This window comes from Anolis carolinensis, chromosome 1, assembly GCF_035594765.1.
Source record: "Anolis carolinensis isolate JA03-04 chromosome 1, rAnoCar3.1.pri, whole genome shotgun sequence".
NCBI classification, from domain to species: Eukaryota; Metazoa; Chordata; class Lepidosauria; order Squamata; family Dactyloidae; genus Anolis; species Anolis carolinensis.
In genome coordinates, this window is record NC_085841.1 from 329,850,376 (window position 1) to 329,994,554 (window position 144,179).

General features: G+C 39.2%; 6 protein-coding genes and 1 long non-coding RNA gene across 14 annotated transcripts; 3 read left to right on the forward strand and 4 right to left on the reverse strand.

The window, feature by feature from the left end:
- Positions 1-18,165: 18,165 nt before the first annotated feature.
- On the forward strand, positions 18,166-24,509 carry eif2b2 (eukaryotic translation initiation factor 2B subunit beta). Its single transcript, XM_008123215.3, has 8 exons — positions 18,166-18,424; positions 19,558-19,678; positions 20,548-20,696; positions 21,356-21,519; positions 21,951-22,046; positions 23,253-23,390; positions 23,757-23,823; positions 24,272-24,509. Exons 1-8 carry the CDS (start codon positions 18,259-18,261, stop codon positions 24,427-24,429), a joined length of 1,059 nt encoding a protein of 352 aa, XP_008121422.1. The 5' UTR covers positions 18,166-18,258; the 3' UTR covers positions 24,430-24,509.
- mlh3 (mutL homolog 3) lies at positions 24,503-39,831 on the reverse strand. Of its 5 annotated transcripts, XM_003214440.3 has the most exons (13): positions 39,730-39,830; positions 34,432-37,679; positions 33,058-33,156; positions 32,283-32,353; positions 31,710-31,814; positions 30,584-30,650; positions 29,390-29,467; positions 28,517-28,625; positions 27,996-28,155; positions 27,626-27,649; positions 26,729-26,807; positions 26,033-26,184; positions 24,503-25,475 (listed from the first exon to the last, which is right to left on the reverse strand). In XM_003214440.3, exons 2-13 carry the CDS (start codon positions 37,616-37,618, stop codon positions 25,392-25,394), a joined length of 4,215 nt encoding a protein of 1,404 aa, XP_003214488.2. In that variant the 5' UTR covers positions 37,619-37,679; positions 39,730-39,830; the 3' UTR covers positions 24,503-25,391. The 5 variants fall into 5 exon arrangements, with proteins under 5 accessions (XP_003214488.2, XP_008121505.2, XP_008121561.2 ...); XM_008123298.2 differs by having other exon boundaries at positions 24,503-26,184; positions 39,730-39,831; XM_008123354.2 differs by lacking the exon at positions 39,730-39,830 and adding an exon at positions 39,570-39,718 and having other exon boundaries at positions 24,503-26,184.
- Positions 39,832-41,791: 1,960 nt separating this feature from the next.
- acyp1 (acylphosphatase 1) lies at positions 41,792-47,928 on the reverse strand. 3 transcript variants are annotated; one of them, XM_003214381.4, is made up of 3 exons: positions 47,790-47,928; positions 44,013-44,108; positions 41,792-43,138 (listed from the first exon to the last, which is right to left on the reverse strand). In XM_003214381.4, the coding sequence occupies exons 2-3, from the start codon at positions 44,094-44,096 to the stop codon at positions 42,923-42,925; spliced, it is 300 nt and encodes a 99-aa protein (XP_003214429.1). In that variant the 5' UTR covers positions 44,097-44,108; positions 47,790-47,928; the 3' UTR covers positions 41,792-42,922. The 3 variants fall into 3 exon arrangements, with proteins under 3 accessions (XP_003214429.1, XP_003214428.1, XP_008121125.2); XM_003214380.4 differs by lacking the exon at positions 47,790-47,928 and adding an exon at positions 44,337-44,523; XM_008122918.3 differs by lacking the exon at positions 47,790-47,928 and having other exon boundaries at positions 44,013-44,279.
- Positions 47,929-48,016: 88 nt separating this feature from the next.
- Positions 48,017-53,320, forward strand: zc2hc1c (zinc finger C2HC-type containing 1C). Its single transcript, XM_008123093.3, has 3 exons — positions 48,017-48,374; positions 50,650-51,904; positions 52,857-53,320. Exons 2-3 carry the CDS (start codon positions 50,669-50,671, stop codon positions 53,163-53,165), a joined length of 1,545 nt encoding a protein of 514 aa, XP_008121300.2. The 5' UTR covers positions 48,017-48,374; positions 50,650-50,668; the 3' UTR covers positions 53,166-53,320.
- A 3,682-nt stretch (positions 53,321-57,002) lies between these two features.
- Positions 57,003-89,635, reverse strand: nek9 (NIMA related kinase 9). Of its 2 annotated transcripts, none has more exons than XM_003214379.4 (22): positions 89,305-89,635; positions 83,328-83,505; positions 81,900-81,955; positions 80,308-80,378; positions 78,874-78,979; positions 74,512-74,643; positions 74,061-74,171; positions 73,630-73,694; positions 72,108-72,158; positions 70,931-71,123; positions 69,190-69,334; positions 68,011-68,211; positions 67,639-67,685; positions 65,941-66,096; positions 65,211-65,319; positions 63,697-63,858; positions 63,206-63,376; positions 62,948-63,007; positions 60,070-60,260; positions 59,331-59,492; positions 57,980-58,189; positions 57,003-57,264 (listed from the first exon to the last, which is right to left on the reverse strand). In XM_003214379.4, the coding sequence occupies exons 1-22, from the start codon at positions 89,500-89,502 to the stop codon at positions 57,142-57,144; spliced, it is 2,898 nt and encodes a 965-aa protein (XP_003214427.2). In that variant the 5' UTR covers positions 89,503-89,635; the 3' UTR covers positions 57,003-57,141. The 2 variants fall into 2 exon arrangements, with proteins under 2 accessions (XP_003214427.2, XP_008120992.2); XM_008122785.3 differs by having other exon boundaries at positions 57,003-57,267.
- Positions 89,636-89,709: 74 nt separating this feature from the next.
- LOC134295518 (uncharacterized) lies at positions 89,710-96,187 on the forward strand. The gene is made up of 2 exons (XR_010002120.1): positions 89,710-93,564; positions 95,373-96,187. It is a non-coding gene; the product is annotated as an uncharacterized LOC134295518 (long non-coding RNA).
- Positions 96,188-109,798: 13,611 nt separating this feature from the next.
- On the reverse strand, positions 109,799-136,874 carry tmed10 (transmembrane p24 trafficking protein 10). Its single transcript, XM_003214439.4, has 5 exons — positions 136,590-136,874; positions 126,071-126,191; positions 117,429-117,502; positions 111,344-111,470; positions 109,799-110,294 (listed from the first exon to the last, which is right to left on the reverse strand). Exons 1-5 carry the CDS (start codon positions 136,788-136,790, stop codon positions 110,173-110,175), a joined length of 645 nt encoding a protein of 214 aa, XP_003214487.1. The 5' UTR covers positions 136,791-136,874; the 3' UTR covers positions 109,799-110,172.
- Positions 136,875-144,179: the final 7,305 nt, after the last annotated feature.

Here is a 144,179-nt window from a genome sequence, read left to right on the forward strand (position 1 = left end):
CTCTGAGGCACCATCTACACTGCTACATAAAATACAGATTATCCGCTTTGAACTGGATTATATGGAAATGTAGATCCAGCCAAAAGGGAATGCAGTTTTCAGAAATTGAAATAAGTTGTGAAGAAAGGAGGGAAGTGGAAGGAGAAGAAAAATTTGTTTTAAAAGCAGCTGAAATAGTGCGACAACAGAGGATTAATCAGAACCATCACTGCCAAATCAAAACAGTTGGAGGGTATGGATTTAAGAGGAAATTTAAGAAGAAACCATTCATCTGTTCTGTCTGTCAGTCCTAGTTCCTTGCCAATCTAGCAGTTCGAAAACATGCAAATGTGAGTAGATAAATAGGTACCACTTCAGCAGGAAAAGGCCAAGCAACGCTCCAAGCAATCTTGCCAGCCACATGACCAGGAGATGACAACGCAGGCTTCTCAGCTTGAAAATGGAGAAAAAACATCTCTCCGGAACCAGAGATGAGCACCGCCTCCAGAAGCTGGAAATGAAAGGAGAAGCCTTTGCTTTGTTTGTGTTTGCATGTCTCATTGTATTTGACTGTAAAGGCATTGAATGTTTGCCTATGTAAATGCTGTAATCTGCTCTGAGTACCCTAGCGGAGAAGTGAGGAATAATATAAATACAGTGTATTATTATTAGTAGTAGTAGTAGTAGTAGTACCATTTTACTGATTCAGTATAGCTTTAAGCAAAATTTTAGAAGAGAAAAAAACTAAAAGGAAAGAAAAAAACTTTGTTGTTCTGATTTATCTTGGAATTAAAAAGAAACCCACCAGAGGGTGAGAGTATGATTCTGCAGCTGGTGCCAGGAATTACCAGAAAACAGTCTGGGATAACAGTAATGTCATTTGGATATTTTTATTAATGCTGACAACTAGAGCAGCCAAGTACCACAACTTCCCAATTCACTTGTCCTGTCTAGAGGAGATGACTGTCTGAAAGGCAACTGTTGTACTTTTCCCGATAAAAAAAGGGCAACTGTTTTATTTTTAGTGTTGAAGTAGAGCCAATTGGGATTCTGTGGTCAAATATTCCCTTCTTGAGTCATAGAAAAAAGGCTAGTTTGCTTTCCTGGTGATGTGAGTGTACAGAGTAAGAAATATCTTAAATATCATGTTCTTTAAAAAAAAAAAAAGTTAGGTGCTTGGTTTTGTATAGAGTTATAAACACAGGTCTCATACAAATACAGCCAGCGTTTCTCTCCAAATTTACAACTCTTTCCACCAAAACATTAGAGATGAAAAGGAGGAATGTTTCAGAAGGAGAGCCACACTGAAAGGGAAGGGGGAGTGTAGATACGCAACAGTGAAACGAGGAAGGAAAACCGCTAGACGGCTACAGGACGACAATCACGTTCACATAGTTCCTGGGATGCCCTTCATAAGAAAGACAGTCTGGCAGGAAAGAAGATGACGGGCTCAGTGACTCAGCCGTGCAGCAGAAGGACAACAAAGACCATCAGCATGAGGTCCAATGGCCCTTTCCTTCATGGTGATCTGTGATCTCCCTCCCTCCCTCTCTCTTTCTCTCTGATGCCTGCCTGCCAATACAGTCATATACAAAGAAACTGTACTGTAATTTAAATCACATTCCGGTGGTTCCTGCAAATCTAAAAAAGAGACCTATCACTTTCGTCAGGCCTACCCAGTCAAATTTAAACTATGAATTTAATATCTACATTAGTATTGGTGTTTTAATATTTTATGTTTTTAATATATTTACTTTAAATATGTGTATTTGTGCTCCATTTATCTATGTATTTTAACTATGTTGTATCCCACCATGAGCCATTAGAAGAGGCTGGTAACAAATAAATTATTATTATTATTATTATTATTATTATTATTATTATTATTATTATCAGCAGCAGCAGCAATGAAACATTGCTTATAAAATAGGGGCAGAAATTGTACAACTTTCCAGATGTTCCATAGACCACATCACCAGGAATTCTTCCCCACTATTTATGCCAGCAATTGGGGCTTATGGCACTTGCAGTTCAACAACATCTTAGAGGACTACCCCTGTATTAAAATTCAGCATGAAGTAGCAAAACATCTCAGGTCAGATATAATAGTAAGAAGACAATGAGATTCCTCAGATTCCTCAGCTAGAACTCCCCTTCTTATCTTGTACACCAAAGTCCCTTAAGGAGACATCCAAAGTAGGAGAAATATCAGTCTCAGGGAGCTCATGCAAATGCAATCTGTACCCCCAAAGCTTTAGGCCAAGTTTTAGCACAACAGATTAACCACTAGCTGCAATAAATCTTACCAATTGAAAGGCTGGCAGTTCGAAGCCTGGGTTGGGGTGAGTGCCCGACCTTCAGCCCAGCTCACTGCCCACCTAGCAGATTGAAAACAGGTGTAAGTAGATAAGTAGGTACCACTTAAGTGGGGAGGTATTTTAATGGCACCATAAAGGCAATACCAGAAAAATGCCGGTGATAAAAATGGAGGAAATCTGTGAACAGGGCTTTTTGACATGTAGGACGGAGCGACAGCACCCCCCCCCCCCCCGGGGCCGGAATCAAGCACAACCTCCAGGATGCCGAAGACGTGAAATGGATATATACCTCTATCTATTGTCTGTCCTTTCTGTGTATAACGGCATTGAATGTTTGCTGTATATGTGTTCTGTGATCCACCCTGAGTCCCCTTCGGGGTGAGAAGGGCAGAAAATAAATGCTGTAAGTAAATAAATAAAGCTGCAATAAAGCAAAACGTATGTTCTATCCTTCTCACATATCAATTGCATTTCTAGGAATCTGAACTCAAATTGTTAGAGATGTCTATTATTATTATTATTATTATTATTATTATTATTATCATCCCACTTTTCTCTCTCTAAGAAAGAGACTCAAAACGGCTCACCATAAAAACATTGCAATGCAATTAAAACCTAAAAATATACAAACATTACAATGGAATTAAACATGGACAGTATTAAAGATAAATAGTGAAAACCTTTGATAAAATGAACAGAATTAAAATGAAACAAAACCCTTAAAAGCAATTAAAAGCCCATTCATAGCTCAATTACTTTAATTAAACATAGTGGTTGTATCTATGACTTTTAGTCTTCTGTTTTTAAAGAAATGTCTTCCTCTACAGTCAAGCAGTAATTCTAAATGTAGCTATAGTGTTGTGATATTTTTTTTTCCTAGGGAAAATGGAAATCCTCTTCATAAGGATCTAATTGGGTTCTTCTGTCTGGCAGCCAGAATGGCTATTGTTCGACTTTGGAAGGAGCACAAGGCACTTACTTATCTGACCAACTAATCAATATATGAAAAATTGCTCTTATGGAGAAGTTGACAACCCAACTTAAGGATGCAAGAAACAATTGGACTCATAAACTTGTTTTATGAGATAAGACATCTGTTTCTTATGTCAATTGAAATCATAATAATTATTAATGCATCAGTGCACAGTGTTTTTGCAGTAATCTTTTACAGTGATTTCCTTTTTAAAGTATAAATTGTAACATCTGTGTGTAAAGTCAGTCCTCCTTATCCAAAGATTCTGTATCCATAGATTCCACAGCTCGAAAATGTGTAGATTTCTTTAAAAATCCAAACAGCAGACCTTGGTTTTGCCATTTTGTATAAATTTATTGCCTCAATTTAATTATGGCATTATATATAATGGGGCTTCAACATTCGAGGATTCTGATATCCATGGGGGTCCTAGAGCCAAACCCCAAACAAAAAGCCCACTGTGTAGTGATGTTAATATGTTGTCACTCCTTTTATGACTTTGATTATATTTTATTGCAGATCTTTATTATCTTCAATTCTATGATTTTAGATAGTTGCCCTTTCAGAGGTGTATGATGCTATGATATTTAGACTTTTGACTTAAAATTTTAAAAAACTTTTTTTCTTCCCACCCAGCATTCCCATTCCCCAAATATATGACATATTACTGTATATTTTATTACCTCAAAATGAATAAATGTTAATATTCCTTTTATTTTACAATTTTAAAATATAAATGTTTTTAAAAAACAAAACAAATATATATATATATGTACCACAAATGTAAAATGGAGAAATTCATCTCTAAAAGGAGGGAAGGCAGGAAGGTAAGTGAGCCAAATGCTCCCCCTGGCAGATCTGATTACATCTTGCAGTTTCAACGTCAGCTGGAGAAAATGTGTTATATGGATGCTACGGAGTCCATTCTCCCCTGCCTCATTTGGCCTTTGTAGAGGGGCCCAAAGTGGTGTCAAACTGCATTAATTGTATAGTGTAAATACACTCATAATTAACTGATAGATGCCTGTATTAAGCAGCTGGAGGGGAACAAGCTTACTGAGCAGAGGAGGACAGACAGATCCTTTCAGTGGTTTTGACTTGTAAGACTCTGTTGATTTGAAAAAGGTACAGAGAATTTGTACACAAGATTTCACAAACCTTCATAGACCATCAATTGTGTTTCATCCACCAGCTAGAGATGAAGTGGTGGTGAAAAGATTAAAAAGCAAGCAAATAAACACTGAATGAAACACATGTCAGAAATATTAAAAATTAAATAAGTATTTTTAATTACAAAAAGTGAGTGAAGCACTGAAAGGGTTAAATTGATATAATGACTCAGCAAAAGCTGCAGTTCAATATAAGCAGGTGTGCCTGTAGCTGAGAAGCCTAAATGTTAGTAGGCCTCAGTGTGAGAGAGGCCCCAGTGTGGGATGGCCCATTGTGAGAAGCTTCGGTGTGAGAAGCCCCAGGCTGAAGGCCTCATGTGTAAAGCTACTGTGTGAAGCTCCTGTGTAAGTTCAGTGTGAGAGGAGACTCTGTGAAAGTGAAGCTGTTTATCTGCATGAGAAAAAAACCCAGTGTGGAAGCAAAGAAGGAAGTATAAAGAACTTCATTTGTGTTATGGAAACCTTGTTTTTGTAAATAGTGCAACCATATTATTTTGCTACAAAGAAAAGCCTCCAAAGGAAGAGATAACATTGATCTGTGTGTTTTTGTTCTTTTTATCACTTTTAGCTACTGGTGCTGGGTCATGCTGCTGCTAATAAGTTACTCTGCTATATGTTTAAGGGAAGGATCTTTTGTTAATAAGCCCACTTGCCCAACAGTACACACCAGCAGAGAAGAAAAGGAGCAATGTTCAAACTTTAAAGCAGCAGTGGACATTTATAATCTTTTGAATATCATATCATGATATGTCCATGATATTCAGAGCCTTACAAAAAGCCAGAGGAAACAATGAAGAAACATGGGAAAGTTACAAGTGGAAGACAGTGTTGCTTTCCTACTAATCCCATGTATAATTCCTTGGTTAACCCTGTGTGATGTCAAAATAAAAGTATAATTGTGAAGCTATCTTGTTTCATTGCTTAAACTGCTCCCCTGGCAAGGCCAATAGTCTGGTGTTTCTGTGACTCTCTTCATTAGTCTCTCAGCTTGTCCTATTGAAGAAAAAGGCAAATAAAGTAAGCAGAAAGGACTGGGATCCTCCACAATAAGGGTTGACAGGTCAAGAACTACCCAAACCCTGAGATTCCAGGATCGAAGCATAGGACATGGTCCATTGTAATGTAACAGAAGTCAGGACTTGTAATTATGGAAAATGAATATTTCTGGGAAAACTGCACAGATTTTGTGGAAAGGTTGCACAGTTTCCTCTCACTGCAGAAAAAAATCCTAAGTGTCTCCAGTCTATAGAGAGACAAAAACCTGTTTCATTATTTTCGGCTTCTGTCAGGACTTGAAGAAATCAAGATTTACTATCCCTATATTACTAATGGTCTCCAGTGTCATTCCACCAAATAAATTAAGCATTATCCACAGTACACAGAACATACCATTCAAATTAAAAACACCAAGTCTAACAATGAGGAAAATATACAGACACTTTTCAAAGCAGTGATCTCACTCTGTGATTCCTTCTTCTCTCCCTGAAAATAGCAGAAGAGGATCCAGAAGAGGATTCCTCTTTTAAAAAAAAAAAAAAAAAAAAGGAAGTGGGATATAAATGAATACCATCCTCATCATCATCATCTAGGCCCTGAAATCTGGCAACTCGACTGACCATTCAGCTACATTTTTCTTTTTGCTCATCTCCCACAATTAATAAAGAACAATATATCAGGAATATCCCTGTGTTATAATCCAAAAGAGCAACTAGGGTCAAAATAGTTTGTAGGGGCTATTATTTACTGACTTAATTATATCCCACCTTTCTCTTGATGTAGAGACACAAGGGCCTACCACCCAAAGGTATCAGATTGGTTGGGATCAGGCAGCAGACCACAGAAAAAGGCAAACAGATGGGCAAAACAAGCAAAGCCTGCCAAGCAGAGATCATTGGCAGTATCGCTCTCCATGGTTTTGTTCGTAGCGCCAGCACAGGAGGCTACGGAGCCTGGGAAAAGAGTGGGTACTACTTGTTTACTGACCTTTGGAGAGCTTCTCAAAACACGCCGATAAGAGGAAGGCTCCAGGGACATATGCTGTCTCCAGCTATGGGAAGTCAGCTAAAAAGAGCTACCTATTTCTGTATCCCTCTCCATTAAGGGAGATGCAATTCTGTCCTTTCTGCAAGGGGGGAACAATTCTGAGGACTCTAATCCTTTCTTGCAGTTGTTAAAAAGTCAGTTTAAAAAAAAAGTCAGTGTACAGAATCCCTCAGGCTGGAGAAATCCAAAACTAAAATCCATCCCCAATATCTTTTTCCCTGTTCTGTTAATTTCTCTGCAACCTTTTATCCTTTTAATAATAATAATAATAATTTTATTTCTTACCCGACTCTCGTCATGGCTCGAGGTGGGTTACAACATTGCTAAAACACATAATCAGAACACATAACCATTTAAACACATATTTAAAACATAAAGATCTATCATTTGCCAAACAGAAATATTCCCCTTGCTTTTACTTGCATAAAACTGAAAATATATTTTGGGTGTTAGGATTAAACCATGGTGTGGTGGAGACAGAGCTTACAGAGTTATAATCGTGGGACTTCCTGACTAGCATAGACAGGGTTCTCTATGTGGAAAATGTTTCATTTGATTTCTGATCATAACTGCAATCTTTGGGAGGGGAGCACATTTACCCAGAAACATTATATTATTCTAAAATATTTTTGGGTAGATTTATGTTAAGGGGCAATTTATATACATTATGCTTATAAAAGATCCTCTCCTGATGAAGCTAAAAACATCCAGATTTGATTTGTTGATATAAACAAAGCTGTCCGCTTTTTGGAATCTCTTTGGAGAGCCAGCTACAACAAGGACTGTCCCAGTGTGTGCCTCTACATCAAACATTTACCACTACAGCACAGGGACTAAGCTGGGTTTTCTGCCAGAGGACATTTGAGCTAGTCTCAAAAGGGAGATGCTGTTTAAGCACAGAAGACAGCTAGATCGGAGTCTCCACAGCAAGAACAGTATGCTTTCTGCTGTCAAAGCAGCAACTTCCACCTTCCAGCAATTGCAGAGAAAGGACTTGCTTTTGGCTTTACCGACCCAGCCCTTTAGGCTGCCAGGAATGGCTGCTTTCCCATCCCATTTATTTTGGCTCGGCATCCTTCAAATATTCCAGTCTCCAAAATAAATCCAGTATTTCCCCAAAGAGACTCTTGTACTGATGCTTAACATAGATCCTGCATCACACCCTGCAGTCTCTATGTTCTCACAATATGGACCTCTTTTGATACAGGTCCCAAATCCTTCCCAGAGCTGCTTCTTTTCTTTCTTTTTACTATCCAGTGCACTTTCTATAGGTCCATTCTGTCAGGTTTAAAATGCCCCATAACATTACTACACACATACAGATGGACAAACATTGATCATAGAGTTGGAAGCAACCACATGGGCTATATCTTTTTTTAGAGCATGATTTTATTTTATTTATTTATTTATTTACATAACTTCTATCCCGCCTTTCTCACCCAAGGGGACTCAAGGCAGCTTACAAATCTGGCAATATTCAATGCCGATAAACAACACTACAGTAAAATAAAACATAACACAATTAAAACAATTAGAAATAACCATAAGACAATATTTAAAAACATATAAAGTCCTTAAAACTATTCATCCAAAAAACCTTGCACATAAATCTTGATCCTTGAAACGCTTGCGGGCATAGCCAGGTCTTCAATTTCTTTCTAAACCCCAAAAGGGATGGAGCCTACCAGATGTCACTAGGGAGGGAATTCCACAGCCGAGGAGCCACCACTGGGAAGGCCCTGTCTCTCGTCCTCACCAGCCGCGTTTGCAAGGCAGGTGGGACCGAGAGCAGGGCCTCCCCAGACAATTTTAAAGTTCTCATAGGAGGAGATACGTTTGCACAGGTAAGTTGGACCAGAACCATTTAGGGCTTTGTAGGCCAAGACCAGCACTTTGAATTGGGCTCGGTAGCATATTGGCAGCGAGTGGAGCTGCGCAACAGAGGAGTGGTATGCTCCCTGTACGCCGCTCCTGTTATAAGCCTGGCTGCCGCCGTTGTACTAATTGAAGCTTCCAGGCCATCTTCAAAGGCAGCCTCACACAGTGTGTTGCAGTAATCCAAGCGGGATGTAACAATAGCGTGGACCACCATGGCCAAGTCAGACTTCCCAAGGTATGGGTGCAGCTGGCACACGAGTCTTAGTTGTGAAAATGCTGCCCTGGTCACTGTTGAGACCTGAGATTCTAGGCTCAGTGATGAATCCAGGAGAACACCCAAGCTGTGAACTTGTGTCTTCAGGGGGAGTGTGACCTCATCCAACACAGGCTGTAACACTATGCCCTGTTTGGCCTTACAACTGACCAGGAGGACCTCTGTCTTGTCTGGATTCAATTTCAATTTGTTCGCCCTCATCCAGTCTGACACTGTGGTCAAGCACAGTTCAGGACCTGAACAGCCTCCTTAGTAACAGGTGGGAAGGAGTGACAGAGTTGGACATCATCTGCGTACATATGACACCGTACCCCAAAACTCCGGATGATCTCTCCCAGTGGCTTCATGTATATGTTAAACAACATGGGGGACAGTATTGAACCCTGCAGGACCCCACAAGACAATGGTTGCGGGGCTGAGCAGGTGTCCCCCAGTGACACCTTCTGGGAACGACCCTCTAGAAAGGATTAGAGCTACTGTAAAACAGTACCTCCGAGCCCCATTCCAGCGAGGCACCCCAGAAGGATACTGTGGTCTACGGTAGTGAAGGCCGCTGAGAGGTCCAACAGAACTAACAGGGCCACACTCCCCCTGTCCAGTTCCCGGCGTAGATCATCTACTAAGGCAACCAAGGCTGTCTTGGTACCATGCCCCAGCCTAAAGCCAGACTATGCCAGATCTAGAAAATCAGTGTCTACCAAGAATGCCCGGAGTTGCATGCATAGCCAGGTCTTCAATTTCCTTCTAAACCACAGAAGGGATGGAGCCTGCCTTATGTCAGTAGGGAGGGATTTCCCTAATTCAATAATTTTTTAACCAGTTAAGATGGATGGATGTTATCCTTTAAGTGACTGGCTTGACCTTGAAGGAGCTGAGGGTGGCCACTGCCGAGAGGGAGCTCTGATGCAGGCTGGTCCATGAGGTCACAAAGCCTTGGAAGCAACTGAACGAATAAACAACAAATGTCAAACATGTCATTTAATAATGTGTGCTGTTTGTTTGTTTGCTTACTTCAGGTAAAGGTAAAGGTTTTCCTCTGACATTAAATCTAGTCATGTCTGACTTTGGGGGTTGGCGCTCATCTCAATTTCTAAGCTGAAGAGCCGGCGTTGTCCATAGACACCTCCCAGGTCATGTGGCTGGCATGACTGCATGGAGTGCCATTACCTTCTCGCTGGAGCAGTACCTATTGATCTACTCACATTTACATGTTTTCGAACTGCTAGGCTGGCAAAAGCAGGGGCTAACAGTGGGAGCTCACCCTATTCCCCCGATTCAAACCACCAAACTTTTGGTCAGCAACTTCAGCAGCTCAGCAGTTTAACCTGCTGCGCCACCAGTGGCTCCTTTTGCTTGCTTTACTTCTATTAGTTCCTTCATAATCTGTGACTCTGATCTATAGCTCATTTAGCCTGGCAGTGGGCCAACATGCCCAACAACAACACAAGTACAACCATGCTCCCAAACAAGTGGCAGACTTGTTGCAAAACATGACGGTTTTGTGCTTCATTTGTAAAATCATAACATAATTTGATGTTTAATAGGCTTTTCTTTAATCCCTCCTTATTATCCAACATTTTCGCTTATCCAACATTCTGCCGACCCGTTTATGTTGGATAAGCGAGACTCTACTGTGTTTTGAATTGACAAACTATTGCAAAATGTGCTGCATGATGTCCCGCAAATGCAAAGTTTTTGCAGTTTAATAAACCTTTTCCGTATTTTTATGATAGAACCAGTTAGGAAAAGACATTCATATCCCAAGAACAAAAATCATATTAATGTATTAATTCAATGGGTTACATTTAATGTCACTTTGGACTGCTTCTTCCCATTTCCACAGCCACAAATTCTTATAAAAACAGAAATAAAATGTTTGATTTGCTCTTTCTTATTCATTATTGTGCTAAATGAGATCACCCAAGCCACAACAAGAGAATCTTGTGACACCTTAAATTGAATGGGAATCTTGGCAATTACATGGGTGAAACCATGCTCTTCCAATATATTTGGCCAATTTGGATGGACTCTATGGCCAATTTAGTTAAATATGTTATTTCTATATAATGTACAGCCAGCTGAGAATAACAGAAAAAAAGGTTCTGCTAAATCCAGCACTCTGCTTCCCATGAGGAGAACGCCAAGGTGGTTTAGGTTTTGGACTAGGGCTTTGGCGGGCAGGGCTCAAGTCTGAACTCAGCCAAGGAAACCCACTGGGTGACCTTGGACAAGTCATGCACTTTCACCTAAGAGAAAGGCAATGACAAACCACCTCTGGATACATTTTTGCCAAGAAAACACAATGATAGTATCCCCACAAGTTGGGGTCACCATGAAAATAGATAACAACAACAAAACATTTTGTTCCTTTGCGGCCAAGCAAATGTCTGTGGCAAGCCCACAAGCGAGACAGGAGTGCAATAGTTTCCTCCCACTTGTATTCCCTAGTAACTGGTACTGGGAGGCATACTGTATCTCACATCAAGTTGATATACAGCCACTGCAGCTAGCAATCCTTGATAACTTTATCCTCCATGAATGTTCATAATCCTTAAAAGCCATGCAACTTAGCAGCCACAGCTACATCTTGCGGTAGCAAATTCCCTATTTTAATGCTGTATTTTGTGAAGAAGGACTTCCCGTTATCGGTTCTAAATCTCCCACCACTAAGACTAAGTTTGGATCCAAGCCTAAGTACATATAGTTGCATTTGTTTCACATTAATCTCTTGCTTTTTGATATAGCCCATTCCTGCCTCTTTTTTCTCATTTCCTCCTTTTTTTTTTCCTCCACCGTTTAGGCTGTAATTGTTTTGAGATAGGCATCTCTCCTAGTATTTCATTGGGAAGTGCAATGTTACATATTGGCACTGTATACATTAAGAACAATGATAACACAAAACACAATAAACCATCCTCAACATTTGGATGCTACAGTTTAAAATTGAAACATCTTTAAAAGAACAGTAGCCAATTACAATGCACACAGAGGAAGTGTGGAGACAAGAAGAAACCAACTCCTATAAGGAACGGATAGAAACACTGGGTGTGTTTAGCCTGGAAAAGAGAAATTTAAAAAGAGGCCTGGCTGTGGCTTTTCAATATCTGAAGTAGGGATGGAAAGAATATTTGTTCTTATTCATTTCCTGATTGAAAGGGAGGCTCCCAACACTTGGGAAACGTAGTTGGGAGGAATTTGGTTTTGCACATAGACAGAAAAGCGGTTCTTTTTTATTTATTTTTCTGTACAGCAAACTGCATAGAAAACACTTTAAGAAAGTGCCATAAAAAACTGCAAAGAAGTATATATTAGAAAAACATCAGGCAGAGCAGTGGCTGTACTGAACAGCGTTTTCTGGGAGTTGTAGTCAAAAAAGGAACCTTTCCAAGTTCTGGCATAAGGGGAAGCCTTGTAACAGGCGAGACTCCCTTGGGAGGTGGCCAGTGTGTCTTTGCTGGAAGCATTTCATCAAGAGCAATTCCATTGCTGAATCCTGATTCTGGCTAGAGTTTGGACTAGAAGATGTCCAACCCCCCGCCTTCCAGTTGTACTAAGCTACAGAAATACCTTTCAAATGCCATTTATAATGGAATCAGGTCTGTGTCTGATTAATAGCAGAAAAGAGAGTGGGTGGGAACCTGGCATTTGGGCTGAAATAATTTATTTCTTCCTTTTTGCAGATCACCAATCTCCCTCTTACATTTTTAGGGCACTCGATGCCAAGGTCACACTAACCTTCCCTGGGAATGGGCCAGAAGGATTTTCTCAGACAGTTTACAGTGGTGAAGCCTCCCACAGCTGAAATAACAACTGTTTTAACCCAAAACACTGATCTATCAGCCAATGGGAAAGATAAAGAATTGAGGACCAGGGTGAGAGAAAACACTATGTAGCATCACTCTCTTTAAGGGAAATAAATGAATCAAGTCTGATCTAATTTCCAAGCATAGGCAACCCCCATGTTACGAACAATATAGGTTCTGTAGGTTTTAAAGATGAATTTGTTTGTAAGTCAGAATTTTTCAGTGTAATCCAGCCAAAACTCCAACAAGACAAAAAAGGATAACTTTCTGGACTGGATTAACCATTAAGCAAAATAAGCATGTGTTTAGGGCATCAAGAGAAGGGTGGAAGGGAGACACCACATACATTTTCCATTACCAGGTTTACCATCGGTCAAATGGTGCAAAACTGCAAATGGTGTAGCTGAACCAGGTTTCACAAAAAGGATCTCCATAATAAAAGACTTTGCAATTAGAAATAGGTGGAAATTTTGTTTCAAATGTCGTTAAAGTGGAAGTACAGGCAGTCCACAAGTTACAAATAGATAGGTTTGTTCTGAAGTTGAATTTGTAGGTAGGTCTGAACAGGTACATTTTTAAAGTGTAACTCCAGTCATATATATCACACACAACACACATATATATACAGTAGAGTCTCACTTATCCAACATAAACGAGCCGGCAGAACGTTGGATAAGCGAATATGTTGGATAATAAGGCGGGATTAAGGAAAAGCCTATTAAACATCAAATTAGGTTATGATTTTACAAATTAAGCACCAAAACATCATGTTATACAACAAATTTGACAGAAAAAGTAGTTCAATACGCAGTAATGCTATGTAGTAATTACTGTATTTATGAATTTAGCACCAAAATATCACGATGTATTGAAAACATTGACTACAAAAATGCGTTGGATAATCCAGAATGTTGGATAAGTGAGACTCTACTGTATATATAATCCAAAGCTAGCGCTCTCTCTCTCTATATATATACACACACACACACACACACACAACAAGAGAGAGAGAGAGAGAGGGAGAGAGGGAAGGAGGGAGGGAGGGAGTGAGCTTTGGATAGCATAGGGAAGGGTTAATACCCCAGTGGTGTTTGTTTTGCTGACTGTGCCCCTGTTCAGAAGATTACACCACACTTTCTATCCCTGTGACCATTGGATTTTGAAAAACCAAGCTTATTGTGGAAACAAGGATTGGCAAGAAAGCTTCAGTGGAGACCCCTTTTCCCCATGATAATACTTTCAGAAGTGAATTTCCCTTCCTAAGGGTAGATTTCTCCTACTTCCTGTTGTCTCACCCCTGTTCTGTAACTCGGGGACTGCCTGTAGTACAAAAGATACTATAGGCACCCAGAATCTGAGAAGGACACTCTCTCTGTACATATACTATATAGGAAAAAAGAGTACAGCCTCCGCAATATCTCATTCAAATAAGGTGCCTTGGGATTGTTACTCTTTGGACCAGAGAACAGAGTTATGAGTAAAAACAAAACCTTATCCCTGAGAATTGCCAAGATTAAACTGTGAAAGAATGAGTCCACTCTCATGGCCAGATAGGTCTTATAACTAGAAAAAAACTCTTCTTATGTTTTAATCTAAAGTACCAGCTTTTGAAATATATGGTTTCAGGTTGATGAAATGACATTACAAAAGCAAAATGTGATACCTCCAGTAACTATACAACAAGAGTTTTTGTTCATATGACCGAGGGCCCTTCCAGACAGATCCTATATCCCAGGATCTGATCCCAGGTTTTCTGTTTATTCCAGATTATCTGGCAGTGCAGACTCATATAATCCAGTTTAAATCAGAAAACCTGGGATCAGATCCAGGGATAAATGGCCTTTCTGGGGGCCCTTCCAGACAGCCCTATATCCCAGAATATCAAGGCAGAAAATCCCACAATATCTGCTATGAGCTGGGTTATCTGAGTCCATACTCTGATAATGTGGGATTTTCTGCCTTGATATTCTGGGATATAGGACTGTGTGGAAGGGAATGGATAATAAAATACTGTTGGTTGTGGGGATTCAATATTAGTAACAACATTTTTATGTCTTGACCTATCAATACTAAAAAAATACACAAATGACACCTTGTATTTGTTCCTTTGACATGACTAGAAGAGATTAAGTGTAGAAGGGGAAGTGCAATTTCCATAAAAGGTGTGTGAGACTTGTTTATTTAAGCAAGATCATTCACCAAGATTAAAATGACTAGTAAGTTATCTCCTGAAATATTTACTTACTTCATTTTAATTCCTTCCTTCCTTCCAGGAACTCAGCACTTTCCCTATGCTGTGAAATAGTGCAGGCTGCAATAAAATAGAGTAACTTCATTTTTACATTATTCAATCATTCCCTTTCCAAATGAGTCCTGTTATTTTGTTTAGAACTAAAATTGTCTCTCTTTAACCACCTTGGCTTCAAATAAGGGTTATCAATTTAGATTGCTTTTTAAAGGGATCCTGGATATGGATTTCTTACGTGGTTTCAGTTCCGCCAAGAGGGTCGAGCTCCCAAAGCATTGAATGAGACACAGACAGATTGAAGGCAAAATCAGAGATGTTTGTTCTTCTTGGACAAAGGGAATGTCAGCAGAATCTGCACTCCAAAAACTGACATAGCTCAGTGCAAACACACACACACACTAATATATATATATATATATATATATATATATATATATATATATATATATATATAATAAATTATTGACAATTCACATTGGTTTTGTTCTTTCTGTGAACATGGTGATGGCCTTTGTTTGGTATCTTCTGTTTCTTGTTCGCTCTGAGAGTATCCTGTGCATTTTGTACCTGTCTATCATTGTCTTGGTCTTGTATTATTATTATTTTGTTTATTCATACCTCACTTTTTGTCTCCACAAGGAGACTCAAAACAGCTACAATACAATAAAACTATTTGTGCGCATAAGGAAAACAGGAAAAAAAACCCAGTAGCTCTTAAGACCATTGCATATTCTGTGTATGGCGCCCCCAGTGGCACAGTGTTAAAGCACTGAGCTGCTGAGCTTGCAGACCAAAAGGTTGCAGGTTCAAATCCCGGGAGCGGAGTGAGCACCCGCTGTTAGCTCCGGCTTCTGCCAACCTAGCAAATGTACAAATGTGAGTAGATCAATAGGTACCACTCTGGCGGGAAGGTAACGGCACTCCATGCAGTCATGCCTGCCACATGACCTTGGAGGTGTCTACGGACAACGCCGGCTCTTCGGCTTAGAAATGGAGATGAGCACCAATCCCCAGAGTCGGATATGACTGGACTTAACGTCAGGGGAAACCTTTACCTTTTACTATATTCTGTGTGCCTTCCCGGGGTATTATGAAAGGATTATGGTATTTAAAGTGCAGCCATTCTTTGGGGTCTGAGTTACATACAGTGCTTGTGCAACATTCAAGGGGGTTCAATGAAAGATTGTCAGAAACGAGAGATGAATTCAACTCCCCAAGTCACCCCTATGGAGCCTATGGGGTTCATCTTTTTGGGGTCATTTTCAACAACAGATTCAAAATAAATGTACTATGAGGAGGCCTTGGGTTACCAAATTTGAGATTATATTTTGCTGCATGCTGCTTGATGTGGTTAAAGGAATGGGGACTGCTGAAGAATAAAAGACTTTGGCAAATAGAAGTTGAGGTTCAGTTGGTACAAATATGGGTACTTTGAATGCAATGTTCCTGCTTCTTGGCAGGGGGTTGGACTAGATTACCCACGAGGTCACTTCGAACTCTGTGATTCTATGATAAGATTAAAGTGAAAACAGTTTTTAATAATCATTACATGAGGTGTGTCTCACTGATTTGATGGAAAAGATTCAAATTCAAATTATGCCAGAAAATGGCACTATAGGTCTCAACACTGGAAGCCTTTTATAGAAAAGAAGCAACTAGGGCTCCATCTATACTGACCATTAAGTACATTTTCAAACCAGTATTGAAGAAAGTGTGTTTTTTTCTGTGCAGATGATTACATAGGAAATTCTGGAGCCACTTTGAGGCCCAGATGGTGATTCCACAAATCATAGAGTATTAATGTGCACCGAGGGCTTTCTTTCACACAGCTTTTGTTATCTGTCTGACCCAGTTTGAATCTGGCTTGGAACTGCATTAAATAATCTGTGTAGATGAGGCCTGGGAAAGAAAAAAGCTTATGGTCCCAAAATTTGTTGGAGAACTGTCAAGAAGACTGTACTATGAAAACAAACAGTTACTGAAAAAGAATTATGAATTTCAATTGATTTCTCGAAAGAAGTAAATTAGACAGAAAAGCCTTTATGGTTTTGAACTCTGTCTGAATTTGAAGCCCAGTTATGCATGAATCAGCAAGAATTGGCAAAATGTATGAACTTTTGTTAGAATTTGGGATGGAAGGATTTTATCATAAAATGGGCTAGAAATTTTAGACATAATATACAAATGGCACTGTGGGAAAGGATATGGTCTAAAGCAGGCATGGGCAAACTCCAGCCCTCCAGGTGTTTTGGACTACAACTCCCACAATTCCTAACAGCCTACGGGTTGTTAGGAATTGTGGGAGTTGCAGTCCAAAACACCTGGAGGGCTGAAGTTTACCCATGCCTGGTCTAAAGGCTGAAATGTACTTTATGTTATGATTTTGGTAAGATTTTTAAAATGAAATTGTGTATAAAGGAATATGGAATATATACTGGCAAAGTGGTAAGCCAGAAGGGTCTTTTTCACATATGTGATGGACATGTGGAAATGTTAAAAATATTGGGTTCAAATACAGTGTGCTACCATTAAAAAACCCATTAATATTTAATTAAAACCTGAATGTCTGAAAACAGGAGTATGCTCAACTAAAAAAGGTGGCATGGAAGCATATCTCACATCTGAGTAAAAATAAAATAATGATGGAATGGGAATAAAGTGTACTGTGCTTAAATTAAGAAAGCTTGGGGTGCATCTCTATACTATAGAATTAATAGTTTGATGCATTGATGTTTTTATGGCCGGCATCACTGGGTTGCTGTGAGTTTCCCGGGCTGTATGGCCATATTCCAGAAGCATTCTCTCCTGACGTTTCACGCACATCTATGGCAGGCATCCTCAGAAGTTGTGATGTTTGTTGGAAACTAGGCAAGTGGGAATGAAAGAAGCAGCCAAGCTTCGAAGCTGCAAGGTTATCCAATTCTAATCAAGCTGACCAATTGCAACATCCACATTTTCTCCAAACAGACAACAGTTCTTTCTTCCACCCTGGACCTTCCAGATATATAAACCCCACTTGCCTAGTTTCCAAAAGGTCTCACAACCTTTGAGGCTGCTTGCCATAGATGTAGACGAAACGTCAGGGGAGAATGTTTCTGGAACATGGCGATACAGTCCGGAAAACTCACAGCAACCCAATGCAGTTTGACACCGCTTTACCTGCCATGGCTCAATGCTATGGAATTCTGGTGAGGCCCCAGCACAGATTGCCATAAAAAGCTGAAGGTCAAGTAAAAGCACTTCTGCTGCTGCGTCCCTTCACGGTCTGAAAAGCTTGAACCTGGGAGCCTTTGTCCTTTCAACTACATCTCCCACAATCCCTTTCGCTGACAACGACGCTCGAGCCACGGGTTCTTGCGCTGCCCCCAAAGGCCCCGCCGATGCCCATTGGCGATTGGACACTCCCGTTCCGAACAGGCGGAGCAACATACTCGCTCGTCCAATGAGAGCAGGGCTGCCCGGAAGTGGGCCCTGTTCTCTGCGAAAGTCCGGGTGGCTACACGGTCCTTTTTTGTTTTGTTCCGCGTGAAGATCGTTCTCCCTTCTTTCCGTTCCCGTCTTGAAGTCGCGGAGATGTCATCCGTCACCACCAAGAAAGAGTCCGACCTCTCCGGGGAGATCGAGGACTTTGTGGCGCTCCTGAAACGGGGCGGGAAGCGACCGCGGTCGGAGGAGGCTGCCCGGCAGACGGTGGGGCTCCTCCGGAGGATCGTGGCGAACGGGCGATGGGACAATGCCGGTGAGTGAGGCCTCTCCACCGAGGGAGAAAAGCAGCCTTTGTCCGAAATAGAGAGGAGAGCGAAGGTCTTGCTTCTGAATATGAGCCGATACGATTGAAAGTTGCATCATTAGGAATTGGACTGGGTGGCCCTTGCGATCTCCTCCAGTCTATGATCCTCGATTTCATGCATCATCTTCAGAAGCAACATACCGAACACGTGCAAATCTGTTTCCCTGCGTCTCCCACCCCACCCCCCGCATTGAGTGGCAGTGCAAGCTTAGGGCTGCAAAAGAACGGACTGTGCCAAATGCTCCTTGTTACCAGATTTTCCTTCTATTCAGCTCTTAAAAGACATTGAAGCACAGCATTTCATTATCAGAGTTGGAAGAGACCTCAGGGGCCATCCAGTCGAACCTCACTCTGCCAGGCAGGAATACGCAAAGGACAGGTGGCCATCCAGCCTCTGCAGAGGAGATTTATATCTGTCTGCCGCCCTGTGCTTGTTTCTGATTTTTGAAGCAGGAGCTTCTCTTCGGTTATGGTATCCTGATAACAGTGCCTTTGTTGTGTGCTTTGAAGCCATTTCCAAGTTATGACAACTCTTAAAGCAGTGGTTCTCACTCTGTGGGTTCCCAGATGTTTTGGCCTTCAACTCCCAGAAATCTTAACAGCAGGTAAACTGGCTTGGATTTCTGGGAGTTGTAGGCCAAAACACCTAGGGACCCACAGGTTAAGAATCACTGCCATAAAGTGATCCTACAGAGGGTTTTCTGGGGCTGGGAGTGTATGGCTTGTCTGATGCTGTGGGTGTTCGTGGCTGGATGGGATTTGAACCCTGGTCTCCAGCATCAGAGTCCAACACTCAAACTGCTATGCCACATTGACTGAAACCATCAAGAAAGATGGTATTAGCTACACAGTCTCTCATGCCCAATGGTAACCTGTTGAAAGCCCAGATGTGGACTGCCAGAACAATTAAATGAGCTGAAATCTCTTCTCAATATATTAGGAGTGGCTTTCACAGAATCACAGAGTTGGGCGAGACCAAAAGGACCGTCCAATCTAACATCCTACCATACAGGAACATAATTATTTCCCTCACTTTCAGTAGTTACCTTTAAAAGCCATCATAACTTTTTCTCCCATTCCAGGAGACCTAATGGAACTTATTCGTAAGGAAGGTAAGAGAATGACTGCAGCTCAGCCATCGGAAACCACTGTGGGTAACATGGTGAGAAGAGTCCTGAAGATCATTCGTGAGGAGTATGGCAGGTGACATCACTTTAGCTTGCCTTATGCCATGAGTGGAAATCATGTCCTTGCATGTTGTTGGATTGATGCCCCCACATATTGTTGGACTGCAAATCCTAGCCAATTGTGTCGCCGGAACATGCAGTCCAACAACATCAGGAAAATCACAATGTTCCTACTCCTACCTTATGTCTTGTAATGTTGCCACTTTGAGTCCCATTTGTGGGAGAAAAGTGGGATAAAAGTAAATAAATGCTAATGATAGTATGCTGTTGAGCTTTCAACAATTAATCCTGCTCTGCTTCCAGGGGTTCTTCTTGTTTTATTGTAATACTTTCTTTGAAAGGAGTGAAGAGAACAGAAAGGCAGTAGCCAGTAGCTGGCAGGGTAAGCTGTTTCTCCTTGGTGGTTCCAAATGGGCTAAATCTGCCTCACTACTACCCCACTTTGCTAAGTGTCCTTCAGAAATGGGAAGCAGGATTTGCCTCTAAAGTCAGCTGTTCTGTGGACTTTGGGAGGCATCTGGTGAGAGCAGTTCCCACTGCTGCTCCATCTTCTCCAAGCCTAGTACAGCTATGTGAATGTGCACAGAGCAGCATCAGACTTGGAAAATGGAGCAGGAGGAATTGCATTCGCAAACCAGAACCTAAGCCATCTGCTGAGGCTTCTGCCTTTGGAAGGAGCAAAAAGAACAGTTGCCCCAGCTGTCGTCTACTGCACCTGACACAGTAACTAGAGGGCAATTCAAGGATACATAAGTCAAATAAAATACAGGGTCTTAAATTCTCTTTTGTGAGGAATACAAATGCCACATCCAACATGTAGCATTGCTTTCCTTCAGATTTTCTTATGTTTTCCCCTCCAGATTGAAGGGTTTGCTTGTTTCACAGGCTCCGAGGCCGCAGTGAGGAGAATGACCAGCAAGAATCACTGCACAAACTTCTGACCTCTGGAGGTCTCAGTGAGGATTTCAGCACCTACTACTCCCCACTTCGTCCCAATATCATAGAAGCTATTAACGAACTGTTGATTGAACTAGGTGAGAGATGCCTGTTGAAATAAGAATGCTGCTAGTGAAGTGCAGAGTTGTTAACTCCCATCAAGTTCACTTCAACTTATGGCAACCCTACGAATGAGAAACTCCAAGTCACCCTCTCATCAATGGCTCTGCTCAGGCCTTGCTGGTTCAAAACCATGGCATCATTGATATCGTCTTCCTATTTGAAAAGCAGTCTTTTCCTAATTCTTTCTATCTTACCATACAGTCTATCTCACAGTGAGGGACTCAAAGCAATAATAAGTCTCAAAGAAGAGTCGTATTCTTGATTATTCTAAAGTGTTTAGGTAGGTACACATGCCATGCCCCTTTTTCTTCCTTCTGCTACTGTGTGGACTGCATATTACTGAAAAATATTTCTTGGAATTGGACCTTGCATCTATGTAACATTTAGGATGGAATGAGGTCCAGGTAGTATTAGAACAGAAAATTGCACCCTCTTGAGTTTCCAATGAGAAATTACATTTGGGCATGTAAGGAGCTCTTCCTTTATAGAATGACTGTGGCTACAGCCCAGCATGTATTAAAATAAAGTAGGGCATTGTCTTTCCAACACTGTAAAGTCCTTGTTAGTATTCCAACCTTAACAGAAGTCACCCAAAATTATGAGCTTCACATGTATGGATTTCTTTTTCTTGCAGAGGGGACTACTGACAATATTGCTATGCAGGCACTGGAGCATATCCACTCCAATGAGGTGATCATGACCATTGGCTATTCACGCACAGTAGAAGCTTTCCTCAAGGAAGCAGCACGGAAAAGGAAATTCCATGTCATCGTGGCTGAATGTGCACCCTTTTGCCAGGTAAAGGCCTGCCCCCTGAGCTGCACTTATTGGCTGTTCATAGCTTACTATGGAACTGTAATTTCATTATAAATACACAGTGCAACAATATTTTGGCTTTGGAAACAGCAAATGAGTTGGGAAAAGTTTCTTATGTTTCCCAAAAAGGGGAATGCAGGCCCAAAGAAGTATCTCCCATGTATTTTCTATGTGTTGCTTGTATTAAACAGCAAGCTCTGGCAGTTAGGCTAGCTGTCCGGGAAAAAAAAATGAAGTATTTTAGTTTATGGGGGTTTACTTATGAGTAGTAAAAGAAAGAAGTAAATTCTGAAATATCTAATATTGGATATAATACTTTTTGGAAAAATATAAGACAATTTTTTTCAAATAATATACAAGTAACAGAACTTATTGCCATAATTCTGTTTTCTCTCCCTCCCTTCTTTTTGTAGGGTCATGAAATGGCTGTCCGGTTATCTAAATACAATATAGAAACCACCGTCATGAGTGATGCAGCTATCTTTGCTGTGATGTCTCGTGTCAACAAGGTAGGCATTACAGGACTGTTGGGTTTGAGGTAATGTACACAAAGTCATAGAATTATTCAGCATTGTGGCAGAAGGCCTGATTTCTTTTCTCCAGCTTGTGTCTTACTCCAGTCTACCACTCTGGCTCTGTGTACCTTTCCTCAGAACCAAAGATAAGCTGACATATCTTTGTACATAGTATATAGTACACTAAATTATTATTGCCTTTCATTATCTCAGGGATCAGCCTGTGTTTCAGCATATTCAGGTCACTATTTTCTTTGACATCTAATCCTCTCCAGTCTCTGGCTCCACTCTCAGTCCCACCCTCCCATATGTTCAACTGTGCTACCAGAAATGTAGCCCGAGTGGGGAGCCCTCTGTGGATGTCCCCTGAGTCCTACAGAACAGTTCTTGGAATGCAGCATATAAGAAAAGTATACTTAGAAGTGATATCTCCCCAAACAGGTTGAGTGCTGCACATCCACACACTAGAAAGAGTGGAACACCTGTCCTGCACAACTAAACCCAAATAAGGGTTAGAGTGGTCAAGCACATTTAGTGATTGCTTTGTTGATGCTACAACATACAGTTTAACACGGGGATGGATAGTACTGTTCTCAAGATGTTGGGCTGAATTTTATCAACCCCAGCCAATTCAGTCACAGGTGACGGACACCAAGAATTGCTATCCAGCATCTGTAGGACCGCAAATTGCTAACCCCTTATCTAAAAGTTTCTACATTATTATCTGTTTTAGATATTGTATCACAATAGAGGGACTCATTGGAGAGAGAGATCTGCTGAAAGAAGTCCTTTGAGGTTACAGAACGCCAATTTCTGGGGAAAAAGTTACTCTTGTGAAGTCATTGTTCTTCTGTTATAGAATATATCTTATTGGAAGCAGTGCTTCCAGAAACTGGGTGACCCAACTAACACATCCAGATGTTCTCCTATTTAGGTTCAGTTTTTTGAGATGTGGAAATAGGACACTAGGATAAGGCATAACATTTGGGGACTTCTTTGGACAAGAATGACATTGACAGATAAAGATTAACCTGCTTGTGGCAATCATAATTCTATATTTACCTAGTTATTTGTCTGCCATATATATTACGAACTCTTATTGTGTTATAGATTTTTCTTTCTACAAGATTTGTTGTGAATGTTGTCACACAACCCAATTTATTATGATACTGTTTCTTCACGAACAAGTGTATTTTACAGGTTATCATTGGAACAAAGACTATTTTGGCCAATGGGGCTTTGATAGCAGTTAGTGGGACTCATACATTGGCACTTGCAGCGAAACATCACTCCACCCCACTCATTGTCTGTGCACCCATGTTCAAGCTCACACCACAGGTAGGTGCCTTCATCTTTAAATATATCTGTAGCCAAACGCAAATGTCAAAGAGAGTGACTGTTTTGCAAGACAGAGAAATCAAACTGGGAAGATTAACACAGAAAACTGCTGGTGCAAGCAAGTTGCAAAATGTCAGTATGTTTTACAGAGAAGTGGCTACATCAATGCATTGGGTTTTTGTGGCTTCCATTCATGTGTTTTATATATGGCATATGGTTTAGATTTGTATTATATGCAACACAGAAGGAACAATAAACAGGGAAGCCTGGAGCTGAGTTCAATTTTGTAAAGGAAATTTTTGTTGGAAATGTGTGTGAAACATTTGTTAAGAATGATGGTGATATTGCCTTTTCTGTTCTCTCCAGTTCCTTAATGAAGATGACTCTTTTCACAAGTTTGTCTCACCACATGAAGTACTGCCTTTTACAGAAGGTAAAATCATTTGGTAACAAGTTTTCCTAAAGGGAAGCTAGAGTCATTCACAGACTCTACAACTCAAACAGCCCAATCATGTGCATGTTTACTTCAGAAATAATCCCTCTGTGTTCACTGTGGTTTACTCCCAGGTAAATATGCATAAGATTGTTGTCTGACTGCAGCTGTATTTTGTTATTGTAGCTGAACATTTCACTATGTGCAAAAGGTATGAGTGTGAAGAGCCTATACTAAACAACCCCAAATCCTTCCTAACCATTGGCTCTGAGGAGTTGTATTTACATAAGTGAAACTTATTCCTACTTCACTTACTTATGGCTGCGTGCTCACACTGATTTCAGTGACATCCAACAACAACAAACTTCTCTAGCTCTACTGTGCATAAGGCAAAATTGCTTTTTGTTCTCTGACTTAATTCTCAATTATGTCTATGTTTTTCTTTCAGGGGAGATTCTATCTAAGGTCAATGTCTACTGTCCTGTCTTTGACTACGTTCCTCCAGAACTTATCACTCTTTTTATTTCAAACATTGGAGGCAATGCTCCTTCCTACATCTACCGTCTCATGAGTGAACTCTATCATCCAGATGATCGAGAACTTTGAACAAGAGACATAATTTATATTGCAGAAAACTTGGTTACCCAGGAAGAACCAACAAGTAAATAAAACATAAGACTGAAGAAGCATGTTCTTACTATATTTGAAAAAGATTGCTTTGACCCATGTTTATTTCTACAGGCAAAACTGTTCTGTCAACTGTATTAAATAGAATAATTTATTCCTGAGAATGTTCTAGCCGAGCAGCACCACATTAACATGTACAAAGACCATAATTTAGTGATGGCCTAAATATAGAAAAAATTGCTTGAATTCATATGGCAAATTCATTGTGGGGACACAGTTCTTTGATTCATTTACTTTGCTTACAAAAGCAAGTGATAAGAAACCTAGAGGTCAGCTGTTCAAGCCCAACTGCCGCTATAACATGGAAATTGGAATCTTGCCTGGAAATATAAAGTACCATCAAATATTACTTTGCTTGCAGTAACTTTTGAGGTTACTTTATACTTTAAGGCAAGCTAAGAAAATACATACTACGAGATGGCAGCATTGAATAAGCATTCAGATTGACGATCCTTTTGGCTTTTTATACCAATTTGATTAGAAGCTCTTTTCTATGCTAGTTTCCCAGTTACTAATCAGCATTTAAATATAATCCATACCTCATACTGATCAACTGTTACATCTATGTGAAATCAATTAATCCATAGTTACTGCTTATTCCAGTTTCAAGTATAATAGGTGAGAGTGTTAACAACGGTTTTTCAAAGGCAAATACACACAGTTCTAGTGCAGGTCGAATCTTTTCTAATTTCTTTACGAGAACAGACCTGAGACAGACTACTCAAGACTCTTTCAAGAATTTGAGAAGCACTGATCTCTGCTGCTTTCAAAATGCTGGAGTTCCTCATTATGCTTGCTTTCATAGCAAACGATGTGCCAAAGATATTGGTACAAACACAACCAGTTTGGTGACACCAGTGTTAAATGAAGTTAGATCTGTCTCATGTTTTCTCAGAACTGTTTTCTTTCCCAAAATGTTGCCAGGCTTTAACCATTCTCCTTAGTTTGGCCAGGTTAGGTTTAGGCTGGATAAAATAAAATATTAATGACCAGATGACACTTACTTTAAAACAATCAAGTCATTTTGCCTATAAACTTCTAGTACTAACTGTATTCAAAGGAAGAGTATCTGTGTGTGTATACACACACACACACAACAATAAATGATTTTGGTCGCCTTATACTCAGGTATAACTTATAGATGGTCAGAAGTGCACCCATAAAAAATCCTTTGCCCAAAATTTCAGATGCACCTACGTTGTGTACAAGTCTACAATGATACTGTATAGATCTGATCAATTCAAACCCCAGATGATTTTATTATGTGATCTTTGTTCACCATCCCAAATTCTAAGTGATTGTACATTAGTATATAACAATGAATAAATTTAGAAAAAGAATCAGCCCCATTACTGCACCTGTTTCACTACTGGAAAAATAGTTGTATTTCACAGATAAATACAACCGTTTCCAATGTATATATATATCTCATATATCTATCTCCAAAAGCAGACACAGATAACTCATTAAATCTGTGATGGAGAAAACAGGTTATGCCTAGACAAGTTTCACACTGGCTCACCTGGCTTTCCTGGTGGAGATGATCTACATCCGCAAGAGGCAGCATTGAGGGTCTGCCATGAGCACATTGGAAGGGTAACTGACAGCAAGACAAAGACTCCATAAGACGGCAGCAATCCTCAAAAGTCAAGTTGTCATTGAACTTAATAGCACCTGATAAGAGAGAAGACCATGAAAGAAACAACTTTTCAAGAGACACAGCTTCTTAATTCTGAATCTGCGTACCAGATAGGGGAACCCGTAAACAAAAGTCGCTGCGTTCATTTGTATTTTCCTAGAGCAAGCATCTGATGGCAACATGGTTGACTGCTTATTTGGTGGCTGCTCCATGCCTCGGAAACATTCTTGCTCAGGTGAAGATTTTATTCCTACACACTTTTGGCAAGAGAGGATTTTATTTAAAAAAACTGAATTTCAAACTTCTTATGTATTGAATAGATGTGTTTGAAATATGTTTTTAATATATTTCTACCAATACATTTTATCTGTATCTGGTTTAATTTCTGTATCCCATTGGGGAAAGGTGCGATATCAATATGTATATAAAATATTAATTAATACTAATATCATTGCTCCTCATTCAAAGTTACTTTTGATAATGTCATAAACACCACATACTCAAAACACAACAAAATGTCTCTTAGCTTTTTTAATTGCTATGAAACAATTACATTGTACAATGCAGTATTTCCCTTACCATGACAAGCCTGGGATGCAAGTACCTTCAAAACTGTCAGTGGCAATGTTCCCTGTGCTCCTCCTGTTGTTTGCAGTAGCTGAAAGTAATAGAAGGGCATGGTTTGACTTTCTAAAAAAGATTTAAAATGAAAACCACAGCCATCAGAGATAATGAAGAGCTACCCACAGAAACCCATTGCAAGTCTTACTTTCTTAGTCTGAGAAGGTGGCAAATCTTCCTCAGAGAAAATCTTGCATGTGATTAAAAGACAGTAATAGTAAGGGAGATGGTAAGAAATAATACTTGGTAAAGGAGACAATAGGAAAAAAAGAAAGCCTAAATTCCAGAAAAATAGACTTAATCAAGAAAGTTATGGCTCTGAGTCTCTAAAATCTGAGCAGGACTGTTGATGACTGAGTGACTTGGAGGTCACCGATTCATGTCAAAGACTTGCCAGCAGTTAACAAGAACAAAGAGCTGCAGATTAAGTGCCCATCAGGGAGCTTGCCTCACAGCTCACATTCACCCTCATAGTTCTGTTATTGATTTCTTTTCCTTTACAGACTGATTCACATATAGTAATTTTATCTTATCGTCCTTCTAAATGTCTTATTTGCAACATTATAATGCAATATTAATTCACACTAACCACAATATGTTACATTCCCTTATCTTACACCAACTGTTTAAATATACAGATACTAGAATCAGTATCCATAGATAGAATTAGCAGTCTCCTGGTTAAGCTACTTTTGAGTGGCTCTCCATTCTCTTCTACCTGTTTTGACCACTGTTCAGATGAGATCGCTCAAAATTTAAAATTATAAAAAGAGAATTCATATTTTATCTCCAGTGGATGATGTATAAAATCATATCTAATTTGCAGCTCTTCACAAACACAGAGCGAGGACATACCTCAGCTTGCTCTTGAATGAATTCCTGAAAGTTCAAAGAGAAACAAATCAGTAAAATAAGAATTGGCTTTTATATTACTTTCACAACAAAATGTCTTGTTCTCGAAAATGGTGACAAACATTTAGTAACAAAGGGGTCACCATATCTGTATATGCCACTTCCAGACTAGTAAATAAAATGTATCAAAGGTCTAAGAGGAAAATATCTGAAAGAATCCCCCTTTATGTTGAAAGACTAACAGAAACTTCTGATTTTTTTTCTTTTTAACTTTTGTTGAGAGCTGTATGAAATTCACATACATTCAAATTTTAATTCAAGAAGCAATCAGATTCAGGGTAGACATAAGAAATGACCTGCCACTTCATCTCACCTGCACAATGTTCTTTGCCACTGTCTGCCTTCCACGGCGCAATTCATTGGCCTCTCTCTCCACAAAACACAGTGGCACTTTCCCAACAAGGATCTGAGAAGGCTGGTTCTCTGGAAAGAATAATTCAAGACCTAGGTCCTCCAGACCTTTGTGGCAGCACCTGGGAATCAAAATCCAAGTATCAATTTTAATTCATTTTTAGAAGCAAATTTACTAGCAATGTTGTTTACTTCTAATAAATTTGGCAGGCCTTTAAAAATAATCAAGTGCATTGACTTATTGGGGAACATATACTGCTTCTTGTCGGTTTTCATTATAATTCTATTATGATTAGTTCCCTTAGCCTCTTACAGTGTAAATGTACAGATCTCTACTGAAAAACATCTAATCACATTTGTTGAAACCTTACCCTATATACAGAATTGTAGTTTACTTTGAGATAAGTTACATTCAGTTCAATAACAATTAAAATCTCGCCTGGAAATGCTCATTCTCATATTGGCAATGTAGTTAATACAAACCGCAAGAGTCTCCGGTGATCTTCTGTAATCTCAATCTCCAAGGGGGGACATACAGTGGATGCTAATAATTTCTTCCTGCCCGATGTTTCAGACTGCTTCTCATAGGAATCTGATGGTAGAGTTACAAAATCATTGTTTATTAACATAAATAGAATTTGTTCTTATTGTCTGATCCAACAACCTTGTGATTTGGCATGTAGAATGTATCTACTAAGAATTGACATATTCTGTTCTCCAGTAGATGAGAAGAAACCTATATTGTTCAAGCCAAAATATCCTTTGCCTTTAAAGACACGCTTTTTAACGACAGACCAAGATTCTGGGCCAGTTTCAACCACGGGCAATAATCCTAACAGGCAACCATTTCCATCAACAACATAGCAGAGGAAACTATTACAGGAATAATGGCTCTGTTGAAACCCTTTAATAAACAATTCCCATACTCCCAGAGGACTTTCACATTCTTGAGGAATTTTAGTTCCAGTTTATGACCAGAAATGTTTCTCTTGGATTCCACTATGTAGGAAATTCATAGCACTTGTTGACAGGGAGCACAATGAACTGATACGACCTTAAGACATTAAAAAAAACCTACACCCTTTGCTTGACAGAATGGAAATGAATTACATTATGTTAAGAAGAAGGGATGAAAAGAAAGGGGAAAAATGGAGAAAAAGCCTGTACAATATTCATTATTATTAAGGATATTAGTTCTCGATAAACACGGTGAAAAGAATGCCATCTTTTTATGCTCTATTGGTAATTTATCAAATATGTTGTATAGATAGAATGTGTACATTTCCATTATTATTATTATTATTATTATTATTATTATTATTATTATTATTTAAATTAAGGCATTTTGTTAATTACCTGTGATTAGTTGCTCAAGGCGGACACGCTCATGAGCAGCATGCTGATCCACAAGCACAAGAAGGTTTCCATGGAGAACTGTAAAAAAATAAAAATAAACCAAATACCAATATCTTCTCCACCACTATCATTATTATAATAATCACCACCATAAGCAGGATCACCACTCTGATGTATATTAAATTTAAATTCAATTGTGTCTTACATTGTGACACAAAGTAGGATGTAAGACAGCAATCCAAGGTTATCCAGGGAACTATGTGTCTGTGTGGGCACTTAGATCCAAGTCTTTCAATCCAATGGATGATTCACTACATTATGTCAGCCCTCTTCAGCTGAGTCATGGAATGAAGACTGTTATACCTCATCTAGAGAGATATTATTAATATAAGAACAGATTAGCTAAAGTTGCCCAAATATTAGAAGGGCCACTAGTCTAATTCAATATAGTGGCAGTTATGTTATTACGTTATTACAGGTTGAATACCCCTTATCTGAAATGATTGGGACAAGAAGTTTTTCAGATTTTGGGATACCTATAATTGCATATACATAATGAGATGAGAGTCTAATCATGCAATTCATTTATGCTTCATATATTCTTTGTACACACAGCCTAAAGGCAATTGTCCACAGTTTTGAATAATTTTGTACATGCAATTATTTAAATAATTTTGTACATGAAATTATTAAGACAACTTTGCTATCAAAAAACAAATCCGTCACTATCTCAGTCACTCATGTATACAGTTTCAGATTTTGGAGACATTTAGATAAAAGATACTTAACCTGTATTCCAATTAAAAACATGGTTTTTGAACAAGCCTTTGGACCATGATTAGCACCTTACTCACTAAACCTGAGACCTTAGTGATTGATTCTGTTAGCACTTTATGGGCTAAGTTCACATCCTGTTATACCCGCAGCTTTGCCACATTGTTGGATTTTAATCAGTAGGGTTGTATGTTATTTTATGCAATTATTGTTTTGTGAACTTAATGTGTTATTGTTTTATTTGTTATGTATCTTGAATTTTGTGTGTTCTGCACTATTGTGTGCTTTTTGTGAGCTGCCCCGAGTCCCTTTGGGAAGATGTTGGCGGGGTACAAATATATATATATATATCCCTCTACAGTCAAAAAGTTGCACAAAAAAGTTTGAAAACCTATTAAGTGGGACAGACAGTATTCTTACCTGCTTCTTCATTTTCATCTGTGTTGATTAAACAAGCAATAAATTTATTGTCCACTTGATTAAGAACCTGTAGCAGATTCAGTTGTGAAAATGTTTTAGAAAATTAATACAATTCCATATTAATCGCACAGTAACAAAGCAAAAGGGCTTAAGCTTTCACCAAGTTCACTAATTGCCCCAACACATCTTGATGCACAATTTTTAAAAATAGCCCTCACTTCCACTATAATAAATGCAGAAAATGAAAACAGACATGAGAAAGACAGCCTCATTAGTCCTTTCTACAAAGGCTGACTAAAGATCTAAATATATTGCCATTTGTAGATTTTGTCTGTATGTCATTCTTTCAAATGTTTCACTGGTTCACTGGTAAAGGAAACTTATATTTCCAATATTGAAGTATCAATAATTTTGCAACTAAAAGGGCATGGAAAATCCACTTCTATTGGCCCCCAGTGGCGCAGTGGGTTAAACCACTAAGCTGCTGAACTTGCTGACTGAAACGTGGGCAGTTCAAATCCGGGGAGCGGGGTGAACTCCCGCTGTTAGCCCCAGCTTCTGCCAACCTAGCTATTCAAAAACATGCAAATGTGAGTAGTTCAATAGGTATCGCTCTGGCGGGAAGGTAACAGCGTTCCATGCAGTCATGCCGGCCACATAACCTTGGAGATGTCTACAGACAATGCTGGCTCTTTGGCTTAGAAACGGAGATGAGCACCAACCCCCAGAATCGGACATGACTGGACATAACATCAGGGCAAAACCTTTACCTTTACCTATTTGGTCACTTATCTATTTCCAAGATGTAAGTAAATAATTTAAAAAAGGACATCCTTAAAGACTAATGAGCTTTCCAATACCAAATTTATTTGCTTAATTTCTTCCACCCAAAATAAAGCAATCATGGGACAGCTCCAAAACCAACATGTTAAGGAAAGCATAAGTGATATTGCATCTCCAACAATTTGCTTTATATAGCTCTTACTTAAAAAGACAAGTATCCATTATTTGCCAATAATAGCTATTAATTACTTCACTATCTGCATCTTTATGCCCAAGTGGACAGTTTTAATTTTTCCAAGTGATAGTTGTAATACTGCCATTAATTTAATGCGAGCAAGTTTACCTGCATTGAATCAATCATGTTCTTGGTGAACCGATAAGGATACATGATGTTATGGATTTTCACAGCAAGATTATCAGCCTCTCCATTGCTCACATTAACAGCTAGCTACAAAACAAATAATCACAAATAATTTGTTAGGATGCTCAAATGTCAGACCACAAAACCATGTCCTCAGATTTTATTTTAAAATTCCCAATGGAGATTAAATACCATTTCAAATAGCACCAGCATGAATATTTCCCATGCAATCTGACTTAGACATTTTTAAAAAGTACTAGTGAACAAATCACTGGGAATCCACACAATACAGTAAGTTAATGCAATATTTTCCCTGTGTCAGTGGAATGCTATAAAATCCTGGGATTTGTAACTTGGTGAGACAGTAGCCCTCTTTGACAGAGAAGGCTAAAGACTTTATAAAATTATAATTTCCACTGAGCCACAGCAGTTAAGTGGTATTAAACAGCATTAATTCTACAATATAGATGCACCCTCTCTCCAAAAATCACAATGTGTCATAAAACTGAAACAATTCAACGCAAATACCGGTAAAAGCCACATTCTACCACTCACCTCTGGGCAGTGAGCAAAAACAGGATTATCCCATTCTGAAAACAGGGACTGAAGAGATTCTCCTGGAGTATCTAGAACAGAAAATAAGTACAATCATGAAACGACTAGCAGTTCCATATTAGGTTTTTATCATGTCACTGTCCTATCTCATTCATGTACTAAGAAGGATGTTTCATATTTGCCACTTTTCCTATCCCTCAAAATAAACTCTCTCAGTGGGAAAAAGTGGACAAACTGTCCAGCATGAATTGCAGTATCAGATTTTGTTGAATGGTAAGTACAAAGGTTTAATTATTTGAAAATTATTTGCAGAAAAGGAAACAAAGCAATATTTAATTATTTAAGTGGTTGTGTGATCTTTAAACAAATTAAAATGGATTTGATCGTTTCTCCTGTGAGTTCCTGTACAACATATCACGATTTAAAAATAAGTCAATTATGTTCCCACTAGAGAAACACACTTGGCCGGAGCACCGGTTCAAGATTTTGAAAAATTAAATCTGGTGCCATTGAGGGAGATTAAGTATCCTAATGTCTTACCAAACCACTGATGTTATTTAGACAAAACTGGGCACTTCAAACTATCTGCAGCCACAGTGTAATTGACTTTGATCCCATAATAATGATTTCCAATTCCACACATCAAATGAATATACACATGTCCCGTTGTTAACAAACCTTGAATCATTCCCAGTTCCTATTAGGACAGCAGGGAGAATTCTTTGGTTTGTTATTATTCAACATAGTACTCTATGTCCTGGCAAACTAGACCTACCTCTGAAATCTTGGCTTGCAAAATTCCTCTCATTCTGAGGTCTTGGAAGGAAGGGCATAACAAGCTCACTTCTAAAGGGGTGGCATCTGCACTGAAACCCTAGACGCTCAAGAAAAGAATTACTTCTGTAACATTTCTTACAACCAAATTTCTGCAAAAATGGTTGTAGGTCCAAAAGGATGGGTAGCACCATCAAATAAAGTATAAAATTTCAGTATCATAAAACAGAGAAGGAAATAAGTAATGCTATAACAACCAAATAGATATCAATAAGGAGGCCTGCACATTAACTGTATCAATAGAATAGAACAGTAATTCCCTATGTGTAGGGCAACCCATTCGGAACAAGAAGGCACAAAACACTTACAAATACTGTATAGTATAAAACCCCAGGGCAAGAGACTATGCCACAGCAGACAGAGCTTTCAAGAAGAAGTCTAGTGCAAGAAGTTGTGATAATGCTGGAAACATGTTCTTCTTCCCTTGTCTTTTTCTGTCTGATTGGTTTAAGGAGTCACAAATGCCCAATTTCAGTCTTTTAATGCTATCGTTGGGTTACTATCCTAGAAATTAGGTTGTGCAAATGCAGCTTTTAATGAAAATGCCTCAAGGGAGTCTACCAAAAAGCCAAGCAGTGGGTCAGCTAACTGAGATTGCAGCTTAAGTTTAAAACTAAACTTTGATCAAAACATTTGAGAAGCATTATTGGAGACTGAATTTTTCCATGTTTATTATATTTGGATTGATTTCACTTTTAAAGAGACCTTATGTTATTGAACATACTCTGGATATCATCTGGATCAATACTAAGGTTCTAGGATATTTTATTATTATTGCAACAGGAATGATTCACATGCTACTTGCTGGGTTTTTTTTAGGTTCAAATCCCGGGAGCGGAATGAGCGCCCGCTGTTAGCCCCAGCTCCTGCCAACCTAGCAGTTCGAAAACATGTAAATGTGAGTAGATCAATAGGTACCGCTCTGGCAGGAAGGTAACGGCGCTCCATGCAGTCATGCCGGCCACATGATCTTGGACATGAACAACGCCGGCTCTTCGGCTTAGAAATGGAGATGAGCACCAACCCCCAGAGTCGGTCACAACTGGACTTAATGTCAGGGGAAACCTTTACCTTTACCTTTACTGTAAAATGATTGCATGAAGCTTTTTAGATAACCAAGTTTTCTTAAATCCTGAAAATTAATTTAACAATGCTAATTATATGAAGATTGCAGAAAATATTGACATGACTAATACGATCAGCATATATGAAACATCTTTCACACACACATATGTATTTATGTATGAATATATCAAGGAATGAATTAGTTCATCTCCACAATAACACTAAAGTCAAAATTACACAGTACACTTACCATTATTCTCAATGACATTTACAGCCATTGTACTTATATCCTTGGTACATACTGCTTGAGAGTCCCCATTGGGAGGAGCATTATAGGTGCTGAGTCCAGTCACTGGGTTGATGTATACTGTCTTGCCCAATGATGCATCAAACTGGTTCAACCACTCAGAATTTTGTGTTTGTGATGTCTTACTATCGTATACATTTGGATCATCTGTGGCATTTTCTAAGTTCCTGGACACAGTGATACACTGAGAGTCATAGGATTTCACAGCTTGCTTTGTAGATTCATTCATAATACCTTTAGCTTCATAGGAAGCTCCAGAATCCAACTCTCTATTAATACTAGTTAAACTTCTGTTTGGTGAGACCATATATTCTCCATCGGTGTCAATGAAATTACATCTCGAAGTATCTTCAGCATCCTCTGATCTTCTACTTGGGCTTTCCATGACATTAAGTTGTGCAGCAGTTGAGGCAAAAGAGCAACTCTTTGTCTGTTCTTCTAGGGAAAACTGAGGAATTTGGCAAACTTGCTGCAAAATATTATTTTGTGTTGACAGTTTCCATCTGTCTTCATCATTTTGAATTGAGCATGCTTGAGATACTTCTAAAAGTGACCCTGTGGGCCTTTTAAGACTTTTCTTCATTTGAGATAATTTAAAAGCAAGTGTTCCTGTTACCAGAGTGTCAGAAATATTTTTCTTTCCGATTTGCAAGGAATCTGTCAGTTTTATAGGACTTATATTTAAAGCTTTTTCACTTAATATCTTTTTTCCCATGCAATACTGAGACTTCTTAAAGGAAAGCAAGCAATCACGGACACCATTACTGGAAACAGCATGCTTGCTAGGACCTTCACAAATGCTGAAATTTTGATTATCTGTAGTCTCATCATGAAGAGACCTGTAACAGACTGGTACCTCGTCCTCATTCCTCTTTTCCACATCAGGTATTGGTGACGTGCTTTTTATATTTCCATAATGTCTCTTAAATCTATCCAATGAGCCCAGCTTTCGATGCAAGCTTAATTTTGTAAAACCAGAGGATCTTGGCTTAAGTGAACGTTCAGTCATTTGCCTATGCTTAGTTGTACTAGATATATGAACTGAACCTGAAGAACTCACAGAACTAAATTCTTCATTGTATGATGGCCCAAAGTCCATACTATCATCTACAAGAATTGAAGATACATTATTCTTTAGCTCTGATATGCACGCATTAGTACTTTCTGTATTTGTTATTTTTAAATGTTGTTGACTATTTGGAATCTGTGCCAAAAATCCTAGTCTATTTTCAAATATATCTTTTGCACTTAGTGGCCCTAATTTAGACTGTCTGCTCAAAAGATTGTTTCTTTCCATTGAGTTATGTGTTTTCTGATTTTGTACCAAGTGTGTTACAAGGCCAGTGGAACACAGCTTCATCGGTCTCCCTTCCATTACTTCTACTCTATTAGTATTGGATCTTCTAGAAGGTTCTCTGCCCTCTTTCACTGCCTGGTATTTTTCTTTCATACCATGTTCCAAAATAAACTTATTAACATCTCCCACCATTTTTACATGTTCTACTATGGCAGAGTTCAGCTCATTTCTCTGAAATACTTTATTTTGTTGATTAATTTGATCTTTACCACATTTTTCAGTGCAAAGTGAGGTACTGGTATGTTTGTCTGTTTCTAACACAACTGATCTATCCTGCCCACTATGTTCTTTTGGAGACCTGAAACTATCTACTTCAATCCGTGGTTTAACAGACCTGCCTGACTCTTCCTGTTGATTATTCAATTCAGGGAGATCTGGTGTGGTTCCATTTTTATTAGTCAAAAGATTGTCTACTTTACTGCTTCTAAGTTCAATAGGTTCATTGCTAACAGTTAAATCTGGACAAATATCTACTCTCCCCACATTGCGAACAGATTCTGTGTGATCTGATGATGTTTTTGCAAGAGCTATTTTCCTTTTGACAGATTTTGACTGCAGATTAAACATTTCATAAGAATCCACAATATTATCACAGGCTCTCTTAAAACTCTCCTTCCTGTCCTTCTCCTCTGTGATACATGTCTCTAAAGCTGCAGTATTAGTCAAACAAAATCCATTGTTTTCATTAAACTCTTTAATATCTTCGCCAGACGGCTCATTATATAGATGTTCTTGCTTCAAGAATGCTTTTATTCCTTCCTCAACGCAAGTTAGGAGAGCAGCCCAATTGCGAAACTCTATTAGAGTTTTTGCAGGTTCCAAACACACATCGTATTCATCATACTGACACTTCACATTGATAACAAAGACTCCATAGGCTTCTGAGCCAGAACGGTGACGAGCAGGACTTGACTGCAACGATCCATTTTTTGTCTTACATATAGTACTCTGTTTTCTTAGTAAAAAATCAATAAGTTTATGCAGCCTTGTTTTTAATATCAGTCTATTATTTACATATAAAAACTGAATATTTTTATTGTAATGCCCTTCAGTACTGATAAAACCATAGATTTCAAATCCTCCAGATTTATATTTCACTTCTCGCAATTTCTGTGATTTGCTTAGACTATAAATCTGAGAAAACCGGGAGCACAAGTCTTTTGTTTTGGACAGCTGAAGCACCATGGAACAGGCGGTATCATTCCTTAAAGAAAAGGAGACAGAAGGATGGATAAGTGAAATAGCCTCTATTTTATGCCTCATTCTCTCCAGTTCCAGACTAGAGTTCATGCACTTTCTCCGCACAGGTAAGTTATAGAATAAGTTGTATACTGTCACAGTTGTTCCAGCACATGGTCTATTCATTTCTGTTTCAGAGACTTCAAGTCCTTTCCCATTGTGAAACATTTTCAAGAAACTGGTTGCTGTTTTTCTCGTTTTGGATGATATTTCCAAGATACTGGCAATGTTTGCAATGCTTGCCAAAGCTTCTCCACGGAAACCATAAAAACGTAAATTTTCCAGGTCTTCCAATGAACCGCACTTACTAGTAAAATATCTATTCCCGATCTTGCTGATATCTTCTCTTCCCATACCACAGCCATTATCCACCACCTGGACCTTAAAGGTTTCCAAGTCGACTCTAACAGCCACGCAGGTAGCTTTAGCATCTATACTGTTGAAGACAAGCTCCTCAGCACACTGGCCCAAGGAGCTGATGGCCACTCCAGACCGCAAAGTGGCTTGTACTTCTTCAGGCAAGCATTTGATCATTGCAAAAGCAGCAAGAGGAAATCAGGAGACTGGAAATGCATCACCACTTTTTCTGACTCTCCTGTTTGAAAACAAATAATTCAAAGCTTAATTTAAACTCTGTGGCATTTTTTTTGAAGCCAAAGCCTTTTAAAATCTTTCTAAATATCTTTACTCAGAGTTTTGCACTAATCGTCCTCTGTACATAGCAACTGATGTCTTGGTTTTAATAACTGTCATGTTATTTTGTTATATGACTATGTTATTATATTGTGTTTTAAATTTATGGACTGTTTTTCTTATGTAAGCCACCCAAGTCCCTTTGGGGAGATAGAGGCAGGGTACAAGAATAATGTTGTTGTTGCTGTTGTTGTTGTTGTTGTTGTTACCATTTGCCTACTGTGTTCTTATGATCATTTTTATTTAACCTGTTCCAATCCCTATTTTTGAAACATTCAGGTACAGAAGACCGCACTTAATTTCTAAGTTGATTATCACTTCTGTTTGTTCTGTTCATATGAATAATCATAACACATTCCAAATCCAATGCTACAAAAACCAAATGAGAATTGTGACAATTGATTTTTTGGCAAATTAAAACCAACTGATGACCATGAGCAAACAATCCACTGGTCTCAATATGGTCTTCAAACTGCACACATATCCTGACATGTTCCACATATTTTTCCTCCACTTAGCATCAAGGCAGTAAAATCTCTGTGTAGGAGATCAGGACCCCATCTACACTGTCATATAATGCAGTCTGGAACTGAATTATATGATCAGCATAGACTCATATGAGGAATCTTAACAGTATTGCACTGCATTATATGAATCTACATTGAGTGTATAATGCAGTTCCAAGCTGCATTATATAGCAGCATAGATGGGACCAAATTAAAAATGCCACAGAATGCATAGAACTGATACTGGAAGTATAGACCCAGAAACTAATGGTGTGAGATCACTTTCTTTATGCCTGTCCTGATAGCTCATTTTAATTGTTTTGTATGTATGTAGTCACATATATCTTCATCTTGGCTCAAAATGGGCTTATGGTCATGTATGGGCTGAGAAAGCATGGGCCTACTTCAGCCCTCCAGGTGTTTTGGACTTCGACTTCCACAATTCATTGCTGGGTTGCTGTGAATTTTCCGGGCTGTATGGCTATGTTCCAGAAGCATTCTCTCCTGACGTTTCACCCACATCTATGGCAGACATCCTCAGAGGTTGCGAGGTCTGTTGGAAACTAGGCAAGTGGGATTGATATATCTGTGAAAAGTCCAGGGTGGGAGAAAGAACTCTTGTCTGTTTGAGGCAAGTGTGAATTTTGCAATTGGCCCAATACTAATCAATTTTGCAATTGATTAGTATTGAATAGCCTTGCAGCTTCAAAGCCTGGCTGCCCCCTGCCTGGGATAATCCTTTGTTGGGAGGTGTTAGCTGGCCCTGATTATTTCCTGTCAATCAAACAGGGGGATTCCAGACAGGAAACAATCAGGGCCAGCTAAAACCTCCCAACAAAAGATTCCCCCAGGCAGGGAGCAGCCAAACTTTGACGCTACAAGGTTTTTCAATGCTAATCATGGTGGCCAATTGCAACATTCACTTGCCTCTAACAGACAAGAGTTATTTCTCCCACCCTGGACTTTTCACAGATATATCAACCCCACTTGCCTAGTTTCCAATAGACCTCATAACCTCTGAGGATGCCTGCCATAGATGTGGGCGAAATGTCAGGAGAGAATGCTTCTGGAACATGGGCATACAGCTCGGAAAACTCATAGCAACTCAATGATTCCAGCCATGAAAGCCTTCGACAAAGCCGGTAGGCTGTTAGGAATTGTGGGAGTTGAAGTCCAAAATACCTAGAGGGCCGAAGTTGGCCCATGCCTGGTGAATAGAGAAACTATTCCAAACTCCAAAACAAATCTGAAATCCAACACACTCCAGCTCCCAAGAGATCCCCAACCTGTAAGAATGAGTCAGGGCATGGCCTCTTCAGGAAAAGCGACGCCGCTCTCTCCTTGCCTTTTCCCTCTCCCTCCCTCGATTCCCGCCTTTACTCCCAAACCACAAAGAGCGAGATGGCTCTCCGGCCCCTTCACCCGTTGCCATCAACCGCCGCTCACCTCAATTTCGGACGTTGACGCCGGAGCCTCAGAAGGAAGGCTCGCGACACCGCCTCGGCGCGCGTCGAAAGGCACCCTGGGCCTTGTAGTTTCATGCGCCCCCTTGTGGCAGCATCCTGAATTGGCACTCTCCAACTGAGGTCTCCATTGACAAGTCCGTGCAAGACGCACATAGACGTATAGAGAATGGGGCGCTACCGTATTTAGCCATTTAGCCCTCCACCCAGAATAGGATTCAATGGCAACCAAATAAATCTTGAGCACTGGAATACTTAAAGAGGTTCTTGTTTGTAATTAGAAGCATAACTAACGTGGAATATAGACTGGGTCCCTCATGGATCAGATGGATTATTCTTCTGGACTTCTGTTTTATGTGAAGCAAAAGACTGGAGGGAAAAAAGAAGCAGGAAATATTACACTACTGGATGGCATCAGCTGAGAAGTGGGATGATTACAGGGCTTGCCCTAAAACTGGGCTGTCAAACTCATTTTAATCGACAGCCTCATCAGCCTGATGGTTGCCTCCAAAGGGTTGTTGGATCAATGGATGGAGAATCTTGTCAGGTTGTCTTTTAATCTGTCCACTTCGCTTCTGAGTCTGTTCAGAGACTTCCAAGTTGTCAATTCTTGGTTTGCCCTTGTTTCGTTCAGTGTTATGTCCACCTGCTTTGCATGAGCAGACTTGTGCCAGACAGGACAGGCATACTCAGCAGTTGAGTAAGACAAGACCAGGGCTGATGTTCTTATTAATTGTGGGTCTGCACCCCATACACTGCCGGTAAGTTTCCGTAGGATGTTGTTGCGTGCAGCTACTTTGAGTTTGGTGTCTAACAATGAGGAATACAGGAGTTGTGGTCCAGCATCTGGAGAGCCACATAAAATGACACAGCAGGCTGGGTTCAGCCAACTGGCCTTGGGTGTAATACATCATGTGCCCTAAAAGTACGGGTAGCATGAAGAAGTAACCTGTCATGGATGTGGGAACAAGCCTTCGGACAATAAACTGCAATGCAGTAAATAACCATGGGACAGTGCAATTTAGTCACAGAATGGCTCCTGGAATATGCCTTTGGACTGTGTGGTGTGTAAATAATTTTAAGATTATGATGTTTTAAGTATTGATTTCAATGTATGTGTGTTGTTTTTACCCTACATGTGTATATGTGGAATTGAATTGTGCCTTTTTGTGAGCTGTCTTGAGCCTCCTTTGGGGTGAGGACAGATATAAATGCAGAAAATAAGTAATAAATAAAAGTACTGAAGAAGTAACAACCAGCTAAGATCTGGTACCAGGACCCTCAACCCTTTGAAAAGAAGATGGCTAAATAGTAACCCCCCCCCCCCCCTTTGGGAATAGGAAAATATCAAAAGCTCATTTCTCCTCTTAGCAGAAGTGAATAATTTTAAAGTCTTTTGCTTGAAGTCTGATCAGATACCTCCAGTACCAAGGCTTGGATACTTATATATTTCTATCAAGGGTGATTACTGTAAGGCTATGTCTCCAACTGCCTACAGAGTTGACAACAGGGGGACTCGATCACCAATATCCCAGCTAGGAACCTACCCACAACAGTAAACGCTACAACTGGATAGGCTGGCCATAGAGATAGACTGACAACAACAGCGTAGCAGATTGATGATAACCTTGGGATCAGTGCAATTTTAAATTGTTTTATGTTTATGTCTGATGTTTTATAGCTTTAATGGTTTAATTTATAATGATAGGCCACTGATTTATATGGGTAATGCACTGTTTTATTATTTGTGAGGCACTGAATTTTGCCATTTATTTGATATAAATTGCTTTGAGTCCCTTCAGGGGTGAGAAAAGAGGTATCTAAATGCAATAAATAATAATTGTTGTTTTGTACATTAAAGTCATTTCCAACTTATAGTGACCCTAAGGCTCGTGGGTATTTTTCCCATTGGCAAGATTGACTCAAGAGGTTTGCCTTTGCCATTTTCTGAGTGTGGCTTGCCTAAATTGGGTGTCTATGCCATGCAGGGATTCTAACTCTGATATCCAGAGACATAATCCAACACTCAAACAGCGACACCATGCTGAATTTCTAAACATTTATTTACTAGGTTTAAAAAGGCAACATCCATGCCTGCATTTTTTAAATCCCTGCACTATCCCACCTGCTTTGTCCCCATAGGACCTCTGGTACTATATACCAAAAGTGGTAGGATACGCATGTGAGAAAAATGTGTACATTGCATGGAGCCCAATGGGGTAATTACATCTCTGTATAGTGTCAGTAATAGAAACATAAGTTTTACGCCACAATTGTGCACTTAAATACACTGCTTTATTTTCTCCATAGGAATGAATGGCATCTATTCACTTATTTGAGAAAAAACAAGGGTAATTCTAGGATACTACTTGGGAAAATATTGTTTCCTGCCTCTTATGATCCCAATAATTGTGGAATAACACCTTCCCTATAACCACAGGTTTCATGAAGGATAAGGACTAGCAATGGTTACTAGTATGGCTATGCATTTCTTCATTAATAGAGGCAGTATGTTTTATAACAGAAGTTAATGGGGAATATGACAGAAACTACTAGTGCCCTCATATCTTGCTTGGCTATGATGATAACTGAAGCCTGAACTAAATGGGCCTTCTCCAACACACCTCTTCTCATATACTCAGTCATTTCACTTGCATAGGCTCTTTTATGTTTCCTGGTCATAATGGAGTATGACAGATTGTGAGAACCAGCTTTTCTATGTTATAAACAAGATTTACAACAACAAAACTAGGATTTTTCTCACATCCTGTCACCTTATACTCTTTAGAAAGCATTAGGAAACATTTATGAATTAAAACCAAGCATATATCATAAAACAACTAAAACAAATGATATTTGTATGGAAATTAAAAATTCCACCAATATCCCTGAAAAAACCCTATGACAGCTCATTTACGTCAAGCTTTTCAGTGTGGCAATCCAATTTTTGCACATACTTCTGGACATACACTCCATTAGCACATCAAGGTCATACATTACTAAGTTTGTTTATATATTTGACCATTCAATACAGGAACCACATTAAATAAATAACATTAAGGACAGAACAAATCTGCATGTAAACAATGAACAAACAGAAAATTAAAGGGAAAACTTAATCCAGACAATTTTGAGGCTCTTTCCATGAATGAGGTGCTGTGCTCTCTTGGCCCTTGTTATTTGACAATAGAAAAACCACTATGGTCTAAGCGAGTGATCTTCTTCTCGTTGTGGAATTCAGCTCGGTCAATGTGGGACTTGGGACTTCCAGTCTTCTGAAGCCATTCCTGAAGCTGCCGCACCTTGAGAGTTGGGCCTTGGATCTGTCCTTTCACAGTGCCTTGGTCAGTGTTCTGGACCCAGCCAACCACACCTAGCTTTTTTCCTTGAGCCTAAAAGAGAAAATCCATATGCAGAAGATGCAATGATCTGTTTGAATACACAGAAAACCTCAATCTGCCTTTTTATAAGAACCAATATTCTTAAAACAGTAAGAAACTTGCTGTTCAACACAAATTTCTGTTATATCGGTCCTCTATCCCTATCCCTGGAAATGCAAACTGAATCTATTTTAAGCCACTTCGGGTCTCTTTTTAGAAATATAAAATGGGATATAAATAAATAAGTACATATAATAATAAAAATAAAATATAGCCTGACAGCTGGTTCCAATATTAATCTTGAATGTGTCTGCTCTTAAGTAAGGCCCCTTCCACACTGCCCTATATTCCAGGATCTGATCCCAAATTATCTCAGATTATATGGCAGTGTAGACCCATATAATCCAGTTCAAAGTAAATAATCTGGATCAGATCCTGGGATATAGGGCAGTGTAGATCCAACCTAAGTCTCTTAAGTAAGTCCTGTTAAATTCAGTGAGACTTACTCACTAGAAAGGGATACCAAATTGCAATCTATTTTACCCAGCTAAAACCTTTTAAGATGACCATCTGATCCATTTAACAGCTTTTAAGTTTAATTTTTTTTATTGACTTGTATGTTTAATTCAATATTTTGATGTTGTGAATTTTTAATGGCATTGGAATTTGAGGTGTTTTTTGTGGTGTGAGCCACTTTGTGTCTTGGTCAAGAGATAAAAGCTTGATATAACAACAACAAATCCAAAACACCTGGAGGGCCAAAGTTTGCTCATGCCTGCTTTAAAGTGTGTTAAATGGCCAGCGTAGATGGGGCCTGTGAGAGTGTGACTTGCCGTTCAATACCACTGAACTCAAGTAGCCTTGTTTCCAGGATGGGCATAGATACCTGCGTGTATTTGCGGAAAAACACCCCTTGCACTTTCCCGAACACTTCATAATCGATTGACACGAGGCCATCTCCTTCAGCCATGGTCGGTGATCCCTGGATCAAAAGCAAAAGCGCAATTAGGCCGGAGAGAAAACGTAGGGGCCGAACCCATATCTCCCCACCAGCCTCCAGTGATCGCTCCATGGGGAGCTGCCCTGTAGCCCTGTCCTCTGAAGGGGGAAGTGAAGGCCAAATGGCAAGGCAAGGGCATTGGGTAAACTCTGCCTTCATTTGCATCCTCATGAATATGTAAAGCAGGGGGCGGGGGAGAGTTTTTGGCACCTGCAGGCTCTTTGGGGCCGCCTGAAGGTATATCCAACAGCCTCCCCTCCTCAGAAGAGGGGCTGCCTTCCTCAGCCAATCAGCAGCCAGAGCGCGCTCTCTGGGCTCTAACCGCCAGTAACGGCTGGGCTCAGAAACCACAGAGCTGACCTCCGTCTTTCTGACTAGAGTAGCCCCTCCCGAAGCCGTAGACCGGAAGTGAGGTAAACCTCCTTGGGTTACGGACTGCAGCCGGCAAAGACTGCAAAGACCATAGAGAGGGAGCCATCTATTCGAAATTATTTATTTATTTATTTATTTTGCTACATTTATATCCCGCCCTTCTCACCCCAAAGGGGACTCAGAGCGGTTATGCAAAACAATATATTATATTATTAGCATAGCACAATATTAGCATTATGTATTACAATATTGTACTATACCACTATACTGTAATATTATTAGTAATATTACATGTTATATATAATATATAATTGTATTATATTGTATTATTATTAGTATTATAATGTATTACATTATAATATTATTACCAATATTAGACATATATACAATATATTATATTATTATATATTATTGTATATTATATACAATATATAATATAAATTATATTATTAGCATAGCATGTTACTGTTAAATTACATCATTAAATAACATTAAATAACATGTTACATGTTAAAATTACATCATTAGAAAAAAACAACCTCAAAACGATCGCATAGATCAGTGGTTCTCAACCTGTGAGTCCCCAGATGTTTTGGCCTTCAACTCCCAAAAATCCTAACAGCTGGTAAACTGGGTGGAATTTCTGGGAGTTGTAGGCCAAAACACCTGAGGACCCACAGGTTGAGAACCACTGGCATGGACAGATAGATAGATAGATGTGCCTATGGGTGCATCTACATTGTCGAAATAATGTAGTTTAATCCCCACTTTAACTGCCATGGCTCAATCCTATGGAATTGTGGGAGTTGCAGCACTTCCCAGAGAAAGCTAAAGACCTTGTAAAACTGCAACTCCTAGGATTTCAGAGCATTGAGCAGCTAAAGTGTTGTTAATCTGCATTAATGCTACAGTGTGGATGCACCCTATGGTTGTGTGGGGTGGGGAGAACCCGTATTTGGACATTATCTTTATTAAAATTATTGTTTATACTTGTTTATTTATTTATATCCTGCTTTTTCTCTCTATATGGAGACTCAAAGCGGCTCACAATCAAAAACATTACAACTTAAAATATACAACAATAAAACAGTATGTCATTATATATTACTAGTATTATATTTAATATATTCTTTTATATTACAACATTATTATTAGTATTATATTGTGTTTTATTATGTTATTAATATTATATGTAGGTAAAGGTAAAGATTTCTACTATACAAAATCCCAGAATGCTTGTAAAGTATCTATACAAACACAAGATAGTCTATGTACAAAGAAAATATGTCCAAATAGCATATAGTATTACTAAAGTTCCCTGTACAAAGCTCAATTTCGTAGTACCAGACAAAATGAAAAGATTTCGCTTATCCAAGCTTCTGCCGGCCCGTTTAGCTTGGATAAGTGAGACTCTACTGTATTAGTATTATTACATTACGGTGTTATTATTTCTATATATTATTTGTTCTCTCTCTCTCTCTCTCTCTCTCGCTCTCTCTCTCTCTCTATATATATATATATATAGCAAATAAAACAATAATTTTTATAGAGAATTAAATGTGTGTGTGTGTGTATCAGGCATGGGCAAACTTCGGCCTTCCAGGTGTTTCCAGCTGAAGTTTGCTCATGCCTCATACACACACACATACAGTATATTAAAACCAACCCAAATGGACTTCAACAGCTCTAACACAGAAGTTATCCAAGTCTGATATTGGTTCCAATGTATATAGGCTTCAGGGATACATAATCAATGAAAATATCTTCCAAACAAAGTAAACAGACAGTTGGTCATGTTGCTGTATACTGGAATGAAGAAAATAATGATAGAGCACCACTGTCAAGAAAGTCTTTGCAAGTAAAGTCTAAATACTTGTTACTCTATGTTTTGTTTTAGATATAAATTCATTGTTGCTGGGTATACCAACTCCTGAAGAAGGGGATTTTCTTCCCGAAACAGGGTACAAAAATACCCTGGAACCCCTGTAGACTTGGAACTTTATTTGGACTTTACTTGCGAAGACTTTCTTGAGAGCGATGCTCCATCATTATTTTCTTCATTCCAGTATACAGCAACACGACCAACCATCTGTTTACTTTGTTTGGAAGATATTTTCATGGCAGTGTGGACTCAAGATAATCCAGTTCAAAGCAGATACTGTGGATTATCCTGCTTTGGCATTCTGGGTTATATAGGTGTGTGGAAGGGCATTGAGTTTACACTGCCATATAATCCAGTTCAAATTAGATAATCTGTATTTTATAGGCAACGTGGAAGAGGCCTGAGTGAAGAGGTCCTGGGCACCATTCTGCCTGAGTGGGTTGCTAGGAGATGAGGTGGGCGGAGCCTACCCTTCTAACTGGCAGCAAGGGGGAAAAACAGTCCTTCCCCTTCCTCTAATTTGGACTTAATTTTTCTAGGTTTTTTTTGTTTAAAAGACATAGACTGGATGACTATGTCTTTTGTGGCCAAATTTGGTGTGATTTGGTTCAGTGTTGTTGTTTACTCCATAGTAAAACATCACATTACATTTTTTTATATATAGAAGATTATATTGTACTATCTTATTATACCACAATATATATAATGCACTGCCAGCATATTATACTATTAGTATTATATAATATATTGTAGTATATCGTAAGTTGTAGTCTATATAATATATATTATATTGCAACATTATTAATATTATTAAGATTATATAATACATTAGTATATACAGTAGAGTCTCACTTATCCAAACCTCGCTTATCCAAGCTTCTGGATTATCCAAGCCATTTTTGTAGTCAATGTTTTCAATATATCATGATATTTTGGTGCTAAATTTGTAAATACAGTAATTACAACATAACATTACTGCGTATTGAACTACTTTTTCTGTCAAATTTGTTGTATAACATGATGTTTGGGTGCTTAATTTGTAAAATCATAACCTAATTTGATGTTTAATAGACTTTTCCTTAATCCCTCCTTATTATCCAAGATATTCGCTTATCCAAGCTTCTGCCGGCCCGTTTAGCTTGGATAAGTGAGACTCTACTGTATTAGTATTATTACATTACGGTGTTATTATTTCTATATATTATTTGTTCTCTCTCTCTCTCTCTCTCTCTATATATATATATATATATATAATATTAGCAAATAAAACAATAATTTTTATAGAGAATTAAATGTGTGTGTGTGTGTATCAGGCATGGGCAAACTTCGGCCTTCCAGGTGTTTTGGACTTCAGCTGAAGTTTGCCCATGCCTCATACACACACACATATACAGTATATTAAAACCAACCCAAATGGACTTCAACTCCCAGTCTCCCCTGCCATTACAGCGAGCGTCAAGGGATTGTGGGAGCTGTATCCAGCCAGCGTCATCTGACAGGTCCGGGTGGCACCTCACTTAAAGAGGCAGAGCAGGAATGGCTAGGCGGTCTCTGCGTGCGCGTTGCTAGGCAATCGTGGTAAACAACCTAGCCGGAGTCAGGGTCAGAAGGTTAGCGCGGTAGCGGAGGGAGGGGGGCGTGCCGGTGCGCGAGCACACGTTGCCATAGTGACGGAGCCGCTCTTTGGGCCTCGCGGCTTTTTGAGGCGGAAGATCCATGTCTCCTCGTTATCGGCAGCGGGTAAGCCGACTGGGCAGTCGCATTCGTTGTGTGCGACGATGTTAACTGCTAGCCTGCTTCCTCAACGACATGGCTCTCAGTAGTAAACAACCCGGAGTACGAGTGCCCTTGAACTAGAGACGTCACCTCCAGTTCACGAAAATTAGCTTAACTGCGGCCTGAGGCTTCTGCCAAACAGAGCTCGTTTCTTCAGAACCTCTGAGGCCAAAATCAAATGCCCCTTCTTGCTGTATGTTTGAATGAACCACACTGAGGTAAGTCGTCTCCGAGGGAAGCGCTCTCGCTTAACCCTTTGGCTGCCTTTCTTATTTGCATCGTAGCTGGGAGTTTTGAATATGAATGTAGTTTCTTGAGTTACTATTAAACGTCGGTCTAACGAATACTGTTGCCATACCATAAACTCTGTACTGACTAGATATTTAAATACTGTCATTAAAAACAGACGCAAACTTATACAAACATTGATTTTATATTTATTTTTTAAAGTATTGTTTCTTCAGGTTATGAGTTTTCCTGGACTGTATGGCCATGTTCCAGAAGCCTTCTCTCCTGACCTTTCACCTGCATCTATGGCAGGCATCCTTAGAGGTTGTGAGGTCTGCTGGAAACTAATAAAGTGGGATTTATATATCTGTGGAATGTCCAGGGTGGGAGAAAGAATTCTTGTCTGTTTGAGGCAAGTGTGAATATAACAGTTGGCCACCTTGATTAGCATTTAATGGCCATGCAGCTTCAAGGACTGGCTACTTACTGCCGGGGTTAAAAAACTCTAAAATCAGGACAATAAATAAAGAACAACACTCAGAAAACAGAAAAATTCCAGACAGAAAACAATAAGGGCCAGCTAACACCTCCTAACAAAGAATTCCCCCCAGGCAGTAAGCAACCAGCCCTTGAAGCTGCAAGGGCATTAATTGCTAATCAAGATGGCCAATTGCTACATTAACACTCTCCTCAAACAGACAAGAGTTCTTTCTCCCACCCTGAACTTTCCAAAGATATATAAATCCCTCTTGCCTAGTTTTCAGCAGACCTGACAACCTCTGAGGATGCCACGAAAGCCTTGAACAGCATATTATTTCTTCTTTTTTTGTCGACTGCATGAGTTCCAGTTAACTGATTGTCTACTGTAAGGGTTTTGGCAATTTCCAATTTGAGCTGGTCATTGACCATAATAAAAGTTTACATTACATTACAATTTGGGCAGGTTTGTTTTCTGAAATTCGTATTACTCTCTGGTGGATATCTGGATATTATCTCCTGCACATGTCTGAGTAGACTTGTTTTATTTGTACTCTGGTGTTTTAGAATGAGTGTACCAGCAATCTTCAGGCATTTACCCAATCGGATATATTACTATTAGAGAATAGAGAGCCAGCATGGTGTTGCCGTTTGAGCATTGGGCTGCAATTTTGGAGACCAGGGTTTGAATTTTCAGTCTGCTATGGCTGGCAGGTGACTGGGCAGCCTCAGAAGAAAGCAACAGTAAATATGCACTGAACAAATATTTCAAACAGACAAACAAAAAAAGGAATAGGATGACCATAAATCAAAAACAACTTGGAAGACACACAACAATATTACTAATATTCATTTTGCCAGTTTGACTTAGGAGACAGTAATGTCACTGAGAAATAGAACTGTCCACTCTAAATTATGAATGTTGTATTTTCTGAATGTTTTCCAGATGAATAAACTCACTAGTACATCTAGATAAGTATTCTGCCAATGGTCAGCTATATGCACTTGGCAATATAGTGTTGTTATGGTGCCTTTCTCCCAAAACTGGGACTCAAGACAACTTAGAATTTAAAAAGAAGTACTGTTGAAACATGCCAAAAGATGAACATTGAAATAGGACTGAACTATCAAATGATTTAAAACTACATTTAAACAGACAAAATATTAAAAAGATGACAATAGCATTAACACAATTTCAGTCTAACATAGTGCAGCACTCAGCTCATTCTTTAAAAACTGTCTATTCACTTGCATTTGCTTTCTAAGTAATTTTGGGTTCTTTCTTACTATACAATTATAACTGATTCTAGTTCAACTGTCATGGTAACAATGCACAGAATCCTGGGATTTGTCATTGAGGAAGGATTATTTAGAATTATCAGCTAGAGAACTCCTCAGTGCCTCCCCAAATTACAAATGCCAGGATTAATAGGATGCAGCCAAACAGGAAATGATCAGAAGCATTTCTAATCTCTGTGTTTTGGTAATCAGAGGTCTTTCAGGAGCATGATTTGGCACACTAGTTCTAGCATCTCTTGGACAGGTTTGCATAGTTATGTCCTAGGAATAGTTAGGAATTATTACTGTTATGTATTTTATTTGGAGATGCATTTCAAGTCTGGAAGATAGTGTTGGTTCAACGTACAAGTAGTATGATAGCAACTGTGAAAAGTGATTTTGTGTATTTTCCACCTCTGATTTGAGCACTTCACTTGTTTTTAAAGCTCTGTAATAGGATTCAAGAAAGCAATACACAATCATAGTATGTATGTAACTTGTTTTCCCCAGGCTTTCTTGGAAACGCTGAATGGCTCAGTTGCAGCTGACTGCGTATTCACCTATGGATCCAACAGCATGCAATCCAGGTCTTCCTGGAACAAGCCAGGAAAGATGTCATTCCGAAGCTCTCAAAGAACAGTCCCAATTGGAACATCTGAGGACTAACATCCAACAACAGCTCCTGTGCAGTAAAGATAAGAAGCAGGTAGATCTTCATATCCAAAAAGGGCACAAGTCATCTTGTTCTCAGCCTGCAGAACGTACTCGGCTGATCTTAGAGAAAGCAGGCTTCTATTCTGCTGGCCCTTGCAACTGGTATTTCAAGGGACAGGCTGGCACATTGCCCTCTCATTGGAGAACCAAGCGGAGAGAAGGTGTGGACAGGGCATATCCACTTAAACCAGTCTTTCACCATGAAGCAGGGAATGCTAATCTTCCCAGTTCTTCAGCTAGAGAGACTCCTTCTAGTGGTACTAGCTCAGAGAAAAAAGGAAGACTGAATACAGTTAAAGTTCAGCATGGTAGAATGCGAGCCCCTTCTGTTGAAGAATCTAAGAAAACAGCTTCTCATCCACAATGGGCAGAGTCGGGTTACATTCAAAAGCTGGAGGCTGCTGGACGGAGCTTGGAGGAAGAGATCCAGCGCAAGGAGGCCATTCTCAGGGAAAAGCTGAGGAGAACAGAAGACGAGCTTCGAAGAATTCAGTGGGAAAGGCAGCAGGCTGAAGCAGAAGCAAGAAGGGAGCGAGGAGCTCTATGGGTTCCTGAGAGGAAAGCAGCAGGCATGGCACAGGGTAGTTTTTCAAGATTTACAACCCAGCCACGTACCTGTCAGAAGGCATATGTTTCAGAGAGCTCCATGGTCTCAGTGGGAACTGTTCGGCTTTCCCAGCCACAGCATATAGAAAAGCTAAAAAAACAAAGGTTGGTGGCCAGCAACAGTAAAATTCGAGAACATACACCCAACTGTAGCCCAGAACTGACTCCTGTGCATGACCTAGCTATTTCAGTTGCAACTCCTTTAGGGCAGATTAGCCATTTGGCAGCAGAGCCATTACATACGGAGGCTCCAAGCAATGTGGAGGAGTGGGGAGAGTGCAGGATCTGTGGGCGGAGACTTTATCGCTCCAGACTAGAGAAGCATGTTAGCATATGCAGCAAGAATCACAGCTCCAAGAGAAAGGTGTTTGATTCGAGCAAAGCTAGAGCAAAAGGCACTGAACTGGAAACTTATCATCTCTTAAAGGGCTCAGATATTTCCCAGGTAATACACATACTTGCTTATTATATGCATCCTGGGTTCTTTCTTTTGTTTATATGATGTTTTCATGCAGTCCTTGATGTGTGCTGACTAGCCTGACTTCTCCTTTGCTTTAGCAACCTAACTGCATCATTTGTTCTCAGCTGCATACACCTTGTATGGCTGAGAAGACATTCACTCTGGGTAAGGAGAAGTTATGATAGCTGTTTAAGATCCCTCAAGCACCTCTAACTTCAATTCAGGTATTTAAATGTAGCCACGGATAAGGTAATTTCTAGAAGATATAAGATAAGATTCCAGGAAGAAATATTAAAGTTAAAGTTTAGTTCAAGATTCTGAAACTTGGTCTAGAGAGGATAGGCTTCAAATTCTTTGACCTCTTTTGTCATACACAAATGAGCAGTAGAGGATGTCATAACACGTGCTCAGAACTGTCACGTTACTATAGGAGAACATGTAACATTAAGTCATATATAACTAATCTCTAAAAGTCATAATGACAAAATAGCATTATAGTCAGGAGCTCATGGCAATGAAAAGCCATTAATCTCAAGAGTCATGAATAGCAATGTAATTAGGTTTTTTGTTTTCGACTATATGTCTTGACTTCACTGTCCAGTTAAATATTCATAATTCAAGAGAACTAATATACTAATATCATTTATGCTCCAGTGACAACGTTCCAATAAATTGAATTCGGCAAAGTGAGTGGCTTAGGTCTGCTGTGGGCCCATGAGCAAGATGTCATGACTTTAAAAAGCAGTAATCATTCAGTCCAACCAGTAAAAGGTTGGTCTTCGCATATGTTGTGTAATTTGATGTCCAACTGGAATTGGGAATTTACTGTATTAGAACTATCTTGTCTTCCATGTACAGGGCAAAAAATGTATCAAGAAGCATCATATCAGCTATCAGCTTATACTAATGGTTTCTCCACTTCCTCTTGTCACTACAGAAAAAAGCTTCCAACCAGTGTTCTGATGCTTCCAAGAAAATTGGTGATATATCTAAACAAAGCAACTGGCGACAGAAGCATGAATCTTTCATTAAGACCTTGCGCAGGGCTCGTGAAGTCCAGCGAGTAATCTCCAAAGGAGGGAAGGCCTCAGATCTTCCCCCAATACCTGCCATGGAAAACCCAGACTACAAACTGTGCCCTTATTGCACCCGTCAGTTTGCACCTAAGGTGGCTGAGAGACACATTCCCAAGTGCAAGAACATTAAGAACAGACCCCCACCACCACAGCAAAAGAAACAATGCTAGTAATGAACCAAAGAGACTTTTGGTACTGCCACAGTTGTATTGAGGCCCACTGTTGTTCCCCTCAGTTTGACAGTACAGAAAACTGAAAGTGTTCCCAGTATTGTTCTTTTAAAAATACTAAACTATAAAGTTAAAAAATATGAACCATGAATAGATTTTTAAAGGCTTTGTGTTGTATGTTAAATAGAGGGTGCATCTACATTGTCAAATTAATGCAGTTTGATAGCACATTAACTGCCACTGTTCAATGCTATGAAACCATGGAAGTTGTAGTTTAGTTGGACATTGGAACTCCTGGGCAGAAAATCCTAAAAAGCTTGTAAAACTACACCTCCCATGATTCCAAAGCATCAATCTATGGTAGTTAAAAGTGGTGTCAAACAACTGCAGGAAGAACTAGAAATAATAATGGTAGAAGATATTTCAGTATAATTTGGAGTGGCTCAGTTCTCACATCTTTATGTTGCTATAAGGTAAAGGAAAAGCTTGAGATGGTTTCAGAAGTATGCGTTTGAGTCGGATGTCACTTTAGTGGTTAAGATAACCTTGAGTTGGCCAGCCAAATGAAATCCGTGGTCAGCTAGGAAAGTGTCCCGTATATAAAGTAAAAATCTTACAAAACAAACAGTAAGTAGGAAAATATTTATAGCATGGACATTCGGTTAGCAAACGTATGGTATATTAGTACTGACTTTGGGAATCTAAAGCAAGGAATAATTTACTCCCTTTTGTCATGATTTCTACTTGGAAACCAGTTTCATTAAGTGCAACATTTTAACAGATTATGTGTTCCAAAAGAATGTTTACATATCTTCTGTGATACAAAATGCAAGATTGATGCAAAAATGTGTTTTATAATATGCAAAAAGTGTTAGGTATGACCACTTTTCTGCATTGCATACATAGAACTGAAAGCTCCAATAGGTTTATTAACAAGTGTTTTAAAATTCAAGAACATTGTCAAAGCTGAGGGGATCAACTTTCTATGGTACCAGACAAGTTTAAGATATAAATCAATTTCAAAAGGAATGGAAAATTCAGGCCCTATTTCCCTTGGGGGTTGGCAGCGGAGAAATTATTTCCCCAGTAAAAAAAGGACTGCCTTCCTCACAGGTAGAAAAACCAAAAACATGCACTGTTTTAAAACAATATTGAATCACCATGCTAGATTCTGCACTTGTGTTATTACTTGAGAATAAAGAATATATTGACCAAATTTGCACAGAAGAGTAAACCACTATTCTAGCAAATGCTGACTGGTCCCACCAGGTTTCCATGTTTAGCCAACATACTGCCTCTCTTTCCACAAGGACTGAAGGCAATTGTTGAATGCCTAATCTCCCAAGAAGCATATCTTCTTTATTCAGGTTAACCTTGTAATTCCAGTTCAGGGAACCTGACTTGAACAGTGATTGAAAGGCATCATGTATATGCTTTTATTTTTACATACCCCACAACTAAAGTCACAATTCAAATTCCATTGTATGAAAAGACTTTCATCTCTATTCATAATTTAGTAATGTTTTTCTCATGTCTGTTTGCAATTCCTGCACACTGAAGTAGACAAAAAATGCTTCTAAGGATAGCTTTATAGCCATGGAACACAGGTAGGTGATTGTAATAATGAATTGCAAGAAGCAGTAGTTCTATGCAACACTCTATGTTTGTTTTGATAACTTCTTTCTCATTCCATACTTTTCTTCAAAGTCACACACTTTCTGTGGCTAATGGATGGAATCATAGGGTCAAATCTGTTTTAGCAGCAGCATTGACTTGCAAAACTAAGCATAAGTAATCTCTGACCACACAAAATACAGAAAAAAATAATTTCCAAGGAAATGAGCACATATTTGACTTGATCGTCATCTGAAATGCAGCGTTCATATTGGTTTCAAAATTTGTCCCTGAGCTGTAGTATCAGAAAAAGTCAAGCACAAAGGCAACTGAGTGACAAAATTTATTTAAACAGAAAACTTCAAACCACTTCACCACTGAATCTTTCATAGATAATGACAAACTAGTTGCCAGTGCAAGCATATGTTGTGTTCCATTATAACAAATCAACAGCAGTGTTAGCAAGAGACTGCTATCTACAGAACTAGCACTGCTGAAAAAGGAGAAGGGAACTGGATCTGAAACTGCTCTAAGGCACGTTGGCCTATGTGCCCTTCACCTTTCAGGGCACAATCTTTGTTCAAAATGTGTCTTTGGTTGCATAGCAGGACTGGTGCATATATTGTGGTCTGTAACAGGCACAGCTTGGACAGTGTGAATCCTTTAAGGCACATATATTGCCGTGGAATACAGGTGACTATCCCTCAATAACCCAATACCACCGCTAGACTTCAGGGAAATCTTGTCTATGCACTTTGTTTTTCAAATTCCGAGTACTGAGAAATAATATAAAATGCTGTAGGAGAGGGACTCCCATTAACACAGCGATTCCTTTAAGATTATGGATTGGGCTTAATTCCCTTTCACTTCCTATTTTATAATAGGACAGTCTATTATCATATGAAAGAGATAAAACAATCCAACACTTAATATCAGCCAAGTGGCATAATGATTTACTGAACATTTGGTATTTTTTTATTTGCAGGCTCCTTTTCCTTCTTTCCCACTAAGGAAAGGCACAACAAACTTTTTTTTCTTGGGACTGAACAGAAGAAAAAAAATCTGATTCAGTTCCAACAGAGAATTAAGAGAGGAATCAAGTGAATCCTTTATAATGCACTATTTGAGGTAAGAAACTCATCTCTAGGCAAAATAATTTTAAAAACAGATGTAGTTTGTAGTATAAAAGAGTGGATGAGGGGATGCTTAAGAATAGTTTTATGAAAGGTTGAAATTATAATGTAGGATTACCAAATCAAAAATACGGGACACTAAGCTGATACAGCAACTCTTCTAGAATATAAAGCTATAATGTTCTTAAAATAAGGAACAATGGGAATTTCACTCCATGATAGGGAGGTAACCGGATGTGGCGCCAAGAAGTCACATCTGCACCAAAGTCCTACATTGATTAACTGAACAGTTTAGCAAAGATATTAGCATAATTTTAATGGGAAAATAGAAAGTCCTATCTTCAAGTTTCCTTCATATACAGCTTAGTACTAAAAATATAAGAAATGCTCTGAAGCGATGTATAATGGCTTCCTGTAATTTGGCTGCATGGAGGAATTCTATTAAAATGAATATGGCTCCAATTTCCACAAGTACTGGGTAGGAACAACAAACTGAATAAAGGACACAAAGGGGCTTTCAACAGCTCATTCTGGTATCCATTCTAAGCTGACACTAACTGGTGGGAATGCTAAGGAAAATGTGCCTGAGATCCTCTCCCAATTATTCCTTAAGTAAAAAAAAAAGCTATAAATACCTTCCATACAAGGTGGAGGAAGCATGGCCATAACTACATTTAAGTGAATGACGTAAATTCTGTTACTGAAGCTTTCATTTTCAGAGCAAGATCTTTCTTAGACCTCCCTATCTGCAAGCAATTTCCCCAACAGACTGGGGTCCTGCCCCTCTGAGTTTAGCCTGACAGCCTTTCAGTTTCACTCAAAATGTGAGTGCTCATTTGTTTTTCTCTTTTCAACCACGTTTCCTGGTTCAGTTGCCTTAAAATGAAATGACTATATCTAGGGGTTCAATGCCACCTGTCAAAAGTTGTGAAAGAAACTGAGGATGTGCTGCATTGGAGTGGCTATCTGGTCTCAAGGACAGCCTGACATAATGTATATACTGAGAGGGCTTGCTGCCAACAGGATGTTTAAGCAGACTAAGGCTTGAACCTGGGACTCTGACTCTCCCTGAATTACCTCCTAAGTCCATAGTGCTTCCCTTCTTCCATACATGGATGCTGTGAAGATCCTGACCTCCTTGTTCACAAAGGACCTGAAGCCAGGAAAGCTGCTCTCTGCATTCAGTTAATATGATGTGAAATTGGATGGATCCTAGTAGACTCAGAAGACTACAGGCTGAAGCGGCATGACTCAGTTCCCAGAAGGCACCAGGAGTCGGAATCCAAGTCAGGCTTTGGATCCATTTCCGTTTCTTCTTTGGTGGTTTGTGTGGCTTTGGAATTAGCCTCCATCTTCTGTCCAGACAGAAAAAAAAAGATTCACTGCCAGCTAAGTAAAAATATCGGTAATGTATTACAATATGAAATATGCTCATCAGATGTCTGGTTTGAATGCAGTTGTGCTGAATTCCTGGTTATTTCACAAATCTATAAAGAATAAAATGGCAAAGTGTATGGTGCAACATTGCCAATTAAATATTACTAAAATGTCTTCTATGTATTAAGAATATACACACATACATACGGGGACAGTCTGCCCTTGTTATTAGCTAACTGGGCTAATATGTACAAAGTATTAGACAAGCAGTTGAGAGAAAAAATAACTGTATTCTAATAATTATAATTGTATCCCGACTGCCAGATCCCAGGGTTCTCCAAGGTAGGGGAAAGGGAATGAAAGCGGTGTGGTTTAGATGGGGCCCGTCTATTTCCAGTGCTGGCTGACACTAACATTCCAGATTAATTTGGCATTTTCCCCGACTGCTCTCAAAAACTTGCTTTTTTTTTTTTTACCATACATGGCCTCTTGAAATAATAGAAAGTGAAAGGCCAAGATTGTCTGAAATTCTTGGATCATTACAGTGCAATCCAGAGTCTATGTTCAGTCACACGGTAACCCACTCTTATCCAGTGATTCTATATCTCAGCACCAATTGCCAAGAATTTCAAGAATACTCAGAACAATTCTGCTTTCTCATCTGACAAATTCCTCCAGTAGAAATGTCACCTCCTGGGTTCCTTGTGTCCTTTTGATGAGACTCTGGAGCTGAGCATTGAGGCGGCTGGTTTCCTGCTGAAGCTTCTCCTGGTCAGCCAAGCACTTCGAGATTAAGCTACTCAGGCGCTCCACTTCAGCCTGCAGTAAACTGCATTTACATGGAGTTGGTACTGCAGAGGTGTTTTCACCACTACAAGGTTCTGCTGAATCTGGAAGGCGCTGCAACAAAATGAGCTTAAATTAGTTTGTATGTAGACATGTAGACATCTATGCCCAATATGTAAAACTGCTTGTCTATGTTATGGCTGGAAAATAAGAACAGAGCTAATTTCAGAATCTAATCTAATTTCGGAAAGTGATGAGTGATCTAATAGGGTCTTTCATAGGTTTTGTGTGTGTGTGTGTGTGTGTGTGTGTCTGTGTGTCAGGAGCGACTTGAGAAACTGCAAGTCGCTTCTGGTGTGAAAGAATTGGCCATCTGCAAGGACGTTGCCAAGGGGATGCCCAAATGTTTTTTTTTTTTAATGTTTTTACAATCCTTGTGGGAAGCTTCTCTCATGTCCTCACATGGAGTTGATAGAGCTCCAGTTGGATTTAAACCTTCAGGTCAGCAACCCAACCTTCAAGTCATCAGTCCTGCCGACACAATGGTTTCACCCACTGCGTCGCTGGAGGCTCCCTTTCATAGGTACAGTAGAGTCTCACTAATCCAAGCCTCGCTTATCCAAGCCTCTGGATTATCCAAGCCATTTTTGTAGTCAATGTTTTCAATATATCGTGATATTTTGGTGCTAATTCGTAAATACAGTAATTACAACATAACATTACTGCGTATTGAACTACTTTTTCTGTCAAATTTGTTGTATAACATGATGTTTTGGTGCTTAATTTGTAAAATCATAACCTAATTTGATGTTTAATAGGCTTTTCCTTAATCCCTCCTTATTATCCAAGATATTCGCTTATCCAAGCTTCTGCTGGCCCGTTTAGTTTGGATAAGTGAGACTCTACTGTACTTCATATGATAGCATGAAACAGACATAAAAGATATTGGCCCCTGATAGTTTTTAGCAGTCTACCCCTCGATTCCACTTGATCAACTGCTTGTGTGGTTAATTGTGTTGCCATTAATTAACCATCATAAAAAGACTGCCCTCTTCCTGTTTTGTTTACTACATGTAATCTGTTTTCAGACTAATTTATAATCCTTGCTGAGTTCTGTAGATCCATTCAGTTTAAAAAACATTCTATTAACACACCTCTTATCCTTAATAGAGAAACGTTTTAAAAGCCGCTCATTATACATGCAATGGACAATCTCAGCCCTAAAGGGTTATATGATGATAGAGGTTTACTTTACCCAGGAACCTGCATTGGTCTTGTTATTATCAATAGGTGTTGGAGGAGCCATGTGGAGTCCTTTCAGTTCATCATAGGGAAGAGTTTCTTTGTCAGATTCAGATTCTAGGCTTGCGAGAGAAGGAGTTTCAGGCATGGGGATGAACTCGGCACTCTCCAACTCCTAGTCAAAAAGAGATGACAAACAGATTTCTTTCTTATTCTTTCCTAAAGCTTGGGAAAGCAATCCTTTGGGACTGAAGCTCTCAGAATATCTTTACTATCACAAAAGGTAACTTATTACAAACTGTGTTAACTACAAACCCCACCATGGATGTAATATGAGAAATACAAAGGAGAGATGCAAGTAGCTTTCTGCTTAGAGAATTGACTGAATGCAGGTGACATCTATACCATCACAGAAATATTGTGAACACAGTGATTGTTATACAAATTATTAATACTAATATTATGTAATAATAAATACTATTATTACTAACATTATGAGCACAGCAAACTACTGTTGGAAGTATTAATCCTGCTCTTGGAGAGTATCTTCTCAACTGTACACAAGTATCAGAATTGAGGCGCAGTAACAACCTAATTATAGTAGAATCTTCATAGTGTGGTTTTGTGTCCGAAGAATATTAAAAAATTTTCCACAGCACAGACTGAAAAGCTGGGAATAAGTTTCAAAGTCACTGTGGGAGAAAGGTTATTTTGCTTTATCTTCTAATCCCAAGGCTAATGAATGTCATTACCTTGCGTAACCAACTGGGGCAAGAGCTGCAGGCAGCACTGCTATCTGTAATAGCTTCATTAGCACAGATGCGATCTCCCATTTTACGGTCAGCTTCCATGGTTCCCCGGAAACCCCTGCTTGGATCAGGGATATCAGTCTCTCGCTCACTGTCTTCCTCTTCTCCTCCTTCAGCTGTCAAGCTTTGAGCCACTAACAAGAAATAGCAGAGTATTAAAAACTCTAAATATGTTCTTATTTCCAACCCTGATAACACAGACTTTGTCAGGCTCCTGAATAGTAATAATTTAGCCATTATATCACACAGTCAATTATGGAAACACAACACTGAACAAGAAAGCATTGGCTAGACAGTCACCATCCCAGCAATTCACTTGAGCCTCAAACATTGCCCACAATGTCCTGCCTCACAGGGGCCAGGCTGTGGCGCAGCTGGTTAGTAGCCTGCTACAATAAATCACTACTGACTGAGAGGTTGTGAGTTCAAAGCCCGAGTCGGATTGAGTTCCTGACTGTTAAATAGCCCCAAGCTTGTTGTTTACCTAAGCAACCCGAAAGACAGTTGCATCTGCCAAGTAAGAAAATTTAGGGACCACTTATACGGGGAGGCTAATTTAACTAATTTACAACACCATTAAAAGGACTCGTCACAGTGGATGATGAAGCAGCAGCTCCTCCTGTGGCCAGAATCGAGCATACCCTCACAGCCAGAAGCTGAAAAGTTAAATAGCCTCTGTGTCTGTCTGTGTGTTGTTTGTCTAATGGCATTGAATGTTTGCCATATATATGTACATTGTGATCTGCCCTGAATCTCCTTCGGGGTGAGAAGGATGGAATAGAAATACTGTAAATAAATAAATAAATAATTTTCATTCAGAGGTCCACCTGTTTCTAAAGACAAAGATGGTTCTAAGTACTGGAAATGACAACCTTCTCTAGCAATCTGTTTATCTATGTTCTTGTTGCATACTGTTTCCTACATGCATGTTCTGGTGTGCAGCTTCCTTTACTCTATGTTTTCTGAGAAGTTATAAAAGGGGCTGCAGACTACATGCTCTCTCTCCTTTTGACTATATGACCTATTGATAGCTGTTTTGTTATAAGAGAGATGCCCTGGCTGGCTGGCACAAGGAAACATCTCAAAGATATTTGAAACTGAACTAAAAAGTTTTTGTACTTGTGTATGTTGAACATATGAAAGTTGTGAGTAAACCAAATATGTTATTTCCATCTAAGTCTACTACATTTTTGTCTCCTGAGTGCATGATATGAAACAAGTTGTTTTATGGAAGAGTACCTTTTTGGGCACTGAAAAGAAAACACTTCTAAAGCTCTGTTGTTTTTAATGTACTGGCAAATCTCTACTTTCCTGACGGATCGGAGATTTCTGCTTTTATTTACTTCGTGTCAAAAGCATTGCATAATAAATAAGTTTAAAAGTGATAAAATAAAGGAATCACAAGCAGCTAAATAGTTTTAGACCAAAAGCAGGCAATAGCGATCGCATTGTCCATAGTTTTAAACAACTGCTCCTCTGTACATGAGGCAGGACATTGTGGGCAAGCATACATATGCAGAGTTATTTGTTCTGCTTCACAGTCACACAAGGTGGAGGATTCCTCCAGATAGTGCCATCTTGCCAGGTTGTCTTTTCATCTGCCCACTCTACTTCTGAGTCTGTTTAGGGATTTCCAAGTTGCCCATTGTTGGTTTGCCCCTGGAGGCAGACCCTCATGGGGAGGCATCAATTTGGGACTGCCTGCTTTAGCTACCCAGAGGGATAGTTTTGCTGTTGCTGGAGAAACATTAAGAGAAGTGGGGTTCTCATGAAGCTTTTCCTTGATTTGAGTCTACGGGGAGGAGGCTGACAGTCATGCAGTGGATGGCTTTGACAATATTCTACCTTATTTCTCTCACAGTTAGCAGTAACTTCCCATCGCACATCCGGGGGGGGGGGGGGGAATAACACCAGCTAACTTGTAGAGTTTATTAACAGGTGTAGGTTTAAGGCATCCTGTGATTATTCTGCATGTTTCGATCAGTGCTATGTTCACCTGCTTCGCATGGACAGACTTGTGCCAGACAGGACAGGCGTACTCAGCAGCTGAGTAAGACAAGGCCAGGGCTGATGTTCTTATTAATTGTGGGTCTGCACCCCATGCACTGCCAGTAAGTTTCCACAGGATGTTATTGCATGCAGCTATTTTGTACTTGGTGTTCATGCAGTGTTTCCTATATGTTAGCGTTCGATCTAAGATGACACCAAGATATTTAGGATGGAAACAGTATTCGAGCACTTGGACTTCCCAAGTAACTTTCAGTTACTACACAAACCCAAATGTTGCTAAATATTTCCCCCTCCTCAAAGTCTTTACTTAGGAATCAGTTAATGCCCAAAAGCCCATCTAAATGCAAGATATTTGCTTGTTCAAAGGACAGCAAAGATGGGTAAACTCTAGCCACCCACGGAAGAGAGATCCACAAACTGGGAGCAATGACCAAGAAGGTCCTTTTTCTCACCAAATGTACCTGTGAGGGTGATGGGTTTGACAAAAATACTTTCAATGAACGTTGCCAAACCTGGACATATTCAAATGAGGAGATACAATTTTTCAGATAGTTAGGATTCAAGCCACATAGTATTTTATAGGCCATAACCAGCACTTTGAATTGTGCCAAGAAACAGATTGGTAACTAGTGGCAGTGTCATAACAAGAAGTTTCTGTTCACTCTCTAACTAGTTCTAATAATGCAAACAAGTTCCAAATATAGCTCCATATAGAGTGCATTACAGTAGTTCAAACAGGCTGTAACCTAAGTTAAAGCTTTTCAGTCTGTGCATCAGGAACAACTCATGATTAAACAATCTGATTACTTACCTGTTGCAATGGACAGGCCACTACTACTGGAACGGAGGATTTTAGAATTTATAACTTTTTCTGGAGAGAAAAAAAGGGAAAATCAACTAAAAGTTCAAAAATGTAGGAAAGCTGCCATATGCCAACATATTTTCTCAGAAAAAAACATGACCTGTTCATTTGTGTGAACCTTACGTTAATGTTTTACATTAATGTACAGTTAGAAAACACATATATATTAATGGTCAAGCTTCACTCCCCCAACCTTTTTATACTTACCAACAATTATGATGGTATGCCATCCACGACAAGACAAGTCTGGGACATAATGCAGGGAACCAAAAATGGGTCGAGGCCACGATGTACAAATATCAGAACTGTGAGCTCTCTCTGTTGGTGTCATTGCTAAACGACCATTCCCACCATTACCCCAGGCAAATATATGGTTATCTGGGGAGAAAAAAAGAGTTGTTGGCTTAAATTTAGACAGACTACTCAGACCTCTATGATCTGCATTTCTTTCCAGCTGGAAGGCTCTATTTGGAAAATATTACAATCTAGTCCAGAATAACTTCACATGGAATTTTTGCAAGATTATTATGTTTGTGTGGCTTTATTACTTACATTGCTAATACAAAGTACTTTTTAAATAGTCTGGAAGTATCTCTCCTTTCATACAACTCTCCTTCAAGATGTCAAGGATGTTTGGCATTGAACTTTGGAGACACAATGTATAGGGTCTATTTATTATCGCTACTGGCAACACTTACCATCTGTAGCAGCTATAGTGAATTCATCACCACAGGAAACCCTGATGACCTGCTTCCCTCCAAGTGGTCCTCCCAGAAGATTAATACCCAGCCGCTTCTTATAGTTTCCGACACCCAGCTGCCCACATTTGTTGGAGCCAAAGGTAAGCAAACGACCCCGCTCTAAAACAAAGAACAAGCGCATTATTTGAAAGTTAGGAAGACACTAAACTTTTCTGAAGGATTTGAAGGATGCAGGGCATTACATAGATAATGTAAAAGGGAGTTTCTGCATTATTAGTAATTATTGTTAAAGAGGATCTGACCTGAGGCACCCATACAGCACTGTTGGTTAAAAGGCCTCAGCAGAGACTCTACTACCTGAGACTCCTAAGGCACCACCAACTGAATGAAAAACTGCTGGTGACTTTCTACCGCTGTGCTATAGTGTCCTAACCGACTGCATCTGCGCATGGTTTGGTAGCTGCACAGTGGCAGATAGAAAGGCACTCCAAAGGGTCACCACTTTTCCACAGCAAATCATTGGCTGCCCTCTCCCCTCACTGGAAGAACTTTATAATTCTGACTGCCTTAAGAAAGCTCAGAGCATTCTTGGGGATCCATCTCACTCAGTATATTCTTTTTGGAATTACTGCCATCTGGCAGATGGTATGGGGTGACAAAGACAAGGGCAAACAGACTGAAGAATAGTTTTTATTCTAGAGCTGTCACTATGTTGAACTCTGTGGTTTTGCATTGATGTGGCATTGGGGCCTGTGTGGTGGTGTGGGGGTGTAGAGGGATGGCTGTGTTGTTTTGTGGTGTGTGTGGGGAAAGGCATGTAATTTCGTTGTGCAATAGCAGAATGACAAATAAAGCTATTCTGTTCTGTTATGTACTCAATTCAAGGAATTGGTTTTAAATATTAAAATCCTAAATGGTGTGGCTCTGGCTATTATATTATAAAACTGTCTGGATGTTAAAATCTTCAAGAGTGACCCATTTTAGAATGCTATTGACTATGGTGGCCTTTTTAATGAGCCATTGGAAGATGACTTTTTCTTATGTTACTTTCGGATTATAGAATCCACTCTGGCCAGAATTGCAGTCATTTCCCACACTTACTGTTTTTAGGAAGATATGCTGACATAGGTTCTCAAACTGGCTTTTAAAATAGTTGTGACATTTACAGATTATTTTAATTGCTTAACTATCTCATTTGTTTTAATTGATTATATTTATTGCTCAAAGACAGTTTGAGTGATGCTATCAGCTATCTTGTATGTTATTTTCAGTGGGAAAAGCATACAAATTAAATGAAGAATATTTTTCAAATTTTAGATTACTGTATTAATGTGATACAGCAAAAGAACACATCATGTTAAAATGTCAGAATCTTTTCAACAAATCTCATATGAATATGACTGAAATACTGACTGAAAAAATATGGAGGTTGCCATTATTGCCTTAGGTTTCAATTTAAGGAAGTAACTAAAATGCACTGCAGGAGTAAATGCTGTGTGTTGACGTCTCACCATCTATGGCAGCTGTGTGTGTCTTTCCTGGTGCAATGGTGCGAATCTTGTAAAAGGACAGTTTCTTGGCCAAAGTAAAACAAGTTGTATAGGCAATTTCTTGGTAAGCCTAAGGGAAGAAAACAATATGATGAATCAAATATCACAATCTCCCTCAAGATCTATCCATGGAGGCCATGAGTAAGCCAAAATATCATGAAAGGCAGTACTTCCAAAGCAAGCAATTTCTAGCAGGCTATGGTTTTTGCTTAGGCTCCTAAATATATGCGTTGTTGCAACTGTTCCACATGCAACTAAAATGAACTGATTTGGCAAATCATCACAGTGCTACCCCCCTTCGCCAGGGTTCCAATCCGCTTAGTAAATATTACATCATATATTAATAATTATTTGTTGTTGTTGTTGTTGTGGGCTTTCGAATATATTCTGACTTATGTAACCTAAAGGTGACTCTCTCATGGGGTTTTATTGCAAGATTTGTTCAGAAGGGGTTTCCCAGTGCTTTCATCAGAGGCCGAGAAAGTGTGACTATCCAATGGACTTCCATGGCTGGGTCAGGATTACAACTATAGTCCCCCCCCCCCCCCCCCCTCGGAGTCCTATTCCAACATACTATTCTAACATAATGGCTCTAATTAATAAGAATTATTATCAATAAACAATATATGATCCTATACAATACATTCTCCACAATGGCTTCACTGTATCAGTAGAATAATGTGCCACTCACATCATGATTAATGATCCCTGAAGTACACTGGTTCAGGCCCAGCTTGTTGAATTCATTCAGACCGCAAGCCAAGACCTTGCCTGTCTGTGTGAGCAGAAATGTCCCATCACTGCCGCACTGGACTGAAACAATATTGGAAGCCTTCTGGATTTCCACCTATAAACAAGACCCATGAGACACCAGAGCAAATGATTACCAGTTATTTCAAAGTACAGACAGTCCCCAAGTTATGAACAAGATTTGTTTTGTAGGTTTGTTCTTAAGTTGAATTTTATATGTAAGTCATAACAGGTAACTCCAGCCAATATAAATAAATAAAGAGAGAGAGAGAGAGAGAGTGCACTTTGGACAACATAGGGAAGGGTTAACACCCCTGAGGTGTTTGTTTTGCAATCTGTGCCCCTGTTCAGAAGATTTTATTTCACTTTCTGTTCCTCTGATAATGCGATTTTGAAAAATGTGGCTTGTCGTGGAAAGAAGGATTAGTGAGAAAGCTTCAGTGGTGACACGTTTTTCTCATGATAACTCTTTTAGGAGAGAATTTCCCTTCTTGGAAGTAGATTTCTCTCACTTAATGTTATCTCACCTCTGTTCTTAACTATGAATCATTTGTGAGTTGGATGTTTTTAACTCGAGGACTGCCTGTACCAAGCAGGGTGCAAACATCAACATCATTGTCATATACTATACAGATTATTCTGCCTTTCCCCCAATAGTGGGCCTCAAGGCAGCTAACAACGTATTTAAAAACAAAACAGGCTAAAAATATAGAAATGTGTAAATAAAAGTATATAGCCATCCCTCTATATCCATGGATTCTGTATCGGCAGATTCAATTATCCACACCTTGAAAAAATTAATAATACGAATAGCAAACTTTGATTTTGCTATTTTATTTTACTGCATTTAACGGGACTTGAGAATTCATGGATTTTGGTATCCACGGGTGTGTGTGTGTGTCCTAGAAACAAACCCTAGTGGATATCAAGGGCCCACTGTAAACATAGGACTTATTTTAAAAACAAACAAGTTATTAAGCAAAAACACTAAACATTAAAACTAATAAAAATTCTGTGTACTAAACTTAAAACAGCATCATACAGCATTAAAAGCCCACCCTAGTCAAGTTTCTTATAGCCTAATGGCACAGAAATGTTTTAACTTGCAGACAGAAGGAAGGAGAAAAAGAGGGGTTCCAGCCTAGTCTCCAAAAAATCTAAGAGACACTGCCAAGAAGGCCTTCTCCATTGTTTCCACCAAATAAGCCAGAGAGTGTGTTGGGATAGAGAGAAGGCTCTTTCCAGAGGACCTCTAAAAGCTGTAATGGGCCCATAAAGTGATATATGGTTCTTCAATAGCATGAACCCAAGCTTTATATACAGTACTTCCTAACTTACGTAACTGGGATGTCTTCGTATCTGGAGTAGGCAGATGACAGGTAGGGAGAGCATTAAAGTCTCAAGCATCCATTTATAGAGAGAGGAGAGTGGTAGAGTGCAAATGTTGAAGAAAAAAAATGCCAGGTTTATTCCTTGGCAGTTAGACAATAGAAAAGGATCATATAGCAGACCGTGTAGGGAGCTATGGAGCAAGCAATTCCCAATGAAATGAACAAACAAGCTGATTTCACATACTTCTTAAACAGAGATACACTACAAGTATTTGGAACCTATCTAGTCAAAAGCCAATAAAGTTTACCTTTTGTGGGAGCCAGTGATCTTCTTCTGAATCCAAACCTAAGCGCCCTGTATTTGGGGAAAGGCATTAATCAGAAATAACAAACTGCCTTGTTTCTAAGACCAATCAATTTCTGAAGGATATAAATTCTCATCTGAGATATGGTCATTAAACTATGCATTCCAGTTTAATCAGAAGTCTACCATAGTAAGAACCCCAAGAAAAGACTTAGCAGAATAGTGCCTTCCAATTGTCTGTTCCATGCAGTTTCACTGTAGAGTTACGTGCCTATCACTATAAGCTGGAAATGACATTTCTTTTTTAGTCGGAGTCTTTAACAGCATGCATTGCTCCAGCCTACCCTCATCACACCCAAAAGTTGCAGTCACATACCATATTCTCCACAGCCCCATGTGTAGACTTCTCGGTTTCGGGTTAGCACTGCAACATGGTTATCTCCGCAGGAAACCTGCTCCACTGGGTTGTTGAGGAAGACATTCAGCTGCCTGGGCTCTAATACTTCAGAGCCAAATGCTTTGTTTACACCTATACAGCCATAGTAGTCTGAGCCAAAGGCAAAGGCTTGACCTTCATCTGCAGTAAAGGAAGGGACAAATGAATCTGGTAAATTCTATATACTTCTTGAGTGCTACTTACTGTCCAATGCAATCTTTATTTTTAACAAGAGAAAACAAGACCATAAGGTAACCCAATATTCTAGATTGGAGTAGGAAACTATGACGGGAGTCCATTTTCATCCCTGTGTATCTCTGTATAGCAGCAGGCTGCATCGCCCCTTTTTGGCTGAATACTGCAAGTGAAAATTATTTACAGTTTGCAATTTCTGGGTTTTTCAGGGTGGGTGAGGTAGGGGTTATGATTTTAGTCTGCCATTCCTTAAAGCCCCTAAATATAGTGATTTACATTTAGATGGGGGGGGGGGGGGTTGCCTGGAAAAAAATGAAGGGGTTCAAGAAGCTAAAAATAGTTGGCAGCATAGTCAGGCCACCAGTAATCTGCCACCCCTGATTTAGATCAAGCTGGACTAATTACATAGTTGGGTTAATCCGCCACATATTGACTAGAGTGTAGTCTGACCCATATCTATGTTGTGAAAACATACAGAGGATGGCATTTGCAATCTTTTGTGAATGTAAAACTTTTACCGTTTTAACTTTTTGTGTTATATTATACTCTATTACAATGGTTCTCAACCTGTGGGTCCCCAGATGTTTTGGCCTTCAACTCCCAGAAATCCTAACAGTTGGTAAACTGGCTGGGATTTCTGGGAGTTCTAGGCCAAAACACCTGGGGACCCACAGGTTGAGGAGCGCTGCTCTATCATGTGGACAGCATATAAAAGATGAAACTATATAAGAAAAATACATAATTGTATTCTTGGAAAGCAGAATTAATTCCAACTGTAGGCTTGTTTTTCCCACAGATTAATTGTATTTTGACAGTGTCAGAGCGTTTTATATTTTCTTGTTATCAAACAATATCTTTTATCTTTCAGTCACTATATTTCAGTTTCCAAAGCATATATATTTGTATGTTCAACATGTTTCTCACCTGTAATGCAAACAGTAAAGTCATCTCCACAAGACACTTGGTGAATAGCTTTTCCCTGCAGTTTTTCCACATGCTTTGGCTGTCGATAAGAGGCTTTGTCTCCATGCCCCAGCTGACCATGCAATTTGGTGCCACCTTGCATGTTCTGTAAAAAACAACAACAAAAGCATTGCATAATATATGAAAGTATGCAAACCAGCACTCTAAGTGGCATTGTTAATAGGTTGATGAAATGGAAGCATAAGCATGTCCTCTAGGATCCAGAGAAGGCCTTATTACAACTCTGGTTTCTGAGATGCTTTGTTGGAAGGGGGTTGATGTCAACACAAAGATGGCTCTGAAAAGACCTGGTGCATGTATGATAGATACTTTGTATACCGTCCTTAAGCAGGTGAAGGCTGAACTTTCATATCAGGCTAATGCTCCTTATCACTTCATATGTGAAAACTATTTACAATAGTAATGGAAGATTTCTTTATAGTAGTACCAGTAATCAATAATGACATGACGCCATTTCAAAATGGTAATACATTTGGAGTTTGCAAGGGAAAAAAGCTTTCTTGAAACTGAATATATAAACTATGCCTTAGATAAGATTGATTTTGTACTGGCTTTATCCAAGGTTTATTCTGCTCTTCCTTCCATGCACTCAGAACATCGCTTTTTAAATTAAAAGCAATGCTTTCACAGAGGGTAAGTAATGGTGGCAAATATTAGCTAGAATCCAATGCCTAGAATCACCCAGTGACACCAATCTATGTTGTTTTGGGGAAATTCCAGAGGCATATGCTAATTGGACCTTGGTCTTTACTTTCAGTATTGAAGGCCAAATAGTTGCTGTGGTGAACACAAGAAGAAGATTGATATTGCACTCTCCTCCTGCTTCTAAAATTCCCATAAGTATATGACTAGATACTGTGAGAACAAAACGCTGAATTAGGTAGAGTTTCAACCTCAATACTTGTTATACATAAGATGAAAGGCCTTCCCTCCATTCCAACTGACACTGTCTTGTCCTCAGAGGGAGAGAAGAACCAGCAGTGTCTGATGGATCTAATCCCCTGTCTAACTTCAGTCTCCTTTCCTTGTGTTTCATGCCTTTAGATTGTAAACCTAAGGTCAGGGAACTATTTTTGTTGTTGTTATTTTTCTTCTAAAGCATCATGCACGGTGATGGCACTAAGCAAACAAATAAATAAATAAATGATGGCATCATCCTCATCTTATTTGTTTATACTCCATTTTCTGATTTTATATATGCAGTTATTTGCAATGTTTATTTCCTGTTTTCTGACTGAATGGCCACCAAAGTAACTTAAAACACATTACGGTAACACACACATATGTCCCAAGCCTATATAAGCTGCAGCCTTAGCTAATTAGGGAAAACTCTGGCCCCACCCATGAGTCCTTTGTCCATGGACTAGGGCCAGAGTGTCTTTTCTTTCAACTTCACCATTCTAGGGGGACCTAAGTTAGAAACAACTGATGTTTTTTGAGGGGTGAGGGCGCGAGGCAATCTTGCTCCAGGTATTCTTTCTTTGGTAAATGGATGAAGCCAAACTGGTCACCCCTATGCATTATATTCTCCCTGGGAAGCAGAGGGAGCAAACGTGCGATTGTGATCAGTGATTCTAAGATAATGACTGATTCTAAGATTCTGAGATGTAATTTAAATGCAATTATCCGTTTTACAATCTCCTCCTAACTTTTCCTATTTATTTCCAATTTTTTTACTTACCACCCAGGTATAGAGCTCCTTCTCTACTGTCACCAGTGCAAAGTGGGTGTTTCCTGCACAGACTTGTCGTGCACTGCAGCCTCCTTTAATAACGTCCAGTTTCTGAGGAGTGGACTTCCCACCCCCCCATACATATACTTCACTGGTACGTGAAGTCACCACAGCAATGGGAGCATCATTCATGGTACTGGTTCTGTAAGAAACAAGAGCCAAGTATGAAGACACTTTGTATACATTCTACCAGTTTTTCAAAGCATATATCCAACTGCTAATCCCAACTAGAAGAGATCTATTGAATCATTGAGAACTTGGGAACTCAACATCTAAGTTCAATCTATTCTTAATGTATTTTAGTTGGAACTAACATCTGTCCAATCAATTCTCTCAAACAGACTCATGTTTTAGGAGGCAACATAAACAGAATCAGAAATTTTGAAGCAGGGACTATAAAAACAGGAAAGTAAACGTTGCAAATAAAGTAAAAATCAGAAACTGATTTTAATCTGACAACACATGACAACCTGAAACTTTCACAAGCAGCAATATGAACGAATTTAATCAATGAGAAAGAAAACAAATGCAATAGTGATGCTGCTCAGAACATTAGCATTACATACAGATGTATATATTTCCAATATTAGGGCCCTTTTTCTTTCATCTCAAGTAAGAAGATAAAAGAAGTATCAAACAGTACATAAATAATAATAATATACATGGTTTTAAAATATGGTTTGATATAAAATAAATCTATCATAAAGGATTAGTAAAACAATAGTTAAAGGAGAAATTCTAAGTTCTGTGAAATATAATTATCTCGGAAGTCTACTTTCACATATAGAGTCAGCCCTCCACATTTGCTGAGGTAAAAGTAAAAAACAATGAAAAATGCTATTTTTTATCTCTATAAATTTCTAAGCCTTCTAGAATGACTCTATAATCAATTTCTACTGGAAGCTGACCACAGAATCACATTGGGGGACCGCAAGATTCATAGAGAAGGTTTACTCTCTAAAACCTCTATGTTCCCCAGCATAACTTTAGGAAGCTGACTATAGACTCACACTGGAAGACCTCTAGATATTCATAAAGAGAACTTTTTAAATCAAATATGTGAATAATCAAATCTGGAAAAGTCAAAACTGCAAATGTGATGGGCCTTCGGCACCTATTTCATTACCTTGGTCGTTTATTTGGGCCATTAAGCAGTACAACTTTCTCCTCCATTTCCCTGCCAGAATAAAGAACAGGTGATTAAAGACCAATAACAATCTATTAGTATAGAACTCTGGGCAGGGAATCCCAATATGTGCTAGAAACACCCCAAGCAAAACAGAAGAATCACACCCTTCAGCCAAACTATACCACATCACTGACAGTGGTGAAACATGACCAAGCCTGTTCATACTGTGCACATAAACAAAAAACAAACAATAAACACCATAGAGAAACAAAGTTGTAACCCAATATTTTATAATACCCCACACCCAGAAAACCAGATACACATAAATGTATTTTTGTTTGTCCTGAATGGAATTAGGCTTGGAGAGGATGGATCCAGAATTACTGGAAAGGGAAGCAATTTTTGTCAATTCCCCTTTAATCTCTGTAGTCCTCGGTACTCTCTTGCTCGCTGTTCAGGAGAATATCCTGATGTTTCAGAGTAACCTTAATGAAAGAAATGTGGAACTGGCAAAAATTACTTTCCTTTCCTCCTTCTCCAAAAGGAAATCTCTGCTTACTTCTCTTAGCTATTTGAGTCTCTCTACAGCTAAGTGGAGTAGTTCAGTCTTGGATTCAAAACCAAACAGCTAAGTGCTGTAAGATAGATCCAAACTCCTTTCCTCCCAAACTTTAAAAAAAAAACTATTTGCAGAGATTTAAAGATCTGTGCTTTTTGTTTTGGCCATCAAAAATAAATATTAAGAAAGGAGGTGGCTGGTGAAACAAAAAAAATATATCCCTGGATGTATTCTGGAATCATAGAACACTGTGTTTCACAGGACCTTGCAATCTGTGAAAAACTGTTTTCCAGCAGGATGTCCTATGTACTCCTCTGTATTCAACTCAATGATTCTGCAAACCTAAAGAAGTGGAAATCAGGGACCAGCTAGTCAAATCTGATGGGAAATACTGTCGAAATATAATATATTTCTGACATAAGTTCTGCACTGTTAAATACTCAGGAAAATGTGGAAAAGTACTCATGAATGTAATTTTATCATGAAAAGCAGTCAACCATCAGTGAATTGCCAGCTCAAATGACAAAATATGTGAAATACCAGTAAGAATACACCAGGGATAGGTACACTGCATTCCTAGTGTCATGTGTAGTCCCTGTGTTAGCCCCCAATCACTGCTTTCTAGAAACAATAAGTAATCTGTTACATAGGGCCCAGCCCATCCTCTACTACAACTGTTGACATGAAGGAAAAAAACACCAAAACGTTTTTCCAATTTTTTGGTAGTTCACATGACTTCTAGAAGGCCCCAGGGATAAAAGAATGGCTCCTAAACCAACTGAAGCTGTCTAACCCTGAACTAGGCAGTAAAATAGGGGTGAAAACTGTTGTATTGGACTGTAACGCTTAATAGCCTAACAAATGCAACATAACAAATACTCCACCCCTAATGTAGATGATTTTGTAGTCACGCTTAACTTATAAGACCAATTCATGTCCAAGGCATGTAAGGCAGTTTACCTCCTGCGCTTGCTGATAACAGGGTTCTCAAGCAGCTCATCAGCAGTAGGCCTCTTCTCAGGATCCTGAAAGAGGTGAGTGACAGGTCACTCCCTAAGGAAAGGGATCATTTTTCAGCAATTAAATTTTTGGGCAGATTAACTAACCACGTCCTTGTGGTCTTTCCCCAGTTTCCCAAAATAAAAAAAAAATCAAAAGTACAGAGTTAGCTAAAAGCTCAATAGTAAAAGATCTTCAAAGGCAGAGGTATTTTAGCAGCTTCCAGATTGTTTTTGAGCAACCAAGAGTACTCAATGTGCAGAGCCCAAACAAATAGTATACTCACAGACGTACATTTTCAGATATTAAATTGTCCTAAGGTCTTTCCTGCACTTCATTGAAGCTCTGTGACAAAGATTAAGAAACTTGAAAGAAAATGGCATCTCACCAACCTGATCAAGGCAGGAGTGTACCATCTCGATGAAATCCAGAGAATAAACACTGGAATCAACTTCCATTGCCCGGTTCCCTTGCACAATTTTCACACAGAGATTCAAGGGATTCTAGAAAGGAAACAAGAGAAAAATCTGAATGAAGCTGGAGAAAAATGTCTGAGAAGATGGTCTATGGATCTGGCTTGTGTATTTTCTCACTTTGGTTCATCATATACAATAATTATTCTAGACAGGTCCGAGACTTCAGAAATTGACCAAAAAGCATTGGCATCTCTAAAATATCCTCTTGTTCTAGATGAGATATCCTATTGACCTAGATGTTTCATTGACATACACTACTAAAACTGGAGAGGTGATTCGCTTAAACACATACATACACAGACGAAAACACTAACGAAACTCATACCATGCTCATCACTGATGTATTTGTTCTATAGCTGTGACTTACTGTTGCATCAAACGTTCTCTTCAGTGTGAGGAGCTCAAAGGCAACACAGCCAACTGCCCAGATATCAGATTTAAAGTTGTATTTTACTCCCTGGCAAAGCTCTGGAGACATGTAATATGGAGTTCCTACCAACTACAAAACAAAGGATAATGTTAACAATATGCTGTCCACTCCTTCATATATGATGATTAGACATTATTTAGTGTTTTACTGCAAGTGACAGTATCCAATCATTTTGTATAAGAGTCCCCACTACACACAAAATAAAAAAATAAAAATTGATCATGTTTTGACCATGATTTAGCATCCTGTCCAAAAAATTTTAAATTATAGGTAAACTACATTTTGGGAATGCATAAATAAATATATCCTCAAACAACTGATGATTTATAGTTATTAGAGCTAAATTAAGGACTAAAAGCTTGTAAAAGTAAGCAAAATGAATGGGAACTCACACACCAGCCAGCATAAGTGAGGATAGAAATGTATTATCTTCTGTTTCTGGAAGAACTCAGGAACAATTTCCTATTTAGGCAGGCTGTCCCTTGCCACAAGCTCATTGCCCTCACATTCAAAAATCCGATCTGAAAGTGTTTGCCTTCTAACTTCTGCTTTAATTTTTCCTGTATTTTTGTTGCTTCAATGTGGCCAATGGTGTGTTATCTGACATGATAATTTGACTCCTAATTTTGTCAAAATTCCACAGTTTTTACATATTAGGAGAAATGGAACATATGTAATGATTTGCTACTAAAGGTGCAGGAATCATTAAAATATCAGACATTCTAATTTAAATCACTGGATACTACATAAATGCTTATGAAAAAAATATAGAAAAGTGTAGCCAGTTTCACTTATTTCTTTCAAAATATATTCTACTTCAGACATGATAACAGTAAACAGATCCTGCTCTAATATTTTGGTGTAACATTTCTTTTTGGAAAATGCAGAACTATGAGGCTGCTTCATATAGGTGATGTATACGTGATGCATACATTATACAGCTATAGTCATCAGGGAAGCAAGAATGTCAACAGCCCCTTGTTAGCAATATCTGTGATATTCTGTGAGGAGCTAAGAAGTACAGATTTAAAATATCTAATTCAAAATTATTTTAACAAGACTAGTTATTAAACAATACAGACATATCAGTAATGATAAATTTTGACTGTGACTGTGGGAATCATACAACTGGATTTAACATTAAAATGGTTTGTCAAAAGCCAATGAAATTTTTTTTGCTTTTTGTTTCATAGCCATTTTGACAATCTATGAAATCCTTAGAGAGTTCAAAGCATGGAAACTGACTCTTGGACTACCAAAGTTTAATGTAACAAGCAAGCCATGAAGGATTCAGCACTCTGGCTCCTCCATCAGCCCCAATGAGCTACAGAAATAATCCACTGCTTACTCTTGACTTGTTGGTGGGGGAGAGGTAGGAAACAAGCCAGAGTGCTGGACCCTGACAGATTCAGCTCCCCCATTAAAGAAGTGTGGAGGCCAATTTTCCATCCTGAGTTCAATGTGAACTGCACATCTCACAAACATGCCGAAGTATCTTTTCCCCCTCTCCATTTCATATTCAAAGTGCATCACTTCCTGTAACCACTTTGGAGAGTCTAGAGAAAAAAAATATTTAAGAGGGTGCACAGTGTTCTAAGGGTGTTTTCATGTTCGCACACATTTATGGAACTCCAGATATAATTTTCATATGATCATCACTTTAAAAATTGCACCAAAATCAAAAATTGTGGTGATGAGGGAGCTTTGGGAACTGCTTAGATCAGTGGTTCTCAATCTGTAGGTCCCCAGATATTTTGGCTTTCAATTCCCAGAAATCCTAACAGCTGGTAAACTGGATGGAATTTCTGGGAGTTGTAGGCCAAAACACCTGGGGACCCACAGGTTGAGAACTACTGGCTTAGATGATTTAGAGTCTACAAATATAGGGTACTAGCTGTGCCCGGCCACGCGTTGCTGTGGCAAAGTATGGTGGTATGGGAAATAAAGTATTGAGGAATTGGTGGTAGTTAAGGTCAAGGGTAAAGGTTTTCCCCAGACATTAAGTCCAGTCGTGTCTTACTCTGGAGGTTGGTGCTCATCTCCATTTCTAAGCCAGACTCCTCCAAGGTCATGTGGGATGACTACATGGAGCGGCGTTACCTTCCCGCCGGAGCAGTACCTATTGATGCACTCACATTTGCATGTTTTCGAACTTCTGGGTTGGCAGAAGCTGGGGCTAACAGTTGGGGCTCTCTCCGCTCCCCCAATTCAAACCTGTGGCCTTTCGGTCCAGAAGTTCAGCAGCTCAGCGCTTTAACACGCTGCGCCATCAGGGGATATTATTTCCTAAAGGTTGTGAATATACAATATTTCTGATTGGTTTTTTTTTGTTTGTTGGAGGCAAGTATGAATGCTGCAATTAGGAAAAATGATTAGGATGTAATGGCCTTGCAGCTTTAAAGCCTGGCTGTTTCCTCACTGAGTGAATTTTTTGTTGGGAGGTGTTAGCTGGCCCTGATTGTTTCCTGTCTGGAATTCCCTTGTTTTCAGAGTGGTGTTGTTTGCGATATTTTATGTGCTTCTACTGTCTGTGGCCCTGAGAAAACAGAGGATTTTCCAGACTTTGATGATGGGAATACTTTGTTGGGAGGTGTTAGCTGGCCCTGATTGTTTCCTGTCTGGAATTCCCTTGTTTTCAGAGTGGTGTTGTTTGTGATATTTTATGTGCTTCTACTGTCTGTGGCCCTGAGAAAACAGGATTTGCCAGACTTTGATGATGGGAATACTTTGTTGGGAGGTGTTAGCTGGCCCTGATTGTTTCCTGTGTGGAATTCCCCTGTTTATTTACTGTCCTGGTTTTAGAGATTATATTGTTCTGCATTATTCTATCCCAGTAATTATTTCATATTAAAGAAGAATCTCACTTATCCAACATTCGCTTATACAATGTTCTGGATTATCCAACGCAGTCTGCCTTTTCATAATCAATGTTTTTGTAGTCAGTGTTTTAAATTCATTGTGATATTTTAGTGGTAAATTTGTAAATACAGTACAGTAGAGTCTCACTTATCCAACATAAACGGGCCGGCAGAACGTTGGATAAGCGAATATGTTGGATAATGAGGAATTAAGATAACCCTATTAAACATCAAATTAAGTTATGATTTTACAAATTAAGCACCAAAACATCATGTTAGACAACAAATTTGTCAGAAAAAGTAGTTCAGTACACAGTAATGCTATATAGTAATTACTGTATTTATGAATTTAGCACCAAAATATCACGATATATTGAAAGCATTGACTACAAAAATGTGTTGGATAATCCAGAACGTTGGATAAGCGAGTGTTGGATAAGTGAGACTCTACTGTAAATACTACATAGCATTACTGCGCATGGAACTACTTTTTCTGTCAAATTTGTTGTATAATATGATGTTTTGGTGCTTAATTTGTATAACGATTACCTAATTTGATGTTTAATTGGCTTTTCCTGAATCCCTTCTTATTATCCAACATATTCACTTATCCTGCCGGCCTGTTTACGTTGGATAAGTGAGACTCTACTGTATATTTCTAATCTTATATTATCTGCTCAGAACTGGATTATATGAGGCCCCTTCTTCACAGCTGTATAAAATGCACACTGAAGTGGATTATATGGTAGTGTGGAGTCAAGATAATCCAGTGCAAAGCAGATAATATAAGATTATAAATGGGTTATATAGCTGTGTTGAAGGGCCTTGAGTCTACACTGCCATATAATCCAGTGCAAATCAGATAATCTGTGGAAGAAACCTAAGTGAGGCCTAAATCTGCCTGTCCCCTAACTGAAACCTGGCTGTCCCTTGGTTGCTAGGCAACCAAGTGGGCAGAGATTGGCCCTCTAAACTGGCAGCAATTGGATAAAAAAATTATTGCTCTCCCTCTAATTAGGACTTTATTTTTATTTTATTTTTGTTGTATCAACCTTGAGGCGTGGATGATGGGTTGTGTTGTCAAATTTTGAGGTTGGGGGGCCTGTACTTTTGTTGTTTTGTGAATCGCCGTGATGCCACCACTCTTTTATATATATAGATGGGTGTCACATGTCACACTTTCAATACTGCTACACTAAACAAACCATTAAAAAAACATTCAATGATTTTATTTCTTGAGATCAGCCAACACACATCTGTGCACTACTCATGAAGATAAAATAGGGTTACCCTAGAACCTTAGTTGTCATGAAATGAAAAATGAGTAAATGAGAAAATTAGTAAGTGATAGCATCAAATCATGTCAAACCACTGACAATGTGTTTATAATTCCAAAATAGGTGAATAGGAAAATCAATATAATAAACCAATAAACACTCACAGTTTCAGCCATGGAATACTCAGAGTTCAGCTTTTTTGCCAAGCCATAGTCACCCAGTTTGATTAGATTTACTTTGGTGAGGAAGATATTCAGTGTCTTTATATCTCTAGAGAATAAAGTATTAAAGTTTGATATCTTTTTTCAAATTACCTGCCAAAAGACTTAAACCTAAATCTTATTGTTAGTCCTGACTAGAATAAACCCATTAAACCAGTGGGATTTACTTATGAGATGACATATCTCTGAATAACTGATTCAATGGGTCTAATCTAGCTAGCACTAATCAACAGTATTCTGATCTTAATACGCTTCCATTCCATGTATACTACTGTCAATCTGAAACCATTCACCCATGCCTTTTCATTATTGGAGTCTCAAACCCAAAGCCAATTGCTAGTCCCCCAATCCTTAAATTTTTGACTGTAGTATCCATCAGTCAAAGTACTTTCTGTTATATGGTAATATAAACAAAAAAAACATTGTTTCAATTTGTGGTGCTGATTGATGTTGACTGATGTTAAGGATTTTATTCCCCAGTTTTTAGAAACAGTCCCTAGTTTGTCTCTAGTTTCATGGACAACATATAATACATTAATGTTAAAATCAAAACAACTTGAAAACACAGGTTCTAACAATACTTTGTTTGGTCTGAAGAAATATCTGAAGGAGCCCTGAAAAATTACAATAAGGATGCAGCTTTATAATCCTAATACTATGTCCCATTGAATTCAGTGGCACTTCGGGACATGAATAGTAATGCCACTCTAAATGTAAGATGGATTCTTTTTTAGGAACAATGCAAACAAATTTCATGCTGGGCTTCACTGATTATTAAGAAGCACTTAATCTGATAGAATTCACCTATGTCTCATGCTAGAAATGTAGCATTCAAATATGAATAAGGAAATAATAGTAGAATAAATTATAATAGAAATGCAAACATGCATAATCCAGACATCCAGTCTACAAAAGCAGGAAGTAATCCCTATTGGGAAATCTAGTTTCTGTCCTCAAAGAAACACAAAGCAAACCATTTTCCATCTATTTTATTCTACACTGTCATTAATTCACAATGTTTATGCTTCATCTTTCCACATGAAATGTCCAAGAATAAAAACATGAAATACAACAAATCATAAAAAATACAAAGACCATTTAAGAAACAAGCAAGATTAAAGGCCTGCTGAAAAATTAAGGTCCTTACACAGTGTATCTATCAACAGGGAAACAAGACAGGAAGCAAGCTCCACAGCAGGATGTAGCTACAAAAATGCCCCCTAATTGTTTAATTGGTATTGCTAGCTTTTGTAAACAAAAAAAGAACCAGAAGGCAAAAGGAACTGTAGATTTGTTGTGGTTTGAAAACAAGAACAATTGAAAAGTAGCCTGCACATTCCCTGACCAATGAAATCCTTATTTTCATTGAAAACTCACCTATGAAGTATTCCTTCTCTGTGAATACAACTCACTGCTGATACAATCTGAAAGAGGTACCACAGCACCATCTGCAAAAAAAGAGTTCACACATAAATGTTTTAGAAAACAAATAGAAAGAAAATACTCTAGCTGAACCACATTTAAAAACTGTTGTTTCCCTAAGATCTTTTCCAAAAGCTATTCTTTTCACAATGATGAGCTCATGAGGCCTTCAAGATGCAGGATGACAGTGGCTACATAAACTGGTAAGCTATTGAAAAAAATAATTAGGAGTGACAACTAATACTTCAAAGGTACCATGACATCTTTACATCTTTAGAATCTTCAAACTGAGTTCTTAATGCTCATTCTGCAATTCAATATTAGAAAACAATATCAGTCAGTGACCCTCTCATATTGTTGAACTTCAATGCCTCTTCACTGGGCTATGGCTGATACAAGTTGCAATCCAACATCTGAAGGGCCATGCTTTTTCCATCCCTGCTATTAGCAAATGATAATGTACAATATATTTTTTTAGTGTCAGGAGCAACTTGAGAAACTGCAAGATGTTTTTGGTGTTAGAGAACTGGCCGTCTGCAAGGATGTTGCCCAGGGAAGCCCGGATGTTTTGTGTTTTACCATCCTTGTGGGAGGCTTCTCTCATGTCCCCACATGGTGAACTTGAGCTGACAGAGGGAGCTCACCTGCTCTCCCCAGATTCAAACCGCTGACCTATTGGTCAGCAGTCCTGCTGACACAAGGGTTTAACCAACTGCGCCACCAGGGACTCTATGTACAATAATAATAATAATAATAATAATAATAATAATAATAATAATAATAATAATAATACAGTAATAATAATAACTTTATTTTTATATCCTGCCACCATCTCCCCGAAGGGACTCGGGGCGGCTTACATGGGGATCATGACCAGCATAAACAAAGATTACAAGCTAAAACACAATTAAAAACATAATAACACATAAACCATCTAATTAAAATAATTAAAAACAGCAGAGTAAAAATATCATAAAAATACATCAACAATGGGTAAAATGTTAACTAATCCTAACAAAAACATTTAAGATGCACTAAAGCGCAGATACTTAAAACAGCTAAAGCAGTTAATGCTGCTTTAAAAGACTGAAGGCTAGGTGGAACAAGTCATAGCTGCCTGGCTAGCAGATATGATATTAATACTTCAACCATTAGGAACCTGCAGAATCTCTGTTATCAATCAAATAATGCAAGAGGCCTTATCAGCATGTGGTTTTTATCTTATGTAAGAATAGGATTCCCTATAATAGTAGTATCCCCAAAGTATTTAAAATCAACACAATCCAAATGTTTTATATATTTCTTCAAAACCTGTTTGACAGGCAGTGACTAAGGATGTTGGAAGTATCTGCAGCTATAAGGAAGCATCAGTATAGTTTTCTAATTTTTATTTCTGCTGGGGGATATTTAATATCATGAATCAGAATCTTAATTTAATACTAGAATAGAAAAGGAAAGGCTTCTTGTTTCATGGCAAAAGCTATGACATATTATTATAGTGAACAAGTAGAGCTAGACTCATCTTCTTCTGAAATTGTTCAAGTTACCTCTTCCTCAAACAACTTGTCTTTCTGCCGTAGGATCTTATCATAGAGATTTCCTCCTGCAATTGAAAGAGTGAAATCCTTAATTACTAACTGCAAGTGTGACACAAGTGTCTACTTAACATTATCTAAGAATCTTCTAATATTACAGTAGAGTCTCACTAATCCAAGCTAAACGGGCCGGCAGAAGCTTGGATAAGCAAATATCTTGGATTATAAGGACTGATCAAGAAAAAGCCTATTAAACATCAAATTAGGTTATGATTTTACAAATTAAGCACCAAAACTTCATGTTATACAACAAATTTGACAGAAAAAGTAGTTCAATACGCAGTAATGTTATGTTGTAATTACTGTATTTACGAATTTAGCACCAAAATATCACGATATATTGGAAACATTGACTACAAAAATGGCTTGGATTATCCAGATGCTTGGATAAGCGAGGCTTGGATTAGTGAGACTCTACTGTATTTCCTTTCCGTAGAAATAGGATGTTCCTTTTCTCCATTGTTGCTTACCATAAACCATCCTGAGCCAAGAGGATGCTTTAAACCAGTGGTTCCCAATCTTTGGTCCTCCAGGTGTTTTGGACTTCAGCTCCCACAATTCCTAAAAGATGGTAAGATGGCTGTGATTTCTGGGAGATGAAGTCCAAAACATCTGGAGGACCAAAGATTGGGAACCACTGCTTTAGACAAAAGGTTCAGTGAAACAGACCTATTAGTTAATATCGGTAAAAGCTCTTCTTCAATATATGTATTAGTTATGTCAACCTGGAAAGTGGCATTACTGCTTTCAAAATTATTATTGTTATGATGACATGCATAAAAACAGTTCAATTTAGTTTATCTTACTATGAACATTCTAATGCTGGTCAAATGCAAAAAAGTATAAGAACACTAATGTTGGCTAGGATTATCAGGGATGAGTTGAAAATATCACCCAAAAGCAAACCATCACAAATCAATTTTTTTTAAACTCAGGAAAACTTCAAAAACATCTGTTATGCCACATATGAATTGATTTTCTGTGTTAGTTTTAAGACTTGACGATGCAATAGTATAGTAAAGTGCAACATGGCATTTACAATTCAGCCACAAAAATTAACTTAGGATCTTTGGTTCAGGTTCCGACTGTATTTTCTAGTACACATTTAATTTTTTAATACTTGATCTGATTTATTTCTTAAATACTTAATTTATTTTGAAGTTTACTCTTCCACTAAAAATACATTTTATAGTTTATATATCTGTGAGATTATCTGTGAAACATAAATAGCAGTGCTCCAAGTCAAGTCTGGTTTGTGTTTCTACATCTGCCACCACAGACACATGTCTATAAACAAAGAGAAGCTTCTCTGTGTTTCATCTTTCCACACAGCACCCAAAATGGAAGATGTGCTTGCTGTTTACAAGACAGAACTCTCACCATTGCAGTACTCCAACTCAATCAGCAGAGTGTTGTTATCCATGAAATGATTATAATAGGCAATGATGTTGTCATGTTGCAGTAGAGCAAGAATAACAATCTCATTCAAAGCATCACGCCGCTCTTTTTCTGATAATCTGGTAAGATCCACTTCCTTCCACACAACAAGTGAGTCATCCTAGAATATAAGAAATTCAATTAAATGCATAGCTAGTATTCATAGTTCATTTCTCAGAGGAGTTTTTAATGTTGTATTTACTTTCTGACCCATCAAAAATTCTCAATGGAATTCAAATAGAATTTCCCACTTTCTAATGCCAAGAATCAGTATCAACAGCTGACACTCTTCCTTTTTTGAATTATGTTTCAAAGGAGGGATTGTGTATTTATTTCATATAAAATTCCACCCAAATAAAATCTTCATTCCATAACAGGAAACAATGAGGACATGGGAACAAACAGACATTTCAATCATTGCTTTACACAGAAAAATACAAAAAAGTCTATTTCATGTCAATATTCAATCTCTGAAGCTGAGACCTGCAATCATTCTGTGATTTCAACCAGCTAGTATATAAGGTGAATTATCACTATTTTAGTCTTTGAATCTCTATAAACGACTTTGAACTTCTGATTCTTGCCTTATTAAAAAGAACATTAGAATTTGCTTCCCAGGGAGATTAGGCAAGCCCCCAATATATGTTATTGTTGGATTTTATAATTACATATGTCTTTGTTCATTCGATGTTTTTTACATTGTTACTGTTTTTATCTGGGCTCAACCCTTATCCCTTCGGGGAGATGGAGGCAGGGTATAAAAATAAAGTTGTTATTATTATTATTATTATTATTATTATTATTATTATTATTATTATTATTTTAATTGGGCACTTCAAGATCCCCTTCTGTTACAGGAAATGAGTGAACTAATGATGTAAACCTATTAATATAAATTTAATAAGCAAGGAAACAATGGAAAAGTTTGGCATGAAATTGTTTAATAGATAGCTACATAACTGGAAAATGTTCCATCTCTATCTCACAAAACAGCACTACATATTATTGAGTCCTTTGAACTAACTGGGCCCTGTTAAATCATTTTCACTTCAGGAAAGCAATAAGGCATATGTCCAAGTTGCACTTAATTTTTTCTGATTCACTCAAGATTAGGATTGATTTGGATACTGCATGAAAAGCTTATTAATAATCCTGTTTAAGAAGCCTTTTTTAAATATTCCACTTCCTTCATCAACACAAATAGCCTTTGTTATCAGACTCTGTTAACTACAAGTGAAATGCTTGCAAATCCTTACCGAAATATGATACAATGCTACAGCTGCTTTATCTTTCCTCTCTTCCTTCCTGTCATTCCTTTTCTGCCCTCTGCAGGAAGTTGTTAGAAAGGAAGCAACACCTCTACATCCTTCTACGGCATTTCACTTTCAAACATTTTAGATGCCCTAGTTTTCCAGATGCCAAAATAGAACTGAAAATTAATAAGTGATATCAAAGAACCTTCCTCTGATTCCATGCCAAATAGCAGTTTTGGGGACATAACTATACAGCATAGTTTTACATTCTTCTATCAATGCATAGCTTAGTTTCTCACAACAGGGCAGCTATTTGCAGGGTTTTTTAAATCCAGTGTTTAGTTCCAGTTTAATATCATCATCTTCAACTGAGTTTTATCAAAATGCAAGTTATGTATTTTCCAAAGTAATCTTTTCACTCCCAAATCATTCTGAAAGGAGCAGCACTACTTTCAATCTTTATTGCTTTTGATATACTATGCAATACGGTTTCAGAGAAAATTAGATTATCTTATTTTTATTATTTACAACATTTATATTCCGCCCTTCTCACCCCGAAGGGGACTCAGGGTGGATCACATTGCGCACATAAAGGCAAACATTCAATGCCATGACATAGAACAGAGACAGAGACAAGACGCAGGCACCGGGCTGGCCTCGAACTCATGACCTCTTGGTCAGAGTGATTTGTTGATTTGTTGCAGCTGGCTTGCTTTCCAGCCTGCGCCACAGCCCGGTTATCTTATTAACAATTCTCTGGAAAATCAACTATAAAGCCCCTTCTAGAATGCTTTTAACTGTATAGTGATTTTTAGAAGACCCCGAGAAAAAGTTACAACAGGTAAAATTAAATCTACACCACACTAACCAAAGCTTTATCTACCAAACTGTTGTCTGACAGTTTTGGAACAATAAAGCAAGGATGGGAACCATGTGGTCCTTCAGAAATTGCTGGATTGCAATTCCCAGCAGCCCTAGCCGGTGTACTCACAGCACTTCCAATTATTTATTTATTTATTTATTTACAGTATTTATATTCCGCCCTTCTTACCCTGAAGGGGACTCAGGGTGGATCACATTACACATAAAAGGCAAACATTCAGTGCCTTGACATAGAACAAAGACAAAGACAAACGCAGGCTCCGAGCTGGCCTCGAACTCATGATATCTTGGTCAGAGTGATTAGTCTCAGTTGGCTGCAGCTGGCTGCTCACCAGTTTGCGCCACAGCCCGGGCCCTCTGGATCTGGGGAGGGGAGTTCTTAGTGCAGAATTGGACAAGGAAGAAAATGCTAAGGACAACAAATACATCATAAAGTGTGTGGACAGCTGTGAAAAGGAGTACTGTGTGCCTCTGAATACACTTTGGAAATCTAGCAAATATGGTGGAGAGAAAGGAAATCCCCCAAAATGTATGTGAGTGAACAAGAAAGAACAGATATTATAGAGATAGGCTAAGGAAGAAAATGTAAAAATAAACTGACAAGTGAGGAGCTCTTGAGTTCCAATTCTCAAGAAAAGCCATTCTCAAATATTTCGGGGGGAAACATTTCACATCTGCATAAAACCACATATGTTGATTGGATGACAACTGCAAACTGTTTTTTTTTTTTTGGACTTCACAAAAAAAAGTTAGGCATTTATTAGACAGAAAATAATTCTCGGGAAGCAGGAAGTTGAAAAAATGTTATCTGTTCCATCTGCAGCAAATAGGATGCTGGCTGAAATATCTGTCATTTTCCAGTTCATTATTTCAATATATGGGATAAATGTGGCCCTAACTGACAAAAGGATAAACTTGGCAGCAGGACAAAAGGCAGACAGATTGGAAAGGATTCTGTATATGGAAGTACAGTTGGATGACAATTTACCATATATACTCATATAAGCTGATCTTGTGAATACATTGAGGGTAGGTTTTGGGTGAAAAAATATGGGTTTTGACAGACTTATTGATAAGTCAAGGGCCATTCTACACATGATAGCCATATTTAAATTTTTTAAAGGATGCCAGCTTGAGGACAAGGCAAGATTGTTTTCTGGTGCTCCAGAAACTAGAGTACAATGGAGTAATGGATTCAAATTACAGAAAAGAAGATTCCACCAAACATTAGGGAAAATTTCCTGATGGTAAAAGCTGCTTGGTAGTGGTATATGCTGCCTCCTTGGAGTGTAGTAGAGTCTCTTCCTCTGGAGGTTTTAAAGCAGAAGTTGGATAGCCATCGGTTGGGAGTACTTTGATTCTGTGATCCTGCATGACAGAAGGTGGTTGGACTGGTTGGCCCTTATGGTATCTCCCAACTCTATGATTCTACAGATTCTCTAAAGACTCATTTTCCACCATGAGATAAAACTCTTGTCACAAATCTGTGAGCAACAAAGTTCATCACACAAATTAAAACTAAACTTGACCTCTGCCACTATTCGTATCAGGAGAAGCAGGTAATAAATAAAATTATTATTATTATTATTATTATTATTATTATTATTATTACTATTATTTCCACAGCCAGGCCTTCAAAAAGGCCAGAAGTGATGCCATACCAGAGAATGTAGAGGAGATCATTGCTTCTTGCATCTCCTCATATAAAGCAGCTCGGGCATTGCGGTCAGCGGAGGAGGCCCTGCTCTCGGTACCATCCACCCCCCACCCCTGTACTTGAGACCTTCTCTGTGATCACCCCCCCCCCACACACACACACACACACACATCTCTGGAACTCCCTCCATAAAGAAATAAAAACAGCCCCCCTCCCTTCTCTCCTTCGAAAAACAATGAAAAACCCATTTCCGCATGGTAGCATATGGAGAGGAGGATTAAATTATCATAAACAGCAAAAATACCTCTGATATGAAATTACTATTGCTGCTCTGGCTTGAAGGCGTTGCTGGCTTATTGGTATCACCAGCTACATAATTACTCTTTTAATTTTACTTGAAATGAATTTTGTTGTTTCTGTAAATCAATGTCTGTGTCGATGTTTTATGTTGAGGTAAGTTACTCGATAGGCTATGTTACCATTTAATTTGCGGTTGCAAGGTTTCATTTGACTGTCAATGTTGGTTTATTTTGGGACTTGGTCTGGTTGTTCTTGTACTTGTATTTATCGTCTTGTCAAGGCATTGAAAGTTGGCCTTTTGTTTGTCGGAATCCGCCCTGAGTCTCCTCGGGGAGATAGGATGGAATACAAATAAAGTCTTATTATTATTCTATTCCATTCAAACACTTTTCTGTGATGTGACACAACATTACACTTTGAGTGTTGATTTCCCTTGCACTACTTTTACATGACAGCAAACCTGTAGCACAGGAATAGGCAAATTTCCTACAGCTGTTAGGAATTGTGGGAGTTGATGTCCAAAACACCTGGAGGGCCCAAGTATGCCCATGCCTGTTCTAGAATGTGATTTTGCTCTTTTCCTACTGTCTTCCATCTTACCAAGCATTACTCTCTATTAAGTCATGTCATGTCATCTCATGATATGGTTTAAGTACGACAGCCTTAGTTTAAACATTATGGCTTCTAGGGAGAGCTCAAGCTTGATTTGCTCTAGCGCAGCATTTCTCAACCTGGGGGTCGGGACCCCTGGGGGGGGGGTCACAAAGAAGTGACAGAGGGGTCGCCAAACACCATCAGAAACCATATATTAATTCACAGTGCTCTCCGAAGGTAGGTGAAGTACATCTCCCCTAAATCACTGTCAATTCCTCCCAAATCCCTCCAATATTTTCTGTTGGTCATAGGGGTTCAGCGTGGGAAGTTTGGCCCCATTCTATCATTGGGAAGGTTCAATAGACTCTTTGATTGTTGGTGAATTATAAATCCCAGCAACTACAATTTCCAAATGTCAAGGTCCCAAAACTTCACCAGTGTTCACATTTGGGCATATTGAGTATTTGTGCCAAGTTCCATCATTGTTTGAGTCCACAGTGCTTTCTGGATGTAGGTGAACTACAACTCCAAAACTCAAGGTCAGTGCCCACCAAACCCTTCCGGTATTGTCTGTTGGAGTTCTGTGTGCCAAGTTTGGTTCAATTCCATCGTTGGTGGAGTTCAGAATGCTCTTTGATTGTAGGTGAACTATAAATCCCAGCAACTACAACTCCTAAATTACAGAATCAATCCTCCCTCAACCCCACCAGTATTCAAATTTGCCATATTGGGTATTTGTGCCAAATTTGGTCCAGTGAATGAAAATACTGTACATCCTGCATATCAGATATTTACATTTACGATTCATAACAGTAGCAAAATGACAGTCGTGAAGTAGCAACGAAAATAATTTCATGGTTAGGTGTACCCACAACATGTGGAACTGTATTAAGGGGTCGCCGCATAAGAAAGGTTGAGGACCACTGCTCTAGTGACTAGGACATGTTTATTTTACCCTTTTTTTTTAGCGATTTGCAATATCCACAGAACTCTACTCCAGCACCAGATCTCAAATAAGTTTATTTTCTCCCTATCAGCTTTCCTCACTGTTCAGCTTTCCCACCCAAACACAGAGATATTTAGGGATGGGAAACATGGCTAGATGCTATGGAATCTTGGGAGCTGTAGTCTGGTGAGGCACTTTACAAGGCAGAGAAGGCCTTGTAAAACTACAGCTCCCATGAGCCATGGCAGTTCAAGTGGTGCCCAACCGCACTACTGGGACAGCGTGTACCTCAGTCCGGCGGTAGAGCGTGGCCTCCCCGAAGGCGCCGCGGCCCAGGGTGCGGATGGGGGCGTAGTGCAGCTCCTCTTGCTCGCCAGCCAAGGCCGGGGCAGGCCGGGGGGCGCCGCTGCTGCGGCCGGAGGAGTCATTCTCGAAGTCGAGGGAGTTGATGGAGTCGCAGTGTCGCTCGTACTGGCCCAGGGACATGGCTGCGGCGGCGGCGGGGGAGGCCAGGGCTGCTTCCTGCTCCCGCGGCTCTTTCCCTCAGAGACTCCTTCGACGAGGCAAAGCGGGCCCGGCCCCTGCGCATGCGCCTGCGCGCGAGCCCCCTTCCTCCCCTCCCCCTCGCGGCCTCCTCCTCCTCCTGCTCCTCTGCGCGAGGCCCCTGCGCCTCCTGCTTAACCGGAAGCACTCCACCGTCAGGTGCCTTTCCTTCGCACGGATCCCTCGGTGGAGGAAGTGGGGGAACGAGGCCGTTTCGTGTAAGACTTCGGGACAGGCCTGGGCAACCTTGGGCCCTTCCTCCAGGTGTTTTGGACTTCAACGCCGAGACCCTATTTTTTTAAGACTGACTTTGCATCTCCTGATTTATTTATTTTTTTCGTGTCAGGAGCAACTTGAGTTGCTTCTTGAGTGAGAGAATTGGCCGTCTGCCCAGGGGACGCCTGGATGTTTTGATGTTTTTACCATCCTTGTGGGAGGCTTCTCTCATGTCCCCGCATGGAGTTGGAGCTTATAGAGGGAGCTCATCCGCACTCTCCCCGGGTGGGATTCGAACCTGGCAGCTTTCAGGTCAGCAACCCAACCTTCAAGTCACGAGGCTTTAGTCCACTGCGCCATTATCTCCTGATAATTTGCAAGGATTTGCAAGGCCTGCTAAACAGGCCGATTTCCCATGTGATAAAGTACATGCAACGTGCGGGGCTTGATGAATCCAAGCCTGGAGTTTAAACTGCTGGAAGAAATATTAACAACCTTAGATATGCAGATGATACCACTCTGATGGCTGAGAGCGAGGAGGAACTTGGGAGCCTTATGACCATGGTGAAAGGAGGAAGTGCAAAAGCTGGGTTAAACATCAAGAAAACCAAGATTATGGCAACCAGACTGATTGATTACTGGCAAATAGAGGGAGAAACTGGGGAGGCAGTGACAAACTTTGGATTTCTAGGCACAAAGATCACTGCAGATGCAGACTGCAGCCAGGAAATCAGAACACATTTATTTCTTGGGAGGAGAGCAATGACTAACCTTGATAAAATAGCGAAGAGTAGAGACATCACACTGGCAATGAAGGTCCGTATAGTTAAAGCAAAGGTACTTCCATAGTAATCTATGGATGCGAGAGCCAGACCATAAGGAAGGCTGAGCGAGGGAAGATAGATGCTTTTGAACTGTAATGTTGGAGGAAAATCCTGAGAGTGCCTTGGACCGCAAGAAGATCCAACCAAGAAGATCCAACCAGTCCCTACCCCAGGAAATAATGCCCGTCTGCTCACTGGAGGAAAGGTTATTAGAGGCAAAGATGAAGTACTTTGGCCCCATAAAGAGAAGACAGGACAGCATAGAGAAGAGAATGATGCCGGGGAAAATGGAAGCAAAAAGGAAGAGGGGTTGACCAAGACCAAGATGGATGGGTGGTGTCCTTGAAGTGACTGGCTTGACCTTGAAGGAGCTGGGGGTGGCAACGGCTGACAGGGAGCTCTGTCATGGGCTTGTCCATGAGGTCACAAAGAGTTGGAAGCGACTGAACAAATAAACAACAAATTGTGTTGTCGAAGGCTTTCATGGCTGGGATCACAGGGTTGTTGTATGTTTTACGGGCTGTATGGGTTCTGGAACATGGCCATACAGCCCGGAAAACATAAAACAACAAATTCCTTATGTAATATCCTATGAAATTCATGAGGTTGGCAGAAGTGAGCAGGTTACTTTTATTGTGTATATATCTTATCTATACACATCTATCTATACACATAATATCTATCTATACACATAATAAAAGTAATGTGCATGTATGTATGTGGAGGTGTCCACTTACACAGACAACCTCCCACCTCCACAAACAGTTGTAGTTCCCACTGAGCAGGAGACACCAATGGCCCTTCCGCCACTGACATGCAGGTTATAGTGAGCACCATGAACATGCAGCCCAAGCCCTGCCAATGTCCCCAACAAACACAGTTCTGCCCCCCACCCAAGTGAAGGCTTTCATTCGGGGACCTTTCATCCTAGATGTTCTGTTCTTCCTGCAAAACGTATATCCCAGGTTTCCTTAATGTGCATGATCCCGCCCACTGCCTCTACCTTAACCCTTTCCTACCCCTTCCTATGGCACACAGCAAACAGAGGAATTGATCAGCAACTGAATAAGGTGTTTGGGGAGAATTCACCATGATTTATAAGTTGTACTTGACCTACATCCAGAGAGCACTCTTAACCCAACCAACAATTGATCTGGACCAAACATGCCATGGATAATGGGACCTGCAGTACCTTCACTGATACTGTGACCCCCACCAACAATGGACTGGGACCAAACTTGGCACAGAGAAGCCCCATGACCAACTGAACATACTGCAGGGGTTTGGGGGAATGGATCTTGATTTTGGGAGTCTAGAAAGCACTGAAGCCAAACCTGGCATACAGACCTAACATGGCCAACTGTGCGTACTGGCAAGATTTGGGGAGTGATTGCCCAGGGAATCTGGGAATTGTAATTCTCCCTTATCCAGACAGCACTGAACCCAGCCGACGATGGATGTGGACCAAACTTCAGTGATATGACCTAACATCCCAAAACAAACAATGCCTTCTTCTAATAACCCGGGCACCGCCGGCTCCCCAAGCTAGTAGGAAATAAAACAGACAATCAAGAAAAAAGATATACAAAATAATAAGCAGGTTTACAAAATAGTCTACAGCTAGCACTCGTTAAATGTGTGAAAAATTAAAATTGGCAGTACAGTTATTATACCTTTATATATCTTATCCCTCTAACCCCACACCTGTGAACTCAACCCACATGACCTGCAACACCCCTTAACATGAATCACATAAAACTACCCATATGTCTTCTTTCACTAAATCCCTTTGTAGCAATAATCAAATCTACCTTTGGCTTCTATCCCAGGTACCCAAATGCCAGCCTACATTTGTTTGCAAATTCTTCATTGTTTCCTCCTCCGCTACTATTTGACAGCTTGGCAATTTGGATATAATCTACTAAGCAATATTGCAAAACAATATTGGCAAATTTCTTCATCTCCTATACTAATACACCTTAAATAGTCCTAATGAACAGCATTCCTTGCGTAATATCCTAATGACCCAAATTCTCTGCTAAAATCATCTGTAAGAAAACCCCTTTCATTTGCAAAACCCTTTCTAATCTGTTGCATCAGTGCTGTTGGGTCAAATACCATATTTTTTTCCTCAGGCAGGCCACTTATTCCTGCTTTCGAAAAATAAGGAAATGTAAGGTGAGAAGTAGTGATCTTCCTGCAATTTGTTTTAGTATGCCTGCATCACTTACTTGCCTTAGGGAGGGCAAGTAATTTCTCTTTCTGTATTCCCCAGAGATTCTCTCCCTGTCTCTCAAAGAGAAGTTGCTTAGCCCACTGGATTACAATAATGTGAACATAAATAAGAAGCAGTTTGAAACATTCAATCTAATTCATGAGTTTTTTTCTTCAAAAGCTAGAAGGGTGTTTCCCTTTAAAAATAAAGTAAGGGATCCTCAATCTCCAGGCTTGGGGGCGGGTGGGTAATTCTCCGTGCCTTCCTTGCTCTCTCCATGACACCCCCAATTCCTTATTCCTTCTACATCAACTTCTTGAGTGTGCACCTACTAGATGAGATAGAGAAAGGTGACAAGATAGGTTAAGGAAACTCAGCATGATAAGGCTATCGATGGCTACTGTGATCATAATACACAAGAGAAAAGGGAGACATACTTCCAGATGCTGGAATAAGTCTTTATTCACTTTAAAAAAAAACTTATTTTGACATATGAATATTCTGTGGCCTTTTTCAAATGATGTAGAAGGAATAGAATAGTGCTTAATCAAATAATATTATAAATTCTTTTTGTTGTGTACCTTTAAGTCAACCCAAAGTTACAGTATAACCCTGTGATAGGGTGTCAAGATTTATTCAGGAGTTTTGTCATTTTCCTCTAAAGCTGATTGTGACTTGTGAAAGGCTTAGTAGAGATTTAAACTCTGATTTTCCAAGTCTTGTCCAGCAGTCAAACCAGCAACACACCAGGTCAGTATTATTATATTTACATGTTATTGAATTAACATTACTAATAGCTTGCACATATCCGGTAAAATCCCTTGAAGTTTCTGATCAAGGGACTCCCAATACCATTTAGTGATCAAATCAAAACATGTGAATGAAAATTATAAATAGAGTATGGAGCATTTTCCATCTCCCCTTTATCTTTTGAATTTTGTTTGATGTTCTTCAATTTGACTGCTTCACCTTCAAGCTTACTATGCTCTCCAGTTTTTGTTGTATCATCTTAATATTTACATATCTGCCGATATGAACGAGATGTAGTTGAAAATAGTTTTAAAATCTGTATTTATGTACTATTTTTATTGGACCAGTCAGAAAGCACACAAATGTGCCCAGGCTTCCCAGAAACTTTATTAGAAGATACTACTAAAGAAATCTGGGTGGGGAGGGAAAAACCTCACTGGTTCGACCAGCAGCTGCCGCAGAGAGGTTGAAGCATTGCAAATAAGACATTTGCAATGTAAGCATGCTTTTAAGGATCAGAAATCTTATGTCCTCATAGACAAAAAACAGTATATGCCGTTGTTATGTGTTTTCACATCATTTCTGATTTATTGTGAGTCTAAAATGAACCAATTATGGTGATTTCTTGGCAAGATTTGTTGGGGGGTATCTTTGCCTTCTTCTAATGCTGAGAGAGTGTGGCTTGCACAAGATAACCCAGTGGAATTCCGTAACTGGGAAGGTTTTGAACTCTAGTCTCCAGAGTCATGGTTTCACTTTCAAATCACTACACCACACTGGCTGTCAAAAACAACATTTACTAGTCATATATTACCTCCAGGACAAGAGCCAGTGTGCTCATAAACCTGGGTGAATCTCTATCTTTTTATAGTACTCAGTTATAACAGTGATTCCACTGCCATGGGTCCATTCCTATGGTTTGTACTTTGGTAAGGCTCTAGAGCAGTGGTTCTTAACCTATGGATTCACAGGTGTTTTGGCCTACAACTCCCAGAAATGCCAGCCAGTTTACCAGCTGTTAGGATTTCTGGGAGTTGAAGGCCAAAACATCTGGAGACCCATAGTTTGAGAACCACTTCTCTAGAGCTCCCTGATTGAAAATTTTAAATGCCCCTTTCTAAACTGTAAATCCCAGGTTTCCATAGGTTGGAATCATGCCAGTTAAAGTAGAATCCAGGAACTATAATTGCGTAGTGTGAAAGGGCTCAGTATCCTGCTGTCCCTAGGCCTCTCATGGACATCTGATTAACTACTGAGAACATCAACAGTCTTTTGTGATGCTTTGGTATTTGGCTTGAAAACACTTTTCCGCTGCTAGTCATGTTCTTCCATTGTCTTCTTCAGTCTCTCACACCAAACTCAACCCTTGTTCCACATATACTAGATCCCTCTGTCTTCCTGGAATATGACATTATGGATATGTCTACCCTGAAGAATGAATGCAGTTTGACTCCACTTTAACTGACACCACTTAATGCTGTGGAATCCTGGGAATTGTAATTTTATGACAGTTATTGATTTCTCTGCCAAAAGGTGCGGATGCGTCCCCAAGCTACAACTCTCTGGATTCCATAGCATTGAGCCAGTTAAAGTGGTGCCAAACTACATTAATTCTTCAGTGTAAATGCACCTTATAAAATCTTCCTCCTCTGAAGTTTAATGTCTAAAATTAAGAGGTGATGGGAACTCAAGCACTGTGCTGGAAACTTATAACAGCTGTTCAGGTTCTAATTGTTAACTTTGCATAAGGGAAAACATTCAATGTATGTTTTAAAAACACTCTTTGAATTGCCATGCATTTGTTTCAGGAGTGGAAATTGTGCAGCAGTCCAGATTTTGATGGACTTCAACTCCCAGAAACCTTAACCAGCAAAGTCAGTCCTGAGGAATACCGGGAATTGCAGTTCAGCAAGATGTGGAAAACCACCCATTTCACACCTCTACTTTACGTGGATCTAGAAACAAGTCATATAGCAGTAACAGCAGATTGTAAGATAGAAGTTTGGCTCAGAGCCACCATTGCTATTTCCTAGCATTGTGAATATTTTCTTCTGGCACAACTCCTGTTCTTTTCAGCAGCTGCGTGACAGGAAGGAATCCAGCAGCATAAGCATTTCCCAAGCAAGGAGTGATGCAACAATGAGAAAACAATCTTGTGCTGACTTTAAAAAACACTAAGCAGGTACTGAGAATGCAGCAGACTTCTGACAATTATTCCCTTGAGTAATACTATTAATTTTCTGTCTCGTCTATTTTATTTTTCATTTTTTGTATTGTTTCTATTTGCCCTTGTATTTATTCCTTGTGTAATAGGTCTGGCTGAGAGATACTGACTAGTCAAAAGCCAGTGATCTTCCTGACTGCACGAGAATATAAACTTGAAACTTCTGACCCTAATCCAATACTCCAATTAATAATTTTGTCTTTACTTGAGATTGCCAAACATTGCATGTTGTATATTTAATCATTCATTTATGTGGCATCACTTAGTAATAGCATGTCTGTTGGGGAGATAATTACATTTAGATGCAGCAATTCAGAAGTTTCTTATTGAAATAAAACACAACACCTTCTTTAAACAAGCCATTAATAATGTTATTGACAATAAATAACGATAGCTACATTGTTCTAAGCTCTCTTCCTTGCCCTTTTCAGATTATAGTCTTGCAGTATTAATGGATCATTCTTAACTGTCTCACAGCAAAGAAAACAAATGCATTGTCAAAAGCTTTCATGGCTGGAATCATTGGGTTGCTGTGTTTCGCATTTCTCAACCATGTTCCAGTAGCATTCTTTCCTGACATTTCACCTGCATCTATGGCAGGCATCCTCAGAAGTTTGCTCAGAGGTCTGTGGAAATGGATATTAACAACACATATCAACAATTTTTCCTGATAGTATGTCCATAGACTTCCTTGCACAAGAATTACTCAGAGGTGGTTTTGCCTATTCCTTCCTCTGAAATATAGCCTGCAGCACCTAGTATTTATTGTCCATCTCCTGCCCAAATATTAACCAGGGCTGACCTTGCTTAGCTTCCAAGATTACACTGGCTCTGGTACCTTTAGGATATTTAGCCCTTAGGTATGCCAAAAGCCATATGCTACACCTGCCCTTCATGTCGTGCAAGCTCCATTCAAGATGCAGATGATCTGGAAATGCAACGTGTCCTTGCTTGTTTTGTGGTTGCTTGTTCTGAGAGAAGAGGCCTGGGAGGGGGAAATCTTATTTCCTTCTATTCCAATTAATTTCCATGCACTAAATGTAGATGAACCGAATTCATATGTGTGCCAAAGAAACTACCAACACTATTTGAATAGAGAATGAAATACTTTCTCAAAGGCAGCAGTGGCAGGCCCTAGAATTGTTCTGATTTGGCAGGAACAGTTGCATTTAAAGTGATTTTAATTGTTGCCCTGTTTAATATACCTTTATCTTATTCAAATTATATTTTAATCTAGAAATCTTAATCACACCAGCTTGAGTATACTTTTACATTGCTTTTAATCTTCTTAACATTTAATTGTAATTCTTGTATGTTTCAGTAATGTGAACATTTATTTCTATTTGTTTCAACTTCTGTAAGCTATTTTGAGCCCCAGGATAGGAAAAAAAATACAGTAGATAGTGATGATGATTATTGACGATGGTAATTATAAAATTTCTGTTGAACAATGCCGCATTACTCATTAAAAAACACCAAGCAGTTACTGAGAGTCCAACAGACTTCTGACAATTCTTCTCTTAGGTCATCCAAATACAGTAGAGTCTCACTTATCCAACGCTCACTTATCCAACGTTCTGGATTATCCAACGCATTTTTGTAGTCAAATGTTTTCAATATATCGTGATATTTTGGTGCTAAATTCATAAATACAGTAATTACTACATAGCATTAATGTGTAATGAACTACTTTTTCTGTCAAATTTGTTGTATAACATGATGTTCTGGTGCTTAATTTGTAAAATCATAACCTATTTTGATGTTTAATAGGCTTTTTCTTAATCTCTCCTTATTATCCAACATATTCGCTTATCCAACGTTCTGCCGGCCCGTTTATGTTGGATAAGTGAGACTCTACTGTAGGTGAAATTTGAATCACTGATGTCCAAAATTTCAGTTGGTAGAATCTGCCCCCAGTGGCACAGTGGATTAATCTGCTGAACTTGCTGACTGAAAGGTTGGCAGTTTGAATCCGGGGAGCGGGGTAAGCTCCCGCTGTTAGCCCCAACTTCTGCCAACCTAGCAATTCGGAAACATGCAAATGTGAGTAGATCAATAAGTACTTCTCTGATGGGAAGGTAACGGCACTCCATGCAGTCATGCTGGCTGCATGACCTTGGAGGTGTGTACGGACAATGCCAGCTCTTCGGCTTAGAAATGGAGATGAGCACCAACCCCCAGAGTCAGACACGACTAGACTTAAGGTCAGTGGAAAACCTTTACCTTTATCTAACATCTGAAAGATTATGATACCATTGATTAAAAAATGATGACAATCTTAGTTGCATCACCAATGCAGAAGGAGTAATTTGTTGCCTTCTGCTTTATTTACAAGCCTTCAAAAAGCACAATGGTCATGACAAATTTACATACGGTACATTGCCTAAGGAAACATGATGGACACTTCAGAAAGAAATGCCCCAAGTAGCTCTTTCGGCAGTTATTGCATGTTGCTTTTGAATCTCATCTGCACCGTTTCTCTCAAGCATCCAAATGAAACAGCTGGAAACATTTGATTTCTAGTAATGTTTTATTAAACTAGTAACAAATGCTAAGCTGCTAGAGCAGTAGGGTAAATCCCAGACTAAAATTATACACTTCATTACAGAACCAGATTGATTTTCAATACTCAAAATAATGAAATACTGCCTTAATCAGCTCCTTGTGATAAAAAACCTGGTATTTTGGTGGTGTGCCACACACCAATTGAAAACTGGGAATACCCCAGTGTATCGCTTGTATCGCTTCTGTTCCAATATAAGTGTTTTCCATCAGTGGAAGAGTGGCAACATGAAGAATCCATGCTTCCTGGAACTGGAAAGTTCTAGTCATATTTCAAATTATTAGCATTTGGAAGAAAGCTCTGCATTATTCACGTGCTTAAAGATATTCAAGCAACCATTATTGAAAGACTGGTTATTGAAGACATTGGGAATTTCCCTTCTTAAGAAATCTGACAGATTTTCTTATCAAACCAGATTGATTTACATTAATCTAGCAGCTTCAGAACTGTTTTGTTCTGCACTTTTCAAAATACGACATTATAGGGAAGCTAGATCTAAAGAAAGCTAGTTTCGGCCGGCATTGCACATTCTTTGTGCAATGTGACAGTGCACAAAAAACATTGAACACGATTAACTGCATTTGCTTCTTACCAATTCCTTTAGAAATTCTTACTCAAGGATTTAAATCCTTTCCTATTATACTTGATGCATCTGATACGAATTAGCTGGCTGGCTGACAGAAGAGACACTTCCTCACAAAATCTGACATTCCTCATTTAGTGTTACTGTTGCATCTTGGACTGTAGCAAATGTATCAATTAACTCCCATTAGATTGGTTACTGTATTGTCAAAGGCTTTCACGGGCAGAATCACTGGGGTGCTGTGCAGTTTCCAGGCTGGAAGCCACACAACACCCTAGATCGGTTACTATTTTTTTATAATTTCCTTTACAACACAAATGGAATCTTGTTTAATTCATAATAAATGCTCTGCACGTATTTGTTTATTTTTGCTGCTTTAATTAATCAGGCAGAAAAAATTGCTAATAATACAATGTATTAAAAAAACCCAGAAAACACCAAGAACTCCTAACCTAAATTGCACAGATTCCATTCATAATCTCAAAAGACCCACAGCTAGCACGTGTACAATTACAGAGCATTCACTCACATATTGATACACCCCAAATCAGCCTCAAGAGGGATCTTCTCCATGAGATAGGCAGGCAGAGTCAACAGATAACACTTTTTCAGATTATGTCAGGTTCACAGCAATCACGATATATGCATTATGCCCACAGAAGCTGCCTCTGTGACACATTTTGAACTGGGAGCTTCCCACTTCAGTTCCCACCTTTAGTTATAAATACACAAGAGCCTTGGTCAGCTCTGTCTCCATGCTCACAGAATGTGCATTTTAATATATATATCTCCTGGAAATATATTTTAATATATTTATTTTAAATAATGTTTTTAGGTGAATGTGTGTTTTACAATGTTTAGCCTGCCTCAAGCCATGAGGAGAGGTGGCCAAAAAATAAAATTTATTATTATTATTTATTATTATAAACCATTGGGAATAATGGAACCATTTCTTTACGTGTGCACTTCTTCCTATCAAGCCAAGTGTGTGCAAGCCTATCTACCATAGTCATTAAAGGCCTGTTAACCTTTTATTGTTTTAGAGATCAGCGAGGCTTTGCCTTTTCTGTTTTTATATCCACGCCAAGCATAGCAGCATTCTACAATTTCCATATTGAGAAAATCGTGGTAGCTATTTAACCTCAGAACTAGACTTAGTCTTGGCATCAACTCTGTGTGTGGCACAGAGTTTGAAAAGGGAATGTCAGTATTCTTCCTGATTTAGACTAAAAAGTAGGACTTTATTGTACAAGGCTGATAATCCAGCACTGGAGCTGATGGTCCTTATCACATGATGCTGAGTGCACCTTGCTGCCAATCTACCTCTTCCTCACAATTAACCCACCCCCTATTATTGACAGGCAAAACCCACACAGCTCGAGGTGGGGCACAGGCACAGTTAAGACACATCACTATAAAATATCTATCAAAGCACACCTGTAATAAAGTCCAAAGTCTGTCACAGTCATGAATGAAAGGCAGAATGCTCTGGGGCAGAGGTGGGTACCATGGATGCCTCCAGATATCATCATACTGTAACCAGTCCCAATCAGTGCAACCAATGGCAAAGAATGTAGGCATCTGTAGGTAAGTATCATCTGGAGGGTCACATAAATTCCTATCCCTGCATTATGGGATGTTCAGAACAGAATTGAATTTACTGCTGTATCCTTGGACTGATGGAGCATATTCTGACAGATGAGATGACTTGTTTCTGCAAACAAATATATGTGTTACTGAAACAAAATAGCAAGAAAATCAGTATATATAAGGATGAGAAAAGCAGCAAGTAGATCTTACCTTTGTTCCACTAAAAAGTGAAGAAAGTTTTTAGACAGAACCTTTAAGGACTTACTGTTATTCTCCAAAAGCTAGGCTGTAATAGTTAACCTTTAAAATTATTTTTGTTAACTGACAAGAACTGTTGGTTGTAAATAACTGCTTTGGCTATTAAAGCCAAGAACAATTATGTATATGGCTCTTGTGGCTCACATAACTTAACAGAAAGATATCAGACTTCCTTCAGGAAATTTGAAGTGGATGACATACAACTACACAGCCACCAAATAGGAATGTCCCTATTGGTTTGTTAACATGTTGTTGTTCTTTTTGTTCAGTTCTCTGCCAAAATATCTAACAACATTCTGATAATCTGTTGTTACAATATGGAGAATACTTAACTGAAGAACTTGACTTCTTTAGAATTGGATATTTGTATTCAGTGTGGTATAATGAATAAATGTTAATCCAGGGAGAGAATGGATGAGCTCCCTCTGTCAGCTCCAGCTCACCATGTGGGGACATGAGAGAAGCCTCCCACAGGGATGGTAAAACATCAAACATCTGGGTGTCCTCTAGGCAACGTCCTTGTAGATGGCCAATTCTCTTACACCAGAAAAAAAAAACAAGCGACTTGCAATTTCTCAAGTTGCTCCTGAAACAAAAAAGGCTGCAGCTTCACAGCTTTTGCTTCCACTATCAGTTTGCCTTGGTTGAGAGTGAAGAATTGTAGCATATTTGTACACAGGGTAATGTAGTATATATAGGTAATATATAAATGGTAACTAGACAAGTGTCAGATGTTAGAAATAAAAAGTTAATCAGCATTGTTCTGAAGTGTATTTCTCCCTGAAAAAAAGTTGAGAAAAATTGACAAACCTCCAACCTACTTGTTACAGAGAAGACATCTGTACAGGTTTCCCCAATAATTATATTTAGCATTAATTTAGAAAAGGGTTAGGTCAATCTGTATCACTATCATTGAAAGAAAAGTCTAATGCGTGTGTTTATGCATATGTGTGTGTGTGTGTGCGTGCGCGCGTTTGGTTTTGACTGAAAAATTCACAAGAACAAATTAAAAAATTAAAATTCTTTTCTTTTAATAGTTCAGCAAAGTTGATTAGGAAGTCAAAATAACCCGTACATCTAAAGCGCAACCTTTTCAGCACTGTTTCTATTTCAGGATGTAACTATTTCCAGACACTGAAAAGAGTGAGGAGAGTTATCATATCTGTTTTAAAACAAAGAACTGGCAGGCAGCAACGAGGAAAAAAATAAACTGCACAGAGCAAAAGAACTAAGAATTTTGAGATTTTCCCAGCAATATTGCTTTCTACAATATTTTTTCTTATGAGAACCTCTCTTCTGGCCTCCTCTTCTTGGATAATGTCTAAATCAAAACATTCCTTTGCCAAGGAATAATCCTCTTATGTCAAGAGCATTCCTTGGATTTCTAAGACCAATGCTATTGCGGGAAGAGGGATAATGGCTGGTGCTTTATCATATTGCCTAATAGCTTCCCAAAATTAACCCACCCAGTCTTTTCAGCAGTTGATGGTTCAAACAGTAGAAAGAAGGCATTTGCTACACAGCATAGTCTTTAACCCTCATGTGTGAGAGTCAAAACCGCACACATGTTTGGGATTGGAATTCTTTTAAAAACTTAAAGCAAGGCTCAACAGCTGTTGTGCAAACCATATGGAATCAACAAGTGTGATTCAATTCCTTTGTTGAAGTTATTCTTGCCGCAGCTAAATAACTTGCACAGCCAGGACAGTACAAAAATGTATTTTGACACAGCACAATCTTGGAGACAGCTGACATGTGTGGAAGGGCCAGCTGTTGCCATTTGACTGTGTTGCAGGCAGTCCACATTAAAGAATATGCATGAAAAACAATTTCAGGAAGATTGGTTCAAGATCCCTCCCTATCAGTGTCTCAGGTACCGTTTTGAGCACTCACCTTTGTCCTCAGGAAGGACAACTGGTTGCCATTTCCTAACGGTCACAGATTTGGCTTAGACAGCAAATCACATTAATATTTATCGGACAATACACTACAAAAATTGACTGTTTCCAAAAATTTGATTATAAAATCTATTTAACAATAGATTTTGAAGAAATGCAAATTTGCTGAAATCAACCAATTTGGAGACATTGTGGGTTCTTCTAGGAGTCCCTGGTGGTGCAGCGGATTAAACCACTGAGCTGCTTAACTTGCTGACCAAGAGGTCGGCGGTTCAAATCCGGGGAGCAGGGTGAACTCTCCTGTTAGCCCAGCTTCTGCCAACCTAGCAGTTCGAAAACATGCAGATGTGAGTAGATCAATAGGTACCGCTCCAGTGAGAAGGTAATGGCACTTCATGCAGTCATGCCAGGCACATGACCTTGGAGGTGTCTACGGACAACGCCGACTCTTCAGCTTAGAAATGGAGATGGGCACCAGCCCCCAGAGTCGGACACGGCTAGACTTAATGTCAGAGGAAAACCTTTATCTTTACCTATTCTGGGTTATATGGCTGTGCGGAAGGGCTCTTGGAGGTCATCAGCAAGATTTACTCCTAGCTAAGCTAGGGCTCTTCTGGTTCTAGCTATACGGTATTAGCTGAAGCACCCATGATCAACAGAAAAGGCAAAAGAAATGCCTGGGAGGCATGTAATTACTTGGCTTAGTTGCAAGACCATATCACTTTTTCAATATTGTATATATTTTTATTATTTTCCAGTTAAAGTATCTATACTGTTTCTAGTAGTAGCAAACCTTGGTAAAGTAGAAAGGAAACAGAGATAACTGTTAATATTGTAATAGTATTGCATTTCGATTAAATAATGGTTATAAAAGGGGTAAGCATTGGTTTGGAGTTATAATTTAACCCTGTGTTTCTGGAAAACTTTGCTGGTCAGGTACAGAAAGACAACCCGATTATAATTTGGTGTAGGTCAATAGCAACACAAATTTTGTTGGCCAAAAAAAAAGATGTTTATTTAAAATCAAGCATGCAACAGAAAGATATATATTGTGATGTCCATGAACTATGTTAAGGGCCAGACAAATGGGCTTAATTGAAACATAAAAAAAAACCCTGGGTTCCCTTTCTTGATTATTAGAAGAGGCACAAAACAAATCAACATGACATACTTTGTTTACGCAACAGTGCTATGTGTGTGCTAAATTGGATTTAAATAGCACAAATAGCTTTTGGAAATACCTTTCTTTATTAAAACAGAATGTGTGAGATAAGATTCCCTTTAGAGTTTCTCAATAAGACACTAGTCAACATGGGATGTTTAGTTGTTTTTGAGAAAATTAAAGAATATATAGACACACAAATTACAGAGTTGAAGATCTAGGGAAACGTGGAGGGTGTGAGGTGTAATTGTCCTTATTTCATTTTTAGGAAGAGCCTCGTAAAGTAAATATTTAAGTTTTTAATTTGCCCTAACAGGCATGTGTGGCTTCCACCCCCTGCTATTCCTAGCCCTTCTCAAGCCATCATTAAATTTCTGATATGGTACAATTATACACCTCAAATTGCTGGACATATTAGATTTTACCCAAGACTGAAATTGAGTAGCATTGTTCCAAATAGAGAAGATGAAATATTGAGATCTTTTCTCTAGGGCTAAAGGGGATTATTTTTGGCTGGAGTCCTGGAGACCAGATTGCTTAACGAGACAGTGCTGAAGATGAGAACTTTTTGACTGCCAGAGCTGCTTTTGCACATTGGCAAGAGGATGAATAGGGTCCACAGAAATGGAACACTTGAAAGTGGGAGAGTCTTACCAATGTGTACTGGGGAATGGCTTCGAGATGAATAGAAAGTTGAGAGCAAAATTATTTTTAAATGGCAGTTGAAAAAAGAAATGGGCCTAAATACACTAAAGGTACCAAATCCCACTGAATCTTGGAAGCTAAGCAGGATTAGCCCTAGGTATTACATGGTGGAAAACTACCAACAAATACCAGGTTCAATAGACTATATATCAGAAGAAGAGGTTGGATGAGGAGGTTTTACTGATCAGGAGCTGAGAACTAACCTTACCATGGAAGAAAAGATTGCCTCCGAGGGGTAAGCAAGAAACTTGCTACAGGGCAAGCAGTGGGAAAAATAGCATTTCAAACTGTATAAAGATTAAAAACCACACCTGCACTCACAAAAGTAACAGAGCAAGAGCAGGAAGGGACAAAGGAATAGTTTAACTATAAAGTCAGGGGAAATAAGTTGATTTTTCCTTATGTGAGTGCCTTAAAGTTGTTTGCCAACTTCTGGCATTTCCACAAATTTCATAGGCCTTTCTTAGGCAAGGGATAGCTCTGCACTGTAGAATTAATGCAGTTTGATTCCAATCTAACTGCTATGGACAATGCTATGGAATCCTTGAATTTGAACTTTGATGAGGAATCAGTACTCTTTGGCAGAGAAAGCTGAAGACCTTGTAAAACTAATGTATATGATTCAATAGCATTGGGTCATGGCAGTTAAAATGCTGTTAGGGTGCAGTGTGCATGCACCCAAGGGATACTGAGGCAGTTTTGCCAGTTCTTTCTCCTGAAATATGTTAACATGCTCCACATCTGCACTCTTTTAGTCTTTGGCTTAGGTTAGGGTAATTGAAAATACTGTCTGCACTGTTTTGAGGTGTGGGATTGATTTTGCCATTTTCTCCTTTCCTGAGCTTTTTTTGCACGGGACAGACATTTTTCTAAGCAGGAAGCAAAATAGAAATCAGTTGAAAAGAGTCCTCAGGCATGACAGGGGACAGAAATATGGTGAAGTTGTTGTAGGGTATGTGGGAAGATTATGAGTAAAACAGCCTAGGGATTACATTGGCCTTACAGAATGAGGCTTCACAGAAATGTAGTACTTTTACAAAAAGTTTGTAATGCTGCTGCACCTTGTGTAAAGCAATCGATCCAAGCTAGACAAATAACAGGTTCACCATTTGGTTTCTATGGATATGAGAATATGGTTCTTCCCAGGCAGCAGCTACCTACAGGCCATGATCATGGAAGGTCAGCATGAGTTTGACAGGAGAGCAGTGATGGAAGCCCTTAAAGCTGTAGGAAGCATTCTCACCTTCCCCCAAAATGCAATCCACCTTGACTCCAGCATTGACAAGCTCTATTTCCTTTTAGTAGATGAATAAGACCAGGTGTTCTCTTTCAGCCCTGGGCTCTGTGGGAAGCCCATACTTTGGGTTTGGCTGAAACCACAAACACAGCAGCAAGTCCTTCTTAACAGTGCCCTTCATCCCTTGCCTACCCAAATGCTGTCAAGACATTATTGAGAACTGGGACATTAGTATGTTATGATGACATCCCGATGTGGAAATTGTGAAGAATATTGTTAAATTGAGCAGAAGTAAAAGGTAGCATTATTTTCTAAACATGCACAGTAGAGAAATCAATAGTTAAAGGGTTAAGATACTAGAGTGTGAAGATGGAGTGTTGGTCAAAAGTTTGATGTAACTTTTCTGTAGGTTGTCCTAAATGATATGCAACAAGTAAACAACATGTTTGTGCATTGGCATGTTAAGTCTGCTGCTTCTGTCTGTTGCGTACCGGGACTGCTTGTGAGTTTTTGTACAAAATATAAATAAAGGAAAAAAGCTGTTCTTTGAGATAGAGACTGGACTGATTAATTACTGTGTGCTCGTAAATGGAGGTTCACTGAGTCAGGAAGCAAAGAGAGGAACTGGGACATTGTTGATGTTCCTCACCAAAACATCAACAATGGGTTATGGATATTCTAATCAACCAACGAGTTCTGGACAAAATCTTCAGATGGTTAGTTAAGTGATACCCAAATGCAGCCCAGACATTCGTTTTGTACCCAAAATTAAGAGTCCCAAAGACATTCTGAAGAGGGTACAGACGGCAGGATTCTCTTCACAAGCATGGAGTAGTATTAGCCTTTTTGCTGGGTGTACTAAGTAGCATGTAGGTTTGGGGTATTTTTTGTTTTTTCTGTTTTTTTCTATTGTGTTTTGTTTTTCAGGCTGTGTTTTATATAATGGTAGGATGTAGTGTTATCTTTAGAATGAAAAAGATAATAACAAGATGCCACGGTTTCCCCGCTTAGGAAGACCTTACTATTTGGTATATGTAATGCAGTACACGGTTCAACCTCTTCCTGCAAGTAAGACAGGTATATAGCAATAGTACTGATATGCTATACTTGTCTTTTGCACTAGGTTTTAATTTATTTTACTCATAAGGGAAAAAACAAACAAAGAAAAAACAGTTTGAGGACAGTGTCTTTTACAATAGAAGCTAGTAGCTTAAACATTGGTCATTCTCCTGCCTATGAAATCAATGGTCAAAGAGGAATTTGTCAATCAGATGCGGGTCGTTAAACCAACAGCATGAACTGTTTTTATTTTATTCTTTACTCAGTATGAAGGAAATACAAGGCATATAAAATGCAAGGTAGCTATGTAGCCCATAAAATAGAATACAAAATCTGAAATACATATATTGGTGGTCTTTTATTAGGCAAATCATCCCACACAAAATTAATCACATTATCTGTGAAGCCCGTTCGCTTCTTCATCAGGCAAGGATTTTTAAAAATCATTTAGAATCATAGGCCTGCATCCTGAGTGCTTGTCTGGTTTTTTGAGAAGACAGAAAGATCAGGTCACACTTTCAAATAGTCATGAATTAATTGAAAATAAAGGTAGCAAAATTAAAGCAATAAAAATGTCCTTCTTCATTTGCAGTCCCAAAGTGCCTCATTTGACATTTGTCTCTCTTCTATGAGGACACAGGCTCCAAGTGACTCTCTCAGAAAGCCCCCCTACTGTCAGGTCTAGAAGTAAACCTAAGTGTCGCAACAGGCAAGGCATGTCAGTACAACTCTGAATAGATTGCTTTATTTTGTCTGGAGAGAATACCATGACCACTCCAGATTAGCATTCCTCTGTTAGGCTACCGTCTTCTAAAAATATGGCTGCAAGCCCAGAGAAAATGGCTGTAATAAATATTTTAAGGACTGGGATTAGTTGGATCAGAGGCGTCGTTGTACAGACGGTCCCCGAGTTACAAAGATTAGACTTACAAACAACTCATAGTTAATAACGGGGTTGAGACAAAAGGAAATGAGAGAAATCTTTCCTTCAGGAGGGAAATTCACTCCTAAAAGAGTCATCATGGGGTAAAATTGTCTCAACTGAATTCTCGTTTCTACAAGCCAAATTTTCCAAAACGCAATTATCACAGAGGCAGAATGTGAAATGAAATCTTCTGAACAGGAGCACAGACAGCAAAACAAACACCACAGGGGTGTTAACCCTTTCTTATGCTATCCAAAGCTACACTTAAAACATGTACCTGTTCCAACTTACATACAAATTCAACTTAAGAACAAACCTGCAGGACCTATATTGTTCACAACTTGTTCACAGCTTATACTTTGCTCACATTAGTTTTTTGAAGTTGCAAAATGACTTTTTGCCTGTATATGTCAGACCCAAAAGGAGAAACTCCCGAGACTATATGATGCCTACATTCTAAGGCAGTGGTTCCCAACCTTTGGTCCTCCAGGTGTTTTGGACTTCGGCTCCCACAATTCCTAACAGCTGGTAAGATTGTTGGGATTTCTGGGAGTTGAAGTCCAAAACTGGAGGATCTAAGGTTGGGAACCACTGTTCTAAGGGAAAGGCTGCAATCTTTCCTTATATGCCTGTTGTATAAAGCTTCATTGTGTTTTGTGTGCCTTCAAGTCCACTCTTCTTTTTCGTGACCCTAGCACAGGGTTTTCTTGGCAGGATTTATTCACAGATTTACTACTACCTTCCTCTGAACAGAAGCTACAGCATTTGTATTCTTTTCCAAGTACTAAGGCACTAGATCCTGTTTGATCTCAGAGGCTAAGCAGGGTCAGGTCCAGTTAGCACTTGGAAGGGAGACTGCAGGGAACACAACATGCTGTAGGCTTCATTCAGAGGAAGGCAATCCACCCCCAGAGCATTCATTGCCTAAGAAAACTTACCTTCCTTTAAAGATCAAGCCTGGTCCAGTTCTTTATTCAATTCCTGGTTTGAGACACTCTCCTGTAGCCTGGATGGTAATCTTGTCTTCTAGTAAAAGAGATAACCCCTGAAGAAGTCTTCCCACTTGTTGAGAATGGGTGGCAATGACTGGCAAACAAATCTCCTTGTTGAGCCAGAAAAGACTGAAGGAAATTGTAAGTGCACTGCATCCCCACATTTCCACTCAGAGCTGAGAGGCAGCACCACAGACCCTTTCAGAATAAGGAATCTCAAGGGTCATGTGTATGTACTCTTATGGTATTTTTACAGACAGACACAGATGTAAATGGGGGCTGGGGGATAGGGACAGAGATAGGGAGGTGTGGAAAAAGAGGGATAACTTTTGCATACTTTTGTTGTGTTGTAACTGTAAATATTTAATATGCATTAAACCATTTTACATGATTAAGAAATCAACACACAACTACAGCTGATCTAAATATCCCACACTGGCTCAGGTCACTGCCATTAGGTAATCAAGCACAAGTGTCCATGTAAATGTATGGCTACAAATATCTGGATATAACTTAAATTCTGTTGCAACGCAGGTCTGGCATCAACCAGGTAGCAATATTACTTTTATCTTTGGCAGATCACAGAGCTTTACATTGATGGTGGATTGGAGTGAGGGAGAGAAGACAGAGTATTCCTCACAGAGGAATTTACCTGAGCGTGCATTTCAAATATGCATCTGGCAGTTGCTTCTTGTGATTTAAATTAGTGGCCTTGCACAGTTTTCAGGGTGTTCTCAACAAGTCAATCATTTAGAACCAGAGAAAACAACATTTCTAAGAATGGGACAGCATGAGAGCAAAAGCCTGCTCAAGAGCTCTTCTTTTGTAACTTGTGTCATATGAGCCATTTAATTTCCTTACATCTTTTATGATTTTACCAATAGAAACATTTTGACAGATAACTACTAGAGGTCATGTTTCCCACATTTAAAGTATAGCTACCAATAATTTTGTGACAAGGCCTACTTCTGGAAGAACTGGTGTCAAGCACATCTGTGCCATTCCTTCACAAAATGCAGAATAGCAACAAGCAGACTGTTTCAAGTTTCATAAATTCTATGTATTCAACTGGCATGACAATCAATTTCTTGACATACAAAAAAGAGATCACCTAACCTTATCTGTAAAGGAGAGGAAAAGACAGCGCTAAATCCAACTGCAGTTTTATTTCATCCCTGTTCAAGAGTTCCCCTCAAATCACAACTGCAGTCCCTCCCAACAATATCCAAAAATAGTTCAGGAGACTCCTCACTTTTTTCCTATGCCAACATTATCTTCCCTCCCTTTGGGGGCCAAATGCAGAAAAAGTTCTGTTTGGCATGCTAACTCCAAGTTAGCTCTAAACAAACATTGCCCGATCTTTGTTTTGTCCTGTTGGGGTTTCAATTTTTTTTAAAAAAATGCTCCTCTTGCTATTCAATAAGCTTCTTGGCTTTGAAGAAATGACGCAGATAGAAGACCTGCCAGGTAGCCAGTCCAATGAGACAGAACATGGAGAAAATGCTGAAGTACAATACTCGAATGTTGGTAGACTCTGAAACAAACAAAGAAAGTCTATTACTAGAAAAAAAATACCATGGTGCCCTACAACCCTTAATGACTTCAAACTTCATCTAAAGCACTGATATGAAAATAAGCACCAAAATGATTGGATGCAAGGTAACACACTTCTCTTTACATAGAGGTGAGTCTAAAAGGGACTCAAAATATATTAACGCATTCTCACTTTAAAATGGTGCAGGCAGTACAAAAAAAAAGGTTCCAGTGTTAAGAGTCTATGATGTCTTGAACATTTACTTGGATCCCTGGACACAGGGCAGAATGTATTTAAAATATCGAGTAAAATCTCTCCATGGTGACATTTTCATATTTCTGCTGCCTCACCCAGGTATTCTAGTAAAGCACACTGCTTTCGGAAATAGTGTGTGTTTGTGTGTCAAATTCTACAAAGAATACTTTAACATCAAATGAAAATAACTTTTCATTTAAGACTATATTATCCAAAACACAAAATGTGCACACTCTTAAGAGGTCAATATAAACATGAATTGTGTGAATAAAATAAAAATAGCAGGATTAATATAGGAGTGCAGAGAAAGGATTAACTCATCTACAGTAGATAGGTGGTAAAAGGCTTACTGGAGAAACAGACCCTCCAGAGGTCGTTTATCTGTAATGCCCATGAGCCTTAGTTAGGATAGACAATGGCAAGAAATAATGGGAAATGTAGGCTAACAATATATGGTCAAATTTTGACCACCACTTCCTCATCGGCAACACAGCATTTCAGAATACCGCATTTAAGGTGGTGGAATCTTTTAAAATCTTGACAGCATCTTTACAAGTTGATAATTCATCTATACTTAGGTGGATCGTCTTCCATCTGGAAATCTATCTCATTGTGATAGACTATACAGTCACTTATATACCCACCACTAAGACTCTACTTTTGGAAGACAATCATACCCGGCCACGAGGAATCACCTATGATAATGTGGTGAACTGGACAGCCTGATTTAAATTATCAACTAGGCACCAAGTATGCATTATGACAATATATGTTAGCCATACACATATGCTTACCGTTTGTATCTCGCATCTCTTCCTCTCGCTTCTTCATATAGGCAAAGTCATTGACAATAGATTCTGAAAGATCTTCTAGTCTTCGCAGCTCCAGCTCCAATGGCTTCAACTTCTCAACTTTAGCAATCTGATCAAGGAAGAAATGCAGGTCACATTAAGATACCAAAGATGAAAGTCCATGAATTGCCTTTACCTTTCACACATACCAGTATAGAACATAAACACAACATGATATATATGGAACACAGTGTGCATATATGTGATTAGCTACAGATACATAAACACACATATAATAAAATCTGTGACTAATGTTCTTCCCCATTTAGGTTTGGGTTGAAATATTAAAAGTTTCAGCTATTAAGAGTCTTCTATGGGTCTATGATCAACCACTGAAAGCCTCGCCACAAGGAGGCACTCTAAGCCTTATTCTCATTAAAATGTTTCTTTTATTGGGCAACTTTTCAGCAGAGTTAGGTAATGAACATATAAATACGGTGACTGATAGAATTACTGCCCACCCTTCCACAGATATGCTATAAATATTCCTCCTTCTGCCTAAAGATTTTTGAATTCATCTCCATTTTTTAAGGTTTGGCATGATTGGAAAACAAAACTGTGTGCCTATCACTTAAGAGCAGAACCCTGAGTCCAAAATCAGCTTATTTTTTCCACTGACTAGTTTGTCACTGTCACATATTAGAGATCCTTTTTCACTGGCTAAACTCAGAAGTAAAGCTGGGCTCCCCTACATACAACACTATTCTACTACAGAGTTATAGAGTCCTCTCATACTCCTTCTGATTTGTATATTTTTAACATTATTATAAAACAATGTAAGTACAGGTAATTGTACTAAAATAACACAGGACTTTAAAAGATATTTAAGTAAGGACGTTTTCTCCTCCATATTTTGACTGTTTTCAGAGGGAATTTTTTGTAGGAGCCCAAAATGTTTGGAAATGAGAATGCCTCAGATGTCATCTCAAACCTCCTTCAGAATGTGATATAACCAATCAAGATCATACCAGGGAGGTCATGATGCCAGAGTACTACCAAGCTAATCAGATTTGGCTGTATGACATCAGCCAAAGGCAAATGACGCCAGTAATTTTCTTTCAATCTAAGTTGATTATTCAATGTAAATGGGCCAAAGCTCTCATTTTGACACCAAGTAGAATTTAACTGGATATTTTAAAGTGATTTTCATTTGGCTGAGATCACAACACAAAACAAGGAACACAGGAATAGGAAAAGATTAAATACATTCAGCCTTTTTCTTGACTTTTCAGAATCTTCTGAAATCCCATTTTTAATTGCCCCCACATAAATCTTCAAACACAAACAATAAGTACTTGCTGAACTTCTAATATTCTGAAATATTTTCAACATCAGAAAACATGTTCTTGCCCATAATCAAACAAGTCTTTCCTCCTATGTTCTGTGGTAGACTAGGACGCGGAACAATGGCTTCAAACTACAGGAAAGGAGATTCCACCTGAACATCTGGAAGAACTTCCTCACTGTGAGAGCTGTTCGGCAGTGGAACTCTCTCCCCCGGACTGTGGTGGAGGCTCCTTCTTTGGAGGCTTTTAAGCAGAGGCTGGATGGCCATCTGACGGGGATGCTTTGACTGCGATTTCCTGCTTCTTGGCAGGGGGTTCGATGGCCCATGAGGTCTCTTCCAACTCTACTATTCTATGATTCTATGTAAGAAGCTCTAGCTCAGTGGTTCTCAACCTGTGGGTCCCCAGATGTTTTGGCCTTCAACTCCCAGAAATCCTAACAGCTGGTAAACTGGTCAAAACTCAGGGGACCCACAGGTTGAGAACCACTCCTCTAGCTGAACACAAAAGAGTGGTCATCACCACACTGTAGCTGGTTTCAGCAGGATGAACCATCTATTACTGTAAACTGTGCAATATCTTGACAAACTCGGCATAATTGTCCAATACATGCTGAATATACCCTGTTTCCCCGAAAATAAGACAGGGTCTTATATTAATTTTTGCTCCCAAAGATGCACTAGGTCTTATTTTCAGGGGATGTCTTATTTTTCCATGAAGAACAATTCACATTTATTGTTGAACAACAAAATGAACATTTATTATATACTGTAAAGTAGTTGTCATCACAAACCAGCATAACAGACAAACTATGAATCCTATCAAGAATTTCTTGTTACTACCATTATTTACATGTACAACAATCGATGGTACCTCTTGCAATTTAGGTTTCACAAGGTTTCCATGCTGATTTCTCTCTATTCTAGTTTCAATGTAGTCATGAATGATGAATAATATAATATACTATAATAATATGATAATATAATAATAATATAATGATATACAATATATTAATGAGATAATATAATATAGGATATAATAATAACAGAAAATGATAATAATATGGTATTAATAGGATAATATAATAATGGGATATAATAACAGAATAGCATAATAATATAATAATAGGATAATAGAATAGAATAATAGAATGGAATAGAATGATATAAAATATATTAATAGGATAATATAAAATGGAATATAATAATAATAACAGAATATGCTAATAATAATAAAATAATAATATGGTAATATAATAGAATAATAGTATAGAATATAATGATATAAAATATATTAATAGGGTAATATAAAATGGAATTTAATAATAACAGAATAATAATATAATAATATGAAAATATAACAGAATAATAGAATAATAATATAATGATATAATAATAATAGAAAAATATAATATAATGATTTAAAATATATTAATAGGCTAATATAATAATGGGATATAATAATAGTAACAGAATATGATGATAATAATATGGTAATAGAATAATAGTATAAAATAATCAGTTTCATGGCATAGGATAGGAAGATGAGAGGAGAATCCCAATGCGTCCTGTACCTTTAAGGAGCGAAGCCTTGGGGAGGAGTGGAAAGCCCTCTTCCTTCCCTCCCTCCCTCCCTTGCCCGGGCTCCAAGAGCCAATCAGAAGCCTCTAGGAAGCAAGGCAGCATGGCCAGGAGGGAGACGGAAGGAAGGAAGAAACGGCAGCAGCCACGGAAGGTTCTTCAAGCCTCGGCTGGGGGACAGGCAAGGCAAGGCAGGGAGGCACAGAAAGCAAGCACTTTCCCTCCCTCCCTCCAGTGTGTATGAATGAGTGCTGCTTCTGCCCTGCAGCCATGCTTCCCAATGGAACTCTGCTGCAGCCTTAGTTGCTAGGTCTTACTTTCAGGGGAGGCCTTATATTTGGCAATCCCCCCAAACTCCTGCTAGGTCTTATTCTTTGGGGAGGTCTTATTTTCGGGGAAACACGGTAGTTTCTTTTTAAGTCTCTTAACTTGTGAGTACACTATTTAATAAATTAATTTGATTATATTAATCAAGAATGTGCTCATGATTTAAAGGGCAGCAAATGCTTTAAAACAGTATTTTTAATGTACATTGTTCTTACACACATGCATATCATCATTAAAAGACCAAGAAACAGAATGATTCTTAGTTTTAAGATTTTTTAAAAATGAGTTTATATAGTTAAAGTCAACCAAAGCTCTTATTTCAATGAAGAAAGCAATCTAATAGATGAATAGGATAATCTTTTTAATCTCTAACTCAGAGATTCTGCTGAGTTTGAGTGTTTGGCTTGACTAAATACCTACATCATTTTATTACCATAACTTGGGGAATAAGCTTTAAGCATTCAGAAGAAAAAAAATTGAACTGCTATCTATCCGTTCAAGCAGCTTACACAAACTGGCTATTTTAGTACAGTTTGTGAGAAAGAAAACAAGTAAAAACAACAGATAGCAGTAACAACTGTACTGAAGAGGGAGGTGTGACAGATCTTTGCCACATTTGTTAGAAGTAAGAAGTGAATTCTGTGTTGAAAGTTGACAATTGATGGCAAGCCTTGGGTTAGGTAGGACTTTATTTCTAAAATAGTGATAAGAGTAACTGAATACAATGGAACTTCTAAATAAAGATAAATAGGATTTCAACGTGGAGTTTTACCATTTATTCTTCCAAGTTGTATATCAGTTAGTTATCCCAAAACAGGAGGTACCTTGTCCTGAGTTGCATACAATAACACCATATAAGTAGAAGGACAGCATATCTCTACTTTTCTCCTTTGTCAGCTATAACAAAAATAATTTATGGGATGAACTTTTTTATCTTCACTTGTGAACCATACCCATGAATGTATTGTGTTCACCTTCCAATTTAGAGAAAGATTAATGGGTTCTGATCATTTACTTCAAAGTTAACATTTTAATAGTCCTTAACAAAATATATATTAGTCTATCACTCACAGAATAAGTGTAACAGAACAGAAAACAGAACAGAAAAACCACATGAGATGAACAGAATTATTTGAGGAACAGTACAATACAGTCATTCAGATTCAGAATCTCCAGCTTCAAATTGTAAGTTGTTTTAAATGGTATTTCTCAACACATTTAGCAGAGAGTATGACTGAACACAATAGGTCTTACATAGTGTAGGACGCGTTGAACCCCACTCATAATATAATAGCACAAAGGACAGTGTTGCAACATTCAGTCTGTGCTGCAAGGCCACAAGGGGACAATGAAAGCTCAGCAACTGTGAAAATAATAGCATCCTTGAATGATGGAAAGCTATCCCATCCCTCCATCCCAAAGGGAGGCATGGAGGGAGGAAAAAAAGGGGCAGGCACAGCTGGCTGGAAACAACTTGAAAGCACAGGGCAACAACAAGACTAAGGGACAAGGAACTAGCAAATCAACATACTGTAGACCAAATACTCATGTAAAGCGTGATGTACACTGATGGTGTTACATTATAAATGATTGTGATAACTGGGTTAATTAGCCTTTTTAATATGACTCTTTGCATTTTAGTTTTAAAGGTTCTAGAAAGCAATCTACCCTAACTCTAGTCAACCAAAATCTGATCTTTTTTAAAAGATGGAGAAATAAAAAGTTAAATGTTCTACAAGGGAAGAGAAAAATATTGTGAATGTGGAAATACCTTTTGCACAAATGTACCAACCTTGGTGACCAAAAAGGAATAGCTACTAGCTCCACCTTGCCATTACATCTAAACATAATGTGTACTCTAATAGTCTGTTAGTGTGACTTAACAGTCTGTCCGAGAAGAGCCTATCCCAAAAGAAGCACCATCTCCCTCTGCTCCTTTTCTATGGCAGTGTAATGCAAAAGAGCAACACAATCACAATTTTCTGACATCACAATTTTCTTATCCACGCATTCAAAAAGGCCAGATGTGGCAGCACAGCAAATAAAGCAGAAAGGGGGGGGGGGGAGTGTTTCTTTTAGGTTTTCCCGGGATGGACAAAGCTTTTCATTTCCCTACTCCGTTTTGGAATGCCTGGATGGGGAAACAGTGGTGGCCAAATGCAGCTGGCCTCCTGAAGTGGTGATAGTGCTTTTGTTTCACCATGGAATGGATCCAGGAAGTCAACTGTGTCAAGCCTCAATTTTCAACAGTTCATATTCACAGCTCATACCAAAATCCATAATTTAGGCCCTAAAACCTGGCTTCAACTTATACGTGAGGTTGACTTCTATATGAGTCTGTATGGCAGGTCTACTCTTGATGGGATTTAAACTGGATTTATCCCATGGTAATTACTAATGCAACCTTGATTAAACTCGATTTTATGTCAGATGCTTCGTAGAGCTGTGACAAAGGAATCTTCATATACTTGAAGTCTAATGTTTTAAAATATTGCCTAATGCTTGCACCCATGCCTTTAAAATACATGCGTCACTATTTAGTAGGCACACAGACTATTTTATTATAAAGTGTTCTAACATAAAATGTTTAGGTCCTTTGGATTTGTCACAGCTAGTAAACTCTCTGCCAAGCAAGAGATTCTTCCCACCTCCTCACCACAATGAATTCAGCAAAATTTAATAACTCCACTAAGAGAGAAGTCTACTCTATGAAGCAGGCAGGCTGTTAAATTGGCTAGGAAAAGCAAAATCACACTGTGAGCCATAAGGCCACACACACATCACGGGTGACAGGAAGAGAATTAGAGCCACAAACAGCAAAAAGCAGTGCTGTACCTCCTCGTAGTTCTTTGCTTCCACTCCATGCTTCATAGTCAAGGTCACGAGCTGGTCTGGCATCCGCCCTGTTCCTGGAAATGGAATGAAAGGATTCATTGTATGCAGTGTTCAGGCTGCCAGGAAATTCCTACTCCCCTCCATCCCATTCAGGAGGGATTTGCAGCTCTGTTCTCATAGAAGCCTATGAATAGCAAATGCAGCAGCTCATTTATGGCTAAAATTACAGAAATAATCTGCAGATAGGATGAAGGAAGAACTTCCAAAAGTAATGAGATCAAACTGCAAGTAAGCACATGAAGCATGCAGAACATAAGGCACTCCAACTTTCTGAACTTTGCTCCACCCCTTAGTAATAAGAAAACACACAGAACATAGAGCCAGACAAGTCAGAGGGAGCTAAATAGATATCCCTATCTAAATGAAAAAGCCAGTATAACTATCTTTGAAAAATAGTGAAATATAAATTAAATAAACAAATATATAAACAAACCCAAAGTGGTATATTAGACTGAAGAAATAAAAATAATCAGAAATCGTGTTTCTAAGACTGCAGATCACCTAGATAGGGACAGGATCATTTGGAGTACGACAATCATATTGCTACCATAATTTCCTCCTTCAACCAATCTTTTTCTTTTCCTCATTCAGATTCTTCTTCCCCGACCTCTGATTGCAATTAACCTGGGACATGTATAAGTATTTCTCAAGCAACCAGACTGGGTAAGTGGATTTGACTATGAAGTTTATTTTCAGCTGACTTGTTTTTGGATTTGTCCGATAGGTTATGGCTAAAAATTAGCAACAGATCCCAGGAACTATCAAGACGGGTCAAAATACAGAGTAGGCAAAGAAGCTAAAGGCTCTTTTCTGAAAAAGATTTTGAAATATAAGTTGAGAGAGAGATTTTATGCAAGTTTACTTGGAAGCAGGTCACTCTGAGTAGCATGGGGCTTACTACTTACTTACAGTACTTACGTTAGAATAAAAGCTACTAAAACTGTTGTCTCCCAATACCATATGTGCATGGATATGGCTGTATAAAAAATCTTGGACAAAAAAATTAATACGCTGCTTTCTTTGGAGGTAGGTAGTCTCTCTAATCTTTGACTTTTAGAAGAGAAAATAGGTAAGGTCTTCTTGGAACGTTTTGTACCCTAAGGTATTTCAACGTATTTATACTTATTACTTCAATTCCAGATGAGCTGTGTTGATACCTTTTACTTTTTAATAACATGAATCTGATTTAAAGCGGAGGGTCATAAAAAGGTAAATATGTAGAATGGAAGCTTTATGGCACAGAAATAGCAAGTTTTTAAAAAGTAAACTGTTTCTCTTGGAAGTCTCCAGAACCAGCAATTTACCTTCGAAATTAGGTGTTGGCAACAGCATAGAGACTGGAAGTAAATTCTTCCCAGGTCCCTTATGGGCCATATTGCCCAGCATATAAAATATCTTGTTTTCCTGTCATCATTTCAAAAGAGACTCCAACACATACGTATTTTGAAGTGGTGAAATCTCTGTGATTGGTGGTAATGGATGTGGGTGGTTCTGCATTTTTGTGTGGGTAGTTTTATGTGGTTTTAAAAATCATGCAAATTCTTGAATATTTGAGGGGTTGGGGGACTTTGGGGAACTGGCCATACCCACCCGTATTCTGAATAGATCTCAGGGGTTCCATTATCGATTAACATAAAGGATCTTGTTTTTCAAAGCTAGAAATTGACTTCTGTCCACTGGCTTAGTTATGGTTTTGGGTAGAACTCCACATTGCCCCCTGGGTGTCCCAGATAAAGAAATCCACTCCTAGACCCATTGTTGTTGTTAGGAATTACTGTATATACTCGAGTATAAGCCTAGTTTTTCAGCCCGTTTTTAGGACTGAAAAAAACCCTCCTCAGCTTATACTCGGGTGAGGGTCCTGGTGGACTTATATTCAGGTTGGCTTATACTCAAGTATATATGGCATATTTATTATTTTTCTATTATTATTATTATTATTATTATTATTATTATTATTATTATTGGTATTGTTACATTTATTATTTTACTCTATTATTGTTGTTACTTTTACATTTATTTTACTCTATTTTTATTATTATTAATACATTTATCATTTTACTCTATTTATTATTACATTTATTATTTTACTGCATTTATTATTATTATTACATTTATTATTTCACTCTTATTAAAAGGATACATAAGCACATTTACATTGAAGAAGATGAAAATAATGATTTCATCAGAGTTGAACAGTCATATCTTAAATTACAGTTTGATGTAAAGATTCAAAAACATTTAACCTACTGATGCCTCAATTAATGTAATTTTATTGGTATCTATTTTTATTTCTGAAATTTACCACTCTCGGCTTATAGTGAAGTCAATGTTTTCCCAGTTTTTTGTGGTAAAATTAGGTGCCTCGGCTTATATTCGGGTCGGCTTATACTCGAGTATATATGGTAACTTAAACAAGAGTAGGATATAATACAAAAAATACAGTAGGAGACCTATTCTACCAGAATATTAGTTATTCTAATTTACACAATGAAAATCATAGATAATGCACCCACTGTGGTGGGGGGGACTGCACAAATATGCATATTTAGCTTCTATTTCTTTTTTTTTTTTTAAAAAGACCCAAGGTGGACAAATGTGAAATGTGTGGGGTCAATTTTCACCTCTATGGGCCAAACCACCTGAAGGTGGGCACAAGCAATTCAATTCATGAGCTCTTTCTGCCAGATAATTTTTATGAGACCCCAGGTATATAAAATAGGTATACAAATCAAAGTTTTAAAAAATATTGGATGGCTGAATCCATGAATGCGGAGGGCCAACTGTACCACAGCAATAAAAATGAATGCATGTCTAAATTCCAAATACATTGTGTAGTAAAGTGGTGTCCCATATACAAAAGGGCAAGGTCAGAGTTTGCTTTTTGGAGAGAGATATATTCATTCAAGCTGTGGATGGTTGAATCTGTGGGTACGGAGGGCTAACTCTATTCCAAGCCAAGCTCTGCAGGAAGATTAAGGTGCTATCCTTAAAATAAGGAAAAGAAAAAATCAGATTTCCTTCAAGCAAGGGGGTGTGGATGGGGGGCAGGAAATGACTTGAGGGGCATGCAGGGATTTCTCTCTCTCCCCCCCCCCCTCCATTTTCTCATTCCTCACCCTCCCTTCTCCTGCTCCATTATGACACTGGTTTAAGAAGTTCTGCTCTAGGATACCAGCATTCAAATCTCTGCCCATACACAGAAAGCCACTAATGTCCTTAGGAAAGTCACGCTCACTCATCTTGGCAAGCCTCTTCCAAGTAAATCTTCCCAAAAAACCTCTATGCTTGAGTGCTATAAATCAGAGATTACATGAAGGCATGTAACAGCAAAATCCACATCCTGATCTGATGAACACAGCCAGAAGACAAATTTACTTGGGGAGGGAGGAGAAAGGGAATCTCCTTATTCCCTCTGGTCCATTCCTTCATCTGTCAAGAACAACCACACGAGAAGTCTTTATATAATGAACTCTGGCTTTATGTAATGAACATTCACCATTCCCCTTTAACCTGGAAATATTTATTTTAGGACCCACTTCACCAATAGGTGGCAGCAAAGCACTGCAAAGGAAACACATGGGTAGGGAGAGAAATTGCATTCTTCATGGGATAGAACAAGCTACTCCTAATAACACAAAGTACTACAAGCATTTTTCATAACAGTTATATATTTTATTCCTATATGTTTTGCTCTGAATGAGCAGTTGTGTAACTTCAGAATAAATGTGCATAGCGCTGTAGTGCATATGCTCAAATAGCAGCAGCTTTGGACTAAGATGACAGAAATTTATCAGAAAAATCATTTGGTCAGTTATGAGGCTAAACTCACAGCAAACATAATAGTGGAAATTGTCTGGAAAACAATAGCTATTTCAACACCTGACAGATAAGTATCAGTCATTAATTACCCAAAACGACATCAAAAAGTCATCCACAGAAATTAATATTGTGAACTAGAAACATATCCAGCTCTACTTTTATGATTCTTTAATTTCTAATTGCTTAAAGTTAAAAACAACCAGTATTCACAATAAAACTGTACACAAGTAAACAAAAATAAAAATTCCCAATGGATCTTTTCCACTTTAAAGATAGAACACTCTACACACTAGTGTTCTTGCCTCAATAAGATATTTACCACAATTGCAAAAAAAAAACCCAAAAAACACCCCTACTTTTAAACTAGAAAATGTGGTTTTTCAGGACAGTTAGTTTGCACAATATTTCAGAAATAAATCCTTCTCACAATCAGTCTAAAATTAATATGCCATAGACATCAAAATGGCCAAAAACACAATTCATGCAGCATTCACTTCTAAATTGGTTCCTTTGACACACAAGACCAAGACCAAATCACAAATATACACATCATGATAAACATATGCTACAGCTACACCCATATATACAGGTCTTCCCAATCCTGAAGCAGGAAGCCAGGAAGAGTGGGTGGGTGGGATACTGGACACTGCTAGTCAAAAGGTATGATTGCCTTCAAATGGCAATGCCTGACAGCACACACCCCTGTCTCCAAATATCTATTCTTTACTTGAGAGGCTGTAGGATAGGAGCATTTGTTGCTGGTTTCTAAGTGCTCCATACAACTTTGGAAAGTGACACCCAACAGCAGGCACTCCCACTGTTTGGTTTCCTCCATTCCATTAGGCATCTTTATCAAGAAAGAATGGATGAAATGTAGGATGTCTCTTACCAACTGCATACTGAACATCTTCAAAAAGTAACACCATTCCGAAGGGAAACACCACCTAGAAGAACCACTTTTTTCACCTGGCTATGGACTACATTTCAAAGATGTAGCCCAATTCTGAGGCAAGGCCTTCCCCTCCACAGTATGGACATGCTATAAGTTAACAATTTTTTAATTTGGCCATTAAAACTATCCCAAATTAATAAACTTCTGAACATCAGTTTTCGTGCTTGCCTGGAATCTGGATTCTCTCTCCCCCCCCACTCACTCACACACACGCATACACACAGGAGCAGGTAGTTCTAGAGTACCAACTATCAAGTGGTAAAGTACACCCAACTTTCCAAAGATCAGATAAAATCTAATGTTTTGATGGTTATAAAATAATCACTGCTTATCAATCAGCTCAGTGACAACATTATGTGCGTATTGTAATTTCAAGCAAGATATAAATCAGAGGGTGAATGAGGGATTCAAGTGTGAAATTATATGGCTTTGAACATTTGCTTGTTATTAAAGAGGAAAATCATGGGAATTTTTTTAATTCTGTAGAGCGCTTTGCCAGACAATCTGAAGGAAACGGGACTACATTTAAGGCAAATGAGTTAAAATTTCATCAAAAATTACATTATCCCTTCCTCTCATGCTTCAGTTTGTGAAAAGAGCAGCAAGAATACCTGCGGAGAATTGCGTAGGAGATAATTTGAAGTCAAAGAGCAAAGTGAATGGTGCAAGGCAAGAGTTTTGTGACAGCAATAAAGTACTTATTACAGGGATCTCCTCAAGTCTTGCAAATCAGCTCTTCCCTCTGCTAAGCTCTCTGCGCAAAAAGCTGCTTCTTTCATTTCCTCTTCCCCATTTTTGTGGCTAATTGCTTAAGAAATCCCTGTTGTTCAGAGACCCAACGGCCAAGTTGTCTGTTACACCGACTTTCACTTCTCGGGGGAATATAACCCTATAACTATGATTGCTACAGCATCCCAAATCGTCAATGTTGATCACATCAACGTCTCTTGGTGCTACCAAAAACCCGAGCAACATAAAACTTTTACTTAATGGCATTCATATGTATAAACATTCCATATCAGGACACTGTGCTAAATACCAGAACAGGACACTGCTAAATACTCTTAAAGTACCAATGCTTTTTTAAAAATGTGGTTCTCATGTTACTAGTTCAACACTCAGATGTAATTTTTTTATTATAGCTGAAGCCATGGAGGGTAAGTTACTCCCACTTTTTCCAACGAAACTGAACATTTTAGGGGAAAATTTAAATACGATGATATGGATGTTCTTTACATAAGAAGTATTCCATTAGATATCTTTGCACTTCGGGATCTTGTCTAGTTTCTTCACAGCTGATCAAGTTGGCAACAACAAATAGCTGCAGATATACACCTTGGATTTTAGCATTTTGAGTGTACATTTATAGTACAAACAGGAATATGATTTTTTAATTCTGCAGACAGTCTTATATATAAATCTTCATATTGCACAGTTCTTCACATTTTGAGTGTGCAAATCCCCATGTAAAAAGCATTTAGCTAATGCTAAAAAAAGCTATTTCACTTCCAATTTCTTTCCATACTCCCCAAAGTTTTCATTTTATCTGCCCCTTACTAGAAAAAAATGAAAATTTGTACTAGGAAAAATGGGAAAAACTGTGAGCATTCCCTGTTTCCAGGTTTCTACCTCACTAGATACATACAATTCGCTAAGTAAAAACAAACCAGAATTCATTTAATTCTCTCTGACTTCACTACTTACAATCCTACATTCAAATATATGTTCTGCCTATATACACCTGGCATTCTGGATAACAATTTAATGTGTCTGATGAAGTGGCCTGTAGTACATGAAGGCACATGCTATAACAGACTTGTACCACAACCTTCCTGGTCATTTTTCTGCAGCGAACCAATACAGCGAATTCAGACATCCTTCAGAAAGAAAGAAATATACAAAAAGCATGCTAACATCTCTTTCTTCTGGCCTCAAAAGGATATAAATTTCAGCCAGAACTGTTACCTTTTAAAAGCTGCAAGGCATTTTATTCCAAAATACCACAGCCTCATTTCTGAAGGGTTTCTGTTAGAAGAATGGCTACTGAGTCATAAAGAGATCTGTAAATGTGTTGTAATTGATTTGAACTAGCTGCTTTGATTGCTTATATTGATGATTGATAGGCTCTGTTTTTAATGTTTTTTACTTTGTAGGTTATTGCATTATTACATTAGCAATATTAATTGGAGAAATAGAAGACACACTGAGATATATAAAACTTCCTACGATTCTCTCACTTAACTTTATGGGCTAAAGGAGACGAATGATCTGAGATTATTAGCAGGATAGTGAGAAGCAAAGCCTTAGGCCATATTAAAGATGAACACTGACTATTGATGATCAGAAGCAGTGAGCAAATACCTGAAGGTATGTAAACTATTTGCCTTGAATTTGAACACATAAAGGATAGGCACCAGCAAAAAAGAAGAGCCAAATGCGTCACTCCTAAAGGAAATGTAAGCTCGAAGACTTGTTAGGCAACTGTCCCCAAGATCTAGGTTCAAAAATGACATCTTGCATACTTCCTCTTCATCTTGTAGTGCAAAACGACATTGCAACCATGGCATGCCTCACCAGTAGGCTATTTGCCAAACTTAAAAATCCTAGCTACAGATTTCTAAAAAGACCAAATTTTCATTTTCATTGAAAGAAACAGAAAGTTCTCCACTGCTTTATCAGAGGAGCAAACTATGAATGGGAATGGGGAGAATAAAAATTAGTCCCAGTTCTGATTTAATATCCAGACAGCAAAAAAGGAGTATCAGTTCAGCAAAAAAATGATGCCACGTGTACAGCAGGATCAGTATAAAAACTGTGGGATTCTATTTGCACATACAAGAAGAATCTGGAGTTGATTGTAAAATTAGAGTACTCTCCTTATCAATTTGTATTTTCTAGTTGTGAACAGGAGAAAGCAGTTCCACACATCCTGCCAGTTTTGGACATGTGATTGTAAGATCTGAGAACTCTGGGACCCTATGCTTAAAGACTAAGCAGTGCACATCTGTCTGATGTGGGAGCCAAACGAGGACTCTTTCCTGTAATAACTCATGAGGGTTAGGACATAACCCTACAGTAGTCTCGCTTATCCAACCTTCGTGTATCCAACATTCTGTATTATCCAATGCAGTCTGCCTCCCACCTGGATCCACAGCTGTTTCTCTAGGTAGGCAAGGATCACAGATCTTTTTAAATCTTCACAGGATTGACCTTTAGGTGGATTTAACTTCCAACAATGTTGTCACTGTAAGTTCATTTTATGCAATTCTATCTTTATTTGTAGTGAATTTTTTAGTAGTTAATTGTTTTGTAGTCAATGTTTTCAATACATTGTGATGTTTTGGTGCTAAATTCGTAAATACAGTAATTACTACATAACATTACCATGTACTAACTGCTTTTTCTGTTGGAAGTTATTTGTTGTAAAACATGATGTTTTGGTGCTTAATTTGTAAAATCATAAAGTGATTTGATGTTGAATAGTCCTTCCTTAATCCCTCCTTATTATCCAACATTTTTGCTTATCCAACATTCTGCCGCCTGTTTATGTTGGATAAGCGAGACTCTACTGTAATTCCCTTTTTGTTAGCCTATTCTTTCTCGAGTATCATTCCAAATTTTAAACTGCATATTTCTTGAGATTTTTCTGAATTCTCACTCAAACTCAAGAACTTCTGGGAAGTAGTTACGTATTGGCTTCATCAGTAATTTTAGAAACTGACTATTCTTAATTTTTCTTTCAGTAAAGAATTGGAAAACATTCCTGTTTGCCACCCAAAAGGTATTCAGAAGGGTTGTTCACACTCACCTACAGGGAGTTTGCTCTCAAAGCAGGCCTCAAACATATCATAGTCTTCTGTGGTGAAAGCAAATTTGCCTTTAATAGCATCCTCCTTGGAATAGAGAATGTGCCCAGATGAGTCAGTAATCTGTAGAGAAAACGAAGAAAAGGAGAAGAAATCATGTTAATAACCAAGTCCTATGAGAGCTATCTGGGCTTTCCTCACTCTCTTCATATCTGAAGAAATGATTTGCATCATGATTTTATTACTGGTGAATTAGGTTATCAAAATAAATTCTACTTCATTAGATTCATTATCTGAGGTCATTCCTATGCAATAACTCAGTGAAACTGTGAGGTAGCCTATCTCAAAATACATAAAGAAGAACCAGTTCATTTCACTTAACATACATTGTCAGCAATTCTAAAGAGAATGAGTTATAGATTACATTACCAAGCAATAATGGTAAAAATGAACGCAATTACAAAAGGAAATAGCTTTAAAGGGGCTTCTGAAAGCTTATTAAAAGTCAATTCAAGTATTGCTAAATACAGTGAGCAGATGAGGATGTCCTCAAGTCTGGCTCCTAATGGCACCAGATCCTATCTGATCTGGGAAGCTAAGCAGGGTCAGCCCTGGTTAGTACTTGGAGGGGAGATGACCAACAAACACCAGGTCTTGGTATTTCAGAGGAAGGAACCAGCAAAACCACATTTGAGCATTCCTTTCCTTAAAAAAAATCTATGACATTCATGGGATCAACAAAAGTCAATAGGCGATCTGAAGAAAAAAGCACATACACATAAATCATGCACTGAAAAGGCTCTCATTCATATGCTAAACTAATTCCCCCCCACAAGTATCTTAGTCCATGTCTACTTTTCTCTACTTCTGGCACCAGATGATAGTTGCCTACACACAGCCAGGCACGTTGCCCATCAAACTAAGTCCATGTAGGGCAAACAGCTTAAAAGGCAGCCTACACACTAGTGGGGGTGCACACAGCTTGAAGGATGTGCTACAGTGCTCTACATTATGCACAGTAACATCATCATTTTCACAATCATAAATCTGCCCCCCAGGCTGCTGCTTTGAACAATAAACACCCACATATCACTGATGAAGTGGGAAGACATCTATTAAAAAACCTCCTCTGCGCAGTCAATTGGCACAATAGATACATTCCTCCGGAACATAAAGTTAACTGTATTTTCTTTCTCTGAAAAAAGAAAGTATTGTGTCATCACTAATAAGTAGAAGCCTTAGACCAGACAGTGAAAATGCCTGTGTGTGTTGCTGTTGGAAAACAGTCTTGGAATTTTTATACCAGGTGAACATGCATACACTTGCAGAACAAATACCCTGGCTGTCCATCTGGTATTTAAAAAAACCACTAAAGTCATGATAGCAACACATATTTCTAGTATAGCGTACCCTGTTGCGCCTTCGTGACCTTCTAGAGAACATGAAAACCTAACAGATAACTTCTAATAAATCTAAAACTTTATTGATCCACAGTCAAGTGCAGTCTTAGGGCCCTCCACACAGCCATATAACCCAGAATATCAAGGCAGATAATCCACAATATCTGCTTTGAACTGGGTTATCTGTTGGTGATGCAGTACTGGGTAGTAACAACGATCTAAACTACACATTAACCTGTGGGCCCTTCTACACAGCCCTATATCCTAGAATATCAAAATCCCACATTATCTGAGTGTGGACTCAGATAACCCAGTTCAAAGCAGATATTGTGGGATTTTCTGCCTTGATATTCTGGGATATAGGGCTGTGTGGGCCCTAAGATGAAAGGCCAGATAACCCAGAATATCAAGGCAGATAATCAACCATATCTGCTTTGAACTGGGTTATCTGAGTCCACACTGCCACATAATCCAGTTCAATGTGGATTTTATACAACTATGTGGAAGTGGCATTAGGCTGTATAAAATCCTACATTATATGCTTTGAACTGGGTTATATGGAAGTGTAGACTCAGATAACCCAGTTCAAAGTACATATTCTGGGATTTTCTGCCTTGATATTTTGGGTTATATGACTGTGTGGAAGGGCCCTTAGACCCTGAGCTTTTGGGTGGTGATGTAGTACTGGGTAGTAACAACTATATAAACTACCAATAAATCTAAGCTGAAAGGGTAAGCAATGTACTTTGGGATACTGTAACCGAAAACTGTAATACCACTCACCTTAGTATACATTCCTGAAATATTTACTAATGCAGTTGAGAAGAGGAATGTTTAAATGGTTTTATAACTGTTTACTTTTATATGAAAGCAAAATCACACACACAAATGATATATGCACACAAGTTGAGTCTCTGAGATCCAGAAATCTGACATCAGAAATACTCCCAAAACTGCTAGTAGCCACATGCTTATGCCTTTGGGGAAAGCAAGCTAGCTGCAAGTTCAAAACCTGCCAGTGTTAGGGCACAGTGGGGTGAGCTGCCTGGAAACAGGCTATGAGGATCCCACTGGCTGCCACCTGTATAAAGCTAAGGGCTCTTCCACACAGCCATATAACCCAGAATATCAAGGCAGAAAATCCCACAATATCTGCTTTGAACTGGGTTATCTGAGTCCACACTATCATATATTCCAGTTCAAAGCAGATAATGTGGGATTTTATTCAGCTGTGTGGAATGGGATTAAAAGAGAAAAAAACAAATGGGGCAGGAGGGGGGTGCTACTTTGGTAAAAGGCCTCAAATATGATGACAGCTAAGGAAGTGTCTGGGACATTTGCATTTCACAGTGGAATTGTGTAAGTTGAATCTACCTCATCTTCTTTCCTCCCCACAAAAAAAAATCAGGCTCCTTGAAGGAAAACTCACTGGATGCTGGACATGCGCCTAGCCCTGATCCCCCTATTTTTTGTTCACTATATATGTGCAAATATAGGTATTACAAATCTTAAAAAAATACAAAATCCAAAAAAACCCTTCTGGTTCCAAGCATTTCAGATAAGCAAAACTCAAACCTGTATAGGGTCTCAGAGTCGTACGAAACGATGCAGAATATTTAGACACCAATCATACAAAACAAAACTATCTATACAGAAATGTTTACAGAGTACATATGTAAAAACATGTGTACTTTACCTTCCATTCTTTCTAAGTTTACAATTACAGCTTGAGAACTTACAAGGAACAAAGTAATTATGTGATCCAGTAAGCAGACGAAAAATTGATTTACACAGAAAACCATGTGCCTGGAGATTCTGGGAGCCTCATTTTAAGAAGGATATAAACTGGAGCGAGTTCAGAGAAGGGCAATGAGGATGTTTTGTTCTTCACATGCGGAGAGGTTGAAAGAACTGGGCATGTTTAACTTGGTGAAGGGATTCCACTCTTTAAATATCTCAACGGAGGGAGCAGGCCTGTTCCCTTCTGTCTTAGAGGGCATGACCAAGTCTTATGGTTTGAAATTATCCTATAATACAATGGTTCTCAACCTGGGGTCCCCAGATGTTTTTGGCCTTCAACTCCCAGAAACCTTAACAGCTGGTAAACTGGCTGGGATTTCTGGGAGTTGTAGGTCAAAAACATCTGGGGACCCCTGGTTGAGAACCACTGCTATAATACATTTAAGATTGAATGCTAGAAGGAAGTTCTTGTCAGTAAGAGCAGTTCAGCAGTGCAATCAACTGCTTAGAGAGGTGATTACCCACGGCCACAGGGAACCGCCAAAAGGCTAAACGGAGGGCTGCACAAACACAGCAAGGACCAAGTATCAAGAGTCCAATAATCCCAAATAAACAGCTCGGGGGAAGGTCACAGGGGCTTACATGTCTTTACACTAATGCTCAGAGCATGGGAAATAAGCAAGACGAACTCCAACTTTTAGCACAGCACCACACGTACAATGTCATAGGCATCACTGAAACCTGGTGGGATGACTCCCATCACTGGAATGTAGCCATTGAGGGCTATAACCTCTTTCACAGAAATAGAACAAAGGGGAGAGGAGGGGGAGTAGCTTTATGTGTCAAAAACAGTTACGTTGCAGAACAAATGCAAGACTGTAATCCGGAAAACCAGCTTGAAAGCATCTGGATAAGAATCAAGGGAACTGGGACTCAAAAAGATCTCGTTGTGGGTGTCTACTACAGACCTCCGAGTCAGGATGAAGGACTTGATGAAGCCTTCTGTCAACAGCTGACCAAACAGGCACAAAGAAGAGATATAGTAGTCATGGGCAATTTCAATTATCCCGATATCTGCTGGAAAACAAACTCGGCCAAGAGTACAAAGTCCAACAAATTCCTCACTTGCTTTGCAGACAATTTTATGGTCCAGAAGGTAGAAGAGGCAACAAGGGGATCGGCTACTCTTGATCTAATCTTAACAAATGTGGAAGACCTGATCAATACAGTCGAAATGGTCGGATCCTTAGGGGCAAGTGACCATGTGCTCCTACAGTTTGCGATTCAAAGGAAGGATGAAACTAAGACAAGTCAAACATGCATTCTGGACTTTAAGAGAGCTGACTTCCAAAAAATGAAGGAAATGCTGAGCGGCATTCCAGGGACGCCAATATTAAAAGACAAGGGATTTAAGGATGGATGGGAGTTTTTTAAAAGTGAAATACTCAAGGCGCAAATGCAAACAGTGCCAACAAAGAAAAAAAAAATAAGACAACTTCTAACCGGGCTAAGACTCAAAAGAGACATGCACAAGAAGTGGAAAAGGGGAGAAATCACCAAAGAAGAATTCAAACGTATAGCCAACTCCTGTAGGGAAAAGGTTCGCAAGGCTAAAGCGCAAAATGAGCTCAGGCTTGCCAGGGACATTAAAAACAACAAAAAAGGCTTTTTTGCTTACGTTGGTAGAAAAAGGAAGAACAAGGAGGCAATAGGGCCTCTGCGAGGAGAAGATGGGGTGATGGTGACAAGGGACAGGGAAAAGGCAGAACTACTTAATGCCTTCTTTGCCTCGGTCTTCTCACAAAAAGAAAGTCGTCTTCAACCTCAACAACATGGAACGGACGAAGGATTAGAGGAAATCCAACCCCAAATAGGGAAACAAGTTGTCTAGGAACACCTGGCCTCTCTAAACAAATTCAAGTCCCCAGGGCCAGATCAGCTACATCCAAGAGTATTGAAGGAACTGGCTACGGTTATTTCATAACTACTGGCAATTATATTTGAGAGTTCGTGGAGAACGGGAGAAGTCCCAGCAGATTGGAGGAGGGCGAATGTGGTCTCTATCTTCAAGAAGGGAAAAAAGAATGACCCAAACAATTACCGTCCTTTCAGCCTCACGTCGATACCAGGCAAGATTCTGGAAAAGATCATTAAGGAAGTGGTCTGCGAACATCTAGAAACAAATGCGGTCATTGCTAATAGCCAACACGGATTTACCAAAAACAAGTCACGCCAAACTAATCTGATCTCTTTTTTCGACAGAGTTACGAGTTGGGTCGATACAGGGAACGCTGTGGATGTAGCGTACCTGGAATTCAGTAAGGCCTTCGACAAAGTCCCCCATGACCTTCTGGCAAACAAACTAGTAAAATGTGAGCTAGACAAAACTACGGTTAGGTGGATCTGTAATTGGTTAAGCGAACGAACCCAAAGGGTGCTCACCAATGCGTTGTCTTCATCTTGGAAAGAAGTGATGAGTGGAGTGCCACAGGGTTCCGTCCTGGGCCCGGTTCTGTTCAACATCTTTATTAACGACTTAGACGAAGGGTTAGAAGGCACGATCATCAAGTTTGCAGATGACACCAAACTGGGAGAGATAGCTAACACTCCAGAGGACAGCAGCAGAATTCAAAACGATCTTAACAGACTAGAGAGATGGGCCGAAACTAACAAAATGAAGTTCAACAGGGACAAATGCAAGATACTTCACTTTGGCAGAAAAAAATGGAATGCAAAGATACAGAATGGGGGACGCCTGGCTCGATAGCAGTACATGTGAAAAAGATCTTGGAGTCCTCGTGAACAACAAGTTAAACACGAGCCTACAGTGTGATACGGCTGACAAAAAAGCCAACGGGATTCTGGCCTGCATAAATAGGGGTATACCATCTAGATCCAGGGAAGTCATGCTACCCCTCTATTCCGCCTTGGTCAGACCACACCTGGAATACTGTGTCCAATTCTGGGCACCGCAATTGAAGGGAGATGTTGACAAGCTGGAAAGCATCCAGAGGAGGGCAACTAAAATGATCAAGGGTCTGGAGAACAAGCCCTATGAGGAGTGGCTTAAAGAACTAGGCATGTTTAGCCTGCAGAAGAGAAGGCTGAGAGGAGACATGATAGCCATGTACAAATACGTGAAGGGAAGTCATAGGGAGGAGGGAGAAAGCTTGTTTTCTGCTGCCCTGCAGACTAGGATGCGGAACAATGGCTTCAAACTACAGGAAAGGAGATTCCACCTGAACATCAGGAAGAACTTCCTCACTGTGAGAGCTGTTCGGCAGTGGAATTCTCTGCCCCGGACTGTGGTGGAGGCTCCTTCTTTGGAGGCTTTTAAGCAGAGGCTGGATGGTCATCTGTTGGGGGGTGCTTTGAATGCGATTTCCTGCTTCTTGGCAGGGGGTTTATTTATTTATTTGCAGTATTTATATTCTGCCCTTCTCACCCCGAAGGGGACTCAGGGCGGATTACATTACATTAAGGCAAACATTCAATGCCTTAACACAGAACAAAGACAGAGACAAACACAGACTCTGAGCTGGCCTCAAACTCATGACCTCTTGGTTAGAGTGATTTGTTGGAGCTGGCTGCAGCTGGCTGCTCACCAGCCTGCGCCACAGCCCGGGTTGGACTGGATGGCCCATGAGGTCTCTTCCAACTCTACTCTTCTATGATTCTATGATTAAATCTTCTTTTCTGGATGCCTTCAAAGGAGCCTGGAAAGCTATCTGCTAGAGATCCTGCGCAGAGCAGGAGACTGGAGCCAATGATCCACAGCAAAATTTCTCGAACTGTGCTCCTCCAGATGTTTCAGAGTTCAGCTCCCACAATGCCTATCAGCTGGTAAACTGGCTGGGATTTCTGGAAGCTGAAGTCCAAAACACCTGGAGAAGTAACCTTTGAGAAACACTGGTCCAGAGGGTGTTGTTGAAGGCTTCCCAGTGACAAAGGACTCTTGCCACACCCTGGACTCTCCACAGATATATATTTTTTTCCTTTCCTTGCCTAGTTTATCCATTCCACACAGCCTCTGAAGATGCCTGCCGTAGATGTGGGTGAAACGTCAGGAAGGAGAGAATACTTCTGGAACATGTTCACACAGCCTGAAAGACATACAACAACACTGGTCCAGAGAGTTTTTCTAATTATATGATTCTATGATACCAATTCCTAATTCATCATTTGTTCAATAATCTGAATCTCTTATAGCTTTAATCAGCCTCAGAGGGTTTTTGATAATTATCCCGTTTTTATTACGATTTTACCATTTATATGTTTTAAATGCAATTTTTTATCCTGTATTTTTGTTTTAATTGATATATTGTATTACTGTTTTATCTTTTTATAGTGTGATTTGTATTATGTTGCCTATGTTTTGTTCTATGTTGTTTGGGCCTCTGCCCCATGTAAGCCACCCCGAGTCCCCGCGGGAAGATGGTGGCGGGGTATAAATAAAGTTTATTATTATTATTATTATTATTATTATTTAGGAAGAAATTCCAGGACTGTTAGAAAGGGAAAAGACAACTAACATGACAGTAATGTACCCCAAACGGAAGACAGAAACAGAATGACTCCACAAATGTCAGTATTCAACTACAAAGCAACTTGCCACCTGTACTGTAAGGATCTTTATCCCCTTAATAGAAGTCCTGGTTTTGTTTTGTCACAACTCAAATCTCTATTAGCTCAGAGATTCACTAGAAAGCACTAGTCACATGTCTCTAGTCTCCATTTCATTGTTACTGTGAATGCAAATATTGTAGTTATGAAGTACCCAACCTGCTATTTAAAAGAGTTAGCAAAGCTCAATATCAGTATGTTTTCAGCACACCGCTGACATGATAGATAAAACCTTTCCAAGGCCATTTCCTTGCATACAGCACCTATCAGTCTCTTCTCCTTGGCTGACCTACCTGGAAAACCCACAACTACTAACTAGAAGTCAAAATAACCAAGCCCTGTGACTCTACACAATCAAGAAAAATCTCAAGAAAAATCAGCAACACAATTTGTCTTGTTATCTTGCTCCTCAAATTATGTCCTTCTGTAGTATTATGCACACAATAAAAATACACATTATGAATCCTGGCCCCAAGTATTTAGACTTGTTCTTGGTCAAAAGCTATGCGAAAAACTGCTCAGGTAAAATCTAAAATACAAACATGTGCAGGGCTACTCCAGCATAAATCCCAGCAAGATCAAATAAGAAGGACTTTTAAGATTACAGGCTTTGTTGCACAACGTTATTCCAACACTGACACGTCACTCTAACTGTTGTATCACGAACAGCTGCTACCCTCCTCCCTCATGCTACAGCAATACTGTGTGATGCTGAAAAGACTTCATGAGTGGTGAATCCTCTTCTTAAACAATTTGGACATATCTACACATTAGAAAGAATAAATTAATAATGCAGAGAAGACCTATCTGAAGGACTTCTTCCATTTCCATAGTGACTGAATACATCAATCCCAATGCTGGAACACCACAACACATTATTGGGTGCTGCTTGGTAAGGGAAAACACACCTTGTGAATTATGCAATATGTGACAAGTTGAACTATGGGGTGCATAAAATAGGACTGCCAGAAGTTCCCAACACATTACTATTATTTACATTAATCTCCTCCACTACTACAGTCCTCTTTCCTTGTGTATCATGTCTTTAGAGTATAAGCTTGAGGGCAAGAAAGTGATTTTTCTTGTTCTTTTTCTTGCAAAGCATCATGTGCAGTGATGGTAGTAGTAATAATAGTAGTAGAAATTATGTTGATGATAATAAAGTAGATGCTCAGTTAACCCGAACTCAAGCAACTGGCAATCTTTAAAACGAAAATTGCATACTGCATTCACAAAGCTATTTTTCAGATACAGTAAAATGGTGTTACAATAAATTAAGTTTGTCTTTGTCTTTATTTGCTTTTAATTACTGTATTTAAATATTAATAGGAAATCAATACAGAGGTTATAGTATTGTATGGGGTATAGTATTAGTTAGGCCCATTCTTAATAGTAACTGTCAAGCAACCAGAAACTACATTTATCCAACATCTACTGATCCCCAAGGCTGCTGCTTAACTGAAGACCCTTCCACACAACCATATAACCCAGACTATCAAGGCAGAAAATCCCACAATATCAGCTTTGAACTGGTTTATCTGAGTACACACTGTCATATATTCCAGTTCAGTGTGGGGTTGTATTCACGTGTGGGGAAGGGGCCTGGATTATATGGCTGTGTAGAAGGGCCCTGAGGCCTCTTCTACACTGTCCTTAAATCCCAAGATCTGATCCTAGATTATCTGTTTATTCCAGATTAAACGACAGTGGAGACTCAGGGCCCTTCCATACAGTTGTATAAAATCCACATTGAACTGGATTATATGGCAGTGTGGACTCAGATAATTCCGTTCAAAGCAGATATTATGTGTTATCTGCCTCGATATTCTGGGTTATATGGCTGTGTGGAAGGGCCCTGGGGCCCCTTCCACACAGCTGAATAAAATCCCACATCTGTTTTGAACTGACCCAGTTCAAAGCAAATATTGTGAAATTTCCTGCCTTGATGTTCTGAGTTATATGGCTGTGCGGAAGGGCTCTCGGATAACCCAGTTCAAAGCAGATATTTTGGGATTTCCTGCCTTGATATTCTGCATTATATGGCTGTGTGGAAGGGCCCGGAGAGTTTACCATCCCTGAAAAACTCGGAAATGTGGGGGCTGCCTTTGAAGACTGTTCGGAAGCTTCAATTAGTCCAACGGGAGGCTGCCAGGGTAATAACAGGAGAGGCGTTCAGGGAGCGTACCACATAATTATTATTATGTACGCTGGAACTCAATCGACAGACCCAGTCTTTTAAAATTGAACACGCCCATCTGTATTTTAGAATGTGTTTTATGAATGTTCGATGTAAGTTAATAATTTTAACTGTTTTATAGTGCATTGTACAATTTTTATATATGTGTTTTTATTGTAAGCCGCCCTGAGTCCCCTGTTGGGCGAGAAGGGCGGGATATAAATATTGTAATAAATAAATAATAAATGTGTCAACAAGTGGAAAACTTGTGGCAGGGAAAGACAGGAGGGGGCATACACATATACACACAAATGCCCTCCCTCCCTCTCTCACACACATGCAAGCACTTCTAAACAAAGCTGGGCCTTTTCCCTCCTTCCGCTTCACCCGCCAGAAGAGGCCGAGGATTGGCTGACGTGTCCCAAAGGAAAGGGGAAGGGCCTGGGAAGAAGGCCCGGCGTAGTGTCTTCGGCGCTGAGAGGCCTCCACTCGCCCTCCGAGGCCCACTTGCCTGGGCCCTCTGTCAAACAGAGGCCTCAATCCCTCCCTCCCGCCCCTCGGTCTCTCTCTCTCTCTCCGCACCTTGAGGTTGGCGGAGGGCCCGCTGGGAGAGCCCGGCGGGGAAGCGACCTCGTACTCGCCGGTGACCAGCGTGTCCCGGTGGATCTCCTCCCGCAGACATTTGCGGGCCTTGCCGGGCAAGTGGAAGGAGAGGGGCCGAGCGGGGCTGGGCAGCAGGACCAGGAGGACCAGGCCGAGCGGGAGGAAGGCCGGCAGCAGCATGGCGGCGAAGGAGGAGGAAGACTCAGCGGAAACCAGGCCGGGCTCTCTCTGCCTCCGCTCGCCCCCCTCCCAACCCGGCGCCGGTCACGTGACGCGCCTGCGCACTTGGCATGACGTTGCCAGCCGGAAGCCTGGATTGAAAGCTAGGGCACACATGGGGAGGACGAAGAGGTGATAATGATGATGATGATGATGGGCCTCCTCCTGGCTGAGGACCTCACTTGACTACAGCAGGCCCTTATAACACTTTACACCACCTCTCAGCCCTAAATTGCCAGATATTATGCACATAATGAAACAAGCCAACACGTGCCTGTATGGAGCCTGTCTTTCCCGCTAACAGGCATGGGCAAAGTTGGGCCTTCCTTCCCTTAAGGTGTTTTGGACTTCCACCAGCCTCAGGCCCTTTCCCCCCTCAGCAGCTGAGGGGAAAAAGAAGGGGCCTGAGGCTGTTAGGAATACAGTAGAGTCTCACTTATCCAACACTCGCTTATCCAATGCATTTTTGTAGTCAATGTTTTCAATACATCGTGATATTTTGGTGCTAAATTTGTAAATACAGTAATTACAACATAACATTACTGCGTATTGAACTACTTTTCTGTCAAATTTGTTGTATAATATGTTTTGGTGCTTAATTTGGAAAATCATAACCTAATTTGATGTTTAATAGGCTTTTCCTTAATCCCTCATTATCCAAGATATTCGCTTATCCAAGGTTCTGCCGGCCCGTTTAGCTTGGATAAGTGAGACTCTACTGTATATGTAACTTAACTGCAGTGCTAAACTGGCATACGTACATGATTGCCTACTTATGTGCATTACATATGTACCACAGACTTCTGCACTCCCTTGCTTGCTATTTGCAGAATCTTTAACTTCTGCAAGACTTATATGCCTAAAAGCATACTTTTTGGGTCCCATTCAATCCACCTCCACAGTAGATTCTCCTGCATATCAAGGCATATGAATTACCTACACATCTGGATTTTATTTATACCTGCCAAGGAGGTAATAAAACCATGTTAGATGCAAACTAGTCCTCCCTCACACTGTTTTAAGTGTTTGTGTGTGTATACCTATATCAGCATATAATTCTTCCCATTTATGAAGTTATTTATTGTACGTCATGATCTGACTTGGCACTGACAGTCTTTAAAACCACAGATGCTGTGTAATCCTAAAAAAACTGTATGTGTATGCAAAGAAGATTGCTGTATGTGCTGCAAACCTTGTCTTTGAAGCTTCTTTTGTGGCCTGCTTCATGGCCAAACAAGCAACATGCCATTCAGCTTAAAATCAGCTTGCTTGTTTAGCCATTTGAACTTCAAAGGTACCTCTAGCTGCATAGGCAAATTGTTTTATAGACTGTTGGCCAAAATAAACCAAAAGCTAAGTTCAAAAATAATTTCTGTCAGTTTCTGTATGTTTGTTTCCTACTACTACAAGTTTTGATTAGTTTTGCCAGGAAAAGTGATGGAATCCCTAAGATATTCTTCAGATCTAAAAGAGAAGCTTGCAGCTCAGCATAATGAGTTTTTTTTGTGTGTTTAATGTTACAGATTTTATAACATGTCTTCACTGAGCATATTGTAAATGACAGGATCAAAAGGTGTAGTCATCCATTCTTTTGTTGAAGTGAACTTACATAAATTAAAGCTTTAGTCATAAATGGTTGAATTAATAAGTGTAATCCATTCTTTCATCTAGATAGACATTGCAAAACTAGGATTTTAGGGGTTTTTTATTTCCATTACATGATTTCCTCAGAACCAACTTGCATAGCCACACAGATAAATTTCCAATGATGTTTACTTCATGCTTTGAGGTTCCAGTATCCTGGATAGTCACAATCATTTAGCAAGTTCAGAATCAAAATTCTGGAAATGGTATCTAATTCATATATGTAGCTGCCCATCCAGGTGATCATGGAATCCAAGCTGTTTTACTCTCAGAACCTAGAAGAAATTTTACGTTAACTTCCCTGGAGATTAAAGATGGGAACAATATAGAATTACAATGGAACCTGTAAACCTGGGATAGAAAATGTGTGCCCCCCCCCCCCCCGCCCCCAGGAACAGTATCTCTCATTGGGTCTGGCTACCATACTAGATGATAGAAGAGGTGAAGGATTGAAATAGAGTAATTTAAAATGGCCGCTGATAATGAGATCCAGGCCACAGATAGCGAAACCCGAGGCACGGATACCGAGTCCCGATACACAGATAGCGATGCCTGCCTCTGGCCATCCTGTAGGTCCATGTGCCTGGCGAGTGAAGAAGCTCAATATTCCCGGATAAAGTTCACCAGGTCGAAGAAGAAACCACTGAGGTATTTTATTCAGTCAGCTGAAAATGATGACAGCTTGCGGCTATCCACCAAAGTAAGCTGAGATGCCATTATAGTGAAAAGCAGACATTTTTATACACTTTACTCCATTGAAATTCCCACTCCCACCCAGTTGGACCCGGCTTTGCCTTGATTGGCTAAGCCCCGATGACATCAGGGAGTATTCCCTGCAGAGGCGGGACTCCAGTGCCCGCCGGCCAACAGGAGAGCATTCCTCTCCTCCAATGTAGGTTTTTCTCTGTCCAATCGCTGAAGTGGGGTGGGAGAGTCCAGGAGACAAAGGTGCTGAAATGGGTTTTGAGTGGATTACCTTGTCCCAACTCAGGGACAAACAATGAGGGGCTATCAAGTCACATGTGTTTTATTGTCCTGATTATTATTATCATGAACCCCGACTTCAAGGGCTGATGACTCTGCACCAGTGTCCTTTGTATTTTCAAACAGCAAATATTGTCTATGATGATGGGATTATGAATTCGTTCCTGGGAAAGGGGAAAATGCCATTGTGGGAAGCAGGATGTGATCTTCTCCCCATAGGGAACTGCCATGCCAGGTGAGTAATGTCTTTTGAATTGTCCAGGTGGTTGCAGAATAAACAGGTGGTCCAACTCCGAAGCCTGTTGTCTTTGCACAGCCAGTTGTATGGGTAACAGATGAGTGATTGAGTTCATTGTCTTAGATGATGACCAAGAAAACAGCTAGAAGGAGTTCCCAGGTTGAGAGGCGCTGATGAAAGGTCACCAAGGTTATGCTAAGTAGCTTCAGTCTCCAAAGTATTATATGAAGACATAAAATATAGAAATATTAAACATAAACAAACATGAGGGGCCCATGGATAGCGGGGGAACCCAACCTTTTCAGAGGCCTGGTATCCACGTGACGAGGGGACACATACACAAAGGATTCATGTATACAGAGGGGGACCCGACCTCTTGCCGAGACCCTGGGCACTCATGGGGAAGAAGCTAAAATACATACACAAAAGGGCATATGGATACCGAGGAAACCCAGCAGATGAGCAGTTCAGATTGGTGGCTATGGGAAAGGGAATAAACAAACATGAAAAACTTATGGATAGTTTCAGTATCCACGGGGGTTAGTGTCGGTGCAGGTTATGGGACTTGTAAGGGGCTGTATGCAAAGGGATTATGGGGAGGAGAGTATATATGACAAAAGGGGAAAGGTAGAGATCGGTGGATATTGAGGCTCCTGGGAGAAGTAGTGTATCTATGGAGGTGGAAGGTGGGTGAGGTGGTTCAGGGATAAGAAGTAAACGTAAGGCATAAATTTGTGGATACCAAAGGAGAAATGGTAGATCTCGGTATCTGTGGGGAAGGTTAACACAGATTCTGAGTTAGTGGGGAAAGGTCAGGTAATTTTGAAGACAGACGGGCTGGGAGATGAATGGTAAAAAGAAGAATAAAAAGAAATAATGTTCTGGTGGATTTTGGGGTCCCTGTGGTGGCTGGAAGGTGGTGAAGGGGTTTGGAGAGATTGGTGTGGGGTTAGTTTGGGAAGGGGTGAAGATTGAGGTCCGTTCTGGGGGTTGCAGATGGCCTTGGGCCATGTGGCCCGAGAGCCTGCTGGCCCAGCTGAGAAATGCTGAAGTGGAAGGAAAAAGACTCAAAAAAGCAAAAGAAGATACAAGCTACAAAAGATGAGACAAGCATGGGTCCATCATGGCAAGGCCCAAGGGCAGAGGCCATCTTCCATCCCAATTGCCACTGTCCCTAGCCTCTAAAAAAGAGGCAAGCATGACTCTATAATGTCTAGGCCCAGAAACAGATGAAAGGCTCTCTATCTTAACTGTCACTGCTGTTGCCTAGAAGAGGAAGAGAAAGAGACAAGATCTGTGGGACTTAATTGCCTCCTCCATTGCCATTTTTTCCTTGTTTGCTGTGTCTTATTTCCATTGTCAGACCGAGAGCAGGGAACTGTCAAATTTACAATTAATAAACTGTTGTAAGAGTCTTTGTGGCTGAAGAACAGTGTAAAAATACTCAAGATAAAATATATGTGCCTTCTTTGCTGTAGCCCAACATAACATGTAGCCAAAGCAACATGATATGTAGTCAAAACAAGGCAATTTAGGTCCCTTCTACACAGCCATAGAAAATCCATATTGTCTGCTTTGAAGTGGATTATATGGCATTGTAGACTCATAATCCAGTTCAAAGCAGATAATGTGGATTATCTGCTTTGATAACCTGGATTTTATGGCAGTGGGGAAAGGGCTGTAGAAAGAAGAGGGTAGTATTGGCATGTTCAGGGGGACCTAAGAATTGCAGAAGTCAAAATATAAACAAAATAAATTAGAAGTAAGATTGAGGACATTTAAAGGTCCATGGGACGTAGCAAGTCTATTGGAAAACAAACTTGAAGACAGAAAAGTATGGTATATTTTGGAAGAAGGCAAGGTTGTCTGAAACACTAACTAGGAACATTCCATATTCCAACAATTTGTAATGCATCCCACTTGTTGGAGTAATCTAACAGAACAGAATGTGATATATAATCTCTGACATAAAATATAATTTACAAAGAAAACTTAAATATATGTAATGTTGAAAGATTATTTCCTATTTTATTCTGTAGCTATGTGAGCTATTCAAAAGTGCAACTGTTCCCTGCTCACAAATTGTCCTCTGTCTAAAACAGCTTTCCCAGCCTCAGGTGGGAAACGCTTTAGAGTTCAAATCCTATTATCCCTAAAGCTTAACCATGTCAGCTAGTCTATTAGAAGTTGCAGTCTCTAAAATTTGGAAGTTTGGGAAATGATAAGCCTATGGGATGAAAATAATGTTGCAAAATCAAGGCATCTTAGTGCTTAGCATCTGGAAGATTTCCTAGTGCTATAGGAGGCCGGAAAAAAGAGATCCGAAAAAGAAAGTTAGCTTGATAAAACTGAGTCAGCAAAGCATATTCATATTCTATAGACTATTGTGTAAATAGGTAGGAATAGGAAACATAAAATGAGTACAGAAAGTTCCCTTTCTTTCTGGCACATGAGGAAGGCATTTGTCCCCAAAGGAAAACGCACACGCACACACACGCACACACATAGTAGAACATGGGGTGAAGCAGTATTAATATATTTTCTAAAGTAAGACTCCTTTAGGGTTTGGTGCCTCATGCAGACCACAGTAAGTGTGACTTAGACCAGATGGGTATACTTCTGCATTCTTAAGTTCCGTAAGAAGGACTAGACTCATCAGACAAGTTGGTATGACTTAGAACTTGTCCTTAAGGATAAAACGGAAAAAGAACAACAAAAATAAATTTGTAAAGTACCAGAAAGTCATACTGTACTGGGTCTATGATTATGTTTTGAATGGGGTCTGTAAGAAGTGATGTGTACTTTCTGGAAAAAGTGGAACTGGAAAATAATGGGCTCTAAATCATATCCGCTTTTTCATATTTAAATTGTGATATTCAAACACCTTCTCAACTTAATACAGGAATTATTTGACAAATATTTGTAACAATGTAAAGAGAATAAATATATTTCTCTTATAATTAAGAAATTTTTTTACACCTGAACGGATACTTTTCTAAGAACACAAAGAAAGCTGTACTTTGTTTATATCTGGACAGTTTAATTTCCTTTTGCTGAGGTATGTCTGTACTGTCAGCTCTCCATATACATGGATTCTGCACCAATGGATTCAACCAACCACACCTTGAAAAAAATTTGTGAGGGCCAGGCAGGCATCCCAAAAGCAAACCTTGACTTTGCTGTAGATCAAGCTCTATGCTGATGTTAGGTATTTCCTACTGTAGCATCCTGCCATTTCACAGATTCTCAGACTCTCCAGCATCAGTTCACCACTTTATATAAGGGATGCCATGTTATTGACTGGGACTTAAGCATCCATAGAGTTTGCTATCCCAGAACCAAACCCCAGCAGATACCAATGATCCACTATAGTATCTTCAGCTTTACTTATTCTCTGCACAACTTGCAAGCCCCACTTCACGTTGAGAACTTGATTTAGTACAGTTAGATCAACACTATATTTAACTGTCTGTGGGGCACTGGAATTTTAACACATTTATTAGGAGCCATTCACTCTGAAGCACACTTAAAGATCGTTCACAAATAGATGGAATAAAAATGCAAGAGGGCACCCTGTATTGTGGCTGGTTGGGGGGAGGGGGTCTTAAAGTCTTGTAAACCACCAGAGCTAAAGCTAAAACACAATGGGAAGTATTTTAAGTTTATGCCCTGAAGCAGGTAGCTTGCAAACATATTGATGCTAATTTTTCTACAAGTTGCTGTGAGTCAGCCAGCCAGACCACTGAGGCTGTGGGGATTTCCAAGAGAATTATCAACATTGAAATCCCCTTGGATGCTAAGATAGACTGAATGCTGTTTACTCTGAATGTACAACCGGTCTCTGCTTCCTCTTTGTGCAGGAAGCACCAGATGCCATAGAGTTATTTTGAGGTGTAGGACCACATGTATAAAGAAAAGATGTGCAGAATAGCTTTATGAGAGACATATTCACATTCTCCAGTTCCTCTTTATACTACTGAAATGCCAAACCTTATATCACTGTCTAGTGAATTTTAAAAATATCATGAGAAGCTTTCTGAATTGGTGATATTATACTTGATTCCCATGAGGGAAGTCTTAGTAGTCCCACCAAATGGCTTAAGTAAGAGTCCATGCAAAACATTTTTGTATTATTATGATGAGATTACAATTACCAAAATGTCATTTATACAAACCTTTAACTATTCAGAGGTAACATAACTTTCTTCTCACATGCTTGCATACCAATATCTTATTTACATCTAATGCCCTATATGTGTCTATTGCTCAGAAATAAGTTGAGCTTTTCCACATATGCAGGCATAGAGTTAACAGGTACTAAATCCCTTTTGAATTCAATTGGACCTATCCTTGAGTAGACATTCATAGTGGCACTGATAATGCCTTTTCTGGCCTTTATTTACTGATAATGATATATATGAATCAATGTGTTGGTCCTTCTTTTCTGCAGTATGGTTATGGGTCTAATAAATGGTTTGCCTCTG

Bases quoted from the DNA above. Each gene is read 5' to 3' on its own strand.
- eif2b2 (XM_008123215.3), top strand. From the start codon at position 18,259: ATGTCATCCGTCACCACCAAGAAAGAGTCCGACCTCTCCGGGGAGATC. The intron at 18,425-19,557 runs GTGAGTGAGGCC...CTCCCATTCCAG, and splicing joins CGGGCGATGGGACAATGCCG to GAGACCTAATGGAACTTATT. The intron at 20,697-21,355 runs GTGAGAGATGCC...TTTTTCTTGCAG, and splicing joins CGAACTGTTGATTGAACTAG to AGGGGACTACTGACAATATT.
- mlh3 (XM_008123298.2), bottom strand. From the start codon at position 37,618: ATGATCAAATGCTTGCCTGAAGAAGTACAAGCCACTTTGCGGTCTGGA. The intron at 32,354-33,057 runs GTAGGTCTAGTT...TTTCTGTTCTAG, and splicing joins TGCAAGCCAAGATTTCAGAG to ATACTCCAGGAGAATCTCTT. The intron at 31,815-32,282 runs GTGAGTGGTAGA...TTTGTTTTGTAG, and splicing joins TTTTTGCTCACTGCCCAGAG to CTAGCTGTTAATGTGAGCAA.
- acyp1 (XM_008122918.3), bottom strand. From the start codon at position 44,198: ATGGAGCGATCACTGGAGGCTGGTGGGGAGATATGGGTTCGGCCCCTA. The intron at 43,139-44,012 runs GTATCTATGCCC...TTTCTCTTTTAG, and splicing joins TTTTCCGCAAATACACGCAG to GCTCAAGGAAAAAAGCTAGG.
- zc2hc1c (XM_008123093.3), top strand. From the start codon at position 50,669: ATGGCTCAGTTGCAGCTGACTGCGTATTCACCTATGGATCCAACAGCA. The intron at 51,905-52,856 runs GTAATACACATA...TTGTCACTACAG, and splicing joins AGGGCTCAGATATTTCCCAG to AAAAAAGCTTCCAACCAGTG.
- nek9 (XM_008122785.3), bottom strand. From the start codon at position 89,502: ATGTCCCTGGGCCAGTACGAGCGACACTGCGACTCCATCAACTCCCTC. The intron at 81,956-83,327 runs GTGAGAGTTCTG...TTTCAATTGCAG, and splicing joins TGAGTTGGAGTACTGCAATG to GAGGAAATCTCTATGATAAG. The intron at 67,686-68,010 runs GTATGTGACTGC...CCCCAAATACAG, and splicing joins ATGGGGCTGTGGAGAATATG to GGCGCTTAGGTTTGGATTCA.
- tmed10 (XM_003214439.4), bottom strand. From the start codon at position 136,790: ATGCTGCTGCCGGCCTTCCTCCCGCTCGGCCTGGTCCTCCTGGTCCTG. The intron at 126,192-136,589 runs GTGCGGAGAGAG...TTTTCTCTACAG, and splicing joins GGCCCTCCGCCAACCTCAAG to ATTACTGACTCATCTGGGCA. The intron at 111,471-117,428 runs GTACAGCACTGC...TTCCTTGATCAG, and splicing joins AAGCAAAGAACTACGAGGAG to ATTGCTAAAGTTGAGAAGTT.